The sequence below is a fragment of the Stegostoma tigrinum genome, chromosome 39 (assembly GCF_030684315.1).
Source record: "Stegostoma tigrinum isolate sSteTig4 chromosome 39, sSteTig4.hap1, whole genome shotgun sequence".
NCBI classification, from domain to species: domain Eukaryota; kingdom Metazoa; phylum Chordata; class Chondrichthyes; order Orectolobiformes; family Stegostomatidae; genus Stegostoma; species Stegostoma tigrinum.
Window position 1 is genome coordinate 3,754,501 of NC_081392.1, and position 144,179 is coordinate 3,898,679.

Sequence of the window (144,179 nt, forward strand, 5' to 3'; positions counted from 1 at the left end):
ATGGACAAGTACTGGTGTCGAACTCAAACCTCTGACCTAGAAGCACTCCACCAGTTTGCTCCATTGTGTCTGTATAATTACCTTTTAGATGATTGTTTCGTGTTTGAGTGTGTCACTGTCCATTTTAAAGTATAATTTGCATTATGATGATTTTTTTCTCATATGATCTTTTACTGTGACATTATGAGTTAACTTTACCTTGGCGCACAGTACTCAGTTTAAAATAGTTTCAGCCCTAAATGGTTCCATAGCTTAATATTCATAGACTTCCCTACAGTGTAGAAGCAGGCCATTTAGTCCAGTGAGTCCATACTGACCCCCCCGCAAACAGCATTCCAACCAGACCCAGGCCCTATTCTGTGACCCTGCATTTCCCATGGTTAATCTGCCTAATCTACACAGCCCTGGACACTGTGGACAATTTAGCATGGCCAAACCATCTAGCCTGCACATCTTTGGACTATGGGAGAAAACTGGAGTGCACAGAGATAACCCACACAGACACAGGAAGAATGTGCAAATTCCACACAGATAGTTGGCCGAGGGGGGAAATTGAACGCAGGTGCCTGGAGCTGTGAGACAGCAGTGTTAACCACTGAGCCACTGTGCTGCTCCCTCAGATGATCTTTTTACTATGACATCATAAGTTAACTCTACCTTGGCGCACAGTACTCAATTTTATATAGTTTCATCCCTGGATGGTTCCATAGTTTAATTTTAGAGGTGAATGTCACAAGAACATTCAATAAACTCACCATCCATGACACCTTTAAGAATTTAATTTATTCAATTGAGATCAAGATAGAAGTCACCCACAGCGAGTCCATTCCATTTGTTACAAGCTCCAATCATTTCTTGTTTAATAGCGTTAAAATGGTTTAATGGTTTCTGAAGAAGGGTCTAGGCCCGAAACATCGGCCTTGCTGCTCCTCTGATGCTGCTTTGCCCGCTGTGTTCATCCAGCTCTACACCTTGTTACCTCCATTTCTTGTTTAATGTTCTGTCCAGTGGAGCAGCTATGTTCGGGAAGTCTGTAAATTACACCCACTCATGTCTCCTCACTATTATAAAACTGATATTCCTAATCTCCATCCATACCGATTGATCTTCTGATGTAAATGATGTTTACAAATGCAAATTGTGGGAGTGAAACAAGGGAGTGTGACATTAAATGTGCTTATGGTTGGAGTGAATGGGCTACAGTGTGTGTCAGTACTTTGAGTAGGGATATTGTAGGTAAGGGTAGAATGGGAGAGTGGGTGGGGCACTGTAGATTGAGTTGAGGGAAAAACGACAGGTAGGAGAGTTTAGGGCTTGGGAGTTTATACTTAAGGGAAGGGTTGTTGATGGGAATGAATGAGTAATCAGGTCTAGTGGGATCTTGCTTTGATTGTCTAGGAGCTGGTTTGACTGCACCTGGAGTACTGTGTGCAGCTTTGGTCTCCTTATCTCAGAAAATACATTATCGCCATCATGGAAGAGCAACAAAGGTTCACTAGACTTGTTCTGGGGATGGGAATGATTGGCCAATGAAGACGGATTGGGAAAACTGGGCCGGTATTCTCGAGAGTTCTAAAGAATGAGAGGTGATCTCATAGAAAGCTACATAATGCTTAAAGGGATAAACAGGATGGATACATACATCGATTAATTTTTTTTTTAGATTCCCTACAGTGTAGAAACAGGCCCTTCGGGCCAACAAGTCCACACCGCCCCTTGAAGCATCTCACCCAGACCCATCCCCCTATAACCCACACACCCCTGAACACTATAGGCAATTTAGCATGGCCCATCCACCTAACCTGCACATCTTTGGACTGTGGGAGGAAACCAGAGCACCCAGAGGAAACGCATGCTGACATGGGGAGAATGTGCAAACTCCACACAGACAGTCACCTGATGCGGGAATCGAACCCGGGTCCCTGGCGCTGTGAGGCTGCAGTGCTAACCACTGAGGCACCGTACCGCCCAACTATATAAATAAAAGATATTTCTCCTAGTTGGGAAGACGAGAAACCAATGGGCACAATTTAAAAATAAGGTAGGTATTTGTCATTTAGGGCTAAGTTGAACAGATTTTTTTACTCAAAAAGTTATGAACCTTTGGAATACTCTACCATAGAGGGTTGTGGAGGCTCAGTTTTTAATATGTTTAAGGTTGAGATGATAGATTTCTGATTCCCAAAGGTAATGGGTATGGGTGTGTTAAAGGCATTGAGTGTTTGATGTACTGAATCACAGGACAGGCTCAATAGGCTGAATGGCCCAGTCTTGTTCCTACACCTATACCAAAGGAATGAATTTTAATTGAAAAATTAGAGGATTAAGATATTTGTACATATGAGTATATGTACAGGTGTAGGCCATTTTTCTTCTTCAATTGGTTCTGCCAAAAAGGCTTAGGATTGTTTTCCTGTTTTCTTTATGCTTCGGTTTAATGGGCTAAAAATGGCCTGGGTTCGTACTGTTTTCTTGGAACTTGCTACTTTTATTGCCTAGACATCCAAATAATGTATTCAGTCTTATGAACTGGGGTGACATAAATTCATACACAAATGAAAGACACTAAACATATTTGACAATACAGAATGAAATGTATATAATTTTGGACTTGGTAGTTAGTATAATTAAAAAGTAATACCAAATGTACCAGAAGAAAATTAGATATTGGAGAGACTTGACCAGTTACTTTAGTTATTCCTTTCGGTATAATATAGTTGTTGAAATACATCAGTGATGAAGGGTGTGAATATTGAAGGTGATGGATAGGCTGTTGATCAAGCGGGCTGCTTTGTCCCAGGCAGGAACACTCGGCTCCTGAGTGTTGTTGGAGCTGAATCCATCTGGCAAGTGGAGAGTATTGCATGACGCTCCTGACTGGCGCCTTGTCAACAGGCAATGGACAGGCACAGGATGAGTTACTCACTACAGAATCTCCAGCTTCTGACCTGTTTTCATAGCCACAGTATTTATATGGCAAGTCCAGTTCAGTTTTTGGTCAATGACAGCTCAGAATTTGATACTGTACATTCAACAGATAAATGTATAGGGGCACAATAGTATTAAAATATTGAAAATGCAGCAGCCCAGTATACACGTAGAGAGACTTGCTGAGTCAATAGCACAACCAAATTAATTCAATTTAATTTGCAAATGACACAAAACATGGATGTATAGTTAACTCTGGGAAGGATGGTATGGTCTTCAAGAGGACATTGAATGGAATCAAATGGGCAGACAGATGGCAGATGCATTTTTTTGAGATTAGATTAGATTAGATTCCCTACAGTGTGGAAACAGGCCCTTCGGCTCAACAAGTCCACAGCGCCCCTTGGAGCATCCCACGCAGACCCATCCCCCTATAACCCACACACCCCTGAACACTACAGGCAATTTAGCATGGCCGATCCACCTAGCCTGCACATCTTTGGACTGTGGGAGGAAACCGGAGCACCCGGAGGAAACCCACGCAGACACAGGGAGAACGTGCAAACTCCACACAGTCGCCCAAAGCTGGAATCGAACCCAGGTCCCTGGTGCTCTGAGGCTGCAGGGTTAACCACTGAGCCACCATGCTGCCCGAATTTTAAATTTGAGTTTGAATTTTAATTCAAAGAAAAATGAAGTGACTCAATCCAGGAGAAAGAATAAGAAGAAGAAATATTGATTAATTTTAAAAGGTGTTCTGGAACAAAGGAAATTGGGTATTCGTCTGCAAGCAGGATAAGTTGAGAAAGTTGTTAAAATGGCATACAGATTCCTGGGTTTTCTTTCACAAGTCACAGATTACAAAAACAAACAAGTATGATAAAGCTCAGTAAAACATTGGTTTGACATCGACTGCATTGAATTCTAAGTACAAGTAGAAGGATCATAGAATCGCTACAGTGTGGAAGCAGGCCATTTGGCATACTGAGCCCACACTAACCCCCTGAAGTGCATCCCATTCCCAGAACTGTAACCCTGCATTTCCCATGGCCAATCCATCTAATCTGCACATCTTTGGACTGTGGGACAAAACCAGAACAAACCCATGCAGTAAAATGCACACAGACAGTCACACAAGGCTAGAATTAAACGCAGGTCCCTGGCACTGTGAGGCAGCAGTGCTAACCACTGAGCCATCATGCAGCCCTACAAAGGCATTAGATGGAGTGCAGAAAAGAGAATGGTTCTAAGGAGGACTTTTTTTGACAAATTGGAAAGATTGTGTGCTGTTCTTCTTGGAGAAAAGAAGATAAAGTAGAGATTTGTTTAAAATCATGCGGGATTTAGATCTAGCAGTTGGGGCAAAACTATTCCCATAGTGGAAGGATCATGAACAGAGGACATTGATGTAAGATGAATAAGAAAACACTGAAGGCCATAGGAGAGAACCCTTATTTTACACAGCAAGTATTCACAACATGGAATGCATTGCCTGAGAGTGTGGCAGATTCAACTGGCATTTCAAAAAAGAACAGGAGGCACTTAAAGAGAAAAAAAGTAAAATGTCTGGAAGAAATGTTGTGAGGTAATGGTGGGACTGAGCTAGGTTGCTCTTATGGAGAGCTGTCACAGAAATTATAGGTTTTTGCCTTGTAAAAAGTGTGCAAGCCACCAACAGAAAAGTAGAGATTTTCAGCTCAAACTTGATCTGGGTGGGATGCGGGAGACATAACAGGAGCTCTGAGGAGTAAGAATGAAAGCAGTGGAGAGGCAAAATGGTCATTACATGACAAAGGATGCCATGGAGATTCATCAGAATATTGCCTGGGCTGGAGTGATTCAACTATGAAGAGAGACTAGATAGACTAGGGGTGTTTTTCTGAGAGTAGAGAAGACTGGAGAAAAGATCTGAATGAAGAGTATAAAGTTGTGAGAGGGATAGACAGATAGACAGAAAAACAAACCTTCCAGCTCAGTGAGCAAACTTACATCCAGAACTTTTCCCCTTAGTCAAAGGTCAAAAACCAGGGGCTGCGGTTTTAAGGCAAGCAAGTTTACAAGGACTTTTTTTTCTCACCCAGAGATATTGGGAGTGGATATTAGGATCTCATGGTAGAGGCAGGGGCCCTCAAACATTGAAGAAGTGTTTAGATCAATACTCAAAATGCCACAGCAAATGAAGCTACAGGCGAAGTGTTGGACGGTTAGGTTTGATTAGTTGGGTAACTGATGACTGGCACTGATAATGGGCTGAAGGTCTTCTTTCCAAGCAGGAAAAACTGTCCGCTGAAAAAGTTAAAAAATGAAGTGGCAAATTGCAACGAGCTAGCAACGATTTGGGCCGAATGGCCTCTGTCTGCGCTATGTACCATGCTATCGGACCTCAGGGAGGTGCTGGTACTTGAGTGGATCATCCTTCGCGAGTGAGGGTTGGGGTGCAAGGGGCTCGAATTATAGTTGTACAACCATTAATTGGTGAAGGGCATCGCGGCTTTAAGGCGATGGCGGCGGCGGCGCAAACGGCGGCTGTGTGCCGCCAGGCGGGGTCTCCATGGAGACGGGAAGCGGGAGAAGGGCCGGCGGCGGCGGCTGGGCGGCAGAGACGACGCTGAAGAGAGGCCGAGGTGGCGAGAGGCTGCGCTAGGCCGCAGCCTGGGGAGGGAGGTCGCGGTGAGAGGCCGGCTCCGGCAAGGGGAGGAGTGCCAGGAAGGCCGGGTGCCGCCGCTACTCGAGGCCGAGGCCCAAGCCCCGGGTGGGGGCTCGTTGGAGAGGGCGGAGTCTCTGACAGGGATTCCCCCCGTCCTCCGCCCCCCCCCCCGTCTCCCTGACAGCCCGAGCCCGGAGCCGAGTGCGGCCGGAGATTGCCGAGCGGGGAGCCGCTCACTCAGCCAGCGACACCGAGGAGCCGGAGACCACGACCACGACCAGGCCCAGGCCGCGGGAGCAGGAACCTCCTCCGGCGGGATGGCAGCCAACATGTACCGGGTCGGAGGTGGGCACCGGACCGGCCGGGACTGGGTGGATGAGCCGGGGGGGAAGAGGGGGGGAGGGAGAGAGAGAGAGAGTGAACCCGGAGCCGGGGACATGGCCTCTCCACCCGGACCCGGCCGAACCCGCAGCTTCCAGCGGGGCGGGACATAACAGGGAGCCCGGCCGGAGAGGAGGCCGCTCCGGGGGGAGGTACAGGGGGCAACTGGGTAATTACCCCCGCCAACCCCCCCCCGTCTCTGACCCCTCACCAACCCCCCCCGCGCCCGCCTCTGCCCCCCCGCTAACCCCCCTGCGCCCGCCTCTGCCCCCCCGCTAACCCCCCTGCGCCCGTCTCTGACCCCTCACCAACCCCCACGCGCCCGCCTCTGCCCCCCCGCTAACCCCCCTGCGCCCGCCTCTGCCCCCCCGCTAACCCCCCTGCCCCCCCGCTAACCCCCCTGCGCCCGTCTCTGCCCCCCTCGCCAACCCCCCCGCGCCCGCCTCTGACCCCTCGCCAACCCCCCCGCGCCCGCCTCTGACCCCTCGCCAACCCCCCCGCGCCCGCCTCTGACCCCTCGCCAACCCCCCCGCGCCCGCCTCTGACCCCTCGCCAACCCCCCCGCGCCCGCCTCTGACCCCTCGCCAACCCCCCCGCGCCCGTCTCTGACCCCTCGCCAACCCCCCCCGCGCCCGTCTCTGACCCCTCGCCAACCCCCCCCGCGCCCGTCTCTGACCCCTCGCCAACCCCCCCCGCGCCCGTCTCTGACCCCTCGCCAACCCCCCCCGCGCCCGTCTCTGACCCCTCGCCAACCCCCCCGCGCCCGTCTCTGACCCCTCGCCAACCCCCCCGCGCCCGTCTCTGACCCCTCGCCAACCCCCCCGCGCCCGTCTCTGACCCCTCGCCAACACCCCCCCCCCTCGCGCCGGTCTCTGACCCCTCACCAACACCCCCCCCCCTCGCGCCGGTCTCTGACCCCTCACCAACACCCCCCCCCCCTCGCGCCGGTCTCTGACCCCTCACCAACACCCCCCCCCCTCGCGCCGGTCTCTGACCCCTCACCAACACCCCCCCCCCTCGCGCCGGTCTCTGACCCTTCACCCCCCTCCCGCGCCTATGCTTCCCGCCCCCCACCAACCCCCCCCCGCGCCTGTGCCTCCCGCCCCCGCACCATCCACCCCCCGCGCCTGTGCCTCCCGCTCCCCACCAACCCTTCTTCCTTCCCCCTCTTCCCCCCCCCCCGTGCCTGCCCCCCATCTCCTCTCCTCCGAACCTGCCCCTTCCATCTCCTGCCCCCATTCCCGACCCCCTGAGTCTGCTCCCCTCTTTCACCCCACCCCAATTCTGTCTCTATTTCCCCCCCCCCTGCCCCAGGTCTGCTCCTCCTCTGCCCACCACCCCAATCTTCTTGTCTTGCTGAACACACTTCCCTGGAGTTAACCTCTCTGGTCTGTGTCTCAATTCTTGTTTGCCTTTCTATCTAACCCCTCCTGCTTTATTTGTCTGTTTAAATACCCACGTGCCTTGTCTTCATTCACTCTGATGCCTACCCCCTCACTCCCCTTGCCCTCAACTCCACCTTGGCTGCCCTCTGTGTCTCACCCCCCCCCCCCCAACTTGCCCACCGCTCTGTGCCTCACACACCCCCACCCCTTGTCTGTTTCTCTGTGTGTCATCACCCCCTCCCCTTGTCTGTCTTTATATCTTCTCCCATCTTACCTGTCCTCCATCTGCCCGTCTCTCTCTCTCTCTCTACCACTGTTGCCCCACTGTCTGTCTGTCTCTCTACACCTTGCCATCAACCTGCCTGTCCCTTAATTCCCCCTCCCCCACCTGTTGGTGTTCCTACCCCTCACTTTTTGTCTGGCCATCTCTCTGTTGCCCTATCAACTGACTTGCACCCCTGCACCTCCCTGTCCTCCTAATGTCACATCTGTCTCTGTATTGTCCAGTCTCATCTGTCACTCCTACCCCTGACTTCCTTCTGCCTCATAGAGGTCTACAATGCAGAAAAAAGACTGTTCAGCCCATTAAATCAGCAGCGATCAAAAAACGTATCTTAGTATTCTAATTCCACTTTGCAGTTCTAAGCCTTGGCATTGCAAGTGTACATCTAAATACTTCTTAAATGTTTTGAGGGATTCTGCTTCCACCCGCCTCAAAGACAGTGCCTGTTCCTCTTTTCTCCTTCTCTGTCTGTGAATCTCTGTGATAGGTCACCCCCTTACTTTTAACTCTGGAATTCTGCCAGATAGCATGTTGAAATGTTATCACTCATCTCCTTCTCTTTCTGTCTTAAACTTCTGCTAGATCTCCCTCTGCCCCGTTTCACTGTGTGCTCTGTATAAGTTCATTTCCTCACTTGAAATTTTAGCAGTGTTTTCTCCACAGTTGTGGAGGTATATCTGGTGGATACAGTTAACCTGGGGGCTTGAATTGTGCTGGATGTAGGGGTTGCGCTGAGCTGAGCTGAGTTACTATCAGTTGTGCTGTACTAATGCATTGTTTAGGAATAGGAAAACACGATAGTCCGTGAAGGTAGTCAAGAGGACTTGTGTGTTACAAAAACAGAAGATGTTGGAGAAAACCCAGCAGGTTTGGCAGCATCTGTGGAGAGAAAGCAGAGTTAACGTTTCAGGTCAGTGACCCATTTTTCAGAACCGGACCCAAAACATTAACTCTGCTTTCTCTCCACAGATGCTGCCAGACCTGAGTTTTGCAGCAATTTCTGTTTTTGTTTCTGATTTCCAGCATCTGCAATTCTTTGGTTTTATTGGGCCTGTGTGTGTTTCTTGAGGTCTAGCCCATTGTAGATATATGCTGATTTGATGTGGTACTTTGTACAAAGCAGTGGCATAATCAGGTACAAAGCATTAGTACTCAATTACTAACGAGGGATAGCAAAAGTCCGTTTTAACGTTCTGCCCATATGGGAATCAGTTTAAATTCAGACAGTTGCATGCCCATCATATACTGACATTGTACTGTTTTCATGAATGCTGAACAGCAGTTAATGACCAAAATATTGTACAATTTTTTTCTCCTCATTCCTGACTCTATTCCTAACATGCAGTCAATTTTTACACTAAAAAATTGAGGCAACAACTATTCTGTTCAGATGTTGGGGGAGTTTACTCGGAGGCAATATTGAAATTTTTCGTCTTGTGCTCATCAGGACATAACCAACAATGGTAAATTTCAAAACTGTATTGCCACTCCTTTTTAACTTTGGCATTCTTGTATCTGTCCCGATGAGGACAAGTCATAAAGATTCAACACCATGTAGAATGTTATTTTTCAGCATTCCTGGAGCTTGGTATTGCCGAGCAACTATTTTCTGGGAATGGTAAATGTTTAAAGATGTATCATATCCTAGTAAGGATTAAAGTGATCTTCAGTTGCAACTTAATAAAAACCAAAAGAACTGCGGATGCTGTAAATCAGGAACAAAAACAAAAGTTTCTGGAAAAGCTCAGCAGGCCTGGCAACATCAGTGAAGGAAAAAACAGAGTTAAAGTTTCAGGTCCGGCGACCCTTCCTCAGAACTGTGGAAGTTCTGAGGTAGGGTCACTGGGCCCGAAACGTTAACTGTTTTTTTCCTTCACAGATGCTGCCAGACCTGCTCAGCTTTTCCAGAAACTTGTTTGTTTTTGTTCAGTTGTTAACAGGCTGCCCTGGGTGGTTTGCGGACAGATTGGATGTAGTAAGGTGATGGTGGTGCTAACCTGGAATTTGAGAACCTGTGTTGTGGCTAATGACCGCCTTTTGTAGTTCAGTGTTTTCAACACTGAATTATTGAGCTATACAGGATATTTCTGTTTTAATTTCTCTATAATAATTGTCGCTTGGAACAATGTGTTAAATCTTGCCAAACGTTGCCGGTCAATAAAATGTGAAATGGCTTATCCTCAAGTCATCTTTAACCTGCCCCAGTCAGTGTTAGCTCCTTTCATACTGTACTTGAACTTTCTTGTGCCTCTTTCTTCTCCCAAAAGTAGTCCTACTGTTTTGTTCCAGTGGTGTTCTCTAACAAAGGGTTTAAACAGCTTATGTGGTTGAAAGCTGGAGTTTTGCTCAGATGTGAAATTATATTTTTGTGAAAAGTTATTTTAAAAAAATTATTTGTGGGAAATGTGTATTGATATTCAGGCTATCATTTACTGCCATCCCTAGTTGCCCCTTGAGAAGTTTATGATGAGCTGTCTTCTTGAGCTGCGCAGTCCAATTGTAGACCCACAATTCCATGAGAGAGGGAATTCCAGGCCTATGATCCAGTGATACTGAAGAAATAGCATTAAGTTTTCAAGTCAGGAAGATGAATGACCTGGAGGGCAACTTGCACGTGATGTTCCCAATAATTTACTGCACTTGTTGCTCTCAAAGGTAGTGGTTGTGGGTTTGGAAGGTACTGTATAAGGAACCATGGTGAGTTCCTGCAGTGGATCTTGTTTGTGATATACATTGTTGGCTGCTGATTGGTGGTGGAGGAGTGCTTGTTTGTGATGTGTCAAGCAAGTGTGCTGCTTATGTTGTTGGAGCTGCTCTCATCCAGGCAAGTGGGGAGTGCTCCATCACATTCCTGACTTGTGCCTTGTGGATAGGTTTTTGAGGAGCCACAGAGTGAGTTACTCACTGCAGGATTCCTAGCCTCCGACTCCTTTGAGCCATGGCATTTATGTGGCATGTCCAGTTCAGTTTGTGTGTGCTGGTAACCTTCTGGATCTGGTTGTTGCTGGTAAAGTCAGCATTTTGTTGCAGTAAGCTCTTGAAATAAAATTGGAACTGAAGCAGGCCATTCTTCTCATTGAGTCTCCTGTGCCATTTGATAAGATCGTGGCTGAACTGGATCATGGCCTGAAATCCGCTTTCCTGCTTGTGCCTCTCAACCATCCCTTGTCCATCAAATATCTGTCCAATCCAGCTTCTCCACTACGGAAAATAATTCCAAAGGTAGATGACTCTCTGGCTGAAGAAATTCCTCCTCGACTGTATCAAATAAAAGATCCATTAATCTTTCAACAAAAACTAAAATTGCTGGAAAAGCTCAGCAACTCTGAGTGACCCTTCCTCGCTGGACCTGAAACATTAACTCTGATTTCTTTTCCCAGACCGGAATGTTTCCAGCAATTTCTGTTTTTGTTTTTGATTCCCAGCTTCCGTAGTTCTTTCAGTTTTCCTTGAATCTCTTAGTCTGTCTTTAGTTCTAGTTTCCCCCGAGAGAAAACATTCTCTCAGCATCCTCCCTGTTCTTTTTTAAATATGTTGCTTTTCTAAAAGTTCTCATTGTCCCACATTGCACATCTGTGTTTTTTGCTTCATCACTTAACCTATCTACACCCCTTTGTGGACTCTTGTATCTTCCTCCCAACTTGCTTTCCTACATATCTATGTATGATAAGCGGATTTGACTATGATACAGTTCATCTTTTTATCCAAGTCAGTAATATGGATCATAAAGAGTTGAAACCTCACCATTGGTCCCTGTGGTATTCTCCACTAGTTACAATTTGGCAACCTGAAAATGATCCATTTGTTCCAACTCTATTTTCTATTGGCTAGCCAGCCATTTTATCCACACTAACATTGTTATCCTCAGCATTGTGAGCTCTTGTGCAGTAACCTTTTACATGGCATCTAATCAAATGTCTTTTGAAAATCAAAACACGCTACATCTACTGGCTCTCTTTTATTCACCCTGCTTTTTCCATCCTCAGAAAAAGTCTACTAAATTTGCCATCCCTACAAGAAGGCAGTGATAGCCCCCTGTCCTCAAAGTTGAACAGGGTTCCAGGAAATTGACTAAACGACATTGAAGGAAGGAACAGTGATGTAAATGTATTTCAAGAAGTGGAGGTCACAGCATTACTGAAGAAGAATGTTTTCTGAGCTGCAGTATGGTCCAGGATCATGTTGAACTATGAAATGTTGCAGCTGCATCCATGTACATAATGGAGTACTGTCTGTTCATACTTGGCTGGCAAGTAGCCAGGTCTTGCTGCTTAAGGGCATGGAGTGTTTCATAAGAGAAATAGGAAGTGGAGTGGACTTCAGTTGTCCACAAACACCCCCACATCTGGCATTTAAAATGGAGAGAATAGTGACCTGAAGTTAGTTAAGCTGAAGACATTTCTGCTGTGATGACCTGGTGCTGAAATGATTCAAATCTGACTGCTACATCTATCTTTTACGCTAAGTATGATTCCACCCAAATGGAGAGATTTCCCCTGGTTTCCATTGGCTCCAGTTGTTCAAGGGCTCTATGCTGAAGGCACAAATTAGCCCATTGTGCCAATTTTTGCCTGTTGTAAGTTCAGTCTGGCAGCTTTACTTTTCAGATATTTGCCAGCTTGGTTAGTGTTGGAACAGCTCAGACTATTCTGTGTGATGGATAATGAAGCCCTCCATTCAGTGTGGTCTTCTCAGAGATAGTAAGAACTGCCGATGCTGGAGTCTGAGATAACACAGTGAGGAGCTGGAGGAACAGAGCAGGCCAGGCAGCATTAGAGGAACAGGAAAGCTGACGTTTCGGGTCGGGACCCTTCTTCAGAAATGTGGGAGGGGAGGGGAGGGGGGGTTCTGAAATAAAGAGAGTGGTGAGGTTTGGGCTCGGAAAGCTAGGTGGGATGGTGATAGCAAGTAGTAGTGGTGGGGATTAGTCAGTGAGGTGGGAGGAGTGGATAGTTGGGAGAGAAGACAGACAGGTCAAAGAGGCAGGGATGAGAGGGAGGGTTGGTCTTGGGATGAGGCTGGGGATGGGGAGATTTTGAAGCTAGTAAACTCAAAACCATTGGGTTGACAGCTTCTTCTGTCTGTGCCACCCTTGTTGCATCCTGGATCAGTTTAGCTCATTTGGCTGGACAGATGCTTCGCAAAACATTGTGGTGCTGGCAGTGTGGGTTCTATTCCCATCACTGGCTGAGATTACTGTGAAGGACTCTCCTTCTCCACCACCTCCCATCGCCTGAGGTATGATAGCCCTCAAGTTAAAACACCACCAGTCATTTCTCTCTAATGAGAGATGGAGAGCAGCCCCAATGGTGTGGTAAGACTGTGGCAGTGCAACAACAACATTGCATCCTCTGGATAGCGTTCAGCCTGAGTCACTAAAGTATCACTTGAGAAGGAATATTTGTGGAGAATTAGCAGAAATCTACATTATACTGAAGGTTTACAGCAATGTCAATTCCAGAGACCTCCCAGCTGGACTTCAACTTGATATTAAACGTACAGAGCAGCTGGCTGTTGCACAATTTTTAATGTTAACAAGAGCAGATACATAAGTATGGGTTTGAAGTCTAGATGTAATTGAAAGAATTTTGGTTCTTATTTTGGGGATGGTAGGGCAAAGTGTTTTTGTTGGAAATACAAAAGTGCTTGAAAAACTCGGCAGGTCTGGTTGCATCTGTGGAGAGAAGAACAAAGTTTACATTTTGAGGCTGACTCTCCAAATGCTGCCAGACCTGCTGAATTTCTTCAATACTCTTGGTGATTTTCAGCATCCACAGTACTTTGCTTTTAGTAAGTTGGGTTAGCCTTGACCTGGGGTGGGTAGTATGGAACAAAGGGTGACGCTTTGACACTGGAAATTGTGAACAATTTCAAATGGCTGTCAAACCGTTTCCCATTTCAATGGGAGTAGGTCTGAACAGTAAACCTGTTTCATGTTGAGCAGAATACCATGCTCTGTTTCTTCTCCCACTCACTCCCTGGTGGGTATAATGCAGAGCCCTTTGGTGCTTTACACCTTCCCTCCATTTGGACTGAAGGTGCTGGAGATTGACTTCAAGTATATTGTGTTCATATTTTTTCTACAAGCTATCTGGATGAAAAGGTGTTGGAAATTTGTTATTCTTCTCAAGGCCAACTCAAAAAAAGATAGTAATTGACCTTGAACTACTGCAGGCCTTTGTGATGTAGGGGCATACACTGTGCTGTCACAGAGGACATGCTAAGATTTTGACCCACTGAATGATTGGTCATATTGATCTCAGTCAGAAGAGTTGGTGACTTGAATGTTCCCATGCGTCTGTTGTCCTTGCTTCTGCGCTGATAGCAGTTGTTCGTTTGTATCTGTTGCCAGCCATTATCTTACAGACAGACCAACCATGATGCATCAGTGCTGGAGGAAGCTAATGGTTGGGCTGTCTCACACCAGAGTTGCATGGTGTTAGCATGCTGCTTGACCCTGTAAAATAGCATTAAAGTAGGAATGAGTGAGGCCCTGTTGTCCAGGAAAATTAATCTGATGTTCAGTCCTTTGACATTTTAACTATTCTATTATTTGGGGGTGGAGCAGATGGGATTAATGGGATAGTAGTAATGTCACCGGACTTCAGAGGCCTAGCCTAATGGTCTAGGGCCATGGGTCCACTGGAATTTTAAGTGAAATAATAGTGGAATTAAAAGCTAGTCTCAGTATTGAACCCCATGTAGATTCCAGAGGCTGAATTATGATGTTTGTGAGCAACACTGCTGGAGTCCACCCTGTTCTACAATTGCGACCCCGTGTTCAAACCTCTTCAGTTTTAATTTTATTAGTGCTGCTGTCCTTCATCAAAACTGTATATACCATATGTGACAGATGATTGTAAAGTACACCCACATACTTCTCCTTTCTTGACCCCCTGTCAGCAGCCTCTTCAGACAATTGATCAAATCGCATCTTGCCCCTTGGCAGGCTGGTTGGGACGACCATCACCTGGCTTCATTCTGTTTATCTGATTGTCCCCATAGGATCTTTTGCAAAAATGAGTTCTATTTCTGCTGCCAAGCAGTTATCTTGTGAAGCTTTTTGAGGACTGATCCTTGATCCCCTTCAATTCCCTATCTACTGGTGCTGTTTGGTGACCTCGTGGGTAAACAACCTTAAATTCTACGTGTGCATTGACGATACACACGCCACTTCATCAGCTTTCTTAATCCTCCATCGAAACAGATTTGAAGCAAGGGGAAGCAACTTGGCCCCTTGCCTACTGTACCATTCAGTAAGATCGTGGCAAATCTGATTACTCCATGTTCATGCCTACCCCATTAATCTTTCACACTTCGCTTGTCAAAAATCAACTATCTCGGCCTTCAGAATGTTTAAGGACTCTCTTTATCAAATGATTGTGGAAGCAGACTATCAAAGACTGACAACTTTCACAATAACATGTTGGATGAACTCTGGCAATTGATTTGTGGCAAGTTAATGGTCGCTTAAAAAGTGAAGTTTAAGCAAAGTTACAATTTGTCAAAGTCAAATCATGTTTAACTAAATTGATTTAGTTTATTTTTTTGAAGCTATTAGAGCTGCTGAGGGTAATGCAGTTTGTGCAGTATGCATGTATGTTTAATGTACCACATCACGCTTGTCAACCTGGTTAAAGCGACTGTAGCAGTGTGGATAGAGGTTCACTCAGTGACAGCAAATAGTGGTAAGTGGGACTTTTTTCAGCCTGGAGGACGGTGTATGGCGGTCTTCCCCTAAGGCTCAGGGCTAGCATCACTGCTTCTATCGAGTCAGACAGCTTGGAAACAGGCACTTCAATCTAACCTGTCCGGGCCGATCAGACATCCCAATCTGACCTAGTCCCATTTGCTAACATTTGACCCAAATCCTTAAACCCTTCCTATTTATGTACCCATCCAGATGCTTTTTAAATGTTATAATTTTTCTGCCTCCACCACTTGCTTTGGCAGCACGTTCTATGCTGGCACCACCCTTTGCAAGAAGAGTTACCCCTCTGGTCCATTTTTAAAATCTTTCCCTTCTTACCTAAAGCCCGTGCCCTCTAGTTTTAGACTGCGTCACACTCGGTAAAAGGCCTTGTGGCCGATCATTCAATCCATGTCCTTCATGATTTTATAAACCTTGATAAGGTCACCCCTCAGTCTCTGCTGCAGGGGGAGAAAGCCCCAACCTATTCATCCTCTCCCTGGAACTCAAATCCTCCCAGCAAAATCTTTGTAAATATTTTTTGCAAGCTCTCAAGTTTAACAACGTCCTTCCTATTGAAGTGAGACCAGAATTGTACTCAACTTTCTAAGAGTGGCCTTCCCAATGTACAACCGCAACATGACCTCCCATATCCTATACTCAGTGTTCTGATCAATGTAAGTAAGAGTGTCAAACGCCATCTTCACTACCCTGTCCACCTGTAGCTCCATCATCAAGGAACTATGCACCTGCACCCCCGGCTCTTTTTGTTTGGCAATGCTCCCCAGGGCCTACCATTTACTGTATAAATCTTGTACTAGCTTACCTTTCCAAAGTGCAGCACCTCACATTTATCTAAATTAAACTCCATCTGCCATTCCTCAGTCTGTTGGCCGCTGTGATCAAAGTCCCAAGGTACTCTGAGATAATCTTCTTCACTCTCCACTACACTACCTGTTCTGGTATCATCTGCAAATTTACTATTCAAATCTATATTTACATCCATATAATTTATAGAAATGAAGAAAGCACCGATCCTTGTGGCACTTATTATAATAGACTTGAAAATTGGTGTACGAGGCACAGTTCTCATTGCTGACTTAAAACTTGAAAGCATTGAGGATAGGATGTGATAAACTTGAAAGGGCACAATTTGGATGAAAGGGTGGACACCGACAGGGCAGGTAGACTTTGACATAGGGGAGCTTTAGAGTGATGTGTTTTAGTGGGGAAAAACAAGAAGACTAAGAGCAGCTACAGAAATGGTGAGATAAAGATGTTGCTGTGGTTGGAGGATTTAAGCTGTAGGGAGACACTGAATAGGCTGGAGCTATTTTTCCTGGAGCATTAGAGACTGAGGGGTGACCTGATAGAAGCTTATAAATTCATGAGGAGCAGGATAGGGTGAATAGCCAAGGTAATTTTTGTCTTTGCAGGTTAGGGGAGCCCAAAACTAGAGGGCATAGGTTTCAAGTGTGAGGGGAAAGAATCAAAACAGACCTAAGGGACAACTTTTTCACACAGACGATGGTCTGTGTGTGGAGTGAGCTGCCAGAGGAAATGATGGAGGTTGGTACGATTACAAGACTTAAAAGGTATCTGCAGGGGTATAAGAATAGGGAGATATGGGCCAAATGCTATCAAAGTGGACTAGATTAATTTAGGATATCTGGTCAGTATGGACGAGTGGGACTGAAGGGTTTCTGTGCTGTATAACTCTATCTGGAGAGAGATTTTGTTCGAGGTTGTAGGACAGCTTGAGAAAATGGTCAACATGGCTTATTGGATCATGGAGTTTACTAATCAACAAGATACAAACTACAGAAGCTCCAATATTAGGGTCATCTAGAAAACCCTGCTTCAGCAACAGCTGAAGAATTGTGTCCAATTCTGGGCACCGTATTCCAGGACTGATATGAAGCCAAAGAGGGTGCAGTGAAAATTGACAAAAAGAATTCTTTGGGTGAGGGACTTCAGTTAAGTGGATGAATGGAGGAGATGGGGCTGTGTTTTCTCAAAGACGGAGAGGGAATTTGATAAATTTCTTCCAGATCATGAAGGACCGAGACATTGTATGGATGAAGAAACTCATTCCTTTGGCAGAAGGGCCAAAAGAAAATGTGGTTTAAGGTGAATGGTACAGGAACCATTGGTGCAGGATTTTTTTTTACATTGAGTGTTTGTGATTCAGAATGCCAGATAAGGTGCTGTTGACAGATACAATCAGGCTTTCCAAACAACTTTGTTAAGCGTCTGGAAATAAGAATAAACTGTAGAACTACAAGGCGAGCGGCATCAACTAGTAAGACTTGTGTAGCTGAATAGCCTCCTTAAATGCAGCAACCATTTCCGGAACTTAGCCTTGTGCTTTTAAGGGTAAGGGATAACCTCATTTTTTTTTTGTGTACTGGTAAATGTCTGCAGTCATTGTCAACTTCAGTGGGGTAGACGTGCGCACAGGAATAAAACAAAACTCAAGCCATTTATAAAGTTGTAGAGGTTTAACTGGAAACGTTAGAACACTTAGAATGTGAATACCTCATTTAGTAGCTTCAGGTTTGGTTTATATCAATACTTTACATTGAAAATTAGTACAAAATGCAGTTCAGTTAATGATTTGATTTGGCACCTGTCTTTATTTCACAGTCAAATCATTTGTAATTAGGACTGAATTCTCGTGAAAATTTTTAATTGCATGGCAATCCTGCTTGAAATTGTAACTGGCAGAAAAGGGAGGAATTGAGAGATTTTTCAGTTAGAGAGATCAAGCTAATTTAAGAGCACACACACTAGATAAAGTATCTTGAATATGCCCAAACTGTCATGGTAATCACAAGTAGAAATCAACCATACAGTATTTGCTCAGCCACAGTTGGTCTTAGTCACTGGTGGAGCTGTAAGTTCAACCCAGTTTTAATCCAAGATGCATTTTGGAATTGCTTTCATGAGCAAAGGGGCTGCAGAGGTTGGTTGACTGACTTTGAAGCCCTTATAAATAGGCTGCAAGTTATCTCTGGGCTGCTGAGCTGGGGGCCGTAGGTTAGGGCTTTGACAATAAGGCACTGGCCTGTGATTGGCTGAATGATCATAAAGAAGAACATTGAGCCAAATTGCAGTTGATTAGAAGAGCACTTTTTTGTAAAAAGTGTGTCACTGACTTGAACGTACTCTGAAGATCGGCTCAAAAGACTGAATTGTAATTTCTCGTTCGTTGCTGTTTAGCTTAGCAACGTAGTGAGTTTGAAAAGAGACTGATGTTTGCTTGTTTTTGGAGGCTAAGCAAGGATTTGGTGATGTTGGGAAAGTTCATCCAACATTCGGGGGGCACGAGAAAGGCTTGGCAGAAGGAATCCGGGAAAACACAAAGGCATTTTACACTTACGTGAGGAATAAGAGAATGGTCAAAGAAAGAGTAGGGCCGATCAGGGATAGCATAGGGAACTTGTGTGTGGAGCCTGAGGAGGTAGGGGAAGCCCTAAATGAGTTTTTTTGCTTCTGTCTTTACGAAAGAAACGACCTGTGTAGTGAATGAAACCTTTGAAGAGCAGGTGTGCATGCTGGAACGGATAGAGATAGAGGAAGCTGATGTACTGAAAATTTTGTCAAACATTAAGATTGACAAGTCGCCAGGCCCGGATCAGATTTGTCCTCGGCTGCTTTGGGAAGCGAGAAATGCAATTGCTTCGCCACTTGCGAAGATCTTTGCATCCTCGCTCTCCACTGGAGTCGTACCTGAGGACTGGAGAGAGGCAAATGTAATTCCTCTCTTCAAGAAAGGAAATAGGGAAATCCCCGGCAATTATAGACCGGTAAGTCTCACGTCTGTCGTCTGCAAGGTGTTAGAAAGGATTCTGAGGGATAAGATTTATGACCATCTGGAAGAGCATGGCTTGATCAAATACAGTCAACACGGCTTTGTGAGGGGTAGGTCATGCCTTACAAACCTTATCGAGTTTTTTGAGGATGTGACTAGTAAGGTTGATGAGGGTCAAGCTGTGGATGTGGTGTATATGGACTTCAGTAAGGCATTTGATAAGGTTCCCCATGGAAGGCTCATTCAGAAGGTCAGGAGGAATGGGATACAGGGGAACTTAGCTGCTTGGATACAGAATTGGCTGGCCAACAGAAGACAGCGAGTGGTAGTAGAAGGAAAATATTCTGCCTGGAAGTCAGTGGTGAGTGGGGTTCCACAGGGCTCTGCCCTTGGGCCTCTACTGTTTGTAATTTTTATTAATGACTTGGACGAGGGAATTGAAGGATGGGTCAGCAAGTTTGCAGACGACACAAAGGTCGGAGGTGTCGTTGACAGTGTAGAGGGCTGTTGTAGGCTGCAGCGGGACATTGACAGGATGCAGAGATGGGCTGAGAGGTGGCAGATGGAGTTCAACCTGGATAAATGCGAGGTGATGCATTTTGGAAGGTCGAATTTGAAAGCTGAGTACAGGATTAAGGATAGGATTCTTGGCAGCGTGGAGGAACAGAGGGATCTTGGTGTGCAGATACATAGATCCCTTAAAATGGCCACCCAAGTGGACAGGGTTGTTAAGAAAGCATATGGTGTTTTGGCTTTCATTAACAGGGGGATTGAGTTTAAGAGTCGTGAGATCTTGTTGCAGCTCTATAAAACTTTGGTTAGACCGCACTTGGAATACTGCGTCCAGTTCTGGGCGCCCTATTATAGGAAAGATGTGGATGCTTTGGAGAGGGTTCAGAGGAGGTTTACCAGGATGCTGCCTGGACTGGAGGGCTTATCTTATGAAGAGAGGTTGACTGAGCTCGGTCTCTTTTCATTGGAGAAAAGGAGGAGGAGAGGGGACCTAATTGAGGTATACAAGATAATGAGAGGCATAGATAGAGTCGATAGCCAGAGACTATTTCCCAGGGCAGAAATGGCTAGCACGAGGGGTCATAGTTTTAAGCTGGTTGGTGGAAAGTATAGAGGGGATGTCAGAGGCAGGTTCTTTACGCAGAGAGTTGTGAGAGCATGGAATGCGTTGCCAGCAGCAGTTGTGGAAGCAAGGTCATTGGGGTCATTTAAGAGACTGCTGGACATGCATATGGTCGCAGAAATTTGAGGGTGCATCCATGAGGATCAATGGTCGGCACAACATTGTGGGCTGAAGGGCCTGTTCTGTGCTGTACTGTTCTATGTTCTATGTTCTATTCCAAGAAGCTGCCAACAGTCTGCACTAAATTGCAGTGTGACTACCTGTAGAACACAGCAATCTCAACTAGGATTTGGAAGAATGCACTGAACTAATAGTGATAGCTATAGTGATAGATTGCAGAACAACAGAACTGCATAGGGTACTTGCTGGAGCTAGTGCCAAAGTGATGGTATTGTATGTGGATTTTGTTGAATGTATTCATCACTTCAGGATGGTTTGGTTCTTCTGCTTTCCGATCTCAAATTGTTGGTTGTATGTGAAGTACAGCAATGACTAAATTTGATTCAATGGCTCTTGTCAGTTTCCAGTTCTGTTCCTGTAGATCTTTGTATTTTTAGCATAGCTGTTTGCAGAAACTGTTTTAAATTCTTCTACATGCTGAGCTCTCCTTTTCTGATCTGAAATAATACAAAAGTTGCCTTTTTATGTTGCTGCTCATATGCAGGAAGTTTTCCTTTAAAGAGAGGAAAAGTAGTAATTAGTGGATGAAATTAATCGAAATATTGGTGCAGGATAGAAGAAAGTACTTTCATAAGAAGGAATGTATGGAAGCTGAGTTTGCTTTCAAGTTAGGTTTGATAGGTCCTAGAAATGTTGATAGGATCTAAGCAGGAGGTAGACATGTTTTGACAACAGGAGATTGGCCAGTATTAAGGCAAGATGTTTGTGGCAATTGGTTAGGATTTGTAGTGAGAGAGGCTAGTCTTCTGCATGTACTGCTGACTTTGAGAATGGGAACAGGCCCTTGAAGAATTCTGCTTGCTGTATAACTTTGGCTTCAGTCAGAGTCTTGTGACAACTTGTAGTATATTTGTTATTGTGTTGCTATGATGAGCTGTGACAGTATATTGAGAAAGCTTATGTTCTGAAGTAGTGACACACTCCTTGAAAGTCTGCAGCAATCATATTGTGATTCTACATCATGAAATACCTTGTCATCTTTTGGAGAAGACAAATTCAATACAATTCAAGTTTCAGACTTTTGGAACCATTAAGTCTGATCCAGTTAAACCATTCCCTTGGCTTTAGGGCTCTTGCATAGGTGGAGAGAGGAGGAATTTAAAAAGCAAAGAATTGAGGAGTATTAAGGGAAATGAGAATAATTTGTTCACTTGGTTTTGTGGATTTCATCAGAGGCAGTCTTTTATAATGGAATAGGAAGGGTTTGAGGGATCTGATGGGTAAATGGAATGATCTCTGGAGAAGGTATGGGGTTTGATCGCTATTTGCATATATTTCCCGATCAAATTGTTTGTCATGTAATTGAAGCTAAATTCTCTAGTCATATTCAGTTGTGTGGTGAGCCTACTTGAGAATGGATCGTAATTTCTCTTGTTTGTTGGAGGTGGTTTTTAATTTATATTGCTTAGCAATGTAGTAGGCTTAAAAGTCATGCTGTGGCTGTTCTTCCAAGTTGATTAGAGATTTGGTGATATTAGAAGAGTGCATACTTTATCATGCTTTGAAAAACTGTGCACTGTTATTTAATCCTAGATAATATTCTTAAGTAATTTGTGAGTGGTAGTTATGGAATTGACCATTCATGGGCACTGTAGTGGATGTCACTTGTACTAAGATGCACTGCCACTCAGTCTATCCCATAACGGCACAGTCAGCAGGGACAGGTCTTTCTACACTGAAGATGCTGTATAAATTGGTGATGTTCAGCTGGAAGCAGATCTTAAAGTTCACATAGGTAAAGATCAACATTTGTATCACACCTTTTTCATCCTTCAGGATATCCCATAATACTTCCCAGTCAGTGAATTACCTTTCAAATTGTAGTTATACATGCACAGAATGAAATCTCTGTTGATCCCAGCTGATGTTATTATCAGACAAGTCAAGTTTTAGTCAGAAACCTGGCTGGATAGATAAAATATTATTTATTTTCACTTTAATGAAGTGGTCTGTCGCTGAAACATTAGTCCACAATGCTGCAGATTTTGCTTTAATAACAAAGTGAAAGTTTACTACAAAAGACCTGTTAATAGTGATCAAAATATCATTTTTATAATAATCTCACCAGAGCCCCTGTACCTAACACTTTAATAGGTTCAAGTCGCTTGTGATTTCAACTTTTAGATTGGAGCTGCAATAGCATCTTCTTGGAATGGTACCATGTACCTGAGCTTTACTGCACTCAGTTTAAGTAACCTCTTCAGGGTTTTATCCCACACTGCTGGTCTGGGACTAGCAGCCCTTCATTCCACGATAATCTAATTTAATATACCTGACATTCCCTTCCCAAGATCATGCCCTGTATCGCCCTGTTCTTGGGCCTCAAACGACAACCTCAGAGCCTCCCTTAACCAATTACAATATCTACACAGATTTGTGGGATTCTTGAACCCAAGATCAATGTTCAAAGGCTCTGTGGTGCAGATGGAGTGTCCCTACCTCTGAGTTAGGCAATCTGGATTCAAAATCCCATCTGGTCCAGAAGTATGTAATAACATCCCCGAACAGGTGGATTTGAAAGTGTGAAAAAGGAAAAAATGTTTCCTCTCAGCTGTACTGTTGTGCAGCCACTCAGTGGGTCTGCACGCTGACCAATGTGCGGATGCATTGACTTGCAGAACCTGAACCTTGGAGGTCAGTGTGGTGACAGGAAAGGTTAGAGGAATCATGGCCCAAGGCAATCAAAACTGGCGAAGGTGACACCTGTTCCATACATCTTTGATGGTCCTGGGTGCAGGCCAAGTACCACCAGCACAGGGAACGTGTGAAAACCTGATTGTATCATTGAGTCATACAGTATGGAAACAGACCCTTCGGCCCAATCAGTCCACACTGATCATTTTACCAAACTAAACTGATCACACCTGCATGCATTTGGCCCATAATCTCTCCAAACCTTTCTTCTTCATGAACTTATCCAAATGCCTCTTAAATGTTGTAACTGAACCTGCATCCACCACTTTGTCTGGCAGTTCACTCCACACACGGACTTTGTTTTTTAAAAAAAAAGTTATTCCACTACCCCCTTCAGGAAATGCCAAATGCTCCACTGTGGCAGGCTGTGCTGATCCAGCGTTGGTTGGTTTAGACATCTCAGGACCCACAACTCCAAAATGAAAGCAAGATTACCTCCTCCCTGAGGGACAGAGGGAAAAGATTTTCTTCCTTTATGGTACAACCATCTGAATTGCCTAACCTCTACAGCTTTACCAAAATAGCTGCTCATCATGTGAACTACAGCAGGAAGTTTGACTGATATTACAGCTCAGTCCACTCGTGCCCCTGTCTCATGTACTCTTGCATGAATTGTCCAGCAACAGCAGCTGACATTTGTTTTTTTTCTTCCCTACCTGTGAACTAAAACATTTGAACCTTCATCCCAAGACTAGTTTTGCTGTCTATAAAAGCCAGTATTTTTTAATGCGCTAATGGCAGTTCCTGACTACATTCTCCATTATAAACGTCTAAATTTGCAGCAGAAGTAGGCTGCTTGATTTCTCAAACTTGCAATGTCATTCAGCTGATCTGATAACTCCATATTCCCACCAATTACATTGTAACCTTGCACCCCCTTCCTTATCAAGAGTTAATTTACCTTTACCTTAAAAATGTTCAAGTACGCTGCTTCTGCCTTTTGATGAAAAATTCCAAATGCTTATGACCCTCAAGATTTTGTTTGGCTCACCTCACAATAAGCAATAATAATCTTTTATATTTTAAGATGCTGTTGTACTCCACTGAACATTTTTCACCCAGTATCAAATTATTTGTGTTACTTTCATCCTTTTATCCTCTACCAATAAATCATCAGTGCTTCTGAGCCAATATTCAATTTAAGGAATAATATATTTTCTTTGGTAATTACTCATGGCCACCCAGATCCCTCTGCATCTTGTCGGAGCTCTCTCGTCTCACGCCATACTGCCTTGTTATAATGGATTTTTCACATTTTTGCAGATTGTACACCTTTTGCCAAATTTTTACTTCAATCCTTAACCTAAATATATGCCTTTGAACCCACCTTATGTTTTCTTCAGAGCTTACTTTCCTGCCCATCTTCATGATTCCTGCCAACTTAGCAACCGTACCTCACTCCCTTCATGCATGTCATTTTATATACATTGTAAAATGTTGAGGACCTAGTACTTAGCAGTGGCATACCATTCATTACATTTTGCTAACAGAAAATGACCACGTTTTGCTTTCTGTTTCCTGTTAGCTAGCCAATATTATATACATGTCAATAAATTCCTTCCTACACCATAATTTCCTCAGACCTTGGACATGGCACCTAATCAAATGTCTTCTGGAAGTCTGAGTACAGCACAGCCACCAGTTCCTCTTTATCCACAGCGAGTGCTACCTTGTCAAAGGACTCCAATAAACTAGTGAGACATAATTTCCCTTCAACAAAACTGTGTTGTCTCTGCCTTATCAACTTGAACTTTTCTAAGTTCTGTACCATTATATCTTTAATAATAGCTTCAAATTCTACATCCTCACTATGACAGATGTTGGGCCTGTAGTTTCCAGTTTTCAGTCTCCATTCAATCTAAAAAGATTTCCTCAAACCTGGGAAATTCTAGAAAACTAAAGCCAACATAAAAATTATCTTGATAGGCACTTTTAAAAATTCTAGGATGAAGTTCGTCGGGACCGAGGACTTGTCAGCCCACAGCTCAGTAATGACTTATTCAGTGCCATTTACCTTTTATGATCATAATTTTCTTGAATTCCCTTCTTCCTTCTATTTCCGACCTTTTGTCTGATATGTGTATCCTGTATTGAGAAAGCTAGTGTAAAGTATTTGATCCATTCATCTGCCATCCAGCAGTTTTCTCTTGATTCCACAGATTCGATAGGATTAACATTTACTTTAACTTTTTTGAGAATCTATAGAAACTCTTAGTATCTGTTTTATATTTCTGACGTGCTCTCTTGGATAACCCGCTTTTCCCTGCTCAATCTTTTTCTTTCTTCACCTAATTTTAGTCTTTGTATTTCAAGTTTCCGATGCCTTTAAGAGACCACAACCCAGTTGTTGAGTACTGAAATCTGTTTGTGTGTGTGTGTGTTTCTTTATGTTAATGGCATGACTAAAACATTACGCTTTTTTCACTGCAGAACTCTTATTGTCTGCCAGAATGTTAAACAGCCTTTGCCTTGTGTGAGATTGTCGAATTGCACTTTTTTTGTATCAAGTCTCTGTTTCTTTGTAAATGAAAATACAGTTGTTTCTGATGATTGTACCTATTGGTCCTCATTTCTGCCCAGTCAGTGTAGATGCACTGAGTTTTGGAACCTCTCTGTCTAGTATTGGAGGTCCCATTACATCTTTTGGGGGACCTCTGCTCATACAGAATCACCTTATGTTTAGGTAATTCCCCCAATTTTATATACTTAAGATGAGAAACAATCCTCATAGTACAGAGCCAGGTTTGACTTTGAAAAGATATATGCAGCTGCCTGCAGTGATACTGGCCTGTCACAGAGCTGAAGATGCTGCACATCTGGAACAGGTTGTGTGTAGTATTTCTGGAGAAAAGGAAACTTTCCAGACATAATTCTTTATTCGATCAGCAAGATATTATAGGCAGGAAGAATGGATAGTGGTGGGGAAGAAATGTGGGGGAGACATATGCAAGGCAAATGGGGAAAGAATGGGCTGTGATCTGATTTGGGGAGAACGTGAGATTGTCTCTTTCAACTATTGCATCAGTTAATAAAGATAGCATGAACAAGACAAGTGAATAGTAGAAGCAGTTTCATTGAATTTGAGATGGGAAGCCAAAAGGCCTGATAAAACGAAAAAGAGTCCAGGAGTCTGGTGCAAGTCTCCTAAGTCATCACCAGAATTTAGGCCACTTAACAAATAGTGCACCAACAGTATTGCCCATCATATATTCTCAACTACTCCCTTCCTGTTGCTGTGTATCTGTCTGTTATTCTGTAATCTGTAATACTTGGCACCTCTGTCTGTACCATGAACTTGTCTCTTCTCTGTGTCTGATTTGTTGCCTTTTGTTTTAAGCCCCACTGGTCTTGGGATTGATCTTGCCTTCAATTGAGTTAGCTAATCTTCAAGTTGCTGAGGTATTGGAGTTGTACTGTGGAACCATTTGTTGCAAATGTAGGGCATTTGGCTCATCGTACTGAAGGGCAATATTAGACCAATCCCCATGGCCCATGTTGTCTGCGTGCCGACATGCACAAAATACTCTCCATCATATATGCACTTGATATTGCCTTAACATCACTATATACTATCCTTGTAAGCAATGACTTTTGCTAGGGTACAGCTCCTTGGATATAAGCAGCTCTTGGGTATCTTGTCCTTCTGTGCAATGTCTTTAAAAATGGCTTATTCAGCGGTAACAGCTGAGAGTCATGCTTAGGGCCACAAACATAGATATTGCTGTTAAGATTACTGGCCTTTCTCATGCAGTAGCAGTTAAGGCCAATTTACAGCAGTCTTATTTATCTCAATTGAGAGTTGTGTTGCTACGGACAGTTGGAAACCTGCCTTTTGTGACTTTTATTTTTTTAAAAGATTGTTTTCAAAGCAAAATATTCAGTTCATCTCAGTGCTGGGGAGGGGAAGGTGGCTGAAACATTGTCCTTTGCCTAATTTTTAAAGCCAAGTTGTGGAATGTTGAAAAGAGATTGTTTGTGCTGCGGTTTCACAATGACAGGCCTTGGAAGAGAGGTGAAGAGGGAGCAGGCTGTAATCAGCTGAGATTTAAGGTGGTTTTTTGTAATAGAACTGTTGATAATTCTTTGCTCTCACTTTAGCTGGGTATTCTGAACGGGGTGGATTCTCCCTTTTGTAACTAGTTGTCAGCCTCGAGCTCCACTGCAGAGAATGAACACAAAAACAAGAATCAGTTTCAGAACTGAAGTGTGCTGTCCTTCAGATGAGATGTTACGTCAACGCCTTGGCTGTTACATTTGGTAAACGTAAAAGAGCCCGCGGCACTGTAAAGAAGAACAGGATAGTTCTACTAGTCTCCTGGCCATTATCTGTTCCTTACCCATTCCGATCGGTTACCAGTGCATTATTGTTGTTTGGTCTTGTTGCTGTGTGTAAACTCTCTAATGCATTTGCTACATTACAAAAGTCAAAGCTCTTCACAATGCAGTATGGGGTATCCTTCAGTTGTTTGTTTATTTTGTTACTACCTTTGTCAGATGGTAATTGCGGTTGAACTGTTGGCCAGAGGTTAGGGGAAGGTAATGTCCTCATGATAATGTTATCAATAGCGGCTCAGTGGTTGGCACTGACACCAAGGAAAAAGGTGACGCAAAACACCTTTGCTCAGAGATCAAGTGCAGACAACTTCTCTATAGACAATTAGTGCGGTAGTGACCATTGCCTCTTCTGCCAGAAATTGGAATCAGCACATGGAATAGTAGGTAATACAGGGCTAAAAACAGAAGGTACCACAGTACCATAGCTCTAGGAACCGGGTTCAATTCCACCCTTGTCTTTAGAGTTTGCATGTTCTCCCTGTGTCTGCCAGGTTCCATACAGTGCAGAGCTGAGGAACACAGTGGGTCAGGCAGCATCTGAGGAGCAGGAAAGTTGATTTTTTTTTTGGGGTTTACATCCTTCGTCAGATTGACTTTCCTGCTCCTCTGCTGCATGACTGCTGCGTTCCTCCAGCTCCACACAGTATTGACTCTGATTCTTGCATCTGTGGTTCTTGCTGTCTCTGCATGGTTTTCCTCCTGGTGCTCTGGTTTCTCCCCACAGGCCAAAGATGTGCAGGTTAGGTGGATTGGCCATGATACATTCCCCATTGTGACCAATCATCCAAGGATGTGCGGCGTAGGTGGATTAGCAATGGAAAATGCAGGGTTACAGGAATAGGGTAGGGGGTTTGGCCTGGGTGGGATGCTGTTCGGAGGGTTGTTGTGGGCTTGATGGGCCAAATGGCCTGATTCTGCATTGTAGGGATTCTGTAATTCAGAATCCCCAGCTAATATTTCATTCAAAATTTCACAATGGCCAGTGGGAAAATTTTGAATTTTTTAAAAAAACATCTAGCATAAAAGGCTCATAGTAATGGTTACATGGCTTTTTTGACTGTTGTGAAAACTGATTTGGTTTACTAATTTTTTTGAGGTTAACTCTTAGCTGCTTGGGCAACTTGCTTGTTTAGTCAGCAACATCCATATCCAATGAATGGATAATTAAAGCAGTAAAAGGTTGAGATTTCAGTTACCTTGTTAGGCCAGTGATGTATATGGAGCAATTGATGGCATGTTATGCTGTGATAGGTGTAAGTGGTGAATTCTGCTACACGTGCCTTAATGGAATGCTGATAACATGTGATGTTAACAGATTTTTAATCCAAAGCTCTGGATTGGTCATCGAAAGCACGAGTTCAAATCCCATCACCTAAAGAATTTAACTTTAGTTGATTGAGGCTAGCTTTTTATTCTAGATTTAATGATGGGAACTATGGAACTACTGTATTGTTAAAAATGCTTGTGGCTCATTAATACCCTTTCAGGGAGGGAATTCTGCCTGTGTTATCTGGGGGTCTCGTCTATATGTGACTTTGTGATATTATCCAACAACCCACTCAGTCAGTGGTAGTTAAGGTTGGACGATAAATGTTGCCCTAGTCAGCAATGGCCACTATTTGTGAATGAATAAAGTTTGTCTTTTTGAAGATGCTGTTGCACTTCAAGCCTCCAGATTAAAGAACAAATTATTTACAGCAAATGTCATGGGGATTCAGTTCCATTCTATCTGTGCGTCATTTACATTTGCAAATTTAAAGTTTCTCTGACTGTGGTACCTTCTGTTTTTAGCCCTGTATTACCTACTGTTCCATGTGCTGATTCCAATTTCTGGCATAAGATGCAATGTCACTACCGCACTAATTGTCTATAGAGAAGTAGTCTGCATTTTATTTCTGAGCAAAGATATTTTGCATCACCTTTTTCCTTGGTGTCAGTGGCTATTCTAAATTGATGACTCCTTGTTCCTGATTAGTGAATAGAGGAAATCGTCCCTAATTGGTCTGCCAACATCCTTTGTATATTGGGGAAAAGTTCTGTTAAGTATTGTACTAACCATCTCTACATCAATAAATATTGGTAGTGTCGTGATACTGGCTGGGGTCTGGATTCACATCTGATGATAAAGTTGAGTCATGTTTTAAAGTTGAACTTGACAAAAAATGGCAGTTTTTGAGCTGTCAATTTTGTGTGCCTATGCAGTAATATTAAGGAGCTGAGCTTGCTCTCTTTATTTGGATTGTGGGCTGCACTGTGGTGGTTCATAGCAGACAAACTTTCATACTGTTTGGAGGCTATTAAACCCAATATATGACCTTTTTTTGATAATTAAAACTATTACCAGTGCATTTATAACTGGCTTTCACAAACCATTGAGTCAACTACGTAATATTTACCTGCCCCACGAGATGACTGTCTGTGATCATGGAGAATGCATATTTAACTGTACATTACATGGTAACCCAGAACAAACGTGTCCCTGCTTATTGTGTGACATTGCACAGTTTGTGCTGGTGGATTCAATGGTAATTGGGTAAGCAAGCAATCTGAGAAATTGTAACTTAGGTTTTGTGTTGAGAGAGCAGTGTGATGAAACCATTTCATTGAAGTTGATGGTCATGGATGAAGTGACCCATGAGAAATACTGAAGTGCACATGGGATTGAAAGGATACCATTACTGGAAATAAAAGAATAGAGGGTTTGGGAAGATGAATGGAGGACATTGTGCGATGCAGTGAGAATGTTGTGAAGAGAAATGTAGTGAATGTGAGCTGTAGACAGGAGAGGCACTGAGGACAAGATTTAGTTCATGGCTTTGGATTCTGAAAGTCCTTCCTGATTTCTCAAATCTTCCTGTTTTCGTGCTTGAGCCAAGTGGTTTGGTTATTCTGTCCTTTCCTCCTTCATTGTGATGCTGCTGATTCACTGGCAGGAAGTATTTATTGCCTGTCCCGAATTACCCTAGAGGGGTTGGTGAACCACTGCCTTGAGCCACTGCAGTCTTTGGAGTATAGGGACACACTGCAGTTAGGGAGGTAGTTCCAGGATTTTGACCCAACGATGCTTAAGGAACAGCAATCTAGTTCTACTTACGGGTAACTTGATGTATAGCGATAAAGGGAGCATAAAGTAGAGTTTCCATGTAAAGGCTGCCCATATTTACAATATATATTTGTATTTCATGTCAATTGTTCTCTGTTGCATTGAGCCAATGGGGTTAATGAGGTCTGCAACCCCTCAATGCTCATGGCTGTTCTGCAGGAAGCAGATTAGTGTTGAGCAGTCATCGTGATCAGTGCTGCTCCTTTGACATATGAAGTGAATGGAAGAGATCATGCTGCATTTCATCTAGCCACTGTGAACTGGGGTTGCCAAACAGACTTGTCTTAAATACATGAGCTACACCATAAGAAAGCTGGCTCCACCCTGCAGAATTGGAGTTACATGGGAAACAAAGAAACATCTGCTTGTTTGTCTAACAAGGTGTAGAGCTGGATGAACACAGCAGGCCAAGCAACATCAGAGGAGCAGGAATGCCGACATTTCAGGTCTAGACCCTTCTTCAGAAATGCAGAATTTCTGAAGAAGGGTGGAGATCCGAAATGTCGGCTTTCCTGCTCCTCTGATGCTGCTTGGCCTGCTGTTTTCATCAAACTCTACACCTTGTTATCTCAGATTCTCCAGCGTCGGCAGTTCCTACTATCTCTACTTGTTTATATAGTTTCTTTAACAGGATAAAATGTTTCGGGGTGCTTCACAGGAACTTTTGAAAACAAAATGTGACACTGAGCCTCATAAACGAGTAGGTCAGATAGCCGAAAGAATCAGTTAAACAAGGTGATTTTAAGGCGTGTCTTAAAAGGATGAAAATGAGGTAAAGAGCGGCAGGGTGGATAGTCTAGAACTTGAAGACCAGTCATCTGGAGATGCAGGCCACCAGTGGTAGACTGATCAAAATGTGGGTGGCTTGAGCTGGTGTACTCAGATCTCTCTCGATACATGAATCTCAGTTTTAGTCTGTGTACACAAATGGGGATTAACAAAGCAAGTGGCATGTTTTATTGTGAATGGAATGGAATATAAAGGTAGGGCAGTTTGCAGCTCTACGGGGACTTTGTGACTTCTTGAGTACTGCGTGCAGTTTTGGGCTCCTTGTTTGGAAAAGGATTTAATTGCTTCTGAGAACGTTCGCTGGACTCTTTCCTAGGACAAACGGCTTATTTTATGAAGGAATGTCCTATTTCTTTACCAGTGGTCCCATCCATCTGAGGGAGCACAAGAGGTGGCCTTGCTCAAATGGCCAAAGGAAAGCACCTCTGACGGGGTAGTTAATCTTGTCACTCCTAGGTTTGGACTTTGGTTCTATGTTGAAAGGTTTCTGCCTCATTCACTATACCATGCTGTTTTCCATGGGAATGTTGCTGTTTCTGATCTGACATTAATCTTGCATTCTCTCTCCTTATTGTTGTCACTGTATATTTATTACAAAAACTGGCAAACGGAAATGCTACATGCAGTTTGTAGCAGAAAGATTTATCAGTGGCCTTGCTGTAAGGGCAAAGCGACATCAAAATTTTGAAAAGTGAGACATACTGGGAACATCCAGTTGACCATCAAACATCAACGTTCCCAGTTAATGTGAAACTGGAATTCACAAATTGGCATTATGTTGAATAGGGCTAAAATCTTCTGTATCGATGCACTTCTTGTCAGTGCGCATGCGACTTGGCAGCCTTTGAGTTTGACAAATTCCACTTTTTGGAGATTCTGAAGAACACAGAACATAGAAAAATACAGCGCAGAACAGGCCCTTCGGCCCTCGATGTTGCGCTGACCTGTGAACTAATCTAATGCCCTCCCCCTACACTATCCCATCATCATCCATATGCTTATCCAAGGACTGTTTAAATGCCTTTCATGTGGCTGAGTTAACTACATTGGCAGGCAGGGCGTTCCATGCCCTTTACCACTCTCTGAGTAAAGAACTTGCCTCTGACATCTATCTTAAATCTATCACCCCTCAATTTGTAGCTATGCCTCCTCATACAAGCTGGAGTCATCCTTGGAAAAAGACTCTCACTGTCTACCTATCTAATCCTCTGATCATCTTGTATGTCTCTATGAAATCCCCTTTTAGCCTCCTTCTCTCCAATGAGAACAGACCCAAGTCCCTCAGCTTTTCTTCATAGGGCCTGCGCTCCAGACCAGGCAACACCCTGGTAAATCTCATCTGCACCTTTTCCAATGCTTCCACGTCCTTCCTGTAATGGGGCGATGAGAACTGCATGCAATATTCCAAATGAGGCTGCAGTAGTGTTTTGTACAGTTGCAGCATGAATTTTAATTGTACCACCATTGGTATGCATGTCTTATGCTGCCTGTGCCCTCAGTTCTAGAATTTCTTGTCTGAACCCCTGTTGAAATGTGCTGATGAAGTGTTATCTTCGTGGCGTAAGTTGCTGTGAGGTACTGCAGCGCCCTTGACAATAAAGGGAAACACACTTCATCAAGGCCCCTGCCTCGATGGTCCTTGGGATCACTGTGCAACCCTTCACAGAATAAGCATTAATAGTCTTGTGTGACTTGGGCTGCATCAATATTGAACAATGTATTTGACATTGTGACTTGTTCACAAACTATTTTTAGTGGAAGTAGAACTATCTTGACAGGGTAGAATCTCTTCTTCCATGCCCCTACTCCACCGCTCGCACCCCATATCCCCTATTCGCCCTGGAGCAGTGAAGCCACTGGCTTGGTATGTGTAACCTGTCCCTCACCATCTGACCAGTTCATAAGGCTACTTAACAAGACAGTTAGAAATCAATTGTTAATGTGGGACTGAAGTTGCATACAAGGTAAGGAGTGCAAGTTTTCTTCACTAATTTGCTTTTGAAGAGAGCCTAACAACTTTAGCTGACGATGAACTTTTGGATTTTCAAGTAAAACTTAATTTCAAATTTGCAAGCTGCCTTGGAATGGGTGTTAGAAGGGAGTATAGGGAACTGCAGTTATGAACTCATGGTTTCCAGGTTTGTTGAATAATGTAACCACTGCATTTCAAAATTGGAGATGATGCAAGTTTGAACGTTTTGAGACTGATGAATGGAATTGATATGTAATGATGCGCATTGCAAATTTCTGCATCATCCCTCCTTTAACACCACCACCTCCCACACTGCTAAAGTGTTTAATCTGAGCATATGTAATGTTTAAAACTATCAGTTCTAAGTCCTTTCTTTTTCTGGCCTTGGATTTACCAGCCAAGGATCTATGAATTCACAGGGCTAGCTCCAGACCCCTTTCTCTTTTATTTTCTACTTGACTCGTCTGGTCTGATCACGTGGTCTGTTGCGGCGCATAAAAGAGTTTTATCTGCAGGGCAAGATAATGAAATGTGAGGCTGGATGAACACAGCAGGCCCAGCAGCATCTCAGGAGCAAAAAAGCTGACGTTTCGGGCCTAGACCCTTCATCAGAGAGGGGGATGGGGTGAGGGTTCTGGAATAAATAGGGAGAGAGGGGGAGGCGGACCGAAGATGGAGAGAAAAGAAGATAGGTGGAGAGGAGAGTATAGGTGGGGAGGTAGGGAGGGGATAGGTCAGTCCAGGGAAGACGGACAGGTCAAGGAGGTGGGATGAGGTTAGTAGGTAGGAGATGGAGGTGCAGCTTGGGGTTGGAGGAAGGGATGGGTGAGAGGAAGAACAGGTTAGGGAGGCAGAGACAGGTTGGACTGGTTTTGGGATGCAGTGGGTGGAGGGGATGAACTGGGCTGGTTTAGGGATGCGGTGGGGGCAGGGGAGATTTTGAAGCTGGTGAAGTCCACATTGATACCGTTGGGCTGCAGGGTTCCCAAGCGGAATATGAGTTGCTGTTCCTGCAACCTTCGGGTGGCATCATTGTGGCACTGCAGGAGGCCCATGGTGGACATGTCATCTAAAGAATGGGAGGGGGAGTGGAAATGGTTTGCGACTGGGAGGTGCAGTTGTTTATTGCGAACCGAGCGGAGGTGTTCTGCAAAGCGGTCCCCAAGCCTCCGCTTGGTTTCCCCAATGTAGAGGAAGCCACACCGGGTACAGTGGATGCAGTATACCACATTGGCAGATGTGCACGTGAACCTCTGCTTAATGTGGTATACTGCATCCACTGTACCCGGTGTGGCTTCCACTACGTTGGGGAAACCAAGCGGAGGCTTGGGGACCGCTTTGCAGACCGCTCGGTTCGCAATAAACAACTGCACCTCCCAGTCGCAAACCATTTCCACTCCCCTCCTATTCTTTAGATGACATGTCCACCATGGGCCTCCTGCAGTGCCACAATGATGCCACCCGAAGGTTGCAGGAACAGCAACTCATATTCCGCTTGGGAACCCCGCAGCCCAATGGTATCAATGTGGACTTCACCAGCTTCAAAATCTCCCCTTCCCCCACCGCATCCCAAAACCAGCCCAGTTCGTCCCCTCCCCCCACTGCACCACATAACCAGCCCAGCTCTTCCCCTCCACCCACTGCATCCCAAAACCAGTCCAACCTGTCTCTGCCTCCCTAACCTGTTCTTCCTCTCACCCATCCCTTCCTCCCACCCCAAGCCGCACCTCCATCTCCTACCTACTAACCTCATCCCACCTCCTTGACATGTCCGTCTTCCCTGGACTGACCTATCTCCTCCCTACCTCCCCAACTATACTCTCCTCTCCACCTATCTTCTTTTCTCTCCATCTTCGGTCCGCCTCCCCCTCTCCCTATTTATTCCAGAACCCTCACCCCATCCCCCTCTCTGATGAAGGGTCGAGGCCCGAAACGTCAGCTTTTGTGCTCCTGAGATGCTGCTGGGCCTGCTGTGTTCATCCAGCCTCACATTTCATTATCTTGGATTCTCCAGCATCTGCAGTTCTCGTTATTACTTATCTGCAGGGCGTCTGTTTTCCCTATCCCGCATGCATAATGAAGATTTGCCGTATTCCATTTTCTTTTAGTTGTTGTTACAGAGTTCAGTATTTATTATCCATCCTGAATTGCCCTGGAGAAAGTGGTGAGCTGCTACCTTTAACAGCTGCAATCCACACGGTGTCTGAATGCCTACAGTGTTGTTCGGAAGAGAGTTCCAGGCTTTTGACCCCGTAACAGTGTAAGAATGAAGATATGCTCAGGTTGCTGTGTGGCTCTGTGGGGTGTCTTTAGAAGGTTATTTTTCCACATATCTGCTGGCATTGTCCTTCTAGATGTTAGAAGGTGCTGTCATCTCACTTGAAACAACTGCAATATGAATGCAACCAACATATGTGCTGGGTTGTGTCCTGTTATCAATAGACTAGTGACCCACAGCAGCGGAATCAGTGCGTAGGGGCAAATGCTTCTTGGTTTCCTGGTGGCATTAACTTTTTAGCATGTGATTTAAGTTCAGAAAAGCCAAGTATTCACCAAGAATTCAAAATGGAGGAAAAGTCAGCCTGTCCTCTGTCATCCGTCTTGGGCACATTGCCATATGTGCCATTAAGTTGATTTTGAATTTTTTGCCTTTGCACCTCTACTTGCTCATGCTATGAAGGCTATTTTCCTGATCTCAGTCCTGGCAGATAATGCCTTTTTGCTCCTTATATCTACTAAATTCCATCTTGTATTCTCTCACTACTCTTCAATAATTGTCCCAAATAGTTCAGTCCCTAGTGCATGAAAGGACCAGCAGCTCAAAACCATCATATAAAGGGCAACTGGGGATGGGCACTAAATGCTGGCCCAGCCGTTGCATCCACCTCCCATGATTGAATAAAAAATATTTCTGTGTATTCAGCTGGTCATGCTTTGAAGGAAATAGTGGTGGGCTGAGTGATATAATAATGCTGTGTAATATCTGTATCCACTTGAGCTGGAAAAATCGCGTTCTATATTTATAGATTTTATCCCCATTGGATGATCAATCTTGAAAAAGAGTATTTTGAGGTCTCTCATATTAGGATAAAGTGTTTCTGGCTACCAGCCTGGTGGTGATGGTCCGAGCAGTCTGCAACGATGATCTTCTCAGCCCACTCTATAATATGTGTAACTGTCTCACTTTGGTTTAATTGCTGTCCTTCCTCAAGCATCTTTCAGTCTGATGCAAGTAATAGTTTTTGTTTTGGAGTTGTGATGAGTTCTTCATAAATTGAGTGATGACACTAGTTCACTTCTGTGTGATTCTTTGTAACAGTCAATTAAAAGGAGATATGAGTTTGTGCACTGTTGGTAATAACATTTTATTGTTTTGATTCCAGATTATGTCTACTTTGAGAATTCATCAAGCAATCCTTTCCTAATTCGAAGAATCGAGGAACTAAATAAGGTATGCAAATACACAAATCCAACATTTAAATAGAATGGACACTTCACCCAATGAAGGAGTAGCGCTCTGATTGTTTGGAATTTCAAATAAATCTGTTGGACTATAATCTGGTGTCATGTCACTTCTGACTAAATGGAAGGATACCTAATACTTGAGAAGCCAATGATTGTGCTTGTGGTGACCCATTCAGTAGGTGGGGAGCACTTCACGCTTCTACCCTGCTGAACTGGTTTCACTCGCTCTTCTCAAACTTTGCTTTTCCAATTGCCAATCCATTGTCTTTTCCCAGATAGAACCTTTTATTAGCCTGAGAAAGTATGATGAATATTTCAGTGCAGCTTTGATAACTCTTAAATTACTGTGTGGAGTGAATGTAGTGTTTCAGCAGGAGCCGTCGTGGTGGAATGTATATTACTTGGATGTTGACTACTCCCAATTCCTTCGCCTCTGCCGCATCTGCTCCCAGAATGAGGCATTCCACTCCCGTACATCTCGGAGATGTCCTCATTTTTCAAGGACTGCTACCACCAGCACCACCACCCCACCCCCGCAGTGGTTGAGACCACCCTTGACTGTGTCTCCCGCATTTCACACCCCATTCCCACAATAACAACCAAAAAAAGAATCCCTCTTGTCCTCACGTACCACCCCACGAACCTCCGGATACAGCGCATCATCTTCCGACACTTCCGCCATGTGCAATCTGACCCCACCACCGAAGACATTTTTCCCTCCCCACTCTTGTCTGCTTTTCAGAGGGACCACTCTCTCTGTGACTCCCTTGTCCGCTCCACACTCCCGTCCAACCCCACCATACCTGGCACTTTTCCCTGTACCCGCAGGAAGTGCTACACCCGTCTCCACACCACCTCCCTCACCCCCATCCCAGCTCCCAAGAAAACTTTCCACATCAAGCAGAGGTTCACCTGCACATCTGCTAATGTGGTATACTGTATCTTCTACATCAGGGAAACCGAGCAGAGGCTTGGGGACCGCTTTGCAGAACACCTCCGCTCGGTTTGCAATAAACAACTGCACCTCCCAGTCGCAAACCATTTTAACTCCCCGCTCCCATTCCTTAGATGACATGTCCATCATGGGCCTCCTGCAGGGCCACAATGATGCCACCCAAAGGTTGCGGGAACAGCAACTCAAATTCCGCTTGGGAACCCTGCAGCCCAATGGTATCAATGTGGACTTCACAAGCTTCAAAATCTCCCCTTCCCCCACTGCATCCCAAAACCAGCCCAGCTTGTCCCTGCCTCCTTAACCCTGTTCTTCCTCTCACCTATCCTCTCCTCCCACTTCAAGCCGCACCTCCATTTCCTACCTACTAACCTCATCCCGCCTCCTTGACCTGTCCGTCCTCCCTAGACTGACCTATCCCCTCCGTACGTCTCCGCCTATACTCTCCCCTCCACCTATCTTCTGTTCTGTCCATCTTCGGTCAGCCTCCCACTCTCTCCCTATTTATTCCAGGACCCTCTCCCCGTTCCCCCTCTCTGGTGAAGGGTCTCGGCCCGAAACATCAGCTTTTGTGCTCCTGAGATGCTGCTTGGCCTGCTGTATTCATCCAGCTTCACGCTTTGTTATCTTGGATTCTCCAGCATCTGCAGTTCCCATTATCTCTGATCACTAAATTAACTTGGGCAGGTTTTGCATTCTTATTTTAAAAAAACAATTACTGTGTTAGAAGTCGTTCAGAGAGATTTCTTGCGCTTTTTCCTGGGACAAAGATCTGATCTTAAGAAAAGAGGGTGGATAGTTTGGGCCTATACCCTTTGGAGTTTAGAAGACTGAGAGGTAATCATCTTATTAAAATGTGAAATCCTGCAGGATCTTAATACAGTGCACACCAGGGGATGTGGAGGAGACTTAAACATAGTTTAAGAATTAGAGGTATTTATTATCAGATAGATATGAGAATTTTTTTTATCTTTGTGGGTCAGAAGTTTGTGGAATTTTCTCCACCAGCAGAAATTGAGGCTGGTCATTGAATTTATTCAAGGCTGATGGATTTTTGTTCGACAAGGGAATCAGCCGTTCTGGGGAGTGTGGTGTGGGAGCATGATGCTGCAGCAAAACAGTTGTAACCACAATCAGATCAACCTGATCTTATTAAACAGTGCAAGAAACTCTAAGGTCTGAATAGCCTACCGCTGCTCCTATGCCCTGTCCTCACATTGCATTTGAGACCCCACAACAGCCTTTATTGGTTATACCATTTTGTTTTTGCTTTTGGGATTTTCCCTCCTGTGTTAAAATACTGTAAATTTTCATGATAGATTTTCAGAGCTGTTTGAAGTGCATTGTAATCCCCTGGTTAATGGCTGCAACAGATGGAATTCTCTGCTGCTGGCTGAGGAACTGTCTCTACCACACATGGCACATTGTTGAGCAACAACCTGCGTTGTCACCGAATGACCCCTTTGTCTTTCAAGGGTGATGTCGCTGCTTCAGAAAGATGGATTGTTTAGAAGGATGTTGAAAGAGTATACGTTATTCACCCTACCCCCACCCCCATCACCACCACCACTAAAGACATCCTGTTCCTGGAAGGATTGTTTTTGGCGGGGAAAGTAAGTTCAAATAGCTGCTTCTATGAGGCTCATTTCTGCATCATACATAATTCACCCTTTGGTGTTTGTGCTTCATTTGCATTTATAGCTGTTTCATTGTTTGGATGCATCAGTTGCTGTACAATTGGGCTTGTTATACTGGCTGAATTGCCAATTATTTATAATATCTATATGAAGGAGCTGAACTGGTTTCCTCTGGCATCTGGGATATGACTTTGTGGGTCTTATGCAGAGGGCAGCACATAATGTGGCCTATTCCATGGCTGGTGTTTGTGTAGGTTTGGATGAAAAGCTGTTTTCTTGAGTTACACCTCTGCCCCAATGCTACTGTTTGTATCAAACCTTTCATGGCTCCTTGCAGTATTTGCATGTGGATTCAGTTAAAATGCTAAAAATGAGTTAGCCTGAAAATTGAAGGAAGTGCCTGGCCTCCAATCGGCAACTATCCATAGTGGCAAGATTGAAATCAGGAGTTTGTTGTGGAGAATTGCAGACCCAGACCCCAGTAGTGTGTTGCAGCATTCCCTTGAGTAACTTTTGAGCTTGATATTGATCGTGATTGTGGCTGCCAGTTTTTTTTTTCAAAGTTGGGGACGTATCCCTTATTTTTACGTAACTACTCATTATTCTGACAGCGACTTGTGGTTAATGTCTGATTTAGCAACAGGCCCATCTCAAAAATCACTGTCAGGGAGCTGGCATTATACCTTTTACATCAAACCGTTAAATGAATGGGCCTTTGCATATTATTGGCTCTCTGTGGCTTTTGTATAATGGTCGATTCTTCCTAGTTAAAATGAGATCCTGTAGGGAGACCTTTTACCCTCTGGTTTGGAAGATGTACATTTGATATTAAATCTTCAAAAGTAGCCACCTCTGAGAGCTTGACTACCAACGCACTTGGTAATCTTGTCAGAACCATTGTAACTTGCGGCACTGAAAGAATCCGTTTGACCTGTGTAGTGTGAGTTAATTCGACATCATCTCCCCAAAAGGGAGAAGGTTGAGAGCTGATGCAGTTTGCTTTTAGAATTCTAAAGGGTTTGGAAAATATAGACTATGACAAGTTGATTCACCTTGTCCAGGATAGTGGTCCCTGAGTACCCAACCTTCACTTGGTGGGAAAATGCTCTACCAGTGTGCAGAAACAGTAGTTTGGTGGACCAATATTGGTTAACAAATACTGAGACTGGTCAATCCATGGAACCAGCTTCTTTTGAGAGTGTGGTGAAAAAGGTTAATGTTTGTTTATTCGGCTGCGATCAATTACTTTGAGAAAGTAACCTTTTGGGGTGTATTTGAGGGGAAAAGATGGCTTTGCATTTATAGTTCCCAGAGCACACTACCACCCTGGCTCTCCTTGTGGCATATCTCAATTTTGTTGTTTTATTGATGGAATTGATTACTGTGATAACATCATTATCTTTGTAACATGTGACTACCAGGATACTGGAAGGTAGACAAAAATGAATTTAGTTTTTATTCATTTCAGTAGAAACTTTCACCTTCCTATGTTGTAAAAAGTACTCATCGTGTAAGAGAGGAAGTATGGCAGTATGAACCTGTAGCAGGACGTGGTTAATAGGTTTTTAATGAGACACGAGAAAAGGGTATGATTGAAGAAATTAACAGAATCAGGCTTTTGAAAGAAGAAAAGATGTCAGCATCAGCTGTGGTTGGCTTAAGTGGTGAGATGAGGATGAGACACCTTCGCAAGGCTATCAGTTGAGGAATGGTGGGCTTAGTGGTGCAATGAAAGCAGAGAAGTGATACAGTCAGCTAAACCAACAAGAGAACTTGTTTTAGACTAGTGGCTCCCCAAGTTCGAGAACCATCTGTTCCTTTTTCCTTCCTATTCTTGCCTAGCATCTCTGAAATGCATTCAGTGCTATTCATTTCAGTCACTCCTATATTTCGGTAAGTTTGACATTCTCGCAACTGTTTGGAAGAAAAGGTTCTTTCTGAACTTCTCATTGGATCTCATGCTTGTTGTCTTATATTGACAGCCTCAAGTTAACCTCTACTGCTCAAAGTGGAAACGTTGTCTCTGTATTCACTCCTAAGAAAATCTTGCACTTTTGAAGAAAACTGTGAGGTGACTCCTTGGCCACTGTTTTTCTTCCCCCACTGAAAAGAAAAACATAAGCCCTGTCAATTCTTTCCTGATACACATTCTCACATTTTTGGAATCTTGTAAATCTTCTCTGCACCTTCTGCAGTTTCTCCTCATGTTATGGTGACAAGAACAGCACACAGCAGGGATAAAGATGTGGGGTAGTGATAATGTCAATTGACTTGTAATCCAGAAACCCAGATTGATGGAATTCCATCATGGCAGACAGTGAAATTTGAATTCAGTCAAGGTCTAGAATAAAAGGCTAGCCTTATGCTGACCACGAAACCATTGATTGTTGTAAAAAATCATCTGGTTCACTGTCCTTCAGGGAAGGAAATTGCTTGCGCTTTCTTGGTCTGATTGACATATCGCCCCTGACCCACAGCAGTCTGACTACTGTCCTCTGGTGAATTAGGGATGAGCAATAAATTCTGGCCTGGCCAGGGGACATCCATGTCCCTCGAATGAATAAAACAAAAAATGTGATCTAAAGAAGGCTCCAGAGATGGTCGGAACTGCAGATGCTGGAGAATCTGAGATAACGAGGTGTAGAGCTGGATGACCACAGCAGGCCAAACAGCATCAGAGGAGCAGGAAAGCTGACGTTCCGGGCTTAGACCCTTCTTTAGGAAGGCTCCATACAGGTTTAACCACTGTTTACCCACTGTTCGATTCTGTCTCAATAAATAAAGCTTAGTAGTTGGTTTGTGTTCTTTATGGCTTTGATGTCCTTTGATAGAACTTTGTGACTGATAAGTTAATACTTGCAGATCTACTTTGTTCCTTTACCTCCCCCAAAACCTGTGCATTCCAAGTCATGAGTAACCTCCCTATTCTTGCTAAAGGATACTTCCTCACAATTATCTGTGCTGAAATTATATTTGCCAATTATTTACCTATTGTGCTAGTTTTCTCCTTCTGTAATTTGTTGCAGTTTCCCTGAGTATTTTCAAATCATCCCACCCCTAATTTGGTGGTATCTACAAATGTAGTTGTTCTTTTTGACTGGAGTCGAAATCATTAGTGTAAATTATGAACAGCAGAGGTGCCAACAATGATCCTCGTGGAACATCACTTTCTACCTTTTGCCTCTCTTAGTAACTAGCCTTTATGCCTACTTTCTGCTTTCTGTCCTGAAGCAAACTGTTCTGCCACTAGTCACCTGACTTCACAATCCCTGACCTTGTTCATTTGTCTGTTGTGTGCGCCACCTTATCAAAATCCTTTTGAAAATGCTGGTAAATTCCAACTGCAGCATTACCATTTGCTAATCGTTGTTATGTTTCAAAAACCAGGTGATAGCCAAACCAGATTTTATGTTTTGAATTTCATGCTTACTAATTGTAATTATTTTTCATTTTTTGAATGTTCTGTTTTCATTTTAGAAAGGATTCCATTATCTTCCTACCACTGTTAAGCTGACTGCAATTTCCTGGGCATGCTCTGTCTCCCTCCTTTAACCATAGGAGTTGCATTAACTAACCACCAGTCCTCTGGCATTACATTTTTCTGTTGGATCATAAATAAGTTGTAATGCCACTGTTTTCTATCTGTTAAAATACATGGATGCAATTCTTCTGGATCAGGGCCTTTATCCTTTTTAGTTTATTCATTGCATCCCTCTCATTTAATACTAAAATCACACTCCTCTCGTCATTGCATATCATGTCTGTCTCCCTGGTAAATACTGAAGTAAAATAATTAATATATCAGCTATTTGTGTAATGTTACTTGTGAACTTGTCTTTCTATTTCTTAATGTCTTACTCCCACCACTGGTTACCTTATTCCTGTTAATGGTACCTAGAATGATACCCTGCCATTTTTTTTTCTGCTCCCTGGTGGTTCAATTTCGTAGTTTCTCTCTGCCTTCCTAACCTCACTAAGGATACGGCTTTCTCCATATTCCCTTTCAACGTGTGGTCCTCTGCTGTTGCTGTTTTAATTTCATGTTTGACTCTTTCCTAACCCTCAGTTGCTTCCCTGTGTCTTTATTCATCCATGAAGTCTCCCTCATGTTTAGTTTCTCCTTTCCATTTCATGGAATATGTTTTTCCTGCACTCTGTTAAACACTTTTAAGTGTTTGTATTATTGTTCTTCATCACTGTTTGCCAATCACCTATTGTATTTTCCCAAATTCTAATTTCACCTCATCAAAATCTGCTGTTCCCCAGTCTATTAATCTTGTTTTATCATACCTGTGTGGTTGCAATTTACCGCAATGTTTTATACCTGCATATTTAATCTTATATACTCTTCCATGCTCTTCCTCTGTTAGGTGTGCTATGTATCACACGTATTCGAATGATTGATCTTTCAACTCTATTCAGATGGATTCTTTGTCTTGCTGAAAGCTTTATCCATTTTCTTCACTGTCATTGACGTATCCTGAATTACTTGACCTCCCCGTTCGTTTTTCCCTGTATTTTTTAAATATTGCAGGGCGTGATGCAATTAATTCTCTAGCTCTGATTTTTTTTCTGGTGTGGCCATGCCCTAATATTCCCAATGTATAATCCCTTCCTCCACACTTATTCTATTATGGGCACTGTGTGCAGACATTTCAATTAATTTTTAGTGGGATTTTCCCCTCACTTAATATTTAACCATTCTTTGAGACTCCTGTTCCATATTATTTATTCTCATTGTCTTTCTTTTATTCACTTTCGGTCTCAGCGGTTTTAATTTAATGCCCATCCCTAGTTGCCCTTGAAAAGGTGTTGGTAAGCTGCTTTCTTGAACTGCTGCTGTCCATTTATCAATGGACCCATAGTGCCATTATGGGAGGGAGTTCTGGGCTTTTGACCAGTGACGCTGAAGGAACAGTGATACATTTGTGAGTCAGAATGATGAGTGGTTGACAAACCGGAGGCGCTCTCCTCCAGATGCTGCCTGACTAGCTGTGTTCTTCCAGCCTCCTGTTTGTCTACCTTGGATTCCAGCATCTGTAGTTTTTTTTTGTCTCAAAGAATGGTGAATGGCTTGGGGATCTTGCAATCCACTCAAGAACCTTAGCAGTGGTGTTCCTATATCTTTGCTACACTTGACCTTTGTAGATTATAGCGGTCATGGGTTTGCAAGATGCTGTCTAAGGAACCTTTTTTGAATTTCTGTGTATATTGCAAATAGCGCACACTGTTACTGGCATCCTCTTTCCCTTGTGGCTGTGTGGGTCTTTGAGGCCTGTACAGCAGTGAATGCTGGAACCCGAAGTCAGTGCCCTGATCGGATTGCTGATGCTATTTGCAGCATGCAGAACCTTGGGTAGCTGCACGTGCACATAGCTGTGCAGCTTGAGAGAATGGAATCTGCTGTTACTGAGCATCACTGGAAGTGGGAGCAGATGTTTGCAATCAGGTGCCAGTCAAGTGGGGTGCTTTGTCCTGGATGGTATCAAATTCTGTGTTGTTGGAGCTGCACTAAACCAAATGGTGGTGTGCAGATACATAGATCCCTTAAAATGGCCACCCAAGTGGACAGGGTTGTTAAGAAAGCATATGGTGTTTTGGCTTTCATTAACAGGGGGATTGAGTTTAAGAGTCGTGAGATCTTGTTGCAGCTCTATAAAACTTTGGTTAGACCGCACTTGGAATACTGTGTCCAGTTCTGGTCGCCCTATTGTAGGAAAGATGTGGATGCTTTGGAGAGGGTTCAGAGGAGGTTTACCAGGATGCTGCCTGGACTGGAGGGCTTATCTTATGAAGAGAGGTTGACTGAGCTCAGACTTTTTTCATTGGAGAAAAGGAGGAGGAGAGGGGACCTAATTGAGGAATACAAGATAATGAGAGGCACAGATAGAGTTGATAGCCAGAGACTATTTCCCAGGGCAGAAAAGGCTAACACGAGGGGTCATAGTTTTAAGCTGGTTGGTGGAAAGTATAGAGGGGATGTCAGAGGCGGGTTCTTTACACAGAGAGTTGTGAGAGCATGGAATGCGTTGCCAGCAGCAGTTGTGGAAGCAAGGTCATTGGGGTCATTTAAGAGACTGCTGGACATGCATATGGTCACAGAAATTTGAGGGTGCATACATGAGGATCAATGGTCAGCACAACATCGTGGGCTGAAGGGCCTGTTCTGTGCTGTACTGTTCTATGTTCTATGAAACGGTTGTGTTCTGTTGCACTCCTGACTTAATGCTTTTGTATGTTCAACTGCCCTGTTTGTTTACATTTAATTTTTTTTGTATTTCTAGATCTCCCACCCTTTTTAGTTTAAAATCTTTTCCACCTCCCTGCTTCCCCTTTCTGCGAGAACTTCCGCCCCATCTCCAATTCAGCTGGAGTCCATTCTACCAGTACAACTACGGGACTTCAATTTCTCCTAAATCACTGCTACCTGGATCCCGTGCGGTTGCACCCTCCCGTTCCTGAACTTGTGCGTCTCCCTAGTTTGTGACTATATTCTGGATCAAACCATCCAGAAACTCTTCCCCATGTTTTCTATGTCAAAGTCCCTCCAACTGTCCAATTCAGTGATTCTGAGCCAGATATATTCAAGATAGAGATATCTGCAGGCAAGCTCTGCTTGGGATGATGTCACTGTTCGTTGCTGTCCCGTGCTGCTGTTCCAGACACCGTGGTGGCAGTAGCTGATTGTAGTTCGAAGTTGGCAGCCATTGTGTTGGGGAGGGTTTGAATAGACGGTTGTTGGTCCTGGTTCACATTGTCCCAAGCCCTGATCTGTTCGAATATTGTCTCATTTCTAGTGGGGATTTACAAGCTCTTTGTCTACTTCCAGCATCACTTGGTACATTATATCAGAGCCTTGAGCCACGTTTGGATCGGTTTTGATGCTAAGAATTTGAGTTTACCCTTTGCCATCTGTTCTGCTCTTGGCTTGAGCTTCTCAACTTTCCCTTCAACGGTTAGAAACAATTGCTAAAGGATAGGTTAGTTGTTCTGACAATAGCCAGCTCCGACATCCTTACTCCCCATTGCCAGTGAGGTTTCAGTGATGCTGATCATGCTTTCTTCAATTGTAAACAATGCCAATCCATGTCCGAAAATTAAAAGCAGAGTGCTGGAGAAATTCAAGTCTGGTATCAACTGTGGAGGAAGAAACAGTTAATATTTTTTGAATTTGAGTCATATTAAATGCAACAGGTTAATTCTGTTTCTCTTCCCCCACAGATGGCGCAAGTTCCACTGAGTTTCTCCAGCACGTTGTTTTCATTTGAGCTCTTCAGTGTGCATGGTATTTTATTTCTGCAAAAAGGGAGAGGGAGTGGAGCTGTAAAGCAGGGAGACACAGATGAGCACAGGTTTGGCATTGATGGCAGTGATTGACGAGATTAATTGATAACATTATAGCATTTGGCCAAGGAGCAAAGAACAGTTCCATTGCTTGCCCTTTTGTGCTAAATTTGATAAATAATCTGTTGCCAACCACACCAACACCAAAATAAAAATGAACTCCGCTAAACCAATTGGGAAGGTCAGAGGAGTTGAAAAGCCAGTGAAGATGAATTGCAGGTGCTTGGGTTTTCAATGCTCTGAAATATTGACATGTTTGAACCCTGTGTGGCCTACTCTTAACAATCACTGTGCATTGTAAAGGTTGATGTAAGCAAGCACTCTGCTAGCTTTGAACTTTGTAAGTGTGCAGTGAATAATAGACATCTTGTATGTTTTCACCAATTGCAGACTGCGAATGGCAATGTTGAAGCAAAAGTGGTTTGTTTCTACAGAAGGCGAGACATACCAAGTACACTTATTGGACTGGCAGACAAACATGCAAGTAAGTGTTTTGCTGACTTGTTGAATTCTTGTGTGTCCTGCTTTTATTGTAACTTAAAAGGAGCAATGATTTTTGTCCCAACCTAGCTATTTGTTTCATCGCTGTATTTTATTTATTCTCCAGTAGCTACAGGAGAAAACAAAAATGAAGCCCTAAGTAAATGTTAGGACTGGCATCTCAACTGTAAGAACAAGATCTAACTGGAATTATGAGCAGATAATTTTGAGTTAAAATTTGGAATTGAGCACTTTTGTGGTACTGTTGATTATAGTAGGTGTCCCATAAATTGTGATAGAGGAGTGGACTGACACGTTGACTATATGGAGTTGCACAGTGGTAGTCTGCGTAGTCTTAGGTCACCGGAAAATAGACTACTCTGCTTTCTAGAGGGAAAATAGCAGAGGTGCCTTATCTGAGCACTGGCAAGGATGTTTGAAGGGAACTTTTCTCTGGGCAGTGAGAAGCTCGTGTGTTTGGCAGGGAGTGTGTTGGCTGGTTTTAATGAAGCTGCTCTTAGCAATTATTCCTTTTTAATATGGCCGTTTAGTAATACTGCTTTATCTCTCCCCTTTGTCTCTCTCGTGCGCTCTCGCGCTCTAACTGTTGCACCATTTCATCCCCATTGTACACTCGCCTTTTCTGTTTCCTGTTCGCAATTCCTCTCTTTGTGTCTGCTCTGCTTGTTTCTCTCTCTCACGCGTTTCTCTTGCTTGCATGCACGTTTCTCTTCTTTAAATAAATGTATGATGCTTGGCAGTAGAGGGGTTGATTGCACAGTGCATCAAAGCATGCCATCGTCTACAGGTTTACTACCTGTAAACTATTTGATTCATAGATAGCTCGTTCAGGTCGTGATGATCCAGATTGATCAACTGGGCTCCAGGGGAACAAGGTGGAGTCTGTGTTTTAGAAGTGCCAGCATTTGTACAGTATAAGGATACATGTTGTGTGAGCAGCACAGGCTTGAGTTTCCGGTTTAAACTGCATCTTTTGTAACTACCAGTGTCCTACAATATTTTACAGCTAGCGAAGTACTTCTGTATAACCACTTGTAACATGTTAAAGTGCAGCAGTCAATTTATGTGCAATGTGAATGAATGATTTATTGTTTCACATAGCTAGAGAGATACAGTGAAAAGTGTCCTGTCACCACACTCTGGCACCATTTTGAGGTTCAAAGGAATAAAAGGAAAGTACTTAAAGCCGGGGTCCCAAACAAGGCCCCAAGACACATGCAAAGTCTCTGCAAGGTCCTCTTTCCAGAACTGCCACAACCACGTGTCCCTGCTCTGCCATCACTGCAGTTTATGCCTCACTGCCAATTCCAGGAGGCCTGTGTTGGGCTCATGAGACCAGGAGTCCCCGCTGCAGTCACTACCAACACTGCTTTGGCCTCCCGGCGAAGGAATGATGAAGAAGAAAAGAATAAGAAAAAGAAAAATGATGTAAAGAGGAGAGACGGGGGCAAAATAGCATGTGGCTGGCTTGGAGCGATGGGCCACCATCTTGGATAGCTGGGCCAACGCCGTCCTCCATGCTGCTGGACCCACTCTCCATGTGCCACAGGACAGCTATAACGTGAAACTGTTTTATTTGTCAAGTTTGGTAAGGGATAAATGTTGAATGTGGGAAAAATTCTCAGATGAATTCTCATCTGTCGTGCACCATCTGAATAAAAAGTACAAACAGGTTTAATTCTAGCATTCAGTATTTATCCAGTTCCCTTTTGAATGTGAAAAAAATGTATGGCATTTGTGAACAGCAGAGAGAAGTGGAACTGATTGGCCAAGAACCAACACAATCGTGGGACGAAAGGCCGGTACAGCATAGAGGCCAGCGATTCAAATGATCCCATAATCATTGTATCCTTCGCTCTGTTCCATTTCCATAATGTGCTATGTATGGTATGATCTGCCTGGACAGCACATAAAACAAAACTCTTCACTGTACCTAAGGTACATGTGAAAATAATAAATCGAATCAAAATCAAGAGAGCGCAATCCTAATGTGTATACTTTTTCCTTGAAATTGCAAATGCCATTTTTGTAAATCTCTGCCATGCTCCCTCCTGGGCCCGCACATCTTTCCTTGCATTGTGATACCCTGTAGTACAGGTGTAGTCAAACCAGGGCCATCATGCTGCCTTCAGGCTCCCAAACCCCCTCCCCTTGGGTTGCAAATGTTACTTGTTGTCCTCCAGCTGCAGGGTACCTGGCCCTGGTTCTTTTGTAGCTGCTGAGCTTTGTATTTCTATTATCTGCCATGTGTCATGTAGAAACAAAAACAGAAATTACTAGGAAAAAGTCAGCAGGTCTTTCAGCATCTGTGGACCCAAAACATTAACTCAGTTTTATGTCTAGTGACCCTTCTTCAGAACTAGTTTTTGATTTTGTTTCTGATTTCCAGCATCTGTAGTTCTTTTGCTTTTTTTTGTGTCTTGTAGACTTGGAACAACATGAACCAGTTATAAAATTGCTGATTTTCTCTTGCTGTTAGCTTTAGAAGATGGTGTCACTGACCCTTCAGCATTGATCTGATGAGATCCTAGAACAGTTTGGTGATGTTGGGGATGGGTGGAGGAACAGGGACAAATTTTGTAATCAGTCGTTTCTGGAAAGTTTTTTTTGGGAAAGAGAAAAATTCATGTCCCTGAAGTTAAAACTGGGCTTTCCTTTTTAGTGGGAGCTGAAGTTGCCCAGCATGTGTGGCACAATTACTATCACACCCTTCAGAGCTTGTAAGGAAGGATAAAGCAGCTTGCCATGGTTTACAGTGTCCCTGTAACAATGCCTGGTACTTCCTGTCAGATCTGCTTATCAGTGCAGTAATCACTTCCGCAGGACAGGCAGACCCCAGATTGTCATGTGATGATGTGTCTGTCATGGGGCCGCTCAACAGCAGGTTTACCTGCCAGATACCATTTGTACTGTCTTAAGTGTTGTGCTGACAAAGGGAAGATGAGGATCGCTAATGAATACCATTCAGTGGAGCATTCAGCATTTCATCAACTTTGCTGTTTTCAGAAATTTCAAACTCTTCAACTACCCATATTTTCACTGTTGTGTGTTGTATTTTAGGAGAACATGTTGTGGGTCAGATTTAACTCTTTATGGCCCACAAGATTGTGCCTTGTTCCTTGTAACAGTGAACCCTAAAGTTTACTGCAGACCAGCGGCTGAATGTTACTCTTCAGAATAGGTTTAAGATTTGAATAGATCTATTGCTGTTGTCAGTCAATGTTTGCCGTTTTATTGGTCCATCCGTGTTGCACTCCTGGCCAGATGCCTGCCACTGGCATGTATTTTGTAATGATGTTTCCTGGTGTTCAACCGCTGACAGTTTTGCAGCACTCAAAGAAATTTGCTGCACTTGGACAACTGCCGTGAAAGTTTTCAGGAGATTTCTAAAGCTGATGGGAAGAGTCAGCCAAATAATTTCTTTCCACTTGTGGGATCTTGCCATATGTAAGTTGGCCTTTTTCAACAGTGCAGCGGTGACTACACCTCAGTGTACTGACTTGCCCGTAAAGCACTTTGGGGTTGTTGCGCACAGCACAATAGAAATTTAAGTCTTTTAATTATCTTCATTGTCATAATTGCAAGGTCCCCCACTCCAAACCCTGCTTTGTGCTGTTTGTTCTTGTAGAACGAAACCCTACGCCCTTCCCTCACTTTGTTTCTCAGCAGATTGGGGGCTGTTCCTCACTTTTGTCACTCCAGAAACTGAATCTGGAGTCTTGTTTGTTCACATCATTAAATACTGATGAGATTACTTTACTTTCCTGTTTGCTTTACCTTAGTTTTATTCTGATTGCTAGAAAAGGAGAGTGAGACTCCTGTTGTTCCAGGGTTCTGCCCCTTCTGTGGTTTCCTGGGATTTTTGGAACTTGTTAGGTTTGAGGGTCTAGTGAGGAGGACTAATATGCCTTCGCTGGCAATGAATGTATGTTAAGGGCTCCGGCAATAATTAGGCATTCCCCAAATCATTCATTGTTTATTTGTTTGTTTGTTCAATAGTGGGGAATCTGTGCCATTCAGAGAGCCGGAGAGGGTTGATGACAAGGAGGAAGTCTATTCCTATCCCAAGCTGCCACCCTGACCTTCCCCAACTCAAACCAGGGATTTGTCCGAATAGCATTATGCCTGCTATTTGAGAGTTAACAGCTTGAATGTTTTGATGACAGCAAGTACCAGTACAGGTACTTCTATAACAAGATAGTTGTGTTCTTTTGCAACCTCGTGCTATGGAAAATTACGTTATAGGAAAATCGCTACACTGTGCAGCAGAAAGTTTGTGTTTTCCTAACAGCGTCCACTAATCATCAATTGCATTACAGCAAATTCACGTTAATGAAACATGCATTATAGCAGAAATACCTGTAGGAGCAGCTCCCTAAAATGTCAACTTTAACTGAGTTCCATTTTCCTTCTGACCTGCGTTGCCCATCATGCTCAATCTGAACCACAAACCCTTACTTCACTCAGTAACACTATTTCCTCACCTTATTCTCAGACCTGCTCCCCAACTCTGCATGTTGAATTTGTGTGTATTTAGTCTGCTGTGTAGGGCATTGAGGATGTGATGTAAATTCTTCTAGCCAGGGATGACCAGCAGTTTCTGTCCAAGTTAATAATGAAATGCAGGTTACTGATATTTTATCACAGCTTTATTTGCCTTGTGCTTTCCTTTATCTTCAAGTCTTAATTCTTCCATAGAATCTCTACAGTGTGGAAACAAGCCATTCAACCCAACAAGTCCACATCGACCCTCTGAAGAGCATCCCACACAGACCCATCCACAAACTGTATCCCTGTAACCCTGCATTTCCCATGGATAATCCACGTAATTTACATCCCTGGGCACTATGGGCGATTTAGCATGGCCAGTCTACCTAACCTGGAGATCTTTGGACTATGGGAGGAAATCAGAACAGCCAGTGGAAACCCACTTAGACAAGGGGAGAATGTGCAGACTACACACAGTTGCCTGAGTTGCCTTTTCCACGAGGCATGGAGAAATGAGCAGAGGACCTGCTTTTAAAGAGAATCGCTATCACTTTTCATGTTGACAATGCTGCTGTGTGAAGAATAAAATAAATTTTAACAGAGAATAAAATAAACAAACTTTTGAAACCAACTAATGTCTGGAAGCTTTCAGTAGTTGTAATGAAAGAGTTAGACAGCGCTGTCACTGGATGTTTTGAGTAATTGCCATTGGTGTAAGGTACTGTGAATAACCAAAAGCTGAGCCAGAGGGAGACTGAAGGTTACCCTGAGCCTACGGATGTGCCCTGAGGGTGTAGGCGTTGGCTGTAGTGGATGGGCTTGAAGGCACTGAACATATTGGGTGACTTGAACAAGGGCTGGTGGAGGTGTGGGTCTTTTCAAGAGACCACTGAAGTCAAGAAAGCACACCAACATCTCTGTTTCCTCAGAAAGCTAAGGAAATTTGGCATGTCCACAGTAACTCATAGTAATTTTTATAGATGCATCATAGAAAGCATCCTATCCCAATACATCACAGCTTGGTATGGCAACTGAGATAATGGGAACTGCAAATGCTGGAGAGTGCAAGATAACAAAGAGTGAAGCTGGATGAACACAGCAGGCCAAGCAGCATCTCGGGAGTACAAAAGCTGATGTTTCGGGGCTAGACCCTTCATCAGAGAGGGGGATGGGGAGAGGGTTCTGAAATAAATAGGGAGAGAGGGGGAGGCAGACCGAAGATGGACAGAGGAGATAATGGGTGGGGAGGTCAGGAGGGGATAGGTCAGTCCAGAGAGGATGGACAGGTCAAGGAGGCGGGAAGAGGTTAGTAGGTAGGAAATGGAGGTGCGGCTTGAGGTGGGAGGAAGGGATAGGTGATAGGAAGAACAGGTTAGGGAGTCTGGGCTGGTTTTGGGATGCAGTGCGGGGGAGAGGATGAGCTGGGCTGGTTTTGGCACGCAGTGGGGGAAGGGGAGATTTTGAAGCCTGTGAAGTCCACATTGATACCATTGGGCTGCAGGGTTCCCAAGCGGAATGTGAGTTGCTGTTCCTGCAACCTTTGGGTGGCATCATTGTGGCACTGCAGGAGGCCCACGATGGACATGTCATCTAAGGAATGGGAGGGGGAGTTAAAATGGTTCGCGACTGGGAGGTGCAGTTGTTTATCGCAAACCGAGCGGAGGTGTTCTGTAAAGTTGTCCCCGAGGCTCTGCTGTAGAGGAAGCCACAACGGGTACAGTGGATGCAGTACACGACATTAGCAGATGTGCAGGTGAACATCTGCTTGATGTGGAAAGTCATCTTGGGGCCTGGGATGGGGATCTCTATCCGACCCCACCACCTAAGACATTTTTCCATTTCCCACCCTTGTCTGCCTTCCGGAGAGACCACTCTCTCCGTGACTCCCTTGTCCGCTCCATACACCCCTCCAAACCCACCACACCTGGCACCTTCCCCTGCAACCGCAGGAAGTGCTACACTTGACCCACACCCCCTCCCTCACCCCCATCCCAGGCCCCAAGATGACTTTCCATATCAAGCAGATGTTCACCTGCACATCTGCTAATGTGGTATACTGTATCCACTGTACCTGGTGTGGCCTCCTCTACATTGGGGAAACCAAGTGGAGGCTTGGGGACAGAACACCTCCGCTCGGTTTGCAGTAAACAACTGCACCTCCCAGTCGTGAACCATTTTAACTCCCCCTCCCATTCCTTAGACGACATGTCCATCATGGGCCTCCTGCAGTGCCACAATGATGCCACCCAAAGGTTGCAGGAACAGCAACTCATTCCGCTTGGGAACCCTGCAGCCCAATGGTATCAATGTGGACTTCACAAGCTTCAAAATCTCCCCTTCCCCCACTGCATCCCAAAACCAGCCCAGCTCATCCCTGCCTCCCTAACCTGTTCTTCCTCTCACGTATCCCGTCCTCCTACCTCAAGCTGCATCTCCATTTCCTACCTACTAACCTCATCCCGCCTCCTTGACCTGTCCGTCTTCCCTGGACTGACCTATCCCCTCCCTACCTCCTCACCTATACTCTCCTCTCCACCTATCTTGTTTTCTCTCCATCTTCGGTCTGCCTCCCCCTCTCTCCCTATTTATTTCAGAACCCTCTCCCCATCCCCCTCTCTGATGGAGGGTCTAGGCCCGAAACGTCAGCTTTTGTGCTCCTGAGATGCTGCTTGGCCTGCTGTGTTCATCCAGCTTCACACTTTGTTATCTTGGTATGGCAACTGTTCTGCCCAAGACCCCAAGAATTTACAGAATTGTTAATGCCGCTCTGTCCATCGTGAAAACCAGCCTTCCTTCCATTGACTCAGCCTATACTGCCCATTGCCTTGGGAAAACAGCCAACATAACCAAAGACCCCTCTCACTGCAGTTATACTCACATCCACCAGACAGACGATACAAACATTTGAAAACACGTACCAACAGATTCAGAACAGCTTGTCTCCCAATGTTATCGGACTTTTGGATGGACTTCTCATATGCTAGAGTTCTCTGCAATTTCCCTGTGTGTATAACACTATATTCTGGATTCTTTTCCATTACCCTGATACACTTGAGGTATGATTTGTCTGGTTAGCACCCAAAACAATACTTTTCACTGTATCTCAGTACATGTGACAGTGATAAGTCAAATCAATTGATATGGGAGGAGGAATCAAAGAGAGAAATATGGCAGGGAGAAGTCACTATGAAAATGACTTCTATTGCCACTGTCCTCCCTAATCAGTAGGAATGCAGTTCAGTGTCAATCACTGAATTGGTCATTTTGATTCACAGATCTGATGTCTCGTACTTGTGCTGTGTGCAGAGGATTTTCATAAAATATTGTGGGAATTCTTTGTGCATTAATTCAGCATGAAGTGTAGCTAATGTCCTAGCTCTGTTGCGGTGCCATTTCTAGCAACATCCTTTCCTAAACTCATTTGTGAAAGTTTCTTCTGTCGGGGAGGGATGGAGCTTGCCTGGTGTCTGCATCAATCCGAGACTTCCATCTGCTTGGCCTGTCTGTCCAAAATGGCTGCCTGGAGACTCCATAGGCAGCTGCCGCTGTTCTTCAGAGAGAGCTGAGAAGTTTATCCTGCTGTCCATGTAATCAATGGGAACTGAGCATCAACGGAGAACACGTGACAAAATCTCTCCTGAGTTTAAGACTTGGCAGTTTGCCAGCTAGTGTTGGAGAACAGGCTTGGTGTCTAATGGATTAAGAGCTGTTTGAGAGAGAGAGAGAGAGAGCGCAATCTTTGAAGTTACCTTAACCCTTTGTGGTTGGGAACTTTGTCCCTTGACCAGGAGAGATCCTTTTGCTTGCTTTGAGCAACTGAACCAAGGAGACGGTGAACAGAAGAGCAGTATTCATCCCAAAGTTCCTTTGTATAAATTTTTGGGAAGGGAGTTTTGAAGTCCCTGCTTTGATACACTGAGCAACTTAATTGTGCATTTGTGTAGCTGGACGACTGATTAACCTAAAACACAACGCTACTTAGTGTGATGTTTCTTCAGCAGTCGTGCAAGCAGCTATTTGTAAACAAAACAGATTTTGGACTAGATGGCTCTGAAATTCAAACGCCGTGGAACAGATCCAGTTGATGTCTTGACCGATTGAACTGTGTTCTTTCCGTCTAAGTTGCACTGGAATTTGTGTCTCTTTCTCTCACACATGCTTCCGGCTTTCTCTTCCTGTGAGTTCCATTGGAGCTAGTAGTTGACATTTTCTTCAGGTATTACTTTGGCCTGTGTGAACCTGGTGTGAGCAGATTGAAGCCTTGAAGAATTGCCACAGGATACTTCGTTATTTTGGGAAAGAGACTAGGGCAGCAGTTCTGGTTTTTATTGTTTTCTTTTTGTTTGTTTTTCCCCTTCTACCCTATTCTGTAAAATCCTGCAGAAAACTCTGCAGTTTCTGGATGGTGCATTGCAGATACTTTAACCCAGCCGATCATCCCAGTAGTCAGTCTAAGTTAATTTCAGTTTTGCAGCTTTAAATTGGTTTACGAACCAGCATTCAGTGCATCAAAAATTTCCTTAACTTTTCTCCTTAGGGTACATGATTTTGCAATACTATTCATTTGGATGGGGGTAAGAGTGCAGATTATAATGGGATGTTTAGTTGGAGTATCCATTGATGGAGTCCAGAGACATTGAGTGGAGAAATTAGGTTCCTTCCATGACCCTTCTTTGGAAGGTTGATGTGATGTGTTCTTCCAAGGTCTGAAATTAAAGACCACAGTTGTACTTTGGGCTGCCCCTCATGTTTTCATTTATGGAGAAGGCAGCAACATCACCCCTGGATTTGACTGAGTAGTGACTACTGTCATCAAGGGAGATGGAAATCAGGAACCTTTGTTGTGTCAACGATGGGGTGTTGCTTCTTTATGCTGATATAATGACCTCTATCATCGATATCAGCTTCAGGAAATGTAGCCTGTTCTTCCTGGAAAGAAGTATCTGATTTGGAGTGATTCCTGATGGGGTTTTGAGAATGGGAATGTTTGTGATGCTCATTTCACAGAGCAGCTTGGTGTCCCCGACACCAACACAGAGTAGCGGAGAAAGTTCAGTCTGGCATCATTTGTGTGCACAGGAACAGTTAACCTTTTGAGCCCAGTGTGATTCCTGTTCAGCACCCACAGTATTTTGTCTTTATATCTCTGACATCTACTGTTTGGTGGTATTTCATTGTAAATTTGCAGTCTCTGTACAGATGCTGCAGGACCATGAAGCTGAGTGTAGATGTGGGCTACTTTAGCAGGATGAAGGGCTTTTGCTACTCTTCAGCAACATTCCAGATTCGATTAACCTGAGTTTTCGCACCTCAGCTAGCGCTGCTGGATTTCGCGACCGATAGGTTAATGGCTTGGTGGGTAAATTGTCTTCTGCAGAAGGAAATGTTGATTTTTTTTTTTCTCTTGGTGACTTTATCATTCAGATGGAATGCCAGCTGATCTGTCTTTTCTCAATTTGGGACAGGACCATCACTTCTGGAAGTAGTAATCCAGTAGGTGAATGCTGCTGGTCAGTGTCCAACTTTACTCCTTGAGCAGTGATACCTGTATCAGCACTGTCTTATCAACGTGGATGAATCCTTTGGAGTTGGTACTGGGTGCGTGCCCTGCATTGATAGTGTACAAGGCTGCAATAAATGATGGCAATATCCGACTTGTGTGGTGAAGTCAGAGAACAGTAATCCTAGTTAGATAAGAGTAAGGCGCATGATGGGGTTTTCCCCTTAAGCAGGTAAATTGAGCTGTTTCACCATTTGTTGTTTGTTCGCGATTTGTACAGGCCAAGAGCTGGATAATTGTGATGCAACACTACCGACTGAGGTCCCTGATGTTCCACAAGAAACACTGCCTAAAACTGGTGAGTAAATTGCCATCTCTCTGGTCATTTTGGTCTACAGTCCGCGGACCTCCGGACAAAGTTGTACTTACAACTTTTTAGCTTTGCACGTTGGATTGAATGGACAAACCATAACACTGCAACCACCGGGACAGCTAGACGAATCCTGGATGTAAGAATTTTGACTTTGTGATTCTACTCTTGATGAAGGCCACAGTGCTGCATGGGGTTCATTTTCCCTTGCAAGTTGGCCTGTATTGTGGATCTGTTGCTCCAGCTGCTATAAGTTGTGGCTTCCATTGACTATATCAGTTGTATACGGATACTTACTTTCCTTGACAACCTCCCTCATGGGCTCTTGTATGGTCTGTTCGGTTCTGTTTGTCTGTGCGTTACACAAAACCAAGCTGACATTTACTGGCTGCTAGGGTTAGTTACTTAAATGCATGGTTCAGGTACAATATGAAAATGTCACCATGTCAAAATGTTTGTTAATGGTTCATTTCTGAGTATCAATGCCCTTCTGTTTCTTATGCTGTTCTGATGTTGTCTTGACTGGTGAAGTATAGTCCAAAAATGATTTGTTTAACTGTTCTGTCCCATTGCCTACTAAAGATCACAACTCAGTCTCAAGCCTGCAACAACTAAAACTAAAAGCGCTGCAAAGTATGTGGAGCACTTTAGGATATTTTTCAGTGTTAGGTCGGCCCTGTATAAATGCAGTCTCATTTAGCTCCTTTTCCATGTGTTGACTGTAGCTGGGTATGGGCTTTGAGTGGCAGTGTACCTCAGGTATCTTGCTGATCACAGGTGTGCCAGTAGTGAACTCTTGATTCCTCCTCCTCCCCCCACAACCAGCATTATTTTCAGTGGGGAACACTGTTGCCACACTTATGTGAATAACAAAAATAAGTATCCTCTATTGGAGGAAATCATGTAGCAGTGAGCAAAAACTGACATGTAGTGATCACTGTGGAGACATGAACTTACCTGTTTTTGAACTGAACACCAAGCCATATTATTTTACAATGATGAGAGTTAGGAGCTGTGGAGAAGTTTATCACCTGTTCCAGTGTCACAAAACAAAGTGTGTAGCCAAGTGCAACAAGTAACCAAAAGGCTAATGGAATCCAAAGAAAAGAAAGCAATGCTTCAATTGTACAGAACCTAGCTCTTTAAAATGCTGTTTAAAGCTCTCTTTAAGTTCAGCATGGATTCATAAAAACTATATCAAGGTTAATGAATTAAATAATGAGAGCAGGTTCTACAAATATTTACTTGTATTCACTTGAGTTTTGAAGGCTTGAGAGATGGTCTAAGTGAAACATTGAAAACCTTGGGTGGTTTCAGTAAAGTTCATGCAAGGTACTCTGTAAATCAACATTGAGATCATTTTAGAGTGAAGTCAGGAGCACTTTAATGTTCAAAGGATAACAAAAATCTGGACTTGCCTCCCAAAGGCTGTGAATGTAGTGACAGTGGAAGATTTCTTGCCTGACATGGGCAAGGGAATTAATAATGTGGGAGTGTGAGCTGTGAGGGGACCCAGAGTGTTATAAAAGATTATAGGCAGGTTAAATGATTTGGCACAAGAAAAGTGGCAAATGGAATATAGTATGGGGTTGTGTAAAATATTCGCTTCGGATAGGAAAGATGGAAAACTTTTAAACAGTTGGTGTCACTTTGGGTACTGTATGGTAGTTGAGTAAGAAACTGAATGTACATTGTGTATTACATAGTAGGTCCAGGTCTCACATACCAGAGTGATAAGAAGCCATCTCCGCTGAAGGGTTAATCTTTATTTTAAGTAGTTAATCTTTGACTTCAGATGTGTTCTCTCAGCTCGAGATTTGACAGGGAAAGGTGAGTTAATGTTGGTATTCAGAGGACGTTTTGTATGCTGAATGTGAATTACAAAGGTAGCAAGCAGGCACAGCAAACCATTAGGAAGGAAAATGTTATTTTGTCATAGAACCGTATAATCTCTACAGCGTGGAAACAGGCCATCTGGCCCAACAACTCCACAGTGACTTCCCAAACAGCATCCCAACCAGGCAGCTTATCCCTTTATGCTACCCCTGTAACTCTGCATTTTTCCATGGCTAATGCGTCTAACTTAAACATGTGCAAATACTACAGGGCAGTTTAGCGTGGCCGATCCACCTAACCTGCACAGTCTTTAGACTGTGGGAGGAAACCAGAGCACCCGGAGAAAACCCATGCAGACAGAGAATGTACACGCTCCACACAGACAGTTGCCCAAGGCCAGAATTGAATCTGGATCCCTGGTGCTGTGAAGCAAAAGTACTAAGTATGCGCTGTCCCAGTGTTGTGTTGGCCTTCGTTTGAAGGGATTTAGAATATGTGAAATTTTGCTGAAATTGTGTAGGACCTTAGAGTACAGTATACACTTGGAAAGCACAGTTTTGGTCTCATCCAGTGCCTCAGCCAGCATGCAGCTAAGGTTAATGAGATAGATTGATTGATTCTAGTATGAGAGGATTGCCCTCTGAGAAATGGAGCAGAATGGATGAAATTTTATAGGTTTTTAAAAGACCTCGTGGAAATATGTAGGATACTTGGGGAGCCTGACTCGGTAAATCCCTGCATGAGTGTTTCGAGCTAGTGATCATAATCTCTGAAATGAGATGGTCAACTAATTGAATCTGAGATGAGAATTTATTTCAAGGATCGTGAATCTTTGGAAATCTGTACTTCAGAAGCCTGTGGCTGCTTGATTGGCCATTTTGAAAATGGAGATGTGTAGATTATTGAACAGTAAGGGAGTCTAGCGAGATGGGGATAATGCGGTAAAGTGGAGATCCTTTAGAAATTTAGTTATGATTTTGAATGGTGAAGCAACTTGATGGTCTTTAGGGGTGTTGAAGTGTTCTTTGTTTATTAAATCTTGGATTGAGCTTTGGCCTAGCATTCATGTGTCCACTGTCAAGTTGGGGTCAGTCCAGTGAAGCAAACTGTGTATCTTGATTCTCCAAGTACCTCCCTATCCTGTTCCAGTCAGTTACCTTCCTAATACTGTAGTTGGCAATGAAAGCTCAGCACAGGCTTGCCACTGAGTTTGAGACTTCTAATCTGCCACAGACAATGAATGGAGAGAAGGGATGAACACTTTTTTCCACTGCCTTGGTACACAATGCAGGGAAGAAACATGCCTTAGATTCTAACTTAAATGTGGACTAGGAGAGGGCCTTTATTTATCAAGGGTGTCGATGTTGGGCTATAAAGTATTTTCTACTTGAAGCATGTGATTTCAGCATTTAGCACCTGCCAAATGCAGCAAGGTGTGGGTACAGATTGAAGTTCCCTTCTTTTGAGGCTAATATAGATGGTTGCATTAACCCTTAGAACAAGGAAACCATGTTTTCAAAATAAAACTTGCCATGGAGGATTAGAGCAGCGGATTGTGTATTCCTTGGTGGGTCCCTTTTAACTTTGATTTACAGAAGGCCAGCTCTCTAGTCGCATAATGCATCAGTATTACCGAAAAGTTGCAAATGCATTGTGGAGTTCACAAATTTTGAAGACTGGCTGTTGATTGCCAAACTAGTAATGGAGCTTCAATGCCCCACAGTGCTGTGTTTTGGTCTCCACCTACTCCGTTGAGAATTGTGTGACTTTTTTGTTGCGTTTTTAATTACAGAGGACCTTGAGGAGGAAATGGAAACAGAAACAAACATGGACGGCCCACAGCAGTTGACTGAGAAACAGCAACACCAGCTCAAACATCGAGAGCTGTTCCTATCACGCCAGCTGGAGTCCTTACCAGCAACACACATACGGTGAGCAGATGTTTTTATGAACTATACTTGCAATTGGCCCATCCTGTCTTCCACTGTTTCCATGTACGAGCTGGTGAGTCCCATTTTCTGGGATCCCAGATTGCACAGGCAAGAAGCTGTTGGTAGTAGCACGAGGTCTAGTGGTATAGTACTATAGTTAATTCATTTATTAAGGTAGTCTGCTGCCTTGTCTGGCAAGGGAGAACCTGCACTAACACTGCATCTTGGATGAATAACATCTGAAACCTATCATCAGGCCATTCTAAGTTGCACAGTCTTCAAATTGCCCTTCATTAAGATCCAAACATTGATTGTATAGCCTAAAAGATAGTTTTCCATATAGCACACTTGAACGTCAGGGTAACGCAGTATAAACCCACCCAATATTTAGCTGTCCAATATGACTTTCATTCTCAAGTTGGTTTACAGCAGAAATTTGCACTAGGAGTTGACAGGTGGATTTTTGAGTACAAGAGTTGTTTCTTCCATCACTAGCCTCCCTATAGAGTCATAAAGTTATACAGCATGAAAGCAGACCCTTTGGTCTGACTCACCTGCCCCGACCAGATATCCTAAACTGACCTAGTCCCATTTGTCAGCATTTAGTTAATGGAACTATGCATCTGCACCCCGAGATCTCTTTGTTTGGCAACACTATATGTATTGAATTGTGGACATATAGACTACTTGTGCAGATATTTTGCTATTAGTTTGCCTTTGCATGTGACTAACATTCATGTATCAACATTTATTCTTCATTGTAGTATTCATCACTTTTAACTGTTGAATTAATCTTCTGAAAACTGATATTGGGGTGAGCAAATTGCATAGTTCCAATTTATTACTGGACCAAAAGAGTACAAGATTTCCTTAGAGATAGTAGGAACTGCCAAGGCTGGAGTCTGAGATAACAACGTGTAGAGCTGGATGAACACAGCAGGCCAGGCAGCATCAGAGGAGCAGGAAAGCTGATATTTTTGGGTCTGTACCCTTCTGGAGGGGAAGTGCGCTCTGTAATAAATAGAGAGGGGGAGGCGAAAGTAGAAGGTGGAGAGTGGAGTAGATAGGTGGAGAGAAGACGGATAGGTCAAGGAGGCAGGATGAAGCCAGCAATAGTGTGTAGGTGGGGAGTTGGGATGGGGGTTGGTCAGTGAGGAGGGAGGGGCGGGAGGGAAGATGGACTGGTCAAGGAGGCAGGGATGAGAGGAAGATTTCCTTAAACTGTTTCCTTCCCTTGTGTAGTTTAGGAATGACTTGTTTATAGAGTCGTAGTGATATGCAGCATGGAAACAGACCCTTTGGTCCAACATACCCATGTCGACCAAATAGCCTCAATAAATCTAGACCCATTTGGCAGCATTTAGTCCATATCCCTCTAAACCCTTTCTATTCAGATATCTATCCAGATGCCTTTTAAATGTTGTAATTGTCCCAGCCCCCACCACTTCCTCTGGCAGCTCGTTCCATACACCCACCTCTGCCTGTGTGCAAAAAGTTTCCTTTTAGGTCCCTTTTAAATCTTTCTCCTCACACCTTAAATCTATGCCCTCTAGTTTTGGACTCCCAACCCTAAGGAAAATACCTTGTCTATTTATCCTATCCATGCCCCTCTTGATTTTATAACCCCCTACGAGGTCACCTGTCAGCTTCCGACACTCCGGGAAAGTAGCCCCAAAGTATTCAGCCTCTCCCTATAGCTGAGACAGTGGCAAAGTCCCTCTTAGGAAAGAATTGAAAGAGAAAAATGTGGTTTTGTTTTCTTTTGGCATACAACAGCAAAAAGTGGCCAGCTTGTAGATAATTGCACCTCATTGTTTAAATACAATACTCTATCAATGTCAGCTCTTATCAGCTCTTTGGCTGCAATGACATCAGCGTATGTTATGATATAACCGTCCTAACTTAATTTGTACCTAGCACAGAAATGGGATGGATGTTGGGATAGAGAGTGTGCTCTCAACGTAGACTTAGAAAGCAAGATGGAAGGCAAAATGCAAACCAGTCTGTGGGTCAGCGACAAGGTTATGACCTTGTTGTTGGATTCTGGTAATGAGATAACAGGAGGAAATGGGCTGTTTTGAGACCAGTTGTAGCTTTGAATCTGTCACCCTCATTCACCTCCAGTAATTCAACATAGGCTAGGGATTGAACCCACTCAACTTCCTGCTGTATATGCTTCAGCGTAACACCAGCGCTTCACCGGCGGCTCACTGATGACGTTACCTAGAATGGTGACGAAACGTCTGAAAACGAACCTTCCAGCTCAGTGAGCAAACTCACATCCAGAGCTTCAGTCCATTTAATCAGAGGATGTGTTTACAAAACCAAAGTTGCTGGAAAAGCTCAGCAGGTCTGGTAGCATCTGTGGAGGAGAAAACAGAGTTAATGTTTCGGGTCTGGTGACTCTTCTTCAGAACTGTTATGTTTATAACGGATATGTTTACAAGTTGAGTCAATAAAAGAAATGCATATGTCAAGTGGCTTGGGTGAAAGGGAAGAGGTGAACAGTAGAAAGAAAGAAAGAAACTTGCTGGACTTTGGGCCTCCAAGAAGACTATAATAATCCACTTTGGGTTCTTTCCTTTGATGTCTTCAGTCTGTTTAAACAATAACTGAAGGTGCTGAGATTTTCGTTCATATTATAAAGCCATGTGCTGCTTTGATTGGCATTGAGGTAGAAGATCAACCACAATGTTTTGGCTTTGCTGAATAGCCTAATCTTGCTCCTGTGATGGAGACTAATATGGTCAATGTTGCCATCTGTTTGGAAAGAGCTGGGAAACAGGAAAGAGCAAAGTTACATTTGGAAGACCTCATTGTTTTAAATGTTACTTTGATTCTCAAGGTGGTGAAGATCAAAGCAAGGTTAATGCAGTACCACTGCTTTTGGGTTTTGTAGTGACGACACAGAGGTCAGTATAGGGAGTCGTAATTCCATGTAATATAGCTGGAGTAAGCTATTTTGTAAGCAGTGATGCAGTCTCTCAAGATGCCAATGCTGTTGAGTAAACTTTTGGAAAAGAGACCAGTCAAACTTGAAATGGAGTACAAGGTCATTATTTTGGAAGATAGATTTTCAGTTTACCCACACAAGGCATAATTGCTTTCCTCTCCATGAAACCTGGTGTTTCTTAGTGTTAGACAAGCATTAAAACATCACGTGGTAAGAATCATGGAGAAAAGCGAGCTGTTCCAAATCTATATAAGCAACGTGCTCATCCTACATCTCCAAAGTGTAAAGTTCTGATTGGAAAATATAAGTATGAGGCTAATAAAGATGAATGAAAAATGCAATGACCCATTCTACTGGAAGCCTTCCATTATGGGTTGTGGAATTTACTCAAGTGCTGAGTTAGATTGTGGTTTGTTTGGTTGACGTGGAAGTCGAAGACTTGGGGGAGGTGGGGGCTTGGGGATAGGGGACCTAGTCACAAGTGGAATTATGGCCACAGTGAGAGTAACTATATTGATTGGAGCAAGCTTGAAGGCTGAAATAACCTTCTGTTGCTCCTGTTTGTTGTTTAATTGTGTTGATATACATCTAAAGGATACAATGATACATGACAAAGACAAAAAATCTTTTAATTGTACATTTTGTGGACCTAGTGACTAGATTAATCAATAACCGTAATAACACATAGTATGGACAAAAGGATGATTATGGGGAAAAAATGACAAACTGGTTCTGGGGCAGCAGTGATGATGAAGGGGCATTTGCAAATGAGGAGCAATAGCATGAACATCTCACTTGTGGATACCATGCACCTCGGATGCTTGTGTGTTTTGTGATGACAGTCCTGAGGAATTAAATGCAGTCAATAACAGGCTTGGCAGTGGCATGTGCTAGCTACACAATGTAGCAAAGGCAGTAGAAGTCTAATAGAAACAGATATGCTTATGGTTGTGAAGTTTTGGTGGCTGCAATAAACTTGAGGATGAAGTAATAAGAGACAAAGTTAATTTGTGCTGAAAGGTCTTTGCGGATGAGACTTAAGACTAAAGCGAGGCTGCTCGCAAACAGTTTTAAAGGGCAGTTGGATGTTCACATGCTTGAGTGGGTTCTTCCACAGCTGAAAAAGGAATATTCAAATCCTTTCAGCTTTTTTGGCCACTTATTGATGATGGTTGCGCAGCTGATCTAAAAGCTGCATTTCTGCAACGTGTTATTACTTAGAACTGCAAAACCCATGTGGATTTGGAAGGAAAACCATGGGTCCTATATAAACAGCTTGTGTCTGGCATTTTTTTCCACAGTGAGACCTGTTTTGCTGAAAACAAGCTGCTTTCAGATAAAAGCAGATCTTGCCATGTTTTATTGGTATCTTTATGGAAAATCTTCAGGAATCTGTATGATTTCTGATGAGGCAGAGTTGCATATTTGGAAAATATTTAGGATTATAATAGAATTTAAAATTTGGAGTCTAGGTCTTTTAAATAGGTGGATTTAGATTTTAATTGGAATAGATGTGAAGTATGTTTAAAATCAACGTGAGTATTACTCCAATCATGGTTAATTGTCCTAAGTATTCACGGAAAGGTGACCTATATGAAGGAGAGCATGAGAAATTGTGACATTTGATTGTCCCTTGGACCCATTGTGCACTTGGAATGGACCAGATGCTGGTTTTGAAGTTAACTATTGAAGTTAAATACTACGATGAATACCCTGAAGTTCAGAACAACTTATGGACAAGTAAAATGTTACAGTTAAACCTGATAAATGCATTGTTTAAAGAGCATGGAACTCACTACAATGCTTCATGTCCTGACATTTCTATTAATAACCCAGTGCAGCTGGTTTCATAATTTTTCTTTCGGTGAATGTGGAAAATGTCCTTTTTCTTGGAAAGCTCAGAAAAAAGTAGCTGTTTAAATTGTTTTGACTGCAGGAATAGACCGTTGAGACAGTGGTATTGCAATTTTCTTTAATTCAATAATTAATCCAACCCTGCATTTTTGACATCGAACTCGACCCAACTCCTCAACCCTACCCCAATTGTGCAAATCTATAAAGCTGTCTATCCTTTGACATCCTCTGTACCTTCTCTCGGACCTCCTGATTTCATGCAGGGATTGCAATCACTGTTGAGATCAGTACTGTTGAGGCCCATTACTAATCTGAATGGAAATGTTCTGAAGTTTGCAGATGGAACAGCAAGGTGAACAGTGTTTGGGAAACTGTTGCACTTATCTCTTTGTTCGGTTTGTTACATTGTGACCGTTTTTAGTTGTTTTGCAGTAAGTTTAAAACGTCTGAAATTTTTCAGAAGCTGTTATACAGCACTGCACATATCCAAATAGAACAAAATTTGTTCGAAATAAGCTCTGCTACATTGAACTGTACAGCACAGGAATGGGCCCTTCAGCCCACAGTGTTGAGCTGAACCTGCCACCAAATTAAATGAATCCCTTCTGCCTGCCCATGGTGCATATCCCTCCATTCCTTGCATATTCATGTGCTTATCTGAAAGTCCCTTAAGCACCCCTATTGTATCTGCCTCGTTGTCCACCACCACCTCTGGCAGCATGTTCCAGACTCCTACCACTCTGCTTTTTTTGAAAAATACAAGCAAACCCCTCCCATCTCTTTTGAACATCGCCATCTCACCCTAAATACATGCTCCTAGTAATAGACATTCCAAATCTGCGAGCAAGATTCTGACCGTCAACCCTTACCATGGCTTGCCTGAAGTCACCTTGCAGGCTCTTCATGTGGGCTAAATTTTGATCTGTAGACACAAATATGCACACATAGGAATAAATTGATTAGCTGCAGTTATCACCGTGGCCTCAGTAATTTTCAGATTCCTTATGAATAAAGATTACAACTACTTCAGTTGGAGTTTGTTTCTCCAGTCTTAGGGAAGCCAGCTTCCAAATGAGTAATGATTTCCTTGTATGTGTTGGATTTATACTATAGTTACTATCTCTCTCTCTTGTGACATGTCCATCCTGGGCCGCCTCCGGTGTCACAATGACAGCACCTCCAAACTGGAGGAGCAGCCCCTCATATTTTGCCACGGGAGCTTACAGCCCTATGGCCTAAACGTGGAATTTACCAGTTTTAAAGTCTTCCCACCACTGGCCCCATCCCATGTTCAACCCTCCCTCTCATCCCTGCCAGAATTAACTGTCCAATAGAAGATACAGGGTGGTAGTAGATGGAAAGTATTCAGCCTTGAGTTTAGTGACCATTGGTATTCCACAGGGATTGGTTCTGGGATCTCTGCTCTTTGTGATCTTTAAAAATGACTGGGATGAGGATTTTGAAAGGTGGTTTGGTGGGTTTACTAATGACATGAAGGTTGGTGGAATTGTGGATATTGTGGAGGGCTGTTGCAGGTTGCAGCGGGACATTGATAGGATGCAGAGTGGGGCAAAGTAGCAGATGGGATTCAACTCGGAAAAGTGATTCATTTTGGAAGGTCGAATTTGAATGCAGAATACAGGATTAATCGCAGGCTTCTTGGCAGTGTGGAGGAGCAGAGGGATCTTGGGGTCCATGTCCATAGATCCCTTAAAGTTGCGATCCAAGTTGATTGGGTTGTTAAGAAGGCATTTGGTGTGTTGGCTTTCATTGGCAGAGGGATTTGAGTTTATGAGCCGTGAGGTTATGCTGTGGCTCTATAAAACCCTGGTTAGGCCACACTTGGAATATGTGTTCAGTTCTGGTCCCTCATTTATAGGAAGGATGGGAAGCTTTGGAGAGGGTGCAGAGGAGATTTACCAGGATGCTGCCTGGACAGGAAGGCAGGTCTTATGAGGAAAGGTTGAGGGAGCTAGCGCCTTTTTCACTGGAGCGATGAGGATGAGAGGTGACTTGATAGAGGTGTACAAGATGATGAGAGGCAGAGATAGAGTCAGAGACTTTTTCCCAGGGCGGAAATGACTATTATGAGAGGGCATAATTTTAAGGTTGGAGGAAGGTATTAGGAGACGTCAGAGGTAGGTTCTTCACACAGTGGTGGGAGCATGGAATGCACTGCTGGCGGTGGTGGAGTCAGATACATTAGGGACATTTAAGCAACTCTTGGATAGGCACGTGGATGACAGTAAAATGAAGTGTATGCAGGTTAGTTTTGATCTGGGAGTAGGATAATATGTTGGCACAACATTGTGGGCCAAAGGGGCTGTACTGTTCTATGTTCCCTCGCTCGCTCCTGCTCTCTCGCTCTCATACGCCCTCGCTCTGGGATCTGCCAATCTCTGCTGAACTACAAGTGAAGCTGTGTTTACTCTGAAAGTTTTAGCCATGGAGCGTGTTATGTGGATAAGTACTGTTTCTATAATGGAACAGTCAAATTACCTCTTTACATAGATATGCTGGATTGTTACTAAAGTCATAGAAGAATCTATTTTGCAATTTCATCCAAGTGTACAATTTGTGCCCTTGCCCTGTCATCAAGCCCACATTATCCAGTATCCATCATGGTGTAGCAAAAGACTAGTCATTTTTTATTTGTCTGTTTTGAACAGTTTCATATCTGTATCATTCAGGCATGCATTGGGATCACAGATGAGACTGTGTTTTAATGCCTCCCACACCTTTGTGATGGGAGGGAGACATACAAAAAATTTGCATGTTTTTTGGATTTCCTTGATTAATCAGCATTTTCTCCCAAGCTTTCAAAAAATGTGCATAACTGCTTTTATTGGTGCCTCCTCATTCCAGTTGTAAATATAAACCTCTTCCACCTGGACAACAAGGAGCAGCATGAACAAAAACAGTTGCTGGAAAAGCTCAGCAGGTCTGGCAGCATCTGTGAAGGAGAAAACAGAGTTAACGTTTCGGATCTGGTGTCCTTTCCTCAGAAGTTCTGAGGAAGGGTCACTGGATGCGAAACGTTAACTCTGTTTTCTCCTCCACAGATGCTGCCAGACCTGCCGATCTTTTCCAGCAACTCTGTTTTTGTTCCTGATTTACAGCATCTGCAGTTCTTATGGTTTTAATTTAAGGAGCAGCATGAACTAGTGTACCTCTTTCCTAACACATTGCTGCAGCAACAGAGCTCAGTTATTAACCCAGACTGATAGTGTTTAGGATTTGCCCAAGCAGGGTACTATCTTAAATGAAGAATTGACGGTCCAAGGCAGACCATTCTACTGGGTTCTGTGCGATGGCTTTATAGCCAGCCACTTTTCAGACATGAATTCTCTTGATGTTTGATTTCAATTAAAGACTGTATCTAAAAAAATTGGATGGATGCTGGCAAGTGGGATCAGGCATGATAACGCTTGTATTCGGAGCATTCGGCGGAGTGTTCTGAGCCCAAGGAGTGTTCTTTCTGCTGGTTTCAACTTAAATGTTTGCCTGCAGTGAATTAAGTTTGCCATAGGCCTCAGAGTTCCTGAGTTAATTTGTGTAACAGGTTTTATGTCTCACTGCATTTAAATTTAACAAGCTCTCTCTTTGTATTCTCACAGAGGTAAATGCAGTGTGACTCTGCTGAATGAAACCGAAGCAGTCTTTTCCTATCTGGAGAAAGAGGTACGGTTTCTTTTTGACATCTTTCATGAGAGAAAGTGCAATAAACTGCACAGGGAGCATTGATGTGCATTCTGCAATATTCTGAGTATTGTGTCAGTGTGCATTAAGGAATGTGTGAAATAATTATGCATGCAGCAAGGGCTGGATAGGCCAGATGAGTAAATGCCTTTGTCAGTCAACAGTATATGCCCATACCAGATACTACGTTAACAATCAGCGAACTTGGAAGCTGTGATATTGTGTTATGGAAAGTTAGCAACCAAGTATGAGAAAGAAAGAGACAAAAGTAGAAATTGCTGGAAAAGCTGAGCAAATTTGGCAGCATCTGTGAAGAGAAATCAGTTAATGTTTTGGGTCGAGTGACCCTTCCTCAGCTGCGTGGTGAGAAAGGAATGTGTTACAGGAAAGAAGTATGGCACCTACAGGATCAGAGAAATGTGTGGAAGCTGCTATTAGTGCGCAATCCTTCAGTCCAGCATCCAAATAGAACTAGTTGCAACCTAATCCTGAAATGCTGTCATCTTGCCCTGTTCCCATGGGGCTGAGGGTGACGTTCATGATGAGTGAAATTGCTGGAGGAACTAGGGTCTTGCTGCATCTGTGGTTAGAAACCAGAGTTAACATTTCAAGTCTAGTGACCCTACCTCAGAACTGAAATTAACTGTATGCATATGACACATATGCTTAAGGCGGGGTAGGTAAGGAGTGAGCAGGATAGGTGGAGATAGAGCTGAGGGAGAGAGTGCAACATTTAGGAACACAACAAAAGGATGTATGCTGGGCAAAACAACAGTTGAAAATGGAGATCTACAGTCCCCATGTCCAAAGATGTGAAGGTTAGGTGGATTGGCCAAGCTGAATTGCCCATAATGTTCAGCGCTGTGCAGGTGAGGTGAATTAGCCACGGGCATAGGGTTGGTTGGTTGACTCGATGGACCAAATGGCCTGTTTCAGTACAGTAGGATTTCTGTGATAAGTAGATGAAAATGGGTTGGCTGTGCTGAAAGCAGCCCAAGTCATGATAGGGCCTGGGATGTCAGGATGGTTGAAGGTCATGGAAGGATGTGTTCACACTCTAAAATTGAACTTGTACTGAGTTCAGAAGGCGACAGAGCACTTGAGGGAAATGAGCTGCTGTTCTTCTAGCTTGCACTGAGCCTGTTTCAAACACTGCAGCAGGCCTGAGAGAGAAATCTCCTAAGAACTTTAGCGTGCCTGACTGCAAACGTTCCTGTCATCATCTTATGCTATCTGATGAGTCTGAATATGTTATAGCATCATGCTACTGAATGGACTTGCCTTCTTGATAAGGTTTAGTTTCTGATATTAGGTCGGTTGCCTTTTGGGGAGAGGTTTTGACAAGCTAAGCTTGTGCCCACTCCAGTTCAGAAAAATAAGAAGCACCTTGATTGAGACTTGTATGTGATTGGCAGAGAAATCATCTCTCCACATTCATCCTATCAAGAGAATCAAGAACAAGGAGTAGCCATTGTTACAAATAGGGGGTTGCTCATTTAAGACGGAAATTAGCTGAGATATCCCCTCTCTGAAGGCTGTTTAAATGTTTGGAATTCTCCTCAAAAGGTAACGAAGAAGAATCTTTGAATGTTTTGAAGACAGTTGGCTACATTATTGTTAGGCAAGGAGGTTAAAGATTGTAGGGAAGCAGGTATGTGGAGTCGAGGTTACAATCCAGTTAGCTATGAGGAGCTATTATTAAACGGTGGAATGGGGTCAAAGGGCCAAAGGCCCTTTCCTACTCCTAATATGTTAAATTCCAGGAACAATCAATATTGTAAAGATATTCAAAAATGTTTGCACATTTATTGAATCTGTTAGTGGGAGTGGATTGTGTGTGCGCACAACTTTTTGAATTGTATTTCCTCCTCTCAGTTTGTGTTAACAGGTAATGGAAATAGAGGCCCATTGCACTAGAAATATCTCTGCATGGTCCTAAATTTCAGTTTCAAAACAAAATCAAATTTGGGGAAATGTTTAATGATAATGAGATAATATAAACTGTCATCTTACTATCATTAAACATTTCCCTAAAATTCAAAGGTTCTGCTTTTTGACGCAGAGAGTTCCAAACATTTAAACAACATTCAGAGAGGAAATTTCAGCTGATCTGTCTTAAATGGGCAACTGCTTATTTTTAAAATGGCAACTTTTGGTTCTAGATCCTCCTGCAATGGGGATTAATTTTTTTGCATTCATGAAGACTTCTCCATTTTAAACGGCCTGGGCAGTAAAGGGCGGATTTGATTGTGGCGTTGACTCTGCCTTTCCACCTGTGAAGGAATTCCAGTGTCTAGGAGCCTTAGAATCCCTCACTGTGGTGTGGGGAAATATCTATTGTGTTGAGCTGGCCCTCCGAAATGACTCTTTTTCGGTTTCTTTCCTTTCTTTCAGGATTCGTTTTTTTACTGTCTAGTTTACGATCCACAGCAAAAGACTCTTCTAGCAGATAAAGGAGAGATCCGTGTAGGTCCCCGGTACCAGGCGGACATTCCTGATTTACTAAAAGAAGGTGGGTGACCCATTCTTTTGGGTTTAATCTGAGAATTGAACAGTCAGAGGTTTTAAGATATTACATTTTAAATTTTTTTTTGCCTCACTTAAAACATGTGGGTTTGGAGACAGACAAAGGAAGCATCAGCAAGACAGTGTTGATGCACAGGGTTACCTAGCTGAAACCCTTACTCCCACTCTTTCCTATTCTTTTAATGGTGAGGGTGATTAGGACAAAAGAGAAAGCAGAAATTTAAGCCATTTCTGAGGCTATATTTATGGATTAGAGCTTGACGCTGGCTTGGCAGCCTTTTATCTCCTATTTACCTTTAAATGTTAACCAAGTAGCCATGTAGGAGCAGGAATAGGTCTTTCAGCCCAACGAGACTGTTCTTCCATTCATTTGATCATAGCTGATGTGTATGTCAATTCTATTTTCCTAACGTAACTCCATAATCCATTAATACTCTTCCCTAATAGAATTTGGTCAGTCTGTCCATGTCATATTTACACACCACTGCCTCATCATCCTTTTAAACCGAGAGCAACGAAGCCACAACAGAGAAGGGAGTTGGGAGCACTTGTGCATGAAACACAGAAAGCAAGCACACAGGCTTAGTGGGTAATCAGGATTGCTGGCCCTTATTTCAAGGTGGTTGAACTATAAGAGTAGGGAAGTCTCACTGCAACTGTACAAGGTGCTGACAAGACCATGCCTCGAGTTCTGAGAGCAACTTTAGTCCCCTTACTTGAGATGAGAAATTTCATGGGAGATAATTCAGAAAAAGTTTACTGGGCTGATCCATGGTGTGGAGGGATTGTCTTGTGAGCAAAGATTAAACAGGTTTGGATTTGATTCACTGGAGTTTGGTAGAATGAGAGGCAATCTCACTGAAACATATAGGATTCTTAAGGGCTTGACAGGGTAAATTCTGAGAGGATGTTTTCGCCCAATGGGAGAATCTGGGACTAGAGAGCATTGTCTCAAAATAAAGGGACTCCAATTTGAGATTGAGATGAGGGATTTCTTCAGAGAGTTGAGAACCTTTGGACCTCCTTGCCTCAGAGAGCAGGGGGGACAGAGTCCTTGTGTATATTTAAGGCTGAGATAGATTCTTGATTAGTTGGTGAATCAGGATTACAGGGAAAGAGTAGGAAAGTAGATGTGATGGATGTTGGATCAGCCAGGGTTCTTTTGGATAGCAGACCAGACTCTGGGCCAAACAGCCTGTACTTATTTCCGTTTCGTATGGCCTTAGATCTTTCCTTTTGTGTCTGATTGCATAGCTTTCATCCACTTGGTTTGAAAACTCTCAAAGCCCTCTGCCTTCCTCCTGCAAATTCTTCTCAAACTTCGACTCTTGTTTTGGTCACTTCTTCCAATGTTGTCTCCCTTCGTTTGAAGTTCTTCTATACTCAGCTGATCCATGTAAGATGCCTTTATGTTCAAAACTCTGCTGCAGTACTTCAGGAGTCCTGCAAGCCTTTATCTGAGGCCTCATCTATGCCCTCAGATCGATGTAAAAGATATGGTGCTACTGTTTTGAGCAGGGGAGTTATTCCTCTTGTCTCAGTCAGTATTAATCCCTCAACCAACAATGAGAATGTTAAAACCATGGGTTATTTGGTCATTATCACATTGCCGTTAGTGAGAGCTTGCTGTATGTGAATGACTGCAATTTCCACAATGGCACTTACATTCCAAAAGTATTTGAAAAGTGCTTTAGGGCATTGTGAGTATGTAAAAGGTGCTGTAAAAATGTAAGTCTGAAATTTTTTTAAAATGATGCTTTTGGTGAAACCAAGAGAAAAATCAGGGAACACAGGTTGATTAGTTCAGATCGTAAGCAACTAGCATGGTGGGTCTAAGGTCTTCAAGGAGTACTTACTGAAGCCATCTGTCTAATCTGTGGCACTGAGAAGAAATGTTTGATTGTCTAGGCAGAGGGTTTGATCGCAAGGAGCAAACTAAGTATTGAAGCAGCCCTACCTGGGTTACTGTGTAGTTAGGCATTAGAGACAGCACAGAAAGTGGCAACCAAACTGAACTAATGTGCAGTAAAGAAGATATCTGAATGTTGAGCATTCATGAGGAGGTAGATCAACAGAATAACTGGTGACATGATTGAGGATTACCGAGAATTGTTGCATTCCAGTTGCCAGATTAGCTGGTCATGCTGGCTTACTCCTAAATGCATAAAAAAACAGAACCGGTGTATATACGTGGTTCTTCGCACCTTCAATAAGATTGATCTTGCACCTTAACCCTCTTTTCCATATTCCTAGATTTCAGTGGTGTACAGAATCTATTAATGACAGATATGCTGAACAACCAAGTCTACACAGCTGTCTGGAGCAGAGAATTCCAGTCCAGCAACTTCTGTTTATCTTGTAGTTGCTTAACTGCCCTTCTCGGGCTGTGACCCCTCGTTCTAGATTCCCTGTCAAGGGAAAACCCTCCCAGTGTTTCTCCTGTTGAGTATTTTAGAAGCGTTACACTCAAAGCGATTATTTGTTTCAAATATTTATAAATTTGATGATACAAGCTGATTGTACTTGAGCACTCTTCACCTCATCCCAGGAATCAATCAGTGAACCTTAGATGCACTTCCTGTGTGGCAGGTTCATTTCTACTTGGGCAAGGAAACCAAAATTGTACATTGTACTCCAGGAATGTGACTTTACCAAACCCCTGTATAATTGCGTTGGCTTCCCTAATTGCTTGCAATACCAAATTAGGTTTCGTTAGTTTGTCTGTAGGGCATCTAGACCCCTGAACACAACAATTCAGTTTGTAATTATTTAAAAATAATCTGCTTTTATCTTTAGCATCTGACTGGTTATCATGAGCAAACTTGGATGTGTTGTCCTTGGTCATTTTATCTGTGATTGTAAATAGCTGAGGCCCAAGTACTGATTCATGCAGGAGCCTGCCAATTCTAGCCTTTCAGTGCCAAAGTATGCTTTTTTTTCCCTATCTGTTTTCTGTCCATTTAACTAAACCTATTTTTACTCTAATTGTTATTTGTTATCCCCAACTCTGGCACCTTAATGACTGCTTTTTGAAAATCCAAATACACCACATCACTTCTTTCTTCATAATCCACCCTGCTAGTTGCAGTCTCAAAAACTGGTCAACTGTGATGTTTCTGTCTTTGCTTTTATTCTTTCATGAGCTGGGGTCATTGCTGGCCAGGCCAGTGTTTGTTGCCCATCCCTAATTACTCTTGTACCAAATAGTTTGCTTCAGTCATTTTAGAGGAATTGAGAGCCATATATTGGCCGGATTACCTTTCCTAAAGAACATGTGTGAATCAGATGAATTTCTACCACGTTCTACAGTTTGACAGTCATCGTTACTAAAATGGGCTGTCCATTCCAGATTTTAGCGATTATAATTGTAATTAAACCAGCTGCCATTTGAGGCATTCAAGAGAGTACTGAATGATTATTTAAATATAAACATTATTCGGGGTAACAGGGAAAAGACAGGAGATTAGCACTAGGTTAAAACGCTCAGAGTCGGTGCTGACATAGTGGACAGAATAACTTCCTTCTGCACGTAGCAGTTGTGTTTTTGCGATCAGATTTGAACCCTTGATCCTGTGGTATCAGCCTGGACCTCTGGATTATTAGTCCAGTGACCTTACTACAATATCATTGTTTGGATTGATGGAGACATAATATGACTTTGTTTTTTGGTCCAGTGTCCCTAGGAATGGATTGATCTGATATCTTCATCCTGTTATCTTTTTATACCTTTATCCCATTACTGTTGTTAGGCTATTTGGCCAAAAGTCGAATTCCCTCCCTGCCTCTGTCTTGTCTAGCAGGATTACTTTTACCTTTCAAACCCTGAAGGTGATTCTAAAAATCTGGGAACTTCACAGGATCAAAAATGAGCAGGTCCATTCACTGTAGCCATTCTTTTAAAACTTTTGTCAGGCATTGCAGATTATTGTTATTTGTTTGCTGCTATGCATGTCATTATGTTCTTCATTTTCACTAGATCCCTAGACCCTCCCTGAGCGTGGTACCACAAAGATGGCCAGGCATTGTTCAGTGTTGCTGCCACCTTCTTAGACTCCATTCCAGTTTCTCCTAAATTCTGTGTCTGCTATCATTCATTGGTTTTCTTTTGGACACATCATTGGAATCTTTTGTAATTGTTTTTAATGTTAGTTATAGAATCATGCAGCATGGAAGCAAACCCTTCGGTCCAACTCATCTGTGCCAACTGCACGCCCCAATCTGACAACCTGTCATTAGCCAGCATTTTGCCCATATCCCTGTAAACCCTTCCTATTAATGTACCCATTGGGGTGCCTTTAAAATGTTGTAATTGCACCAACCTCCTCTACTTCCTCTAGCAGCCTGTTCTATACACGTGCTACTGTCTGCATGAAAAAGTTGCCCCTTGAGGCCTTTTTAAATCTTTCCCCTCTCACCTTAAACCTTTTCCCTCTGGTTTTGGACTCCCATACCCTGTGGTAAAGACCTTGGCTATTCACTCTATCCATGCCCCTCATGATTTTAGTAACCTCTAGAAGGTGACACCTCAGCCTGCCATGTTCTGGGGCAAAAGCCCCAGCCTATTCAGCCTTCTTAAAATTTTATCCTTATTGCCTGTCAATTTTGTCAGTTTCGTGTTTAATGAATTCAGTCACAACCCTGTACTTTCCAGAATCTCTGCACCACTCCTATACTTTGCACTCTTGACTGGTGTTTAATGTTTTTTTCCCCATTTTATTTACTCAGATGAAGAGGATGAAAGAGATCAATTAAAGCTTGAAGTAAAAATCTGGGATCCAGACAACCCCCTGACCGACAGGCAGATAGATCAGTTCTTGGTCCTTGCACGGTAAGCTCATGACTGTGGCACCCACTTTTGTATTTTTCTGTGCATTTGTAGGCTTGAGACCTCTTTATTCTGGTTGTCTCACTGGTCTTTCATAAGAGGAGCAGGGCTTTAAGCCATCAGTCCCCAGATGTTGGCACCTGGGTACAGAATTATTCGTGCAAATGGAAGTGACTGCTGTTTCTGTTCCTGTGGGTGTAGTGAGGAAACAGTGCCAATTCAACATGCAAACTTCCTAAAGTTTACTGTCTGTCAGGAGTCTTTTCTGTCAGTTGCTATTGGAAAGACAATGAGAGTCCTTCCCTGCAACTCCAGCCTGATCGAGTCACCAGCCTCCTAGCTACAGTCAGACGAAATTGTGTTGGAGGTTTTTGGCTGTGTGGGCAAGGGCATCATTTTCAAAATTTTTGAACAATGGCCCCACAATGTGCACAGCTTCTGGTTAGTTTGCTAGGAAGTCAACACAGACACCAACCTTGTCTATTTGTATGTAAAAGCCCTGAACTGCATTTGTAGTTGTCTGCAAATTATCTCTCCCTTAATCTCACCCTGTGGCAAAACAGGACACGCTCTTGGATTTTCTGAATAAGCGTCTAGGCCTGAAATGTCAGATTTCCTGCTCCTCGGATGCTGCTTGGCCTGCTGTATTCATCCAGCTCTACACCTTGTTATCTGATACTATTGGAGTGCTATTTGTTCAGAGCACTCAGTTAACTTGATAGTCTCTAAATCCGAAACAATTGCTACTCATGGTCAGTCGAATGTTGACTCGTGGAACTCCCCTATCCCTTTTAAGGGAATAAATCAGATTACCCTTTTTGATTGGGCTTGTTTGTAATGATTTATTACTATGTCTTATAGATCTGTAGGTACGTTTGCTCGGGCCTTAGACTGCAGTAGCTCCATACGACAGCCAAGCCTACACATGAGTGCTGCTGCTGCTTCTAGAGATATCACACTGGTAAGGATGAGGCAGTTTTTACTATCCATCAATACACTGCAGTTATAATATTAATTTCTGAAGTGATCTCTTGTACAGAAAACTGTCTTGATGTAGAAACCACTTACAAAGCAATGAATATTGAACCATGAACCATGCTCATGGTTTAATTCTTACATATATTAATACTGCCATTCCTAGTAGAAATGATCATGGCACAGTCCTTGCACTGCACCCTTCATATGGTGTGGCACTACCACCGTGCTATATGGGATAGACTTCAAATGGAAACAGTAACACAAAATTCTGCATCCATTAGGTGCTGTGAGCCGCCACCAGCAGCAGCAGCAAATTTGTATTCTGTAATGTCGATGCCCACCATCTCCCTCCCTTTACTTTTGCCATCAAGACGGGCCATTGACCGAGTTTTAATGAAGAGGGGGCATACCGAGGATGCACCACCAGATATACATAAAAATGAGGTGTCAGCGTGCCAAAGCTATAGCATAAGATGATTTTCCTTCCAGATAATGGAAGCTCCATGCCATAGACAGCTAAGAAATCCTACAAGAAACTGATCATATCTAAGTTCTGCAGTCCTCCCACGTTCAGTCGTGAATGATAATGGGCAATTAGGTCACTAGTGGAGAAAGCTTCACAAATATCCCCACCCTCGATGAGGCAGTCAAACTCATCAGTGTGAAAAACAAGAAGGAAGCATTTTTAGTCACATGTGCTGGGTGGATGATCTGTCTCAGCCTCTTCTTTGGGTCTGAAGTTACATAGATGTCAGTTTAATTCAATCCTCAAGATACCAAGCATTGGCTGAAGACATTGCCTGTGGCAAATACCCTGATAACATTCCACTAGTAGTACTGAAGACCTTGAGTCCACAACTAGCTGTGACTCTGGACAGAAAATTGGTCTAATATGATCAGCCCAAAAAACTGCAGGATAAATCCAATCCAGTCAATTATCTACCATTCGTTCAGTCGGCATCGACGTAATGCCGGCTATAGTTGACAGTACTGTCAAACAGTGCTTGCAGCAGTAATGTGCCTGCTAATGCTGTCCTTGAGATCTGCCAGGGCCACTCAGCTGCTGATCTCAATAAAGGCAAAACAATTAAACTTGAGATGAGAAAGACTACCTTTGGCACCAAGGCTGCATTTGATAGTGTGGCATCATAGAACCTGAGCAATGGGAATCTGGAAAATCTTTACAATAGTTGGAGCCATGTTTAAATAAAGCAAAGCTCAAAATAACGTAGATTATGGTTGTTGAAAGTCCTTCATCTATGCCAGGAATTCACTGCAGGAGTTTCTCATGGGAGTACCCCAGGCCCAACTATTTTCAGCTGCTTCATCAGTAACGTTCCCTCCATAAGGTCAGAGTTAGGATGTTTCCTGATGGTTGTACGATATTTAATACCATTTACGATGGTTCAGATACTAAATGCACCATGTCTATAAGTAGCATTCAGTGAGCAGGTATAAATGACAAATAACACTTAAAGCACAGAAATACCAGGCAATGAGCATCTCCAACAATATAATCTAACCATTGACATTCTAAGATATTATTTTTGTTGAAGCCCCATCAAAGCCCTGGAGGTTACCATTGACCAGAAACTGAACTGGACTAATCTTACAAATACTGTGACTACAAGAGCAGGTCAGAGGCTAGGAATTCTGCAGCAAGTAATTCACCTCATGATGTCCCAAAGCATGTCCTTCTCCAACACGGCACAAGTCAGGAGTGTGATGGAATACTTCCCACTTGCCTGGATGAGTGCAGCTACAAGCTCGACGAGCTCAACACCAACCAGAATGAGAAATCCATTTGATCAGAACCAACTTATATATTTAGCCTCACCATAACTGGCATGGCAGCAGTGCACTTTATATGTTGAGCTTTGCAGACAGACTGCATATTGCTTGCCCTATGAGGGGGGTCACAGTAACTTTGTGTTGCTTGGGGAATGTTGTAACTGAGTATGTGCACGTTTGTTGTCTTGTGTGGATGGAGGTATTGACCCTCATTCTGTCCGCTTGCAGTTTCACTCAATGGACACATTGCATAAAAATAATTATGATGTATCGAAGGCAATCTCAGCGTTGGTGCCGCAGGGAGGCCCTGTGCTCTGTCGGGATGAGATGGAAGAATGGTCGGCCTCTGAAGCCAATCTATTCGAGGAGGCCCTAGAAAAATACGGCAAGGACTTTAGTGACATTCGACAAGACTTTGTAAGTACAGCCTGAAATTATTAACAACGACTCTCCAAGGAGAAGTCCTTTTTAGTCTGAGCTCACTAACTATCTTGAAGTTAATTGAATCCTTCTAAATCTGTTTTGAATGAGATATCTGTTGTTCTGAATATTGATAGTCCAGCTCTGAATTCTTGGATGGTGCACTGAACTGGTTTAAGCACTGATCTTCTACTCCTCAATTGGAAAATATTGGGCAAGTCTTAATTTTGTCGGTCTTTGGTGTTTATGGGACAGAGAGAGAGAAATTACAGAGAACATTACAGCACAGTACAGGCCCTTCGGCCCTCGATGTTGTGCCGACCTGTCATACCGATCTCAAGCACGTCTAACCTACACTATTCCATGTACGTCCATATGCTCATCCAATGACAACTTAAATGTACCTAAAGTTGGCAAATCTACTGCCGTTGCAGGCAAAGCGTTCCATTCCCTTACTACTCTGAGTAAAGAAACTACCTCTGACATCTGTCCGATATCTTTCGCACCTCAATTTAAAGCTATGCTCCCTTGTGCTCGCCGTCACCTCCTAGGAAAAAGGCTCTCCCTATCCACCCTATCAAACCCTCTGATTATTTTATATGTTTCAATTAAGTCACATCTCAACCTTCTTCTCTCTAACGAAAACAGCCTCAAGTCCCTCAGCCTTTCCTCGTAAGACCTTCCCTCCATACCAGGCAACATCCTAGTAAATCTCCTCTGCACCCTTTTCAAAGCTTCCACATCCTCCTCATAATGCAGTGACCAGAACTGTACACAATACTCCAAGTGCGACCGCACCAGAGTTTTGTACAGCTTCACCATAACCTCTTGGTTCCGGAACTCAATCCCTCTGTTAATAAAAACTAAAACACTGTATGTCTTCTTAACAGCCCTGTCAACCTGGGTGGCAACTTTCAATGATCTGTGTACATGGACACCGAGGTGTCTCTGCTCATCAACACTACCAAGAATCTTACCATTAGCCCAGTTCTTTACCTTTTCCGTTACTCCTACCAAAGTGCATCACCTCACACTTGTCTGCATTAAACTCCATTTGCCACCTCTCAGCCCAGCTCTGCAGCTTATCTATGTCTCTCTGCAACCTACAGCATCCTTCGTCACTATCCACAACTCCACCGACCTTAGTGTCATCTGCAAATTTACTAACCCATCCTTCTACACCCTCGTCCAGGTCATTTATAAAAATGACAAACAACAGTGGACCCAACACCGACCCTTGCGGTACACCACTAGTAACTGCTCTCCAGGATGAACATTTCCCATCAACTACCACCCTCTGTCTTCTTTCAGCAAGCCAATTTCTGATCCAAACTGCTATATCTCCCACAATTCCATTCCTCCACATTTTGTATAATAGAAATTTTTATTCTGTTTAGCCTTTGCTTTGCCTCCCCAAAGAGTGTTTTAATGGGACATGGTAAAGTAGACTGATGATTGCATATTGCACTAATGGGCAAAGCCCAAATCTCTTCCCATAATCTCTCTGCCTTCCTTGTGAACATGAGTCCCAGGACTGCAATGGTGCCCTTGTGACAACTCCTCCGAAAAGGAGTAAGGGGTCTATTGGGTTACTGTGGATTATGAGGACAAGTTATGTTTGCAGATAGTTTAAATCAGCTTGTTTGGTTTATATGACACAGGTCTGGGTCAGGTGGAACTTGAACCTGGACCATCTGGCCCAGAGGTAGCAGCACTACCACTATTCCATAAGAATCCTTTACAAGTTGCATACTAGGGTGGAAGAAAGAACCAAGCTCTTAAATACTCATCAACCTGTTCAGATGTTATGACACATAACTGGACCAGGTGGGACTTGAACCTGAAACTCCTGGCCCACAGCAAGAGATATTGTTGCTCCACCACAAGAGCACTTTTGAAGTCAGAAAAATCCTCTCAATGTCTTTCACAAGCATTGTCAGACAATCATGTAATAGTAAACTTTGGAAGCCTGCTAGTAAGACCCTTTAAAGCTAATGGAGAAGCCTGGAGTCACTGAGGGAAACAAGTTGTGAATTGTAAGAGGAAAGCGAGGGATGTGAATAGTGTGGTGTGCTGGGGCTAAATATAATAAAATTGGGTACTGGGGACAAATAGAGGTTTGCAAGTGGCTCAAAGCCCTGTATTTGAAATTATATCTATAATGGTGAAGGGTGCAGAATAGAGATGTAATGTGAAGTTGAATACTTGCAGCTACACGCTCTCGTTGGCATGGTTACAGTGCACATTGATATACTCTGGTAGCAGGACATCACCAACAGGTGTTATGAGGGGTTGCTCAATCAGGAAAACCTTTCCAGCCACATACGGCTTCCCAGGTATTCTCACTTTTACGCTGGTGGACTTTGGGACTATGGTAATCAGAAGTTATGGTTTGAATGGTACTTCAGTGCTGTGACATGATCCATGTTTGACTGCAGTGCTGAGGGCCCATAATATCCGGGGTACCACAATTTGAATGAAATCTCAAATTAAGACCTCATCTTTCAATCCAGGTGGACATAAAAAGCAGCAATTTTTTTTGAGGTGAGCAGTCCAATCTCAGTATCTTGGTCAACATTTGTTAATTAACATTGCCATTAACTGATGATTCATCTCATTTTGGATCTTACTGTGCGCCAGTTGGTTACAGTGTTTGCTTCTTAAAAAGACTTTGGGTTGAAGCAGTTTGGAACATTCTGAGGATGTGGAAGGCACCATATAAATGTAAGTCGGTCTGCCTTCATCCCATTTGCTCAAAAATGGAGGAGACCCTGAATTTGTCTGTGTGTGCAGTGGCTCGTGAGGGTTTGGCTGAGTTTATTCTTATTGCCAAAAACCATCTTTGGAGAAAATCTACAACAGACCTCCAAGGTGAACACCAACTGCTTTGTCGATCAGGCCAGCAGTTTGCTCAGTCTGCACAAGAAATGGCTTTGCTGCAGGTGCAACAGAAATACCTAGTGAGTGGTTTAGTGCTCTTACTGTAACCTATAGCGGCAGGGATTTTGGTGATCTATCTGGTGGGGGTAGGTAATATTTGAAACATTGAATTGCATTGTTGTTCTGGATTCAGAAATGTCTTTTCTTTGTCTGTTGCAGCTTCCATGGAAATCATTAACCAGTATAATCGAATACTATTACATGTGGAAAACAACTGACAGATATGTACAACAGGTAAATAATTCTGTACAGTACCGAACATTGTTGAAAAAGTAGCTGTCTCTTCACAGCCTGGGATAAGCCGGCAGACTGGCGTCTTCACTGGGCTTTCTTGGCATATTGGTACCAAACGCCACCTCAAGCCATTGCACAGTAATGTTGTATGATGTGATTCTGATGCAGAGGTCTTCCTAATATGACACAGTGGAGGAGAATGAAAAGGTAAGATATCTAAGTGAGGGACTGCATAACATTGAGGTACAGAGGAATTAGGGTATCCTTGTATGTGAACCACAAAAGGACAGTGTGCAGAGTGCGAATGGGATATTGCTGGTTTGTACAGGAAGTGGATGATAAAAGTAGGGAAATCTGGTTTCAGTTATATGTAGGATATATGTGAAACAACGCCTAGCAAATTGCATACCGTTTTGGTCTCCTTGTTTGAGGTTCACATTTCAGAAGCTGTTCCGGTTTTACATGTGAAGGCTGACCACGGGCTGAGTCTATACTCAGAGTCTATGGAATTCTCTTCCTTTGAGAGCAGAGGAGAAGGAGTCAGGTTTGAGTAGAACAGACTTTTGATCGATACCGGAGTTGGAGGTTGATGGGAGAGCAAGCAGGAAAGTGGCATTTAGGCGCTGTCAGGTCATCCATCATTTTATTGAACAGCGGAGTGTACTCGAGGGTCTGAATGACCTACTCCAATTTCTTATAATCTTGGATAAATCCTACACATTAGATCCCATTAGTCTTACAGCCCTGTAGATTTGTTCCCTCTCAAGTATTTGTCCAGTTCCCCTTTGAAAGTCACCATTTAATCTGTCTAACACCCCTTCAAACAGATCATTACCTGGATAAAGAAGTTCCTCAGAGTTAGTTGTCACTTTTCAAAAATCTGTGTCCTTTGGCCACTGACTCACTTTGTAACTGATAGGCTGTCTTCATCTCCTCTATCGAAAGCTGTCCATTTTTGAGCACTTCCATTTATATGTCTGCTGTGGGAGCAATGCCAGTTTCTTTGGGGAGGGGTCCTGACATTAATTCATCAATGTGTATTGTTACAACTATCACTGACTGACCTGTGTAACACCACCGTCTGCCTACCGAGGTTTGATGGCTTTCTGCAGCTGCAATTGGAATTGTACTGTCACTATTTTTAAGTTAATATTTTACTCACACTGCTGTACTTTTGAGGTTCCTGTGATGGAACTGCTGTTCCTGTGTGTTAGTGTTGGCAGTACATGACAAACAATTTCTGATCTACTGTTACTTTCCATCTGAGGGCTGATAGATTTAAGACAGATGTCAGAGGCAGGTTCTTTACTCAGAGAGTGGTAAGGGCATGGAATGCCCTGCCTACCAATGTAGTTAACTCAGCCACATTAGAGGCATTTAACCAGTCCTTGGATAAGCATATGGATGATGATGGGATAGCATAGGGTGATGGGCTTTGATTAGTTTGCAGGTCGGTGCAACATCGAGGGCCGAAGGGCCTGTTCTGCGCTGTATTGTTCTATGTTCTATGCTCTCACTTATTTAAGGAAAACCACTGTCATTGCTGTTGCGCCAAAGCAATATTCTTAGCCATTAAACATGACTGTGACCTGGAACTGTATATCAGGAAAGGAGTTTTAAATTGAGAAATGGCTAAGAAGAAGGTTTTGAGGCTTGGGCTGTGTATCTTTGATGCTGGGAGTGGGTCTTTGGGGCTCAGGCAGTATTGGGCTGAGAGCTTTGGGATTCAAGAGGGATCAGGAATGGGCTTTAGGCTCTGGAATATTCAGCAAGCAGACTATGTTTCTAACAGGATGTAGGAAAAAAATCACAGTGGAATGATGGAGTTTCTCTGGCTGTTCTTTTGCACTGGTACCCCTGAGCTAGCACCAGTCCCACCTCTGGTCCCACCCTGTTCCTATATTCACAAGAAGCTCACTTGTTTTGCATCCCACTGCTGCTCCTCATAGGGATGTTGAAGCAGCCTGAGTAGCTGTTCTGATGGTGAATGAATTATTATAGGAGAGACTCATTAATGCTTTCACAACTAAATATCTGCACCTCAGCAGCATAGTAAGTAGACCAAGGGAAACCCAGCTGTCCCAACTCTACTGTGCAAGTCCCTTTAAATCAGTGTCAGGTACCTCCTACCCTTCCCAGGTACTTGCCAAGCTGAAGCTCAGCAGGAGTAGCAGCAATATATGTACGTGTGGTGCTTTGGCACAGTTGTCCTGTGGATATAGAGTCCAGAGATTAAATCTTCATGGATCCCAAGAGCTATTGTCCAAGGCTGCACTCAGTAGTGAACAGTTGCATTTTGAAGAATAATCAGCCCTCAGAATGTATCTGAGTTTTAAATGCATGGGGAGGTAATGATATCATGGTAATGTCACTGGACTAGAAATCAGAACTCAAGGTTAACATTTGGAGACATAGTTTGCATCGCACCACAGCAGATGGTGAAATTGAATTCAATGAAATAATGAATTAAAATCTCTTCTATTGATGACCACGTAGCTATTGCCAATTGTTATTACAGTAGACCCCACTGGGTCACTCGTGTCCTTTAGGGAGGGAAATCTGCCGTCATTACCAGGCTTGCCCTATGTTGTGGCACTTAACTGCCTCTGAAATGGACACTTTTTTGGAGACAATGAGGGACGAGAACCAGATGCTGGTTTGTCAGCTATGCCCATACCCCATTAAAGGATAAAGGAAACAAAAGTGTGAGTAAGGAAGGGATGGGTGTGGAGCACTGACTAACCAATACAGTTTTGTTTTCACAGAAACGCTTGAAAGCTGCTGAAGCAGAGAGTCGACTAAAGCAGGTTTACATCCCCAACTAGTAAGTACTCCCATGAATAGTCATCTTTAGTGAAAAAGGGAATGAGGTATCATTGTCATGAAAACTGGGTGGAACAGTATTGAAATGTAACAGTTGCCACTAATCCTAATCTGAAATCCTTGACAGCTTTCTTACACCCATGAAACAGATAATTCTATGTTCAGGCTAACACAAGTTGTCTAATAACATTTTGAAAGCTCTGGGGGGAATGCCAAATAACCTTTAGTCCAGTCTTTAATTGATGGGCACATACTTGCTTTCTCAACAGTTGGGTTGGACCCTGGAGTGTTTTTGAGACATTTTGATCTGTTTTAAATATTTTTGCATGTTGTAATACGAGTCGTTGTTTACCTGCAAAACCTTTCCATGAAATCTAATTTTTTCATCTGAATGTTGCATTTTGGACTACTGTTCCATAGGTTCCTTACAAAGTGATCTTTCCATATGTGAGTAATAACATTTGTCAGAACCTTTGTCCCTCAGCCTGTTCACACCAATCTTTTATTTGTCTGATGTTCATCTTGTACCCCTTCTTTTGGAGTGGTAATTTTTGGTCAGTATACTTTAGTCACTGATATTGGCAACTTGGCCATTAAGAGCATTGTTCTTCTGTTTGCAACTGAAGAGAGAAAGCAAGATCCAGGTCACCAGGTTTGCAGCAGTGAGAGTCGTCTTGTGCAGGATGTAATGTCATGCTTATCAGACACCATCACCCTGTCTGTAGCTTTCAATTTCCATCATTTTTATTTTCTTTAGCAATAAACCAAACCCTAATCAGATCAATGTGAATAACGCAGTCAGCAAACCAGGGATGGTGAATGGAGCTGGGTTCCCAGGACAGAACGGAGGAGCTGGCAGGGCTTGTGAGAGCTGCTACAGTAAGTAGACCCTATTGCTGTTCCCCATTTGCTCAATGCTGACTGTTTAAATGCCATCCTGTGATGTGTCTAAGAACAGCAAATTCCCACACATGTAGGAATTTGCTTGACCAGTAAGCAGTATTGGAAACCCTTGGGCTTTCGTAAACTAAATGGCTTGGATATGATTAAGTTATAAAGGGACAGTGCAGGATTTTTGAGTAAGACCGATATCATGTACCAGTTACTGGTTAAAATGGAAAGTTACCACCTGATTGACCTCTGCCATTGCTGATTGTATTCCTGAACACTACCCTTACCCTTTGCCACTGATACTTTATGTGGCATTTCCCCCTCAAGGTAGTACTCACTGTGAAGTCTTGCGGTATCAGCATGCTAATACACATTACAGGAATCTCTTAGGACTGGGATGTCCTTTATATTTAGTGTAGTGAATCGGGAGGAGACCTCTCCTCTAGTGCATTGATTTTTCAATTCAACTCTGAGAATGCCTCAAACAAAAACAGAATTTGTTGGAGAAACTCAGCAGGTCTGGCAGCATCCTCAGGTGGCTAAGAAAATTTGGCATGTCCACTTACCATAGAAAGTATCCTATCTAGATGCATCACAGTTTGGTACGACAACTGCTGTTCCCAAGACCACAAAAGAGAGCCGTGAACACAACCCAGTTCATCATGCAAACCAGCCTTCCTTGCATTGACTCTGTCTATACTTCCTGCTGCCTCAGGGAAAGCAACCAATATAAACAAGAGGCCATCCTGTTCATACTTTCTTTCACCCTCTTCTATCAGGCTGAAGATATCAAAGTTTAAGTATGTGTACAAACAGATTCAAGAACCGCTTCCTCCCTGCTGTTATCAGACTTCTGAACAGACCTCTCAAATGTTAATGTTGATCTCTCCCTCTGCACCTCTGCTGCTGTGTCACTGTATTCTGCACTATTCTGCTATTGATGCACTTTGTATGGTACGATCTGCCTGTACAGCATGCAAAAACAACACTTCTCACTATATGTGACAACAATAAATCAAATTAAAATCTGAGAGAAAGCTGAGTTAGCATTTTAAATCCAGTGAACTACCTTCACCTCAGAGTCCTAGAGATGTGGCTCAGTGGTTGGCACTGCTGCCTCACAGCGCCAGGGACCAGGGTTCAATTCCACCCTTGGGCGACAGTTGGTGTGGAGTTTGCACATTCTCCCCGTGCCTGCAAGGGTTTCCTCCGGGTGCTCTGGTTTCCTCCCACAATCCAAAGATATGCAGGCTGGGAGGATTGACCATGCTAAATTGCCCATAGTGTTCAGGGATATGTAGATAAGGGGGATGGCACTGGGCGAATGCTCTGAGTGTCAGTATAGACTGGTTGGGCCGAAGAGCCTGTTTCCACACTGTAGGGATTCTATGATTCTGTTCCACGTACAGCACAGAAACAGACTCTTCCAAGTTGTCCATGCCGAACACATGTCCTAAATTAATCTAGTCCTATTTGCCAGCATTTGGCCTATATCCCTCTAAACCCTTCCAATTCATATAGCTAGAAAAAGGTGGTGCCTATGCTGAAGACGGACTGAGGTGGACAAAAGGAGTGAGCGGATTGGCAGAAGTAGAGCTCAGAGAGAGAACAGCAGTTAAGGAGACAAAGGGATGAATGATACTATGCTAAGGAGAAAGAAGAGCTGATAAGGGAGAGCATATGTAGGTAAAAATGAGTTGGCTGTGCTGAAAGCAGCCCATGTTATGAAAGGACCTCTAAGGTGGGTTGGATAAAGAATATGGAAGATGATATTCAAATTTTAAAATTATTTAAACAGAAATTTCTGGAGAACATTAACATGTTTGGCAGCACCTGTATTTATTTTCAATCTCCAGTATCTGCAGTTCATTGTTTTTTATCTAAAATTATTGAATTTGATATTGAATCCTAGTTGTTGTGGGGTTCCCAAGTGGAAAATGTGGTGACGTTCTTCTAGCTTACACTGAACCTAACTGGAGTACTGCAGCAGGCCTGAGATGGAAATGCTGGTCAGGATATGCAGTGGTGTGTTGAAGTGCCAAGCAACTGGAAGCTTAGTGTCATTTTTGTGGACAGAATACAGGTGTTCTGCAAAACGGTTGCCCATTCTGATTTTGTCTGCCAACGTAGAGGAGACTGTTGTAACTGAATGCCTCCTCTGTTTTCTGATTGTAAGGGGCGCTTTATTTGGTTACTACTTATTCTACTTCCTAGTGGCCATCGGACAAAACTGCTACCAACAGACACAGAGGCAACGGACTGCCTGATTTGGTACTGGAGCATTCACTTTATGGGGGATTCTCAGCAGAGGCTGGTCAAAACACATTTCTAGAGCACTGTAGAAATGTTTTAACTTCATACCCAACCTGCATTGTACCTTGCCTGGGATTGTTAAAATGAGAGATGCTACATTTTGAAAGGCAAATCGGGACAGGACTTGTACGCTTAATGGTATGGCCCTGGGGAGTGTTGCTGAACAAAGAGACCTTGGAGTGCAGGTTCATAGTTCCTTGAAAGTGAAATTGCAGGTAGATAGGATAGTGAAGGTGGCGTTGGTGTGCTTGCCTTTATTGGTCAGAGCATAGATGTATCGGAGTTGGGATGTCATGTTGCATCTGTACAGGGCATTGGTTAGGCCACTTTTGGAATGCTGCATGCAGTTTTGGTCTCCTGGCTGTAGGAAGGATGTTGTGAAATTTAAAGGGTTCAGAAAATATTTACAAGGATGTTGCCAGGTTGGAGGGTTTGAACTAGAGGGAGAGGCTGAGTAAGCTAGGCTATTTTCCTTGGTACATCAGAGGCTAAGGGGTGACCTTATAGAGGTTTATAAAATCATGAGGGGCATGGATAGGGTAAATAGACAAGGTCATTTCTCCAGGGTTGGTGAGTCCAAAACTAGAGGGCAAAGGTTTAAGGCAAGAGGGGAAAGATTTAAAAAGGACCAAAGGGGTGCCTCTTTCACACAGAGGGTGATGTGTGTATAGAATGAGCTGCCAGAGGAAGTGGAGGAGGCTGGTACAATTATGACATTTAAAAGACATCTGGATAGATAAATGATTAGGAAGGGTATAGAGGGATATGGGCCAAATGCTGGCCAATGGGACCAGATTTATTTACGATATCTGGGCGGCATGGATGAGCTGGACCGAATGGTCTGTTTCCCTGCTGTATATCTCTATGACTGTAGAGAGAGTTTTACCTGTACCTTACCTGACTTTGGTGCCTGAATTGGTAAGTGGTCCATCATTCTCTCTCTGGTATCTTTTTAGGTTCTGCTCTAACCTTGTCTGACATCCTGTACTCTTGCCTTGTCTATGCTCCTGGTTCTTCCACTGAACATAGTACTTTCTCTTAGTAAGATGACCATGGATCGAAATAATGCTGAAGTGAGAGACCTGGTTCTGACGCTTTCTATCCTACTCTGGGACAAGTGCAAAAATATCACATTGCAAACCTTCACAACAATTTATAGCACAGCTGGAAAGGGGACTGATTGGTTGGCAAGTTGACTCTGGTTGAACTGTTGCCAGAGTGAAAGCATTGGGGAAGTAGAGACCCCCCCCGACTTTCTAAGTAATCTCAATTACTGAAGGCAGTACTGAAGAACATATCCCTTTTTGTTTAAATTGGTTGATTACAAATGTTAGTACAGTACATAGGCAGAAAACAGACCATACTCAGCCAACCCATGCTTGTTAATCTATTAATTACATTTCTGTGTTTGAGCAATACTTGTTGTCCAACTAAGCAGCACTCTTTCCCTGTGGTATAAACTGTTGTGATTGTTTGAAATTTTGGCATTCTTGCATTTGTACTGATGTGAGCAAGAGAAAAACCTTCTTGAACAAGGCTTCTCTTTTTTCAACACAATTCTGATGCTTTACTACCAAACAATTCTTTAATACAGATGATGTTAAAGATATTTCCAGGTGAAAGTTATTGCTGTCTTTCCCTTGATGCATGCATGCTAAATTTATATCGTTCATTTGACAAGGTGCTTGCTTGAAATGAGCCATGTATGCAACCAGAGTATTTTGGAGATGCACAATTTGAAAATTCAAATCCTTCAGTTCTGTTTATTAAAAATTAGCAGGCAGCCGGTCCAGAACGACACCAACCCCCTCCTAAAGTGGATCTCTGACCTCCTAAGATAACACACTGTGGAGCTGGAGGAACACAGGCCAGGCAGTGTCAGAGGAGCAGGAAAGCTAACATTTCGGGTCAGGACCCTTCTTCAGAGAATTTTTCTGAAGAAGGGTCCTGACCCAAAATGTCAGCTTTCCTGTTCCTCTGACACAGCCTGGCATGCTGTGTTCCTCCAGCTCCACAGTGTGTTATCTCTGACTCCAACATCAGCAGTTCTTACTCTCTCTGGCCTTCTAAACCATTCACTTCATCGAGTGCATGTAATGTCAATTGCTAGCACTTGCTAAGTTCTGTTTAAGTATCAGTGTAAGTACCTAGAATCAGTGATGTGTTACCACTCAGGACAGGTTGATGAAGACTCTTCCTGTCTTTTCTTTTCTCGTTTTCCCTTTTTCCCCCAACATCGTAGCAACCCAGTCATACCAGTGGTATTCATGGGGTCCTCCAAATATGCAGTGCAGACTGTGCGCAGCTTGCTGGAATTACTGGAAGAAATATGGTGGCCTGAAGATGCCAACAAGGCTGGAGGGCGAGAGACCTGGGCCTAACCGTAACAGCTCGGTAGGTGTTACAATTTCTAGGGAGGCCATTAATGGAGGAATTTCTTCACTGAGGGTGGTGAATCTTTTGACCTTCCACATTGGTCCGGGGTAGGAAATTCCAACAGTTGAGTATGTTTAAGATAGAAATTGATTAATGAAATAAGGGATATGAATAGCATGCAAGTGCAGATGTTGAGCAGGATCAGTGGGCTGAATAACTTCTTCTTGTTCCTGTGTTCCTAATCGAAAGAAGGGGGCAATGTTTAGAGGGACTTTGTTTGATTTCACTGAAGTGACATTCTCTCCCTAGAAAACTATGAAGTAACTGTGGCTCAGGAAAAGTACAGTAGCTGAAGAAGAGATGCACATTTGTAAATTAGGGAAGGTAAAGTTGAGAAGATTCAACAGGTATTTCCACCCAGTAGTTGTAAAGTGTTGTTAGGAACTGCTGTAGACCAGGTTAAGAAACAGTTGGAGAGAGAATAGATTTGGGATTGTGAGATTGGAGGTTTGGTTGATTTATGATGGGACTGAATGTATTGCTGTTTGGCCCTTTTCACCGATTGTTAATTCTTTCACACTTGAAGCCTTAGAATTAAACCTGATTTTCAAGTTGCCATTGGCCTGAAGTGAGACATTATTTCTTGAAGCAAGGAAGTGGTGGGATTCCTGGAATGGGCCACTACCTCAGGAAGATCTCCCCAGAGAAGAGGCAGTATATGCAGGGTCTGTAGAAGTGTTTTTAATTTTGAAAGCATTGGCAGGTTGAATATGGACAATTCCCGCCTGTTGCAAACAGCCCAAGGGAGTGCTGTTTGAAATAATATGCTTGTTGTTGGACCATGTGTGACAATAATATCACTGGCTAGTCAAATAGTCTGCTCTTGGGCTGTTTGCAATAGGCTGAGGACTGTCCATATTACAGCCTAGGCTTTCAAAATTCAAAAAATGAGTAACATGAAAACTCCTGACTATTGTAAGTTAAATGAACAACCAATTTAAGTTTATCATTTGGATTAATATTATGGCTCACTCCTAGCAGAGTTTGAAACCATTACTGTGTTTTATAAGCAAACTGTGCTGTGTGCGGATGTGAATATGCTGCCTAACTTTGACTGTTTTATCTTATAGAATCCCCATGGGTATTGGGTAAAAAATGCCAACCCGAAGTTTACACTGAAGACGCGACAAGCATTCTGTCTTCAGACAACGAGACTTACCAAAATTGCACGGTATTTCTGTCAGAATCTGTTTCGCCCACGACAGGCAGCACGGCGACCCTTCATACCAATCAACAGTGCGGCTATCAAAGCAGAATGTGAGTTGCTCCAGAAATGTAATGGGCTTCTTCTCTGTAACTGACCCCTAGCTGATGACTGTAACTCAATTCAACTCTTCCTAGTCTTCTAAACTGCAGGCTATCCAAACTTTGCTGCCTGTATCCAAACTTTGCTGCCTGTACCCTAACTCTCACTTGTGACCGCCTCCATCTCTTGTGTCCACTGAGGCACTCATTTACGTCTGGTCCAGTTTTCAAATTCTCATGTGTTCAAAATCTTGTAAGGCCTGCCCTAAATACAGAAGGCCAAAATCAATAGATTCTAAAAGCTGGGGTAATGTGAGATCAGTTCAGCCCTAACTTTATGGCAGAACAGGTTTGAGATACCATTTTTTGTGCTTTTTGAAGAGACTAAAGTGAGTGGGCAAAAATTTGGAAGATGGGATATAGTGTGGAGAAAAGTGAGTTTATCCACTTGGTAGGAAAATTAGAAATGTGGAGTATTTCTTAGAGAGGAGTTGGGTGTTCTTCTCATGAATCATTCCGAGTTAACATTCAGGTTGCGCAGCCACTTAAGAACACATATCAAATGTTCGTCCTTATTACAAGAGGCCTGGAGTATAGGAGTCAAGGATGTCTTGCTGCAGTTATATAGAGCCTTGGGGAGATCATGTTTCGAGTATTGTGTGGTCTCTTTACCTGAAGAAGGGTCAAATAACTCAAATCATTAACTCTGCTTTGTTCCCACTAATGGTTCTTTTGTTTTATTATATTGGAGGGGTCTCAGAACATGGGGGCAAGCCATTTAGAACTGAGTTGAGGAATTTTTTCACTGGTGATTGTTTAGAATTCTCTGCTCTAGATGGCAGTGACGGCTTCCATCATTGAACATAATCAGAACTGAAATTGCTAAGATTTCTAAGTTTTAAAACTGGGGAGAATGCAGCAAAATGTAGAAGTGAAAGATCATCCATGATCACATTGAATTAAGTTGCTTGATGGACGCTAACAAGACAATGGTTCTGAACGGCAAAGTAGAAAAAGGTCGGTTAAAAATTCAGGAGCTCGCAACTGTAACCAAAATTGTACCAGCCTACCAATATGTCATTCTTGGAGCCTCTAGTCTGTCTGAATCAATTCCACACTGAATTGTGCACCAGTTTAACATTATCATGGCACTGAGATTAGCAGAGTCACCCTCAATGTTTACCAATGCTGTGCACTTGCATGTTCTGCTATTAGTGGTTCATGTAACCCCGTTCAGTCTAGAATGTAGAACAGTATAGTACAGTACAGGCCCTACAGCCCATGATGTTGTGCCGAACTCTTACCTTAAACCTCTGGTCTGTCTAACCTCCACCCCTACCTTATTCTATCATCCATATGCCTATCTAAAAGCTGCTTAAATGCCCCTAATGAGGCCGACTCCACCACCCTCTCCGGCAATGCATTTCATGCCCCTACCACTCTCTGAGTAAAGAACTTACCTCTGATGTTTCCCCTATATCTACTTACACTCACTTTAAAACTATGCCCCCTCGTAATAGCTACCTCCACCCTAAGAAACAGCCTCTGGCTGTCCACTCTATCGACATCTCTGATTATTTTGTGCACCTCTAACAAGTCACCTCTCATCCTTTGTCGTTCTAAAGAGAAAAGCTTTAACTCTCTCAACCTTTCCTTGTAAGACCTTCCCTCCATTCCAGGCAACATCCTGGTAAATGTCACCCGCACCTTTTCCAACACTTCCACATCTTTCCTGTAATGAGGCGACCAGAACTGGACGCAGTACTCCAGATGTGGCCAAACCAGGGTTTTGTATAGTTGGAGCATAACTTCACAACTCTTGAATTCAGTCACTCTGTTAATGAAAGCTAACACACCATACACCTTCTTAACAACTCTATCCATCTCGTTGTCAGCTTTCAGGGAACTGTGGACGTGAACCCCAAGATCCCTCTGCTCCTCCACACTGCCAAGAATCTTTCCATTAACCCTGTATTCTGCTTTCAAGTTTGTCCTTCCAAAATGAATCACCTCACACTTCACTTTTCAGGGTTAAACTCCAACTGCCACTTCTCAGCCCAGCATTCTATCAATGTCCCTTTGTAACCTAGAACAGCCCTCTGCACTATCCACGACACGACCCACCTTCGTCTCGTCTCTATCGTCTAGGGCACATATGCAATATGAGGACATAAGTTTTCTTTGAAATTTTGTATTCCACTTCAAGCAACTTATAAATGCTACTCGGCTATGGAAAATTCTTGGCCTGCCATGAGCCATGATTCCCAAGTCCTCGAGATTCATTTCACAGTCTATCGCCCTTGACAGTTGAGACTTGGGAACGGGGAAGGTATACACAGTGTTTAGTGGAAGTTGCAAATTTTAAATGCACAAGTTGTGTTGCTCCCTGTTAAATCTCAGTAAAGCTCGTGATCCTAATAAAATCTGACCTTGCAATTGTACAGCTCTGGCAGGGGTCAGATGGTTCTTCACTCCTTGTTAGACCTTTTGACAGAGCTGTTTCCCCTAGCTTGCTTGCTCCTTTTATGGAAGTTAGTGTGTTTTTATTTGTTCTTTGAGATTCTGGGCATTGCTGTGATATGGGCTGTCATTGCCAAGACAGCATTTGTTGACCTTCCCTAGTTGTAGCCTGCTGCAATTTAGAGGGCAGTTAAATGAGTATTAATGCAGATTGGAAGTCACATGAGGGCCAGATTGGGTAAGAATGGCAAATTTCCCACCGTAAAGGATGTCAGTGAACCACATGGTTTCTAAATCAGAGTTTCATGGTTATCATTACTTGAGAGACAATGGCCTACTGCAGTTTTCACTGCACTAATAATTCAGTGATCCGGTTTCAAATCCTGCCAAAGAGAATTTGAATTTGATAAAAGTTAAGAGTGTATTGATTCATTGCCAATTGTCAGGAAAAACCCATATGGTTCACTAATGTCCTTTAGGGAAGGAAACTGCCATCCTTTACCTGGTCTGACCCACAACAATGTAGTTGACTCATAACTGCAGTTAGGGATGGCCAACAGATGGTGGTTTAGCCAATAACACCCACACCTTGTGAATGAATTTACAAAGTTTAAATATTGATTTATTACTTAAATGTGAATTCCACCAGCTACCGTGGAGCAATTTGAATTCATGTCAAATGAATGTAAGGCTACCGTTTTTGTTTATAAATTACAATGCTACTGATGTGTTATGTTGAAAGTGTCTTGATGGTTCCTGTTTCACAGTTTGACAGAAATGAAGTACATTCGTGTTGCTATCCTTGGCTTCTGCTAATATTGCATCCTAATCCTCATAGGCACTGCTCGACTTCCAGAAATCGGGGAGAAGGCAATTAAGCTCAAACCTTTCATCAGGAAGTCATTGGAATCCATAGTAAAGTATCTGGGTAAGTGACCTCATATACTAAGTAGTTTACTAAGTCTCATCTTAGCTGGAGATAGATGCGCTCAAAATCATCCAGGATGCAGGGAGCAGGGGGAGGGGTGTTTGGTGATGAAGGGCTGGTGGTGCAGGGTTCCCCTGTGGCCATTCCCCCTCATAACAGGTGTACCACTTTGGATACTGTTGGGAAGAGAGGGGGGGTGACCTTTCAGGGGCTAGCAGCAGCAGTTGGGTCAGTTGCATTGTGACTGGCTCTGAGGGTTAGAGGGAGGAGACGCAGTCAGACAGAGCGATACTGATAGGAGACCCAGTTGTGAGGGGGACAGACAGGGGAGTCTGTGGCCACCGAAGAGACACCAGGATGGTGTGTTACTTCCCTGGTGCCAGGGCCAAGGATGTCTCTGAACAGTTACAGAACATTCTCAAGGGTGAGGGTGAACAGCCAGAGGCCATTGGGCACATTGGTACAAATGACATAGGTAGACAAAGGGATGGGGTCCTGGAAAATGAGTATAGGGAGTTACATAAGAAGCTGAAAAAACAGGACCTTCTGGGTAGTAACCTCCAGGTAACTCCCAGTTCCATGTGCCAGTGAGGGTAGAAATAGAAAGATAGGCCAGATAAATGCATGGCTGAAGAGTTGGTGTAGGGGACAGTGTTTTCAGTTCTTGGATCATTGAGATCTCTCCTGGGGTAGAGGTGATTTGTACAAGAGGGACAGGTTGCACTTGAACTGGAGTGAGTCCTGTATCCTGGTGGGGAGGTTTGCTATTGGTACTCGGGAGTGTTTAGTTTGGCAGGGGGTAGGACTCTGAATAAGAAAGGGGCCACCGAGAAGTCGGGAAAAAAATACATTAGCCATCGAGAGCAAGTGTACTATTAAGGGTAGCTGGGCCACAGTAAAGGGAGGGAAAAGGTTTCTGGTTTAAAGTGCATCTATTTCAATGCATGAGGCCTGATTAATCAGGCAGATGAGCTTAGAGCATGGATTGGCTCTGGGGTCTGGGATATTATGGCAATAACAGAAACATAGCTAAGTGAAGTGCAGGACTGGCAGCTCAGTGTTACAGGATACTGAAGTTACAGATGTATCAGAAGTACAAGTAAGCGAGATGGGGCGAGTTTCCCTTTTGAAAAGGGAGGACATAACAGTGCTGAGAGAGGATATTCTGAAGGGGTCATCAAATGAGGCCACATGGTTAAATTTAGAAACAAGAAGGGGATGATGACTCTATTGGGACAGTATTATAGACCCCTAAATAGCCAGCAGGTTCTAGGGGAGCAGATGTGTAGAGAGATTGCAAATACCTGTAGGAATAATAAGAGTAATATTGGTTGGAGGTTTTAATTTCCCCTGATTTGACTTGGCTGCCCAGGGTGTAAAAAGCCTGAGCCAGGTGGAATTTGTGTGTCCGTGAAAGTTTCCTAAATCAATATGTAGAAGGCCCTACGTTGGAGGGTGCAACACTGGATCTCTTCTGAGGAAATGAGGTTGGGCAAGTGACTGAAGTGTCAGTCAGAGAGCACCTTGGGTCCATTGACTAACTCTTAGTTTAACATAATTGTAGAAAAACATTGGACAGGTAAACAGGTTAAGCTGCTAAACTGGAGCAGGCCAATTTTGGGGCCATTAGACAGGATTTAGCAGTGGTCGATTGGTTGAATCTGTTTGAAGGAAAAAGAATGACTGGCAAATGGGAGGCTTTTAAAAATGTGATATCAAGAGTTCAGGGACAGTTTGTCCTTATTAGCGTGAAAAGCAGGCAGGTTTGGCATCCCCGGCTGAAAAGGCATATTGAGGCTCTGATCAGGAAAAAGAGGAAAGCATACATTGGATTTAAACTGTTGGGCTCAAATGAATCCCTCTGACTATAAAAAGTGTAGTAGCACACTGGAGGGAAATCAGAAGAGCAAAAAGAGGGTATCTGGCAGATAAGGTCAAAGATAACTATATGAAGTCTAAAAGGGTGGCTAGAGGGAGAATAGGCCCCCTTGACTATCAGCATGGCCATCTGTGGCGCTGCAGGAGATGGGGGAGATTTTAAATGAATATTTCTCCTCTGTGTTTACTGAGGAGAGAATCATGGATGCTAAGGAAATAAGGGAAACAAGTGGCGATGTTTTGGACCACATACAAATTACCAGAGAGGTGGTGTTTGCAGCCTTAAACACATTATCGTGGATAAATCACCTGGGTCTGATCAAGTCTATCCTCAGATGCTGTGGGTGATGAGGAAAGAAATTGGGGAGGCCCTTGCAGAGATTTTTGCTTACCTTTAGCCACTGGTGAAGTTCCAGAAGGCTGGAAAGTGGCTAATCTTGCTCCATTGTTTGAGAAAGGTAGCAAAGACAAGCCAGGGAACTACAGGCCCTGAGCCTGACATCAGTGGTAGGCACGTTGCTGGAGAGGATACTGAGTGACAGGATCAAAGTCTGATTAGGGACAATCAGCATGGATTTGTGCGCAAGAAATCGTATCTGACAAATCTTTTAGAATTTTTCAAAAAGATAACCAAGAGGATAGATGAGGGTATGGTAGTGGATGTTGTCTATATGGACTTTACTAAAGCCTTTGACATGGTTCCGCATGGCAGGCTGGTCACGAAGGTCGGGTCGCTTGGGGTCCAGGGAGAGATAGCTGAATGGATTCAAAATTGGCTCGATGGTAGGAAGCAGAGAGTGATGGTTGAAGGTTGTTTCTCAGACTGGATCCCTGTGACTAGTGGTGTGCCACAGGTTGGTTCTGGGACCTTTTATTGTTTGTTATTTACATAAATTATCTGGATGTGAATGTACAAGGCATGATTGGTAAATTTGTGGATACAAAATTAAGAGGTGTCATTGATACCAAGGTAGGTTATCAAACATTAGAGGGATCTTGATCAGATGGGGAAGTGGGCTGAAGATTGGCAAATGCAATTCAGTACATTTAATAACAAAAACCAAGTTGCTGGAAAAGCTCAGCAGATCTGGTAGCATCTATGAAGGAAAAAACCAGCGTTTACGTTTTGGGTCCTCAACTGAGGAAGGGTCACCAGATCTGAAACGTTAACTCTGTGTTTTTCCTTCACAGACGCTGCCAGATCTGCTGAGCTTTTCCAGCAACTTTGTTTTTGTTCCTGATCTATGGCATCCACAGTTCTTTCTGTTTTTATTTAATACAGATAAGTGTGAGGAGTTGCACCCTAACCCTAATCCTAACCCTATCGCAAAGTCAAACCAAGGTAGGACTTGCACAGTAAATGGTAAGGTCCTGAGGAGTGTTGTAGAACAGAGAGACCCAGAGTACAGGTACATAGTTCGTGAAATCCAGTGTCACAGGGTGGTGAAGAAGGCATTTCATATGCTGGCCTTCCTCAGTCAAAACATTGAGTATAGGAGTAGGGAAGTTTATATTACAATTGTAGAAGCCATTGGTGAGGCCACATTTGGAGTATTGTGTACAGTTTTAGTTACCCTGGTGTAGGAAACACAGTTAAACTGGAAAGTGTGCAAAGAAGATTTATGAGGATGTTGCTAGGACTAGCAGGCCTGAGTTACAGGGAGAGATTGGCCATGATAGGACTTTATTCCGTGAAACATAGGAGAATGAGGGGTGACCTTATTGAGGTGTATAAAAACATGAGGGACATTGATAGAATGATTACATATAGTCTTTTTCCCAGGGATAGGGAATCAAAAACTAGAGGCCATAGGTTTAAGGTGAGAGAGGATATATTTAAAAAGGACCCGAGGGGCAACCTCTTCATACAGAGAGTGGTATGTATGTGGAATGGGCTGCCAGAGAAAGTGGTTGATGCAGATACAGAACATTTTTTTTTAAACTTGGATAGTTGCATGAATGAGAAAGGTTTAGAGAGATACGGACCAAATGTGGGGAATTGGAACTAGCTGCGTGAGCACCATGGTCAGTAGGGACCAGTTTGAGCTGAAGGGCCTATTTCCATGCTGTATTACTCTGACTCTATGACTCTATCTAATGTTACTGGTATTGTAATTCTGAAGCCTAAGTAAATACCTTTGGGGCACAAGTTCACATCTTGCACTGGTGAAATTTAAATTCAATTGCAGCAATCCTTTTTTTATTAACCAGCATCTATGGGATCTAGAATATGACAATTGATCAAATATTGTGGTTGATCAAGAGGTCCAAGCAATCAACACACCAAATAGTAGAAATGTAATGCATGAGGTATACACATCACTGTTATACTTTATTATTTAAGTGATTTATGTTACAAATAATGCCTGAAATAAAACTTATCGGCAGAAAGCATTTTCACGCACTCTGAACTGGCTACTTGGACATCGTGGAGATTGTGATAACACAGTAAACTTTTGGTATATAATTTTTGTTGGCTTATTGAAAGTGCAGGTTAAAATAAGATTTGCTCCAATAAAATCTGGAATTGAAAACTCCTCTCAGTAAACCCATCTTGTTCACTAATGTCCTTTTAGGAATCCTACATGTGACTGCAGACCCACAGTAAAGTAGTTGACTCTTACATGTCCTCTGAAATGACTTTGCAAGCCATTTATTCAAAGGGAAAATGTGGATGCAGAACACCTGTTGAGATTGACACCGTGTCCTCACCCCTTTAGTAAATAGTTGCATTGATTACGTTGCAGTGTGTAATTTGTCAAAAGCAGATTAGTAACGGGATCTGAAGCAAATGGTGGTTCGCATACAAGAACCATGTCTCTCTCCACTGGAAAATGATGTGGAGGTGCCAGTGTTGGACTGGAGTGGACAAAAGTCAGAAATCACATGACATCTAAGTTACAGTCCAACAAGTTTATTTGAAATTGCAGGCTTTCAGAGTGCTGCTCCTTTGCCAGGTAGTGAAGTGGCTTCACCTGATGAAAGAGTAGTACTCTGAAAGTTTGTGATTTCAAATAAATCTGTTGGACTACAACTTGGTGTTGAGTGATTTCTGACTTTGACCACTGGAAAATGACAGGATGACTCTATTCTCCCTCTTGGCAGAAGTGTCCTCTGGCAATTACCCACAACAAAACAAAAACAAAGCCTTTGTTCAGCTAAGATTGTTGAGTGCTTCCATCATTTCCTATTTCAGTTTTCCAACATCTACAGAAGTGTTTCCCTTCTAATTAGGGAAGAAAATAGCCAAACATTCTGTGTTGGATTTTGAATGGTTGCCTTACTCATGAAGAGGGTAGTGCTCGGGTGTGATGTAGAAATTATACTCCAGGCGAGAACCTGTACTTCTAGTAATCTACAGGACTGCTGTGGCTGTTACTGAATGCATTAAGAAACATGTTCCTTTTACCCTGCAGAACTCCATCCACCTGTTAAGACTGTTCCCAGTCTGGCTGTACATTCAGGCAGTATGACACCCGCCAAGATGCCCCCTGTCCTAAACCATGGCTCTCCAACTATTCTGGGCAAACGAGGATACGAGCAGCACAATGGCATTGATGGTCAGTATATCGTACAGAACAAGGGTTCATGGGCTGCTCGATTACTCACCGTGGCAGTCCTTAGCTGTAGTTCAGATATGGTTCCTGACAACATCCTTTTGTGCTGTAAACACGAAGACAGTGATTATCAGAGTTGTAGTGAAGGTGATATGGGACGTGAGACTTGCTTAGCAGTAACCTGCTCATGCTGACTCCAGACCAAAGATTGTGACTTGGGTGTCCAGGTTGTGTTTACAGATAGCTGTCCCAAGCTTGAGGCTCTATAAACTATTGAGCTGAAATGATTCCCATTTCTTGAATCAGAATGCACACCGTCACCTGCGTTGACCTGATGTCGATATCCTAATAGTTCTCCCATTCAGACTTCTCAGTTTGTTGGTAACTCCTGTTGCAGCTCAAACTGCATGGAGTGCTTGTGTGAGACTGAGGAACTCCAGTTTGTATGGACTGGTTTACCAGTTGGTTTGCCCTTGCTGTTTTTGGTTTGGTCATGTGTCAGCTTAACTGTATGTGGTATTCTATAATGTTCTTCATCACTGTCTGTTGGTCCTTGTTTACCAGGCACTATGAAGAAACGTCTGTTGATGCCGTTTAGGGGTAAGACAATCGCGCAGTCGTGCTCACGGCTACACGCTCATCGTGAGTGCTTTGTGTTGTTGCTCCCCTTGCAAACCACCCCTACCCCCTTCCTGCTTTGATAACCTCCAAAACAGCCTCCTGCTCGTGGCACTTATTCACCAATCAGCTTGAGAACTACCAAATCACCATTGAGGCTTCTTTTGGATCTGGTGAAGGGCTTTTACACCTGATTTTATGCAATGAGAGGGAACTCCGTGAAGTGCCTGGGAACAAATTCCTCCTGCATTCAGCAGCACATGGTTAGAGTATGTAGTTTTAGTCATGAGTAATGTGTGTTGCTCCCCAATTCAAATAGGTCCAAGCTGCCTTAATAGGGAGAGTTGTTTCTTTGAGGTGTAATGTCTCTGTACTGTGCTTTGAACAATAGACATCATACCTGACTAACACCTTTTCCTGGTCAATTTTACAGTGTTCATTCTCTAGAATAAACACTCACTGCTCAAGAGTTGAGAAGGTGTAGAGTGGAAGTGGAGGGCCTGAGATCGGCACATTTCTGGCTTTGCCTGACCTTTTGCCGGGTTGTAGCCAGAGTTCCTGCAATAAAACTGCAGTCAGGAGGTTTTTGTACAGCCTGGAAATGTTGGTCTGATACATGTGGAGAATTGTTCCAGCATAGTGTGTATTTAACTTTCTCACGCACTGTTAGGCAGAATAGCTTGTAATGGAGTGGGCCAGTTACACAGGGCAGTTGACCCTTGCCCAGCACAGTAACAGGAACGTTGCTGGTAATTATCAGGCCAATGTGTAGAATTTCCTCTCTCTCCTGACTGGGTCTAGGCAAATGCAATACTGAGCACCATAAGGCACAAAGATTCTGGTTCTGACCTACTCTGTGCTACAGTAGCTTGTTAGAAGAGCCAAGTGAGGCTCTGCAATTGGTCTGGGTAAACTGGGATTGGGATTGACCAAGGATTTTGCTCGTGGCCTCAGTCCAGTCCTCAGTCGGGACTCTGCCTATGAGTACCTGAAACAAAGGGTGGACCAGCTAAGCCATCCACACCCAATGTCCGTTCACAAGGTGGAATTGGCTCCTTGGGTGAACAGGCTCAGTGAGGATAAGCCATTGTCAGCTTCCTGATGCCTGTAGGACTAATTACATAGTCAACCATTGTCTTCGCCACAGAATAGGAAGAGGCTAGAAACATCAGACTCAAACTTCGAACATGAATTCTGTGTCTTGGAATAAGTTCTGGGGTGGCTGGGGTTGGACTTTAAGACCTGTAGCTATTTCAGATTGTGGAGGTGGTGGTGAGGGTTGAGAAAATTGTGACTTTTTTTTAAATTAATCTTTGCCTGGTTGTTTGAGGTGGTTTGTGGATGTTTTGGAGTGTTATCAGTTTGTCATACTCTTGGCTCATGCCTTGTTTTCTCAGATCTGTGTCCCATTACCTGTACAACAATAGAAGCTGCAAGGCAGTTTTTGGTTCAGTGGTACCCAGTCTTCATGATTTATGCAACTGCTTTTAACTCCCTTGCCGTTTGTTATTGTGTCTGTAATGTATACCATGCAGTGACTTTGCTCTTCAAATCGTTTTTAAGGAAGTGGGCACTAGTTTCCCCAATTTTTGCAAACCACACACTGATCTGGGCAGTGGTTATGTAAAGGACGGTTGCCTGATAAATCAAAGAAGTATATGTTGGTCACTGTATTGTATGTGTTAGTGCCTATTCCTGCTTGGTGCCATCTTGTGACTGTTAGCTGGTTGTTATCCTGAGTCTGAAAGAAATGTATTTTGATTTAATAATTTAATTCAGTTTGAACAGTCCATTGTTGCACAAGGTAAGGATGAGGCGGACCATTAAACCCATTGTCCATCAATCCAGCAACTCCTCTCTGTTCAGCGTCTAACTGCTTTTTCCATAATTATGCCATTTTCATCACAGATCCTTAGTGCAAGGGCTGAGGTCAGCAGCAGTCAGCCCAGATCATATGTCCTAGTTTGAGTAAATCTCCCTCTACTCTGCTCCAACCTCAAAACATAGTCCTTAGCTGTACCAGTGACATTTCAGGCATGCCCTGTCAGTTTGGGCAGAATTGCCAATTAGCGATTTGTGTTTTTGGGCCTTGAGTTCATCTCGCATGGAGTCCTTCCAGCCAAGGAGCTTTCATTCTACTTGTCAAGGCTGAACTTGACCCATTTCTCAGAATTGGCCATTAGCACCAATCTCCTGAAATGCTACTGAAATGCTCAGCAATTTCCTGGCCAACATGAAGTTTGTTGAAAAGTTAGGTAGTTGAAGATTGTATGAGACGATTATGCTTTGCACCCTAGATATTTGCATAATTGAATTATTTGGTGAGACAACAGTGAACTTTCCAGCTCCCTTTATAACTGTGGCATTTGTGCCCACTATAATGTAATGGTGTGTAATAGACAGCACACTGTGTAGTTTTTATGTGGCCCACTTAACAGAGTCAGCACAATGGAACGGTCCAACAGTCACCCCTGATCTTGCCCCAGGGGAGCTGGAACGTTTTTGAAATTAATCTGCACAGATTGAGATCTGACTCAAAAGGTAGAGGTAGTCAGTGAATGAATGGAGTGGATAAGTGAGCAAGACCTGGTTTGTATGTCACCACTGCCTGTCGTTTTCAGTGGCTGTTGTCGGCCACTTGTTCAGCAGTCCCGAGGGTGATGTCTTTCAAAACTGTGCAATGTTTCACAGCCTGCCTTTGAGACTGGAATCAGCCATTTGCTTCAAGTTTGATGTGTATTTAAGAAAAAGGAATTTCCTAGTTCAAAGCTAGAATGGTAATCTTGGTGGAAATGTGGATAATTGTTTTTGGGACTGCTGCTATAGCTGGCAGATGTACTACTTAATTGGAAGACTTCATTCAATCATAGAATCCCTACAGTGTAGGAACAGTTCATTTGGCCCAACAAATCCATACCAGATCTCCGAAGAGCATCCCATCCAGATCCATTCTCCTACCCCTGATTTCCCCAGATCTGACCCACCTAATCTACACATCCCTGCACACTATGGGCAATTTAGTATGGCCAATCCACCTATCCTGCACATCTTTGGACTGGTGGGAGGAAATTGGAGCACCCGGAGGCAACCTACACAGACATGGGGAGAATGTGCAAACTCCACATGGTCGCCCGAGACTGGAATCAAACCCTGGCCCCTGGCGCTGTGAGGCAGCAGTGCTAATTGCTGAGCCACTGTGCTGCCAACCCTCATTGGGGTGATTGAGAATATTGGTGGCAATTCATTAGTTTGGGCACAAATGGTGCCTTCTCATTCATCCTTGATGTAAATTCCCAAACTGGGGTTTATTAAGTAATCGTGGAAAAGTATTAGCCTTTCCAGATCAAGCTCCACAGTCTAATAAACTTTTAAAACTCCTGGTGCACATTTTCTTCAGGGAAATAATGAGAAATGAATAAATGAGTCATTGTGCCTGACAGTGAGCATTTGCTTCAGGATTTCTGTACTAGACTTAGTTTCTTGAATTTCAGTTCGGGACTTGTGTTGAAATAATTGAAAATGTAAAAAATGGCAGATGTGAGGGGAAGTGGAGTGAGAAATGCACTGTGTGGTTAGGTTGAGCTGAGAACCCAGCCAGCACTCCGTGAAAATGAAACTTGCTGTGCAATGCTGGTGAGCTTGTGGACAAGGCCAAGCTGAGGACTTAACCTGGTGAGCACAACAAACCACAGATGGTGGGGACTGCACCTTAGTTAAAGGGTGACACAATCAGTTTTCATTCTTGTAGTGCCTAATTACAATCCATCCTGGAGGAGAAGGATCTTTTCCCTGCATCCTCTCCCTATGACTGCTGCAGTGACTGTGCCTTGTATCCGGAGATATTGACCTCGAGCTTCCCATTCTTTTAGGCAGCTGGGGGAGTTGTTTGTTTCCTGTCACACTCCACATCAGTGACGTGTGAACCTTGCATCAGTTTTATTATTGCCCCTCAATACAGTGAATTGCTTGCCAGTTTTGGATTTTCTAACTGTCCAATTCCAGCAATGACCTGTTGACACACCTGCCCCAACCTTGGTGCTGCTCTGTTTCCTGTCTGTGTGTTTGGAGATCAAATATCTCTGTATTCTGAAATTGAGTCTTCACGTACAGAGTTCACTGTTGGATGTAATCTGAAGCTCTGAGGATGCTTTTGCCTATTCCCTTCTCCTGCATTTAATTCCATAAGCCCCATTGACCCTTGGTTGCCTCACCAAGAACAGAGAGGTGCATTAAGACTGATGGTTTTCGTCAGTGGTCAGTGTAACAGCTCTTGAAAGCCAGGCAATCGAGCAAAAATCCCACTGATATCCCCTCCTGTACACCCCTGAGTATCAATCTTGGTCAGACCCAGTGACAAAGTTTGAGGGAGATGTCCTAGTGCTGTTGCTTCCTGCCTCTGCCAGGGAGCAAGCCTGTGACCTACCTGAGAAAATGTCTATGCCTGAACTCAAGTACATTGTTTTCATGCAAGCGTCTTTGGTGAGCTCCAGGGGCAATGAAAACTGCTGTGTGATCTCTGGATGTTAAACTCAGTTAAATGAGGAAGACCGGTCCAAGTAGGCAATCTGTCAACATTGCCAAATTGTTTAATATGAACTTGATCATTAGCGCTGAGGCCTGGGTATTCAAACACACTTCCTGGGTGCAGGATCTTTTGAGGTGAGGATGGTTCATTCACACAGGTCAGACTGGTTTTCCCAGTGCCTGTATGACTGTTTTCCCATGGCACTGTGCGTGTGAGTCTGCAAACTGCTTTCCCCTGCTGCAGGGTGGGGAATTGTGCATCCTTGTGTAATCATCAAACACTCTACTGATTCTGTTGTTCTTCTTTTATGTTTAGCAAATCATGGACAAGTTAGACAAATGGTAAGTTTTATTTTTACAAATGATGCATTTCTTTTATTTTATGCAGTGTTTTCATTTGTTGTGGTAATGAGAGGGATCCCATTTCAGGCACCCAGTGTCACCATAGAAGACTCCCAGTCTCGGTATATCAAATGATGAGATAGAGTCGAGTGAACTTTGGAACTCTGGTACATGATGAGTACTGACAAATACAAGTGCCTCAACTAGTGCAGTCTTGCCGTGATCATTCGTATTGTATCCAGTGAAGTATGGAATTAGAATAATTCCAGTAATCGCAACCTGATTTCAAATAATGAGGATGGTGCAGCCAGTTAACTGCTCATCTGGAAAATTCCCAATGTTGTGAGGAAATGAAGGTAATGAATATGGGGGAAGGAAAAGTACAGGAGTAACATGAGGGACTAAAACCAGCAAATCCCCAAGACCTGATAGCCTGCCTATTAGAGTTCTTTAACTGGCAACAGAGATAGTTAATACACTGCCAATGATTTTCTATAATTCTGTCATTTCTGGAATAGTCCCAGCAGCATTTAGCAAATGTAACAACACTTTGAGAACAGAGGAAGAGAGAAAACTGCAAACTGGCCTGTAGTTAACCTGACATCCGTCAAAACGAAAGAACTGGAATCTATTATTAAGCATGTCTTAATAATGCATTTACAGTGCCAAACTATGATTAGAGTTAATCTTTTTTTCTGACAAGGATAGTTGTTTGGCAAATCTGAGTTTTTGAAGATGTAACTAATCTGAGTTTTTGAAGATGTAACAGGGAAACCATGATGTGCAGGTACAGTGTTGGACTGGAGTGGACAAGGTCAGAAATCACATGACACCAAGTTATAGTCCAACAGGTTAATTTGAAAGCATGGGCTTTTGGCGTCTTTCACTTCCTTCAGCTGTTAGTGATATATGAAGAGAGACCGGATTGGTTAGGACTATATTCACTACAGTTTTGAAGAATGAGAGGGTTCTCATAGAAACCTATAAAAGTCTAACTGGACTAGAGAGGGTAAATGCAGTACGAATATTCTCAATGACCAGGGAATCACTGTCAAGAGAACAGTGTCAATCAGTTAGGACTGAGATGAAAAATTTCTACATCAAGTGGTGAGCCTGTGGAATTCTCTGCCACTGAGTGATTGATGCCAAAACATTGAATGTTTTTGAGGAGTTGGATTTAGTTCTTAGGATGTGGGAGAAAGCAGGAACAATGGGTGGAGTTGGATAATCAGCCATGGTCATGTTGAAAGTCACAGCAGGCTCAAAGGGCCGAATGGCCACCTCCTATTTTTGATGTTTCTATTCACTTTCTTTATGAGAGTAAAAAAATGGTGTAAAATTTGTAACCGTCTGTGATTATAGTGATGTGGATGTACACGGACAATGAACTCAAAAAAAATGCGGATGTAATCAAGCAAGTAGCAAATCAAATGCCACATTGGCCTTTTATAGCAAGGGCCTTGGAGAAAAGGAATGAAGACGTGCTGTTGCAGTTCTTCGGGGCATAATTCAGACCATACTTGGAATGCTGTGCTTGATTTTTCATTCCCATTTCAGGAAGGATATCCTGCTGAGGATTTTGCAGTGAAGGTTCGCTGGATTGACCCTAGGATGAGCGTGTCACCCTGTAATGAGACCTGAGATAGTTAGGTCTATATTCTCTGGCATTTAGAAAAGTAAGATGAGTTTCATAGCGTCAACAGTGAGAGAGCTACTCACATTGACTATGGATTCTAGAACACAACACTATCTCAGAATAGGGGGACCATTATTTCAGACTGAGATGAGAAAATTCTTGACCTTATTAAAGAGTTGTGAATCTTTGGGATTTTCTACACCGGAAGTTTCTGGGTGTTCCTTCAATCAATATGGTTAAAATTGAAATAGATTTTTGGTGTCTGTGGGAATTGAAGGATAGAGGGAGTGAATCTGAAGTCTTAGGATAAGTCACGCATATGTTGAATGGTGGAGCAGGCTAAATGGGTTGAATTATCTCCTTTCTGTTCTGTTCTTCCTCACCAAGTATAGACCAGGTTCTTCAGACGTTCACACTCGTTCTAAGTGTCCAGCCTCTGCCGTTTTGACAGTTCCACATGGGGATATGAGTTTGATTCGAAGTGAGAATGAGTGGGATTATTGCCACACCATGGACACAAGCACAGATTAGAGGCTAATGCTGCAGTGCAATACCCCTGGAACCCATCAGAAGCTGCTGTCCTTCCCAATGCTGTGGGGCATTATCAGCTGCTCGCACCACAAATTGCAAAGCAGTCTGTTTGCGTGCAGACGTCTTTTATCGAATCCCTAATTGTACACACCATGGTGGAAATCATTGGTCTCTGGTTCTGTTCTTGCACTTTCTCTTTCCCTTCCTGCTTCTCACCTTGCTGGTCCATTTCTTGTGTTCCTGAACATTAATTGTTAATTGTTTGTGTCCTGTGACAGACTGCTATCAATCGGGGTTACATGATTAATGGGAAACCGTATTCAAGGAACTCCAAAGTGCTGAAACCGGGGTCCCTTCCACCAATGAAGGGCAGGAGGATGAACTGGATCGATGCACCAGATGATGTTCTTTTCATAGCAACAGATGAAACTCGGTAATGACTGAATTTGCCCTAAGATGCTGGCTGGCAGCATCCTGTGTTTCAGTGGCCTGCTGAGCTTGGCAATGATCTGGTCTCCCTATTTACATTGGAGTTTGAAGTATGAGCAACCTGTATCTCATTTTGAGGGAAGTGGGTATCGCTCATTAGGCCAGCTCCCTAATTGCCCTGGAGAAGATGGTGGTGAGCTGCTCCCTGAATCATCAGTCTTTAACTCTGCTGCTCGTGTATCACAAACAATTTGATGTGATTCAACATGTTATGCTCCTGTGAAGTGAACATGTGAAAATCAAATTCAACTGAACTGAAAATGTACTGCTATTGATTGTATTGTATGTTCATTGTCGAGATGCACCATTGCAGATTTGCTCTCGGCTTCCGTGTATAATCCCGAAACCAGCTGATGACAACATGAGTGGGACGGTTGGAGACCTTGACAAGAAATGGGCTAGCAAAAGGGAAAGTTTTGAGGAAGGGTTGTGCAACAAGAATGAGAAATATAAAAATGTGTCAGGTCTGCAGGTTACGTTGTGACAAATGGGAGTAAGCCATTCAGCCCCTCAAGCCTACCCCACCAGTCAATAGAATCCTGGTTGATCTAACATTCCACACGTTCACTTTCCTGTCCTTTCCTGTAACCCTCGCTTCCTCTATTGATCATGTATCTTTCTATCACAGCCTTAAACATATGCAAGGGCTCTGCACCCACAGTTCTGAGTTGAGGAATTCCAAAAACACTTGACCCTCTGAGAAGAGAAATTCCTCCTCATCTCAGTCAAAAATTCATCCTCATTAATGCTATGCTCTTTGGTCCTAGATTCTCCCATGAGGAGAAACATCCCCCTCACCATTTATCCTGTTAAGCTCCTTAAGAACCATATATGTTTAATGAGATCACCTGTCATTCTACCAAAATCCAATGACTAGAGTCCCAAACTGTGTAGCCTTTGCTCATAAACGATCCCTCTGTACGAGGGGTCATTCTAGGTGAACATGCTCTGAACCGCCTCCAATGAAATAATATATTTACTTTAATAAGGGAATGAAAATTGCTTTCAGTACTGTAGATGTTGTCTCACCAGCACCTTATACAGTTGCAGTAAGACTTCCTTACTCCAATCCCCTTGAAATAATGGCCAACACTCTCTTAGCCTTCCTCATTTTCTGCTGCGCATGTTTGCTTGCTTTCCGTGATCAGTGGTAATGGGAACTGCAGATGCTGGAGAATCCAAGATAATAAAGTGTGAAGCTGGATGAACACAGCAGGCCAAGCAGCATCTCAGGAGCACAAAAGCTGACGTTTCGGGCCTAGACCCTTCATCAGAGAGGGGGATGGGGTGAGGGTTCTGAAATAAATAGGGAGAGAGGGAGAGGCGGACCGAAGATGGAGAGAAAAGAAGATAGGTGGAGAGGAGAGTATAAGTGGGAAGGTAGGGAGGGGATAGATCAGTCCGGGGAAGACGGACAGGTCAAGGAGGTGGGATGAGGTTAGTAAGTAGGAAATGGAGGTGCAACTTGGGGTGGGAGGAAGGGATGGGTGAGAGGAAGAACAGGTTAGGGAAGCAGAGACAGGCTGGGCTGGTTTTGGGATGCAGTGGGGGGAGGGGATGAGCTGGGCTGGTTGTGTGATGCAGTGGGGGAAGGCCAGCCCAGTTCGTCCCCGCCCCCCACTGCATCATACAGCCAGCCCAGCCTGTCTCTGCCTCCCTAACCTGTTCTTCCTCTCACCTATCCCTTCCTCCCACCCCAAGCTGCACCTCCATTTCCTACCTACTAACCTCATCCCACCTCCTTGACCTGTCCGTCTTCCCTGGACTGACCTATCCCCTCCCTACCTCCCCACCTATACTCTCCTCTCCACCTATCTTCTTTTCTCTCCATCTTCGGTCCGCCTTCCCTCTCTCCCTATTTATTCCAGAACCCTCACCCCATCCCCCTCTCTGATGAAGGGCCTAGGTCTGAAACGTCAGCTTTAGTGCTCCTGAGATGCTGCTGGGCCTGCTGTGTTCATCCAGCCTCACGTTTTATTATCCCACACTTTGTTTGCTTGCTTTCTGTGTTTCGTGTATAAGTACCCCCCAAGTCCCTTCCTTGCTGCAGCTTTTTGACATTTAAAATGTACTGTTATATTCTCTCTTTGAAAATGAACAACTTCACATTTTCTCACATTATACTCCACTTGCCAACTTCTAGCCCATTTACTTAACCTATCATCGTCTCTTTGTATCGCTTTCGCAACCTGCCTTTCCACCTGCTTTTGTTGTCTGCAAGTTTGGTCACAATGCATTTTCTTCATTCCTCCGAGTCATTAATATATATTGTAAACAGTTGCAATCCCAGCTCGAGGTAACCCTATCACCTTCCTGCTCCTCTGATGCTGCTTGGCCTGCTGTGTTCATCCAGCTCTACGCCTTGTTATCTCAAGAGTACTTGTCTGCCTTGAGCCCCATTAGTTCGTCACATTAGTTCGTCACATAATTGTTCTCTCATGGAGGGGATGGTACTTAATTCCTCCCTGTGTTCTCTAGCATTAATGGGATTTTTGAAGTATCTTCCACCATAAAGACAAATGCACAATAACTGTCTAATTCCTCTGCTATGTCCTTGTTCTCCATGGTCATCTCCCAAGATTCATTTTTTTAAGGGGGCCTATGTTCACTTTGATCACTCATTTCTTTTGGAAAAATCAATATCAAATTCTGTTGTGTTATGATCACTACTTCCGAGGAGATCTTTTACTCTGAGATCTATGGGGTGGGGAGGGATCCACCGGGGTCAGCGTGCTTGATCCAGAGACTAGTTTCCTGTTCAAATGCCAACTGAAACAGCTCTTTCAATTCAAATGTTTGTCTGTTGTATGATTTGCAGTTTTATTTAGTGTTGTCTTTTTCCCTTTGAAACCAGGAAAGTGCGTAAGATGCTGGGCCCGGTTGATATGAAGCGGGCAGCACGTCAGCCCTACAGACAGATTCTCATTCGACAAGGACGTACGTCTTCTGCATCACAACAAGCCAGGCAGCCCATGAATGAAGAACCAATAGTCATCGAGGATTAATGCAAAGTGGAGTTTTAATAAAGCAAGAGACTTGTAGTCCCTGTTATACTTGAACCTTCAGTAAGCATGAAGTAGAGCTCCTGAACTAGACTCCAAATCAAGTGCTTGTCAGCCTCACGTTTAAGATCAATTTGAAGGATTATTATTTGAGTTAAATTTCCAGTGTCCTTCCAGAGTGGACAGTGGCAGTGAACAGACAGACAGTGGCCGATGGCTACAGTTAAAGGCAGCTCCGACAGCCTCTTCCACCCCTTCTCGGTGGCTCCCACCTTTTTTTGTTCCTACAGGAAGCGGAGCTGCCTCGTGATGTTATTTGCGAACCTGAATGGCCTGTGGTTCTCTTTGTTCTTCGAACTCTCCTCCTGCTCCAGTGTGTGCTGCTGGCACTCCCAGAACAATGTGGTTGTCTATGGCTTGGTAAAAGGTTTTTTTTAAAAAAGAAAAGTAAAGAAAAAGATTTTAAGAATTCCTTTTATTTTGAGAATTGTCTGTAATAGTTTAAGGAGGTGCCGTTTCTCCTCGGTTTAAGAAGCAAGTTTTGTTTTTATGAACTGGTTGGCGTGCAGTTAATGCAGTGCATTGTTTTTGCATGTTACACTGTATATTGTATCCTTGAACCCATTTAAAATGGTGCAGTTTTCCAGTGGAACCGAAGAGGGAAAAAAAAACTTTCTTAAAAGACTTTTTTTCATGTATGACCTTGAATCTTTTCATCACTTGAGATTCGTTATTGCAAGTTTCACAGTGAATAATTATGTACAAAATATTTTTCCATGTTTCTGACTTGGGTTGTGTTTGAAGCACCCTGATTTTCACAGTGAGATATATTCCTACTACAAGGTTCTATAGTTTAGTGTGCTGATATGTACATACACTGCTAATGTAGTTGGTAAGTTAGTGTTATTCAGTCATTCCATAGGATTCAGGGAGGGGCAGTGGATGTAAAGTTTTACTGATTCACTTTGTAACAGCTTAAGGACATGCAGTGTCCCCACTGGGGCAACCTGGACTTGGTGTCCCTCTTGGAATAGTCAAATGAAGCTCATTCTTAGCCATATGAAAACAATAAAGCATCAACTGAAATCTCTCCAAGTTACTTTCTTCTACTTTAGCATTTTATTTTGTCAAGTGCTCTTTGTGACACGTGTGGCATGTTTTCTTTTCAGCATCTGCGAGGAGCCTTTGAACCCTGTTCCTGTGCAGTCTTCCACACCTTTTCAGAACCAGTCCCACAGCTTGAAACGTAACAAATATATGCCCCACAGTTAAAGAAATGGGACTGTGAAAACAGAGCCATAGGGCAGTTAGCATAACAGTCAGTTTGGAGTCTGTTTTTAGTGGCATGATAAGAGATGACACTGAACAGAGTCAACATGATTACAGAAAGAGGTATGAAAACTGCTATTTATTTTAAATGTGTGTAACCAAGAGGGTAGATAAAGGGAAACCAACATTTACAATATTTGGATTTCAAAAAGCATTTGATAAAGGTGGCAAAGTTAGCTATGATAAGAAAGCATGAAGGCTACAAAGAGATATAGGAGATAGTAAGAACTGCAAATGCTGGAATCAGAGTCAATACAGTGTGGAGCTGGAGGAACACAGCAGGTCAGGCAGCATCAGAGGAGCAGAAAAGTTAATGTTTCATGCCTAGACCCTTCAGGACTTCATGATATAGGTTAGATTAGTGGAAGAGAGTTTGGCAGATGAACAATAACATGGGAACGTGATATTATCCACTACAGGAGCAAGAACAAAGAAGAATGTTTTTAAAAGGTGAGAGATTGGGAGGTGTCGAGATTCCTTGAGAGTCAAGTGACCTTGTACACTAGTCACAGCAACTGTTTGCAGCACGTGATATGTTAACTAACTTCCATTACAAAAATTACTGGACTCTAAGTAAAGAAATCTTAACTGCAGTTAGAGGTTTGTGAAAGCATACCAGGAATACTGTATGCAGTTTTGATCTCACCCTCTGGAAGGATGAATTTGGAGGAGGTGCAATAAAGATTCAGTGGATTGATTCCTGGGATGACGTGATTGTCCACTGAGGAGAGATTGAATACAATAAACCTATATACTGTAGAATTTAGAGGACTGAAAATGATTTGTAATTGGCTCTCCTGCGAGGGCTTCATGGATTAGATGTTGGGAAGGCTTCTGCTTGTGAATATTTAGAACACAAGGCCCCAGTGTAAAGTTAAAGCTTCTGCTATTTAGGAACAAGATTTTTTTTCCCCCACTCAAAGGATTGCACATCCTCAATTCTATTCCGAGAGCTGTAGATGATGTCGTTGAACATACTGTTTAAAAAAAAGCAAGCTTAACAGATTTCTTTTACTATAGAATTGAGGGCTGCTGAGATAATGCAGTGAATGTAGGGTTAAAGCAGGTTTGAAATCCCACTTGGCCTACCCATATTTCCATGTTCTTACAGTACTTTCACTCTTGTTTCCCACCACACATCCCCCCCTCCCCCGACACACACACACACCACGGAAAATATCATCTTTAAATCTACCCTGTTGAACTCCTTCATAGTGTGTAGACTTCCATGAGTCATCTCCTTAAAGTAAGAAAGGCCCAGTTTGTTCAGTCTGTCCTGATGGTTATAACCTCAATCTGAGGTTATCTTTGTCAATCTTCTTTGCAATATCTCCAGTCCCTCTGTTATATTAGTAATGTAGAATCCAGAACTGGGCACAGTTTTCCTAAATATGGACAGAAGAATGTACATTTAGTTGAACATAACTTCCCTAATATTCAATTTTGCTCCCTTTTGAAATGAACTCTCTTGCTGTGGTTACCGTTTAGCAGATGTCTAACTGATTTTAACTGACCTTGATACTTTTTATGAAACTGAGTTCCTAGATCCCTTGCTGCTCTATACAAACTTAGGCAATTCTTTTACAAGGTGTGAATGACCTCTTTACCTTTTACAGCAAATGCATCCTTGCACTAATCTCAGTTGAAATTAATTTCTTTTCCTGATTTACCAGACTGATCCTAGGGATAATGGGATTGTCTTGAGAGAACAGACTGAGTGAGTGAACTGGGCCTATGTTCTAGAGAATCAAAGAATGATTGATGATCTCCTTGGAACTTGCAAAAATTCCCTCAGGGTTTGACAGGGTAGATGCGGTTAGGATGTCCCTCCTTCTCCACCTGGGCTATGGGGTAGTGGCAGTCTTAAAATGTGGTCTAGGTCACTTCAGACTGAGGTGAAGAGGAATTTCTCTGTGACGATAGTGAATCTTTGGAATGTTGTACACTAGAGGGCTGTAGAGGGTCAATTTGAATCTGGAAATCTGGATACTGACTATTTCAAGGTGTATGGTGATGGCTGGGGAAAATGGCTGATGTGGAAAATCAACTTTGATCTGATTAAATGGCAGAACAGTTTCAATGAGTCAATAGATAAATGTCAAGGGCAATTAGGAACAGGCAAAAAATGCTGGCCGGCCAGCCAGTGATGCCCACATGCTATGAGTGAATAAAAAAATCAAAGGTATACTCCCATTCCCTTTATTCTTTTAAATCACTTTTATAGAAATATACACTTAAATGTGATGTATTGCGTTCTGTGGACTAATCAACTGAATGTAAGAAAATTAAATGCACAAATGTCTTTGATTAGATTTCTAGTCATAAATATGATTTCTCAGTCAAGTGTCAATAAATATAAGCCTAAAAGGGTGTAACTCATCTTTGACTTTTAATGTAAGGCCAACATTTTAAAAATAGTATGAAAGACATATTTTCTATCTTCAACATCGATGGTTTGAGAGATGGAACTGCAGGAGCAGTAACTAAGGGTCCAGTGGTGAACAACTCTCAAGGCTAGGAAATGACATTTTGTTAAAATTCTGTAAACCTATACAAAAACCATTCATTGGTTATCACATTTCTGCTAAGCTGTGGATAATGTTGGGAGAAGGAACTGGTTTTTTAACTTTCTGATGAAGGATTTAGGCCCGAAACATCAGCCTTCCTGCTCCTAAGATGCTGCTTGGTCTGCTGTGTTCATCCAATTCTACACCTTATCTCAGATTCTCCAGCATCTGCAGTTCCTGTTATCTCTGGTTTTTTTACTTGTTTGTTTAAGACATGCCTGAGACCAGGCACATATAAGGATATACCTACAAAGTTCAGAATCACCATAATTTCAGTTAAATCTTCTATTGATGTTTTGGAATTGGTCAAGACTGCTCACTGTGCAATTTTTAGAATAACTCAAAATAGCTTTACGCTCTAATTTCCAAGAATAGGATGTCTCCAGTTGTCATGGTGATGACAGCAGACCTTTTGGTCACTGGTTTCCCATCCATTCGAACCACACTCAGCCTCAAGCTGAAAAGGTGCTGTTTTCTGACAAACCTAACACTTTACAAGAACCTTTAAAAATGGATCAAAAACTGTCATGTAGCAAGACTTAAAACCTCGTTCACAATTTGGTACACAGTATTAAATGGAACTTCATAATCACCTTGTGTTTAACTAGATATAGACCACATTCACATTTTCTGATATTTAACCAATGCATAATCACCTTTAAAAAGTGAATGTTGAGTGTAATAAATTCTGATACATTATTGAGTCCCCTGTTATGAGGGATGGATTCAGTGCCAGTTTTTTTCATTAGATATGGGCCTTGCTGATGAGGCCAGCATGTATTGTCCATCTATAAATGTCCCTGAATTGACTTTCTCCCTATCACTGAGCCATTTCAGACAGCAGTTTAGAGTCATTGCTGTGGGTCTGGAGACACATGAAGGTCAGTTCAGGTATGGTTGGCAGATTTCATCCCCTAAAGGACATTACAACCAGATATTTGCAACAATCATGGTCACCATTATTGAGACTGTCGTATTAATTTAAATTGTACCAGCTGCAATATGTTGGGATTTGATTCCATGTTCCCAGAGCATTAACCTTGGCCCCTGCACCATTGTCTTCCTTGTTGCAATCCAATCTCCCTTATTCAGGGAATGATCATATAATTTGACTGAGTTCAAAGCACAGTGAGGTTTATGAGGATAAAATATGCAGATATTCTTAATCATAGATATAAATGTTCCACTGTGTAATAAAATCTATTACTTGTGCTGAGGTTTATATTGTGATTGATAATGATAGACTATGCCTCTTGATTTATTAAAAGCTTTGACTTAATGGACCACAAAGACCATCTTGTCAGTGTTGCAGTGATGACCTGTCTTCTTTAAACCTAGGCAAGTTTCTGTTTCCATGTAATGAGAATCCTCATTTGACTAGTCACTTGATGGTACAGAACATGAGCATAGCTTAAAAAGAAGAAATTTGCTACTGAAGCTTTTCATGTTGCACTCATCTGGATATAACTGCAAGAATGCCAAGTTTCAAAGACAGCAACAATTTATTCTATTATACTACATGCCAATTGGTTGAGATGGTTGGCTGATGAGTCAAGGTTTTTTTATGGGAACATACCAAGGAACTATTGTTCCCTATCACCTTTCTTTAAATGAAAGAAGAAATCACTTATGGAACAATTGACATTTATGCTGACAATTAATTTAAGATTATCAGTCTGCCTCAGTAACACCTCGGGGATCTGTAAGTAGTCTCCCTCACTGATTTATCCTCTGTAGGGAAAAGGGAAAGTGACCAGGCATGTGCTTTGTTTACATGAAATAAATACCTTGACCAATAACATCCTTTTTTTTCATGGTATAAATTATTGCTCCCTTTGGAATTTCATATTCTTACATCTGTCCTGATGAATGTGAAATGGAAAGTTCAGCAGCATGTCTTTTTTATTTAGAGCAACATATGATCATCAACAATCTGTCCTGGTCCACCCACATTGAACTGACAGTCTCTACAATTCCAGGAAATTTGACATGTCCCCAAGGACTTACCAATTTTTGTAGATGTGCCATAGAAACCATCCTGTCCGGATGCATCACTGTGGTATGGCAGCTGCTTTTCTCAAGACTGCAGAAGACTACAGAATCATGAACACAGCCCAGTCCATCATGTAAACCAGCCTTCCATCCATTGACTCTGTCTATACTTCCCGCTGCCTAGAAAAAGCCAACATAATCAAAGGCTCCTCCCACCCCGGTTATACTCTCTTTCACCCTCTTCTGTCGGGCAGAAAATGTAAAAGTTTGAATGTACTTATGAACAAATTCAAGAACAGCTTCCCTGCTGTTATCAGACTTTTGGACTGGCCCTCTCTGATGTTAATTCTAATATCTCTCTCTTTGCACCTTCTCTGTGGTTGTAACACTATTCCACACTTTGTTTTGATACCCTGATGCACATTATATGGTAGAAACTGCCTGTATAGCACACACAACAACACTTTTCATGGTATTTTAGAACATGTGACACTAATAAAACAATTATGCATAATCATTTACACCCTGTTTCATACATTCATGAACTTAAGCTAGAGAAACATTGGTTGTTTATGAATTCTAATTCTTAAGCAATGGCAAACAGTAATGATCAGACATCCATCATTACACTTTCTCAGTCAGCACTCATTCACCATAAGATATTGTAGCAGAATTAGGCTATTCAGTCCATTGAGTCTACTCTGCTATTCGATTATGGTTCTTGTGTTTCTCAACCCCATTTTTCTCTGTAACCCTTGACTTCCTTATTAATCAAGAATCTATCTATGTCTTAAATACATTCGAAGACGGCCTCCACAAATTCACCACCCAGCTCTGAAGGATTTTTCCTTCACTCTGAGGCAGTGCCGTCAGGCCCTAGTCTCCTAGTGGGAACATCTCCACAGCATTGTGTTCCCGACACTGGCCACTGTAGAAGTCCAGTAGTCACTGGCTGCCATCTTGAAAAAGAACCCTTTATCTCCACACTCTGCCATCTTCCAATCAGACCTTTTTGCTTCTCTCACACCTATTCCCTTGTCATGGCCACTCCATTCACCTCTGTTCCTTACTCTCTCGAAGTTCTGGTGTGCTGTTGTTGTCCATCGTGAAAACTGATGCAAAGTACCTATTCAGTTCATCCAATATGTCTTTGTTCCCCATTACTACTTCTCCAGCCTCCTTTACCAATGTTCCAATGCCCATCCTTGTCTTTTAGATATCTAAAAACACTTTTGCAATCTACTTCAGTATTACCTGCTATCTTACCCTCATATTTCATCTTCTCTCCACCCCACCCTTGCTTTTTTTGTTGTCCCCTGCTGATTTGTAAAAGATTCCCAAACTTCTGGTTTCCCACTAATCTCACTGCATTGTATGCAATCATCAGGTTGCAAGAAATGCCACGTGATTCAGTTGCCAGCTCTGGCTGAGTGCATTTGTGAAGATTCCATCTTGTGACCTGTACCTCAAATGGCCCGCTCAGACACTCCTACCATTGGTGCACCCTCCAGGGCGGAGTCATTTCAGACCAATTGGAAAAAGTGTGGAGCTTTAGTTACCCAATGATTTAACATTGATTGTTCAAGAGGCTGTATTTTCTCTATTTCCAACATTTATTGCAGCTAATTAATGTGACAGAAAATGCAAAACACAACTGCAATTTAATTTAATGCCAGTGTGGTTTACTCCTGGAATTTAATCATTAAAGATTACTCCTAAAGATTACTCTTAGATTCCTGGAAATTCAGGGATTGTCCTGTAGCATTGATGACTCTACATAAACACCATGTGAAAGTTCCAGAAGAGTGCTGTACCTTTTACAGTCTCTGCATTCCTGGGTTTAGAGCTGATGTGTAAACCTTTGCGCTCTTCAAATCTATTACAACTGCACCCTTAATGCATTGGTCTCATTGTTGTAAACATCATGCTCTCAGTCACTGCCTGTATCTTTCTCTATTATTGCATCGAATGGCCTTCACTTCCTTAATCACTCCTAGATATTTTATCACACAAAAACCCATTCTTACCTCACTCCATTTTCAGACACTGCTGTCAGTCCATGAGAAAACTTCATGTTATATATGTTGAAGACAGATTTAACCCCATGAATGTGATATAGGATACTATTCCCTGTATTTGCTTTTTTAAAAATCATTCATTGGATACAGGCATTGCTGGCTAGACCAGCATTTATTGCCCATCCCTAATTGCCCACAGGGCAGTTAACAGTCAACCACATTGCTGTGGGTCTGGAGTCACATGTAGGCCAGGCCAGGTAAGGATGGAAGTTTCCTTCTCTAAAGGATATTAGTGATCCAGATGGGGTTTTTCCTCAACAATCAATTCATGGTCATCATTAGACTCTTAATTCCAGATATTTTATTGAATTCAAATTCCACCATTTGCCCAAACAGGATTCGAACCCAGCTACAAAGAACATTACCTGGGTCTTTGGATAAGCAGTCCAGTGATAATACCAGTAGGCCATTACCTTCCCAAAATACTTTGATTCAAACAGCCTTTTTATGTCAATTTAAATCTAAATTCTACAGAGGTGAATTCAAAGTTAAGTTGGCAAGTGTCACTGAGGTAATATCCTGGAACTCCCTCTCTAACAATATCAAGGGTGTATCTTGTGTCCAAGGACTGCAATAGTTCAAGAACATGGTCACTATTATCTCCTTAAAGACAGTTAGAGATAGGCAACAAGCGCTGGCCCAGCCAGAGATAGTCAACTCCCAAGGAGAAGTACGTAATCGATGAATTGGTTACAAGTGGGTATTTCATGGAATCCAATGATCGGAGTATTCAGGCTGTTAGCCTCTGAATATATGCTCAAGCGACAATGATGAACGGAGGTCTTTTATTTTTGCAAATCAGTAATTGAAGGTTGTTAATGGAATAAAAACTATCAATTAATCAGATTTATTGGCAGGAATGCTGAAGAATTAGTAAATTCAAACTTAGGTGCTGGAACTATGTCATTATCATTTGGAAGTAAAAGGGGCCAGCATGTCCACAATTCACAGTGTTTTTATAACGAATGAAAAGTATTCACAGACGACGCAAAAATGTGTTGCTTTAATGTTCCATGGATTTTTTTCTTGTGTGTTGCTTGCTCCAGTACTCCGCAGATTGCCAGTTAATTCCCTGTCAGGTAATTCCACAATGGTAACCCTAACTGTGTGACTTTAAAAGTCTGGAAATTTTTGGACATTCAAAGGACTTAGCTGCTAATCATTCATTATAGGAGCAAGAGGAAACTTATGAGCTGCTAGGTGCCAGTTCTTGTTGGTTATACAACACATACAATACAGAACGGAAAACCAGTAAAACTAGCAAATGATACCTACTGTAGATATTTATAAGCAATTTGTTTAAGCATGTTATGACACACATCTGGAGCATGGGGGCTTCTGGTCCAGAGGTACGGACAAGACCCGCATGAGTCTCTCAACATTTTTGCATCATACAGTTCGGGCATTATATGGTGAACTTCTGGCACAGTTGGGTCTTAACATCAACCTTTCTATCCCAGAAGCAGGTACACTACCATTGTGCTGAGACAGCCTGCCGATCCACCTTGTATATTTCAAGATGGAGCTCCAGAGCAACCAGTATATTATGATTTTATTTGATTTGTTAGTGTCACATGTACAGTGAAAAGTTTGTTGTTTTGTGTGCTGTACAAGCAGATCATACAATGCAAAAAGCATTAGGGTAATAGAATTGAGCGAGGAACACAATGTTACAAGCTGTAGGGAAGGTGCACTAACAGCGAGATAAATAACGAATGTAAAATTTGAGAGGTCCATTCAGAAGTCTGATAACAGCAGAGAAGAAGCTGTTCTTGAACCTGTTGGTACAAGCTTTTGTATTTCATGCCTGATGGAAGAGGTTGGAAGAGATTATAACCAGGGTGGGAGGGGTCTTTGATTATGCTGGCTGCCTTCCCAAAGCAGCAAGGAGTATAGATGGAGTCAAGGATGGAAGGTTCGCTTGCATGATGGACTGGGCTGTGTTCACAACTCTCTATAATTTCTTACAGTCCTGGGCAGAGGAGTTACCATACCAAGCTGTCATGCATCCAGATAGAATGTTTTCTTCTGGTGCATCTATAAAAATTGATGAGTCTTTCATTGGTCAGCGTCTTTAATTTCCAGATGTTATTGGTAGATTTTACCTCGACTGAGAGGTAGACCCTGGCCAATTGTACAGCCAATATTGAAGCTGGCCAGCAAGGACCTTCATGAGGTGTGCAATCTGTGGATTCAGCTGGTAGTGACAGACAGCATTAGCAACCTTTCATGTTTTAAAATCTAAAACCAATGGCAGGTTGTGCTTTCTAGCAACCACCCCAACACCCACAAACGTTGCTGCATCAGGAGGCCATTTAAATGAGCCACAACACATTGCAGCAATCTGGAACTACGCAAAGTAGAACAGGAACACCTACACAGTGTCTTCGAAAGGAATGGGTAGCCTTAAAGCACAATCCACTGTTACCGCCAAGACAGATCACAACAGAGAGACACCACACAACCAGACACACTAATCACTCCACTGTACATCAAGGACATTTCAGAGATGACCACGAGACTACTCAGAACCCTAGGTATCAGAGTGGCCCACAAACCCATAACCACCCTGCGACAGTTACTGATGAACATAAAGGATCCCATACCCAAAACCAGCAAAACCTGTGTAATATACATAATACCATGCAAGGACTGTGGTAACATAAATACCAACTAGCCACCAAGAGACATGGCCAATTCTCACTTGTCTCAATACACACAGACAACGAGGGACACTAATTCGACTGGGACAACACAAAGAAAATCGCACAAGCCAAACAGAGACTCACCAGGGAATTCCTGCTGGCCTGGTACTCCAACTGGGACCCCATCAACAAACACATTGAATTAGACTCTGTGTATGAGCCACTGGTAAACAGAATCGGAAGTGGTACTAAACACCACAACAAACTGAGGCATATAAATAACAAGCAGGACAGAACATCAACGCTTTGTTGGAGGTGCATTGACAATGTTAACTGGCAGTGTAACAAAACATTTGCAACCAAACCCATCGGCTTGGTGAGCATGTCTACAGTCTCAATGTCTCTTTTTATTTCAGATTTCCAATACATACAATTCTTTGTTCATTGTTAAGATGGCTACGAGAGACACACGAGAGAGGCTTTTGCCAGTATCAAAAATGGCGGCCCAGTCCCATGCTGTCATCGTGAGCAAACTGCGCACGCGTGATCAATCGGTCTGATTGACGCACCAGTGAGCCAATAGCTGAAGGAATTTCCGGAGCGATGTGACCACTTCGGACCAATCAATGCTGGTGGCGGGATCCCGGTACCAGTGGGCAAGATGGCGGCGCCGCTGAACCAGCAACAGCAGCAGCAGCAGCAGCAACAGCAGCAGCAACAACAACAACAGCTGGCGGCCGCTCAGGCCCAGCAGCAGCAACAGCAGCAGCAGCTAGTCCAGGCTCAGCAGCTGGCTGCAGCCCAGGCTCAGGCCGGTCAGCCGGCGCTCACACAACAGCAGCAACAACAGCAGCAACAGGCCCAGCAGCAGGATGACCCAGTGGCTAAATTTAAGCTCCTGATTCCACAGCTGAAGGACTCTCTGCAGGTACTCACCTGCGATAGGGTTAGTGGCTCCATGATCACCTGGGGCCAAGGTTCAGTGGATCTACCATCATCAGATCAAAGGTCAGCTGGATCCATGGTCACCTGGGATAACGGTTGATGGATCTATGTCGCCTGAGGTCAAGGGTTAGCTGGATCCATGGTCATTAGTTCAAGGGTCAGGTAGATCCTGACTTGCTGGTGGTAGATCCTGACTTGCTGGTGGTTGATCCTGACTTGCTGGTGGTAGATCCTGACTTGCTGGTGGTAGATCCTGACTTGCTGGTGGTAGATCCTGACTTGCTGGTGGTTGATCCTGACTTGCTGGTGGTTGATCCTGACTTGCTGGTGGTTGATCCTGACTTGCTGGTGGTAGATCCTGACTTGCTGGTGGTTGATCAACTTTCAGGAGTCAAGAAGTTAGACACTTGGTGCAGAGATTCCAACCTTTGACCTGCTCTTATAGCCGCAGTATTCATAGGGCTGGTTCTTCTCTGGCTCATGGCCAGTGAAGCTGATGGGTGGTAATGGATGGGCTTGAATTTGATATGCATTTTGTAAATATTACACCTGGAAAAATTTCCACATTGTCAGGTAATGCTAGTGTTGTACAGGACCAGCTTGGCTAGGGCTTTAAACTAAAACTGAATAGTTGGAGGGATGGGTTCAGTTGCATGAAAAGTTATGGAAAAAGTTAAAGGGTCTTAAAGCCTCAGCAAGGGTTATTCAAGTTTCCAGAACAAGTAATAGGACAGAGGGTATGGTAAGGGTCAGGAATCTAACTTAAGCCAGAGCTCATAAGGGGACAGCTATGACCAGTGGTATTTCACAGGGGTCAGTAGTGGGTCCACTTTTGACATTAATATAAATGATTTGGATGAGAATGTAGAAGGCATGGTTAGTAAGTTTACAGATGACACCAAAATTGGTGGCACTGTAGACAGTGAAGAAGGTTTTCTAAGATCAACCATCAGCAAGTCAGGATCTAGCTGACCCTTGACCTAATGACCATGGATCCAGCTAACCCTTGAGCCCAGGTGACATAGACCCATCAACCCTTATCTCAGGTGACCATGGATCAGTTGACCTTTGATCAAATAGATCAATGGGCTGAAAAATGGCAGAATTGAGGTATTGTATTCTGGCACAACAAACAAGAGCAGGGCTCATTCAATTATTGCTAGGGCCTTGGGTAGAACAGAGGAACCTAGGGGTGTAGGTACATAATTCTTTAAAGTTTGCGTCACTTATGGACAGGATGGTTAAAAAGGCATATGGCACACTTGCCTCATTTCCCAGTCCTTTGAGTATAGGAGTTGGGGCATTATGTTGAGGTTATACAGGACATTGTTGAGGCTTCTTCCGGAGTACTGTGTCCGGTTCTTGTCGCCCAGTTACAGGAAGGATACTATTAAGCTGGAGAGGGTTCAGAAGAGATTTGCCGGGTGTGGAAGGTTTGCGTTAAAAGGAAAAGCTGGATAGTCTGGAACTTTTTTTCACTGGAGTGTAGAAGGTTGAGAGGTGTCCTGAAAGAAGCTTATAAAATAACGAGAGAGATAGATAGTCGATGGTAGTTACCTTTTCCCTAAGACGGGGAATTTCAAGACGGGGTGCGGCGCACATTTTTAAGTGAGAAGAGAGCGATTTTAAAAAAGACAGGAGGCAAATTTTTTAACAGATGGCGTTTGCGTATGGAATGAACCTCACTGAGGAAGTGGGTGGATGTGGGTAAAATTACAATGTCTAAAAGACATTTGGGTGGATATATGAACAGGAAAGTTTTGGCAGGATATGGGCCAGGAGCAGGCATGTGGGACCAGTTTAGTTTGGGATTGTGTTCGGCATGGACTGGTTGGACTGAAGGGTCTGTTTCTGTACTGTATGACTCTAGAAGGGGGGGGCATTAATCATGGAGAACTTCAATATGTGGGTGGACTGGAAAAATCAAGTTGGGACTGGATCTGAAGAAAAGGAATTCATGGAATGTTGATGAAATGATTTTTTGGGGCAGCTTGTGGTAGAGCCCTCTCAGGAACAGACAGTTCTGGATTTGGTGATGTATAATGCGGCAGATTTGATGGAACTTAAAGTGAAGGAACCCCTGGGGAGACACTGACCATAATATGATAGAATTCCTGTTGCAGTTTAAGAGGGGGAAGCTTGAATCAGATGTAACGGTACTACAATTGAATAAGGTAACTCGAATGATATGAAGGAGGAGTTGGACAGAGTTGAATGGGAGGGGAGTCTAGCAGGGAAGACAGTGGAACAGCAATGGTAGAAGTTTCTGGGGGTAATTCGGAATGCACAGCAGTGGTACACCTCAAGAAAGAAGAAATGTACTCACAGGAGAACAAGGTAACCATGGCTGACAAAAGATGTCAGGGACTGATAAAAGCCAAAGAAAAAGCGTACAATGTGGTGAAGGTGAGCAGGACACCAAAGGATTGGGTAGGCTTTAAAAACCAGAAAAGGATAACTTAAAAAGAAAGCATTGGGGGAGAAGATGAAATATGATGGTAAACTAGTTGGTAAGACAAAAGAAGATTGCAAGTCCCAGGTAGATAGGATGGTTAAAAAAGGGGTTTTGTATGTTTACTTTAGTTGGTCAGTGCATTTAGTACAGGAGTTGGAAGCTCATGTTGTGGCTGTACAGGACATTGGTTAGGCCACTTTTGAAATATTACCTGCAGTTCTGGTCTCCCTGTTTTGGAAGGATGTCGTGAAACTTGAAAGGGTTCAGGTAAGATTACGAGATATTACCAGGGTTGGAGGGTTTGAGCTACAGCGAGAGACTGAGTAGACTGGGGATTCTTTTCCTGGAGCATTGGAGGCTGAGTGCGTGATACCTTATACAAGTTTATAAAATCATGAGGGATATGGATAGGGTAAATAGGGAAGGTCTTTTCCCTCAGCGTGGGGGGAGTCCAAAACTAGAGGGCATAAGTTTAAGGTGAGAGGGGAAAGATATAAAAGGGATCTAAGGGGCAACTTTTTCACACAGTGAGTGATGCATGTCTGAAATGAATTGCTGGAGGAAGTGGTGGAGGCGGGTACAATTACAATATTTAAAAGATGTCTGGATGGGTATATGAATAGAAAGGGTTTAGAGGGATATGGGCCAAATGTTTGCAAATGGGACTATATTTACTTAGAATATGGTTTAGATTTATTTGAGATATACAGAAGGTAAGAGAGAGGCAGGGGTGAATATTGAACCCCTGGAAAATGAGGCTGGAGAAGTAGTAATGGGGAACAAAGAAATGGCCGAGGTACTTTGTATCAGTTTTCACAGTGGAAGACACCAGTAGCAATTTAGAGCTTTAAGCGAGTCAGAGGGCCATAGGTGAGTATGTTGGCAATCAGTGAGGAGAAGGCGTTGGGGAAGCTGAAAGGTTTGAAGGTGGATAAATCACCCAGACCAGGTGGGTGATACCCGAGAGCTCTGAAGAAACTAGCTTTGTGGAGATTGTAGAGGCATTGATGATGATCTTTCAGGAATCACCAGTCAGGGGGGGTCCCAGACGACTGGGAAATGGTGAATGTAACATCCCTGTTTAAGAAGGGTGGGAGGCAGAAGACAGGAAACTATATGCCAGTTAGCCTGACCTCGGTCATTAGTCAGATTTTAGAGCCCATTGTTAAGGATGAGAATGTGGAGTACTTGGAAGTGCCTGACAAAATAGGGCTGAGTCAACACAGGTTCGTCAAGGGGTGGTCATGCCTGAGAAGTCTGTTAGAAATCTTTGAGGAGGTAATGAGCATCTTAGACAAAGGAGAGCCAGTGAACATGATCTGTTTAGAGTTCCCGAATGCCTTTAACAAGGTGCCATGCAGGATGCTGTTGAACAAGATAGGTGTCCATGGTGTTAAGGGTGAGACACTGGTGTGGATAGAGGATTGGCTGACTGGCAGATGGCAGAGAGTGGGGATTAAGTGGTCTTTTTCAGGATGGTAGCCTGTCACTAATGGACGCAGGAATCAGTGTTGAGACGACACCTCCAGGTACTCACGTTACAGATTAACAATCTGAATGATAGAACTGCGGTCATTGTCGCTAAATTTGCAGATGACAGCGGCCAAAGAAGTGGCAGATGGAATACAGTATGAGAAAGTGTATAGTTATGCACCTTGTTAGGAAGAATAGAGGTGTGGATTATTTCTACATGAGGAAAGGCTTCAGAAATCTGAAGCACGAAGGGACTTGGGAGTCCTAGTTCAGGATTCTCATAAGGTTAACATGCAGGTTCAGTTAGCAGTTAGGAAAGCAAATGCAATGCTGGGGTTCACTTCAACAGGGCAAGAATACAAGAGCAGGGATGTACTGCAGCGGTTGTATAAGGCTCTGGTCAGACTGCATTTGGAATATTGAGAGCAGTTTCTGGCCCTGTGTGTATGGAAGGATATGCTGGTGTTGGAGGACGCCCAGAGGAGGTTTACAGTAATGACCCCGGGATGAAGGGCTTGTTATATGAAGAGCGATTGAGAACTCCGGGCCTGTACTCAATGGAATTTAAAAGGATGAAGGTGGAATCTGTTTGAAACTTATGGAATACTGAGAAGCATGGTAGAGTGGACATGGAGAAGATGTTTCCACTAACAGGAGAGACTAGGACCTGAGGACATAGCTTCAGAGTGATGGGACGACCCTTTGGAATTGACATGAGGAAGAATTTCTTCAACCAGATGATGGTGAATCTGTAGAACTCATTGCTGCAGAAGGCTGTGGAGGCAAAATCATTGAATGTATTTAAGACAGAGAGAGATGAATTCTTGGTTAGTAAGGGATAAAGGGTTATGGGGAGAAGGCAAGAGAGTAGGGCTGAGAAACGTATCAGCCATGATTGAATAATGGAGCACTCTTGATGGGCTGAATGGCCTAATTTTGTTCCTATATCTTGTATTCTAGAACTAGCCATAAAATATAATTTTTCAGTACTAATGCTTGGACATTGTGAGGCCCCAGACCCTTTGTAATATCCAGTGCCTTCAGCTCTTTCTTCATAGCACATGGAGTCAATGGCAGCTGTGATGCTGGAGACCTCTGGGGGAGGCCAAGATGGACCATCCACTCGGCACTTCAGGCTGCAGATTGACGCGAATGTTTCAGACTTGTCTTTTGCACTGATGTGCTGGGCTTCCCCATCATTGAGGATGGGGATATTTGTGGAGCTTCCTCCTCCAGTGAGTTGTTTAATTGTTCACCACCATTCACTACTGGATGTGGCAGGACTGCAGAGCTTAGATCTGATCCATTGGTTGTGGGATCACTTAGCTTTGCCTGTTATGTGCTACTTGATACTGAAGTAGTCCTATATTGTAGCTTCACCAGGTTGCTGCCACATTTTTAGATATGCCCGGTGCTTCTCCTGGCAGGCCCTCATACACATCACTGAACCAAGGTTGATTCCCTAGATTGGTAATTATAGAATGATTAGCCATGTAGGTACAGATTGCATTTGAATGCAGTTCTGTCGTTGGTATCCCATGGTGCCACCTGAACACCCACTTCACGCTTGAAATCCATCCCATTTAACACCGTGGTGGTGCCACATAACAGGGTCAATGAAAGTCCCACCTTCACCTTGAGAATGGTATCTTTGTCTTCACAAGGACTGTGTAGCGGTTAGTTTTATTGAAGCTGTCGTGGTTTGATGAATCTGCAACATGCAGATTTGATGAGGACAAGCAGGTTTTTCCTCTTGGTTCCCTCACCACCTGCTGCAGACTAGTCTAGCGTCTCTGCTCTTCAGAACCTGGCTAGCTCGGTCAATGGTGTTGCTGCCGAGCCACTATTGATGAGTATTGAAGCTTCTAACCAGAGTCCGTTCTGTATCCTTGCCACTCTCGGCGCATCCTCCAAGTGGTATTCAGCATGGAGGAGAATTGATCCATCAGCCAAAGGAGCGGAGGTTTCCTGGCCCATGCTTGACCTCCTGCTGTGAAACTTCACAGATTCTGGACTCAGCAGTGAGGATTCCCAGAGGGACTTGCTCCCAAATGTGTGCTTCTGCACCACCTCCTCTGTAGTGGTCAATTCTGCTAGTGAGACAGGGCATGCCCTTAAACAGCAATCCGCTGTCACTCAACTAGTATCTGGGATAACTCTCTCTGTTTTGGTGCAAACCCTGAGATCTTACTGAGGAGGATTTTGGCTACTCTGTGTGGTTTTAATGCAGGTTCACTTTTCTGACCTTCTTGGTTTTATGCAGTTGTTGGATTGAAGGAGGTAAGTGAACCTGATGGCTTTTAATGACAATTTAGTCATTTCATAAGCATTATTAGAAATGTTTAGAAAAAGATGTAGGGGGCAGATGGAGAAAACACTGACACTAACTTTCCCAATTTGTTGAATGAATGAAATTGAAATTTCTCAGTTACTCAGAATGGATCATTACAAGTTTTCAGAGCAGTATGTCTGCCTGTTGGAGTTACTAGTCCACTTTGCTGTTGTCTCCAGTATGCGAGATCAAGTTTTCTGATGACCTCATGTTCCCAATTAAAGCAAATCCAAGGCCTCAGAGTCAGCTGAGCTGAGGGTGCCAGGGGTGGTGATGGCCATTAAAGGTTGTAATGTTGTTTCACTGAACACTGTGGACAGCTGTGTCACCGCACAGTGCAGCTGGCAGTTCTCTGCATCTCTATGTAAATTTTACTGCAAAGTATAGTTTAGGCCTTTAGCCTGAGGTGGAAGTGATTGTAACCTGCGTTTGAGGCAGGACCACCTTGTTTTGAACGTTTCAGCCTGAGGGACAATAGATGTTCTGTAGTTCATTCCCCAGTAACTGTGGTTTCTCACATGATATGTAAAAGGCTATGTCTGTGAGAGATAGAGAGAGGTCCACGCTGTGCGTGTATGTCTGTGAGTGGGAGAGAGGTCCACGCTGTGCGTGTATGTCTGTGAGTGAGAGAGAGGTCCACGCTGTGCGTGTATGTCTGTGAGTGAGAGAGAGAGGTCCACGCTGTGCGTGTATGTCTGTGAGTGAGAGAGAGGTCCACGCTGTGCGTGTATGTCTGTGAGTGAGAGAGAGGTCCACGCTGTGCGCGTATGTCTGTGAGTGAGAGAGAGGTCCACGCTGTGCGTGTATGTCTGTGAGTGAGAGAGAGGTCCACGCTGTGCGTGTATGTCTGTGAGTGAGAGAGAGGTCCACGCTGTGCGTGTATGTCTGTGAGTGAGAGAGAGATCCACGCTGTGCGTGTATGTCTGTGAGTGAGAGAGAGGTCCACGCTGTGCGTGTATGTCTGTGAGTGAGAGAGAGGTCCACGCTGTGCGTGTATGTCTGTGAGTGAGAGAGAGGTCCACGCTGTGCGTGTATGTCTGTGAGTGAGAGAGAGGTCCACGCTGTGCGTGTATGTCTGTGAGTGAGAGAGAGGTCCACGCTGTGCGTGTATGTCTGTGAGTGAGAGAGAGGTCCACGCTGTGCGTGTATGTCTGTGAGTGAGAGAGAGGTCCACGCTGTGCGTGTATGTCTGTGAGTGAGAGAGAGGTCCACGCTGTGCGTGTATGTCTGTGAGTGAGAGAGAGGTCCACGCTGTGCGTGTATGTCTGTGAGTGAGAGAGAGGTCCACGCTGTGCGTGTATGTCTGTGAGTCAGAGAGAGGTCCACGCTGTGCGTGTATGTCTGTGAGTCAGAGAGAGAGAGAGAGAGAGGTCCACGCTGCGTGTGTATGTCTGTGAGTGAGAGAGAGAGAGAGAGATCCACGCTGTGCGTGTGTATGTCTGTGAGTGAGAGAGAGAGAGAGAGATCCACGCAGTGCGTGTATGTCTGTGAGTCAGAGAGAGAGAGAGAGGTCCACGCTGCGTGTGTATGCCTGTGAGAGAGAGAGAGAGGTCCACGCTGCGTGTGTATGCCTGTGAGAGAGAGAGAGAGGTCCACGCTGCGCGTGTATGCCTGTGAGAGAGAGAGAGGTCCACGCTGCGCGTGTATGCCTGTGAGAGAGAGAGAGAGAGAGAGGTCCACGCTGCGCGTGTATGCCTGTGAGAGATAGTGAGTTTGTGTAAGTAGGATGATTGGGTCTATCCTTCTCACAGTGAACATTGTGTTTGCTTTCTAGAATCTCATGAGGATTGCAGCTCTGAACTTGTCCCAAAACACAACCATTGACAATGGACAGTGAGTATCCTTTTCAGTAATCATGCACAGGTAGGTGCGTTCACCACTTGTTAAGGTGAAGCATCTTCATGGTTTGAGCTGTGTTCTGAGATAACAAAGTGTGAAGCTGGATGAACACAGCAGGCTAAACAACATCTCAGGAGCACAAAAGCTGACGTTTCATGTCTAGACCCCTTTTTTTGATGAAGGGTCTAGGCCTGAAACGTCAGCTTTTGTGCTCCTGAGATGCCTGCTGTGTTCATCCAGCCCCACACTTTGTTATCTCGGATTCTCCAGCATCTGCAGTTCCCATTATCTCTGAGCTGTGTTCTGAGTTGCCTTTGCGCTTGTTAAAATGGGTGTGTGGTCCAGAAGCAGCCTTTTCGAGATTGCATTGACTGACATGAGGATGGCTGGGTGCATTGCCCTCATTGTGTGAGCATTACAATAATAAAGCCAGCAGGTGGCGCACTGAGGCTGCATTTGTACTGCCTTTGCAACAACCATCATCTAAATGGAAGGCATAAGAGGCTCAAAGGACTGAATGGCCTCCTCCTATTCTGATATTCTGACTCATTAAGGCTAGAAGAACGGTGAGCTGGTTCAAAGTAGGCAGCAGTATTGTTACAATTAAATCCTCACTGCTGGTGATAGGGCCAAGAAGTGGTCTTTATAACTTGTGACAACAGAGCCAGTTGGTACAATCCCCAATCTCGATGTCCTGTAGAGATTCACACTAGGAGAACAACTGCTGAAACATTCAGCTCCTCAATCCTGTTCCACTACTCAATAAGATCCTGTTCAATTTGGTTCTAATCTCAACCCCACCTTCCTGTCTGCCTATCTGTAACCTGAAACTCCCCAGTCAGTTAAAAACTTGTCTAATTTGCTGTTCAGTATATTCGGGGACCAGTTTACTGGCAAGAGAATTCCACAGATTTAACAACCCTCTTGAGAGAGGAAAAAGAAACCTCATCTCTATCTTAAATGAAAGATCCCTTTTTGAAACTGTGTCACCTGGTTCTGGTCTCCTCTGCACGGGGCAACATCTGCTCAGCATTCACTCTGTTAAACCCCCTAGGGCTTAAATGTTGCAATAAGATCACTTCTTACTCTTCAAAATTTCAATGCGCATCAGCCCAACATTCTCAACCCCTCCCTGTATGACAGCCTCTTCATCCTAGAATCAGCTGTGTGAAGCTTTTTTCTGAATTGTTGCTGATACAATTATATGAAATGGTTAGTAAAGAGACCAAAACTGTAAACCATCTGCAGCTACTGTCTCACCAATACCCTGCCTATTTTTATATTCCATTCCTTTAGTGATAAGCAGCAATATTTCAGTTGCCTTCTTAATAACTTACTGTACCTGTGTACTAATTTCTTGTAATTCATGCACAAAGACACCAGCTCCCTCTGTACCACTGAGTTCTGTAATCTCCCTCTCCATTGAAATAGTTTACTCCTGTTCTGTTCTTCCTGCCAAAGTGGACAAGTTCATATTTCTTGCCTTATTACTCCATCTGCCACATTTTTGCCATCTCGCTTAATCTGTTATCTATATCCCTTTGCAGACTCCCTGTAGCCTTTTGAAAACTTAAATCTACTAGCAGTTTTTTGTGACATCACCAAATTTAACAGCCTCATACTTGGCCCCTTCATCAGAGTGATCCCTGTGGATTATAAATAGGTGAGACCCATTACTGATCCTTGTAGCATTCAGTTACAGCTTGCCTATCTAAAAGTGAAATGTTTATCCCTACTTTCTGCTCCCTCTATTCTTGCTAACATGTTACACTTCCTACAGCGTGAAGTAACCTTTAATGTGGCACCTCATTGTTGGATCTGTTAATTTTAAATCTGAGAGAGGTTTTTATTAAGTAAAGTATTAAGGAATATGGACCAAAGACGGATATATGGCATTAGGCCTCAGATTTAGAGCAGCACGGTGGCTCAGTGGTTAGCACTGCAGCCTCACGGCACCAGGGACCTGGGTTCAATTCCACCCTTGGTTGCCTGTGTGGAGTTTGCACATTCTCCCCGAGTCTGCGTGGGTTTCCTCCGGGTGCTCTGGTTTCCTCCCACAGTCCAAAGATGTGCAGACTAGGGTGGATTGGCCATGCTAAATTGCCCCCATAGTATTCAGGGATGTGTAGATTAGGTGGGTATATACGGGGATGGATCTGGATGGGATGCTGTCTGGGTCGGTGTGGACTTGTTGGGCCAAAGGGCCTGTCCCGACACTGTAGGGATTCTATGATCTGTGATCAGCCATGATCTCATTGAATGGTGGAACAGGTTGGAGGGGCTGAATGGCCTAATCCTATTCCTCAGATACACATAAGGTAGGGGTTTTTGTGAAACCAGGAATCTGGTTAAGTGGTTAATTGTAAAATGAAAGTGGACATTGTACAGGTCCAAGAGTATGGAAAATCCCAATCACCCCAACACTATGTAGCCTTGCTGATGCGTGAGTAACTTGTTCAGAGAAAATCAGAGGCAGTGCTCTATTCCGTGTTTGTCATCTCCTGTTGCTTACTTCCAGTCTGCTTCTGTTGCACTGGCTTTCCACCCAGTAATGCCAGGCTTTGTGGATTTAATCAGGGCAAAACAAATCAGTCTGGGGCAGAGAAACAGTTCCCATTTGAGACACCCCAAGTGACATGAACTGTAGCAGTGTAGGAAACAGGAACAGGGTGTATGCTGCTTGGCCTGTAAAGCCTCCTGGTTTTAAGATTATAAGATTATGGCTGATCTGACTGTAATCCCTCCTTGCTGTCTGCAGAATTCCCCCCTTCACCATAACCTATAAATCCTATAGCATTTAAACTCTATCTAACCAAACAAATCTGTTAGAAGTAGAGTAAAGCTGCCTGCACACAGTGTCCTGTCAAACTTTCTCCGGCAAGTGCGTGATCCTGGGAGGCTCCATGCCTCGGAGAACGGTCCCCCTTGGACTCTTGGAACTCTGGGTCTGTGAGGAACCCTGGTGTTTTGTAGATTCTGAATGGAGAACTACTGCCACCAGCTGGACATACCAGCAATGTACAGAGGCTGGAGTGTCGTGTTCATTCTGCCCCCAGTAGGAACATTTGGAGAGGCAAGTAGTTAGAATAAATTCAATTAATTAACTGTCGTTATCTTTTACTCTTTAGGAAGAGCAACGACACAGCCCTGCAAAGGTTTGATAAGAGCTTAGAAGAGTTTTATGCTCTTTGTGACCAGGTAGAGCTGTGCCTGGTGAGTATGACTGGATTTAAGTGTGGTTTTGTTCAGACAGCCTTGTGTTCACCTGGTAGTCTACCTAACCTGTTCTCTTGTTTGGGTCTCATTTTTACCTCCTCTCAATTTACCTTTCATAACTTAAGCTGTTTTCCTGCCTGAATGTGCTATGTCAGCCCAGCTACTGGTTATCCCAGCTGGGAATTCTAGTTACAAACAGCATTACCTTTGCAGAGTGAGTGCTGTAAACTCAGGTAACATGGCAGTCTGACACAGGGATAGGTGGGATGTGGGTGGCTGGGCCAACATTTCTTGCCTATTTGTAGTTGTCCTTCAGAAGGTAGTGGTGAGCTACCTTGTCAAAGTGCTGCAGTCCATTTGGTGAAGGGACATCCCCATTGCTGCTGGAGGGGGAGTTCCAGGATTTTGACCCAGCATTGGTGACGTTATGTTGATTTACTGTCCTTCCAAGTCGAGATGGTAATTTAGATTCAAAATTGATTCCATGGCAGTAAGCAGAGAGTACAGTCTGACTGGCATTTTAGTTACTGAAAGCCCTTCCTGTTTGTGGTACTTATCAGTGACTTAGACTTAAATATATGTGCCATGAATAAACTGTTTGGAGATCGTATGAAAATTAGTGGTCTGTTGAGAATTGGGGAAAAAATTTGTAGACTGCAGGAAGCTATTGATGGACTGATCAACTGGGCATGAAGTGTTAAAGGGATTTATTGAAGAGAGGATGTTGGTGAGGCCTCTTCTGGAGTACTGTGCCCAGTTCTGGTCTCCCCAAAATAGGAAGGATATTATTAGCTGGAGAGGCTTCAGAAGAAATTTTCCAGGATGTTGCCAGGAATGGAGGGTTTGAGTTATAAGGAAACCCTAAATAGGCTGGGACTTTTTTCACTGCAGCGTAGGAGGTTGAGGGGTGACTTTATAGAGATTTATAAAATTGTAAGTGGAATAGATAAAGTAAATGGCAGGTGCAGTTTCTCCCAGGGGGTGGGGGTTTTCAAGACTAGGGGGCATACTTTTAAGGTGAGAGGCGAGCGATTTAAAAACGACAGAGGGGTAACTTTTTTTTTGTACACCGAGTGGTTCATGTGTGGAATGAACTACCAGAGGAAGTGGTGGATGTGGGTACACTTACCGCATTTAAAACACATTTAGATAAGAACGTGAATAAAAATATGTGGAGGGATATAGACCAAGCACAGGCAGGTGGGACTTCTTGAGTTTGGGAGTATGTCTGATGCTGGTTGGTTGGACCACATGGTCTGTTTCCATGCTGTATGACTCTGTGAAGGGACGTGTGAGAATTCCCAGCAATTTGGAGTAATGCTATGGGACATTGAACTTGCAGCTGAACTGGAAGGAACACAGTGTCCTCAAAACGAGGAAACCTGCTCCCTCCACCAGTGCCACACACCCTCAGGCAGTGAATGAGTGTAGCGCTGTGGATGTTGTATGTTTGGACTTTCAGAAAGCATTTGATACAATGCCACGTGGCAGGTTGGTCAGCAAATTAGAAATGTTTGGGGTTAATAGGTTCTTGGCAGCACAGGTTGCAAGTTGGATAAAAGATAGGAGCAGAGGGTAGGGATAGATGGGTATTTCTCAGTTTGGAGATGAATTGAAAGCGGTGTTCCCAGGGATCGGTGTCGGGACTCTCTTTCTGATTTATATGAATGCTTTGGAGATGGGTGTTGAGGGCGAAATCCCTAACTTTGCAGATGATTCTCAGTTAGGAAGAATGTGAATTGTGAGAACAATTCTAAGAAACTTCAAAGCGACATTGACAAGTTGGCCAAATTAGCAGGCACCTGACAGATGGGTTTCAATGCAGAGAAATGTGAGGTAATGCATTTTGATAGAAGAAAGAGAGATAGACAGTCCAGGCACAATGGTGCATTTTATGGGCAGAGTACAGGAACAGAGGGCCCATGAGGTTCATGTACATGATTCTCTGAAGGTGACCAGGCAAGATCTAACACTTGCAAAAACAGTAGTTGCTGCAAAAGCTCAACAGATCTGGCAGCATTTGTAAAGAAAAGGTCACCAGACCCAAAACATTAACGCTGAATTTTCTTCACAAATGCTGCCAGACCTGCTGAGCTTTTCCAGCAACTACTGTTTTTGTTTTTGGTGTTCTTTTGGTTTTTAAAATGACACTTTTGTTAAGGGATATAGAATCCTTGGATTTACACGTAGAGGCGTTAAGTATAAAAGCAAGGAAGTGATCCTACACCTCTACAAATCATTGGTCAGACCACGTTTGGAGTATTGTGTTCTGGGCATCTTATTTAAGGAAGGATGTTAAAGCCCTGGAGAGAGGGTAAAGGAAATTTACTAGAATGATACCAGGAATGAGGGACTTCAGATGCACTATAGAGAATTTGGGCTTATTTTCTTGGAGCAGAGAAGACTAAGAGGTGATTTTGTTGAGGTGATCAAAATTATGAACAATTCTGACAGAGAAAAATATTCTGTTTCCACTGATTGGTATGCTAGTAACTCAGGGTCACAGTTTCAAGATTGTCAGCAAGAGAGAGCCAGGAGTGAAATGGAGAGAACCTTCTTTCCCCAGACTTGTTAGGATTTGCAGTGTGCTGCCTGGGAGAGTGGTGGAGCCGGATTCCAGAGGTGGTTTCAGAAGAGACTGGGTATATGTTTGAACGGGATGAAGTTAGGACACTAGCGGTAGGACTGGAGAACGGGGCTAGCTGGGTACAGACGTAGTGGGTCCTGTAGCTGTGCTGTAAACAATAACAATGCAGAGATGCCCATGTTGGACTGTGGTGGACAAAGTCACAAGTCAAACGATGCCAGGTTATAGTCCAACAGGTTTATTTGAAATCACAAGCTTTCAAAGCACTGCCCCTTCAGGTGATGTCAGGACCCTGAAAGCTTGTGATTTCAAATAAACCTGATGTCGTGTGACTTCTGACTTTGTAAGTAAAAAGATTCTGAGAGTCAATAATGACCCCTGACAACGTGGCACTCTTTGAGCACTGACACCCCTCAGTAGTGTGGCATTCTCTTAGGACTGATTCTCTGACAGTGCTCTGTACCCTGAGTCGTGACCCTCAGGCAGTGCAGCACTCCCGCTGTACTGACCCTCTGGCTGTGCTTCCTCGGAGTTGACTGCCTATGAATGGTCGTTCCCATGTTTTGAATCAAAGTTGCTGGAGTGTGATAGGTAACCTGGACCCTCTGGTTCAGACAGTGTGAGGAGTTTGCAAGGAGCTAAATCTCACATCTAGTCAGTGCGGTCTAGGGTCAGCTAGATGTCCCACTGCCCTTTTACAGGTGATTTGTATTGTCCTGTGCAGCCAGGGCTTGGACATGGCTGCATTGCCCTCCACATGGATTAGCTCAAGAAGTGGGCGTCTGACCTTGATCTCTCTTACTTTTACTCGTGACTGTTCCCCTTCTTTTGCAGAGACTGGCATTTGAGTGCCTTTCCCAGAGCATCGACAGTTCCAAACATTCGCCTAACTTGGTTCCCACAGCGACCAAGCCGGACACTGTGCAGACAGAGAGCCAGTCGTACACTCAGTACCTCAGCATGATCAAATCTCAAATCTCCTGCGCCAAGGACATTCACAATGCCCTGCTGGAGTGTTCTAAGCGGATAGCCAGCAAGGGCCAAATCTAAACAGCTCTGGGGTGCCTGCATTCCCATTCAGCATTTATCCTTGAATGTGCGATTCCAGGATCAGAACTCGAACTGCTTCAAAGTCTCGCGTCTCCTGGTGCTTTCGGACAAGATCGTCATGGAGTCGGGAGGGAGGGCGTAACCTCTGTCAGGCTCAGGGTGCATACTGTCTCAGTTCTTCAATCCTGTTTGTTTTGTGTGACCAAGAGACTCCATTCCTGTTTGTTGAAGTGTGGTTGGGGTGGGAGAGGGGTGGGTAAGGTGTATGTGAGGAGCTAGGAGAGTGCTTACAGTATGCAGCTGTTCTGTCCCCCTGCATTCCGTCTGATCTATGAATGTGCACATTTGTCCTCTTAACTACTTCTAGCACATGTTCTGAAACGGAAAAATACAACTCCTGAAAGAAGGGCTGGCAGCGCAAACTATTCCGTCCTTCTGCTCTGTTCCATCATTCAATTTGAGACTAATTGGTACCTTAACTCCTTTAATCTATGACCATCCTTAATCCTCCTTTATCTTGACAAAAATCTTCTGAACTCAACCTTGAGTGTTTGAGTTGATTCCCAACGTCCACATTTCCTCAGGGAATTGAGTTCCTGATTTCCATGTGTCCTAAAGAGTTTCCTAACTTTGGCCCAAAATGTCCCTCTAATTTTTAAGTTTTAAGCCCCTTTGTTATGATGTCCCGTCAGCCAGAGGAATTAATTGACCCAACAAAATTATTTTATAATTTCAAATCCCTTGCTTAAACTCCCCACTCTGTTTTTTTTAAAACAGAAGTGAATGTGGGTGTAGTTTATGCAGTATGTCCTCCTGGTTTATCCCTTTCAGGCCCAGCATCGTTTTGCTGCTGTTGACTCCTGCTGGATCACACGGTCGGGATGCCTTGCCTGGAGTGGAGGGGCTGATCTGTGGGGCTCAGCTGGTCACTGGACCAGCGCACAAACCCATTCACAGTCACCTCATATGTCCCTACCTCCCCTTAGTGTAGCCGTTGACATGTGACGATCTTCCCCAGCTGTGAAATTATTGCAGCATGGGTGAGGAATTCAGCAGCTGGTGTTACGGCCACTTCAGAGTTAACCCCTCATGTGTTACTGAGGTGCACTCAGACCTGGCTGACTCCCTCCCAGGACCTGCAAGAGGGATCAACTCCCCTCTGGAATAAAAGCCAGTTGAAGTTCGTCACAGTGCAGTTAGCAAGGAAAAATACCGGGCTTATTTCTTGAGCTCTTTAAGTAAAATGTACAATTAATGTGAGCATTTCTACAGAGTGATGGTATCTTGTGCAGTTTACTCATGAGAAACTTTTCACACAATAAAGGATCGTTTGAAAGTTGTGTATAGCTAATGATAATGGCTGCTGAAGACTGGTTTAAATGGTTCAGTTGAATGTCTCTGTCTATCGCTCTCGTCTTTTCTCTTTCTCTTTCTCCAAGTTGCTTTTCTTTTGAAACCACTCAGTTTCTCTTTCTGACCCCAGTATGAGTTGACATTGTAAATGATCTGTCATCATTGTTCTCTTCATCTAAACCTGAATCCTTTACAAATCATTCACAAAATCCATACAGTGTGGTTGCCGGCTGTTTGGCCCATTGAGTCTTCACCAACCCTCCAAAAAGCATTCCCTCCTACCACCCCCACTCTCTCCACTCTCTCCCCATAACCCTGCATTTCCCGTGGCTAACCCACTTAGCCTACACATCCCTATGGGCAATTTTGCACAGCCAATCCACCTAACCTGCACATGTTTGGACTGTTGGGAGGAAACTGGAGCATCCGGAGGAAACCTACGCAGACATGGGGAGAATGTCTGTGTGGAGTTTGCCCAGTAACCCGAGGGTGGAATTCAACCCGGGTTCCTGGTGCTGCGAGGCAGATGTGCAGATGACCACTGAGCCACCGTGCCACCCCATGTTGCATTTCCAATCTCTTTTTCCTGTTTGAAATGCTTTAATTTGTTGTCACCTTCCTAATCCATGCCCAACTTAGCACAACTCCATGTTTAAACCTTGATGATCTGATGAAGGAACATTACTGCATGCTTTTCCTAACTTGACTCAATATTACCATTCCTTCAGTGTGACTGGGTCAAAATCCTGGGGCTCTTTGATAGTACTGTGGGTGTAGACTAAACCCGATCAAGTGTGGATATGCTAGTTGCTGTTGTTGTGAAATATTGTCTGGGAACTGAAGCTATCTGTAGATACACGGAAATGACATATCCTCTATCATTAATCACCAGATGGGCCAGAAACAAAGCTAAGATGTAACATGAGATAGCAGCAAACTACCGGAATAACCCTGAGCCGGTATCAGATGACTGGGAAAGGTAGCGTCTGGGACCATGCCAGCATGTGTGCGTGTGTGTACACAGTGTTGCCATTGTGCATCAGAAGTGGAAAGACTGAGTTTTGAAAGTAGTGGACGGCCCCAGCAGCTTTGCCCTGGATGGTGTAGATCGTTGTGAGTGTTGATGGAGCTGCATTTAGCCAGGCTAGTGGAAATTATTGCTTCACGCTTCTTAATAATTTGTATGTAGTGGACAGGGCCTGTGGAGTCAAAAGGAGACTTAACCAGCACAGAATGCCCTGCCTTTGTCCGACACACAGAGTTACAGTACAGTGTGGCTGTTGTAGCTGTGCTTGTGGTTGATGGGAACTCCGGGATGTTAATGTTGGTCTTTTTTGATGATAGTTGTTCTGTTGAGTATTTTTTTCCATTGGAGATGTTCATGGCACACAAGCAATGACTGTTACTTCAGTTTATCAGCCCAAGCTTGAATGTTGTTCAGGTTGTACTGTAGCTGTGTGAATGATGCTGAACATTGTGCAATCAGTAAAGAAGCTCCCCACTTCTGACCTTTAGAGCTGGGTATGGCCATTGAGGAAACAGCTGTAGGTGGCTGGGCCAAGGACACACCCTGAGTAACTCCTGCAGAGATGTCCTGTGGGCTGACCTCCAACAAGGACAACAGTCTTTTGGAGAGAACTTAACTCCGAATCATAGAATCCCCACAGTGCAGAAAGATGCCATTCGGCCCATCAAGTCTGCACCAACCCGCTGGAGAGAATCCCAGACTTGGTCCAATGTTATGTTGCGAGGGACAGCCACTTGCACCTTGCTTCTGGAGCTCAGCTCTATTGTCTAACCTCAGACCCAGATTGTAATGAGACTGTGAGCTGAGTGACCAAGTGATGCAAAACTGAAGCATCTGTGAGCAGGTTATTAGAGAGTAAACACTGTGAAAACACAGGCGACACCTCTCCCATCATCTTGCTGTGTCAGGCTATAATTGGCCAGTTGGATTTGTCCTTTTTTTTGCGTACAGAATACACCTAGGCAGTTTTCACATTGCTGGCTAGATGCCACTGTTGCAGCTGGACTGGAACGGCTTGGCTAGGGGAGTGGCAAGTTCTGGAGCAGAAATGTTTTGTCCTATTGCCAGGATGTTGTCAGGGCCCATAGCCTTTGCAGTATCCAGTGTCTCCAACCAATTCTTGATAGCTGTGGAGTGAATGGAACAGGCTGAAGCCTGGCATCTGTAATGCTGGTGACCGCAGGGGAAAAAAGGTCATCTACTTGACATGTTGTTCTGAAGATAGTACTTCAGGCTTGTGCTGATGAGCTGGGCTTCCCCATCATTGAGGACAAGGATACATTTGGAGCTGCCTGCGCTGGCGAGATCTTTAATCATCTGGCAGCATTCACAACTGGAAGTGGCAGGGCTTTGATTTGATTCATAGGTTGTGGAATCCCTCGCCTTTGTCATATGGTGTTTTCACCGTTTAGCGTAGCTGATGCACGTAGTCCTGTGCTGTACCTTCAGCTCCTTTCTGCAATGCTGCAGCTTGGATTGTGTGTTAGATTTCTGGAGCATTATGTCTGAGTGTAGCCAGGCATCCGTAGGCCTGTTGTAATGGAACAGCTGAGAGCAGGACTGAACTAATTGACCCCACAGTGTGCACTGCTGGCTTTGGAACATTGCACAATTCACTGACTCAGATTACCGCAGTAAGCGAACTGCACAGTACAGCCTGTTCCTCAGCTGTGGAACAGACCAAGCCCAAGGCGAAACATGAAAAACGTGCGATAAAAAACAGTTAGTTGCTGATACCGTCTGCAACCAGTGCTCCCAGGAATGCCCTTCTGTTCCAGTCTTGCACGATTTCTGATCAATACAAAGGGGAATTTCCCCAACTGCCCAGCCCTTGAAATGGAAAATCACTGAACTCAGCCTTGGATTTTGTTTTTATGTATTGACACTCGCTGGGGTACAGAGTGTGTTAGGGCCAGTGCTGTCTCTCGCTGGGGCGCCGCGTGTGTTAGGGCCAGTGCTGTCTCTCGCTGGGGCGCCGCGTGTGTTAGGGCCAGTGCTGTCTCTCGCTGGGGCGCCGCGTGTGTTAGGGCCAGTGCTG

At 43.5% G+C, this 144,179-nt stretch overlaps 2 protein-coding genes across 6 annotated transcripts; both read left to right on the forward strand.

Moving 5' to 3' along the window:
- Positions 1 to 5,415: 5,415 nt before the first annotated feature.
- LOC125447660 (metastasis-associated protein MTA1-like) lies at positions 5,416 to 116,961 on the forward strand. Of its 4 annotated transcripts, none has more exons than XM_048522276.2 (21): positions 5,416 to 5,920; positions 36,720 to 36,787; positions 47,125 to 47,218; positions 57,504 to 57,581; positions 61,222 to 61,360; positions 69,785 to 69,848; positions 72,261 to 72,378; positions 77,118 to 77,220; positions 78,079 to 78,178; positions 80,215 to 80,403; positions 83,506 to 83,580; positions 86,346 to 86,404; positions 87,161 to 87,282; positions 91,850 to 92,001; positions 93,114 to 93,300; positions 96,587 to 96,676; positions 101,971 to 102,114; positions 102,676 to 102,753; positions 107,570 to 107,595; positions 110,041 to 110,195; positions 113,106 to 116,961. In XM_048522276.2, exons 1-21 carry the CDS (start codon positions 5,893 to 5,895, stop codon positions 113,254 to 113,256), a joined length of 2,220 nt encoding a protein of 739 aa, XP_048378233.1. In that variant the 5' UTR covers positions 5,416 to 5,892; the 3' UTR covers positions 113,257 to 116,961. The 4 variants fall into 4 exon arrangements, with proteins under 4 accessions (XP_048378233.1, XP_048378236.1, XP_048378234.1 ...); XM_048522277.2 differs by having other exon boundaries at positions 5,733 to 5,920; positions 102,676 to 102,711; XM_048522279.2 differs by lacking the exon at positions 57,504 to 57,581 and having other exon boundaries at positions 5,732 to 5,920.
- Positions 116,962 to 124,492: 7,531 nt separating this feature from the next.
- On the forward strand, positions 124,493 to 141,118 carry med29 (mediator complex subunit 29). Of its 2 annotated transcripts, none has more exons than XM_048522281.2 (4): positions 124,493 to 124,810; positions 132,844 to 132,902; positions 136,037 to 136,121; positions 139,546 to 141,118. In XM_048522281.2, exons 1-4 carry the CDS (start codon positions 124,526 to 124,528, stop codon positions 139,759 to 139,761), a joined length of 645 nt encoding a protein of 214 aa, XP_048378238.2. In that variant the 5' UTR covers positions 124,493 to 124,525; the 3' UTR covers positions 139,762 to 141,118. The 2 variants fall into 2 exon arrangements, with proteins under 2 accessions (XP_048378238.2, XP_048378239.2); XM_048522282.2 differs by having other exon boundaries at positions 124,493 to 124,792.
- The last annotated feature ends 3,061 nt before the right edge of the window (positions 141,119 to 144,179 follow it).

Coding starts and splice junctions, on each gene's coding strand:
- med29 (XM_048522281.2), top strand. CDS start 124,526: ATGGCGGCGCCGCTGAACCAGCAACAGCAGCAGCAGCAGCAGCAACAG. Junction 124,811..132,843: donor AGGTACTCACCTGCGATAGG/GTTAGTGGCTCC, acceptor TTTGCTTTCTAG/AATCTCATGAGGATTGCAGC. Junction 132,903..136,036: donor ACAACCATTGACAATGGACA/GTGAGTATCCTT, acceptor TTTACTCTTTAG/GAAGAGCAACGACACAGCCC.
- LOC125447660 (XM_048522276.2), top strand. CDS start 5,893: ATGGCAGCCAACATGTACCGGGTCGGAG. Junction 86,405..87,160: donor CAGGTTTACATCCCCAACTA/GTAAGTACTCCC, acceptor TATTTTCTTTAG/CAATAAACCAAACCCTAATC. Junction 102,115..102,675: donor GCAGCACAATGGCATTGATG/GTCAGTATATCG, acceptor CTTGTTTACCAG/GCACTATGAAGAAACGTCTG.